This window comes from Microchirus variegatus (assembly GCF_963457635.1).
Source record: "Microchirus variegatus genome assembly, chromosome: 19".
Taxonomy (NCBI): Eukaryota; Metazoa; Chordata; class Actinopteri; order Pleuronectiformes; family Soleidae; genus Microchirus; species Microchirus variegatus.
The window spans coordinates 8856076-8988007 of NC_139820.1; the positions used below are offsets into that span (position 1 = coordinate 8856076).

Sequence of the window (131932 nt, forward strand, 5' to 3'; positions counted from 1 at the left end):
CCGTACTCAGCGTTCATTTGTCCTCATCGTTCACCCGTACTCATCGTCCATTTGTCTTCATCGTTCACCTGTACTCATCGTCCATTTGTCCTCATCGTTCACCCGTACTCAGCGTTCATTTGTCCTCATCGTTCACCCGTACTCATCGTCCATTTGTCTTCATCGTTCACCTGTACTCATCGTCCATTTGTCCTCATCGTTCACCCGTACTCAGCGTTCATTTGTCCTCATCGTTCACCCGTACTCATCGTTCACCCGTACTCATCGTTCACCTGTACTCATCGTTCACCTGTACTCATCGTCCATTTGTCCTCATCGTTCACCCGTACTCATCGTTCACCTGTACTCAGCGTTCATTTGTCCTCATCGTTCACCCGTACTCATCGTCCATTTGTCCTCATCGTTCACCCGTACTCAGCGTTCATTTGTCCTCATCGTTCACCCGTACTCATCGTCCACTTGTCCTCATCGTTCACCTGTACTCATCGTCCATTTGTCCTCATCGTTCACCCGTACTCATCGTTCACCTGTACTCATCGTCCATTTGTCCTCGTCGTTCACCCGTCCTTCACGTCGTTTTTTTTACCCAGTAACAGATTAAAATGTAGCAAAGTACAGTACTTTAAAAAAAACATACTTAAGTCAAAGCAAAATTACAAATCTAATTATTTTAAGAAGTACACACAAAAAAAAGTAAGTACACAAAAAAACCTATTCAATTACAGTAACAAATAGGAATAAAAAATGGGAATAATGTATGACTCGGGTGAACATGCACATTTTCTTCTTCATCTGCTCCATTTTTGGCAGCAGTGTGAATTCCGGCTTCATTTCGGTTATCCATGAATGTTTTTTTTTTTATTTAATTACACCTCTGTTCTCTTCTTTTCCCCGTCTCAGCCAGTAAGTTTGTGTTTCTTGACATTTGTTCTATGTAGCTGCATAGAGCTTAAACAGAGGTCACCCAATGACGCGTGATGGAGGTGGAGCTGGTTTTATACATCAACATTACTTTATAACTACACAATTTATAGGGCATGTAGTAACCCTGACTTCCTTCACTTTTATTAGTAAGCACAATGCATCACATTAGAGCAGGAAGAGGAAGCAGTCTCCTGGCAGTAAATGTTGTAGCAGTGGTAAAGATGTTACCAGCAGTTACAATAGCGCCAGTAATAGCCAATGCTGCTTTTATACTAAAGTATACCTTAAAGAAGCCAAGCAGTGTAAAAATCTACACGAGAAAGTAATTTCTCCAGCCAAAGAATCCTGTCGAAAGCAGCAAATGCAATGTTTCTACAAAATTTCCAAAATTTGAAGTAGCAGCAGCAGCGGTTGTGATCGTTGCGTCCGTTCCATAGTTTTATATTCCACTGTGTGTAGAATAATGCTGTAGTGTCTACACACCCTCTGGTGTGTGTCAGGACTGGAGAGATAAGTCCCTCGCCTTGATCGTGTGCCATTCTCAGCAGACCTTTAGCCGAGCTGTTTTTAAACCCACGACGGAGTCCATTTTGAACCCGAACATGTCGAGGCAGAGGCCTGTATTCAGGCTCCGAGCCCCCCCCCCCCCTCCCTCCTCCTGCCACTTCAAAGAGCCAACAGTAGCACAGATCGTTTGATGTAAAGTTCACAGAGACAGAAACTTTCAAGTCCAACGCACAGGGGAATCTCTGAAGGTCCCTCCCGCCCCCTGCTCCACCTCTCCACCCCCTGTAACGGGGTAGCTGCAGAGGAAGGAAACACATATCAGAGTGACCCTGCTTATAGAGTTTCAAAGCTGCTACCGCCAGCAGATTGGGAAAATAGGTGGATTTTGAAAAGTACTCTGCCACATCCTCTTAAGGATTTTAGGCCGACTTCCCCATTTAGAGTCACCGGGTGCAATTTTATGGCCTGTTTATGGGCTTCAGTTGTGTCCTGCAGTGACCGGTTTCAGAGCAACAGTCAGTGCATTTACATGACGCGAGAAAAAAAATGTAATCCTTATATCAGACCAACTAAAAAAAACTTTTGAAATACATGTTAACATATTCCTGCAAATTAAATTCCTCAAAGTTGAACTAACACCCTCATAATGCAGTTTCAGGCAAATTACTACTGCGTGTAAATGATCATTCAAACCCAAACTAGCCTCAGTTTTCCACCCTCGGGGAAGACGCCGCTACACAGAAGGAGAAAAAGTCAGAAAACGGTCGTTTGTCTCTCTAAATGGCCCTGCCATGGACTGGCGAACTGTCCTGGGTGTACCCCGCCTATCACCCTATGTCCGCTGAGATAGGACATATCATACTATTTTATTCTGGTACCCCAAGGGAAGGGTATCGAAAAATGAAATGGTTGGGGCCGGTTATTTTGGTTCCATTCCTACTGGAAGTACAAACAATTATGTATCGTACTGAACCAAACCCATGTGATGTTTGCTGTGTCCGCCGCTGTTGTGTGCGCACTTTATCTTCCAAAAAAACTTTGATAACAAGGTGAACAACCTCATTTGAAAACCCCTGTTTGAGCCTTGTAAACACATAAATGTGATGAGGGTCCTGTGTTGTAATATTTGCTTAAAGTGATCCGTTTGTGCTTCTGCTGCTTGGAAAATTGAACATTTCTCAACTCAACTGCCACAAGCAAAGCAATGGACCCACAATGCAATTCTGCGATGCTTGAAGCCGTTCCTTTCTAAGGGACTGAGGCTTTTCAGTTAATGCCTCCACCACATATGTATGCGTGTCGGCCATAAGACGAATAAACTGAAATGGGGGCTCATCCGACACCTATAGCACCTATTTCCACTGGCTTGACTCGACTCGGCACGGTTAAGTTGCATTTCCACTAGCATAGTACCTGCTCTGGCCAGGTTCCAAGAGACATCCGACACAAGAATCAAGCCGAACAGTGCTGAACTCTAGACCACATTGAGTAGTTACTATAGTGGAAAACCGACCTAAACCGTGCCGTGCCGAGGCGAGGCGAGCTGGGAACATAGTGGAAAAGGGCTACGAGTGTAGCAGAGGCGAACACACTCAATTCAGTAAGATTCCCCTTTAGCATTTGAATACTCTACACTAGTTACATGGTGTGACTTTTTGCACAGAAACATACAACATTTAAGCTAATCAGCCTGGTCATAACATTTACATCTTCATGAAACGGGTCACACGCCACAGCTGGACTGGTCAGGTCATGCACTGCAGAGCGGGAGAAATAGGAATGCTGTGCATCAGGAGGGAGTCATGTGTCCCAACCCCGGCAACTGTGGCCACAGTGTAAAGGTAAAGATTTAAGAGAGACTATATAGCCCAGGGGGTTTGGATGTCCTACAGACACATTGTTATTAGCCTCCCCCTACACAGACAAGTCAAATCATCCTTCAACACACAATCCTTCTAGTTGAAGGCAGCCCCATGCTCTTTTAATTAGAAGGCAACACCCATGTCAGAACAAGGAGCCAAGCTTACTCATAAAGCCGCAGCTCAGCCTCCACAGGAGAGACAGTGACAGAGGTCAAATGTTTTTTTTTTAGCATGAATAGCTTGTTTTTTTTTAAGCCTAAGGGGAAAACCACAACAACCACCGACTTCCCTGTAAGTTATAAGCAGGTAAGCAGTTACATGGAAAAATATGCTAAATAATATAGCGGAGGACAACAAGTGTTTCCCATTAACTGTAAAGCACTGTATAATATGCTAAATCAACTTTTTAAAGTTCTATTCTTGGCTCCACAGTGCAGCACAGAGTTTTTTTTTTTCAGAGGATTTATATGTCCAGTGGATACATATTATATATGATGACAATGTGCCCGTTAGAGCCTGCAAATGATCACTTTTCCAAATGCTAACTGCTGTTAGCTCCCAGTAGCCTCTGTGGCTGATGTCATTTCCTGTCCCTTAAGTTTCGTTTTACTTTTTTTAAGGTGGACCTAAAGAGATACTACTAAACCGAGCATTCTGAACAGGGCTGTTTTGGCAGGGTGATTGAACTGCTGTGGTGCTTCATCCTTGAGGTATTTTGACCAAATCATGTCACAGACATGTTCATTAGGACACCAGGGAACTGGGTTAACTTGGAGAAATAGGGTATAATATGATATTCATATCTTTGAAAGTTCTTTGTCATTCGGGTCATTATATCTGTAAGAATGGAGGGTTCCTACACCTTGGTTGACATCAAATTCATGGACTTTTCAAGGACTTTCCAGGACCAATTCCCTCAAATTCAAGGACCGAATGTGCCGACACAGTTTAAGATGGGGGGGCAGCTTTGCTGGGCACCCATGGTGTCCATATTGATTTGCAGCACGCTCTGCATCGGGCCAAGTGATTGTCCTTGGGATCTTGGTCAAGACGGTGTCTGTAATTTTCTTTGGTGAGCCAGAAATTTTGGAATTTGCAGCTCCCAGGCATCACATAGTCGGCTCTCTTTTGTCTAACAACGGCGGAGAGAGACAGTGGACAAAATAGCGCTAGTAGGTAAGACTTGACGTTTGTCCTGTGTAGGCCTAGTCTACATAGTAGACAGTAGAATAAATATCAACTAAACTTCTTTCTTGCACAAAATTCAAACACTTTTTCAAAAGCATTCAAGGGCCATGAAAATGTTTTTTTTTTTCAAATTGACAAACTCTGAAGGGTTTCAAGGACCTGTGGGAACCCTGACTCGCAGTCAAACATCTTCACCTAAACTCAAGCAAGTCCAGTTAACTATATCTAGACTCTGGTCTCTGGACTTTTGCATCATTCCAGAGTCAACAACGTCCAATTGGTCTCTGTAGACTTGGATTACCCAGCAAAGCGAATTTCAAATCTTCTGAAGGCGATAACGTAGGGATGCATCGACACAATAAAAAGGCTCAGCCTATAATGGGGGCCTCTCTCGTCAGAAAACTCACTGACATTTTCGGAAAATGTCACCGATTTACATCATTCTCGGAGGACCACTTCAGCTCTTCAGTGTTCATGGGTAATTAGGCAACATCCAACATGCGCACCACCCCTGCACAGGGCCAGGAGTGGGTGGGAAATGATGGGAACAAAATATGATATAAAAGACAGTTTCTAATAAATAGTTGATGCAACATTATTGAATATCTTCGCAGTAAACGCAAACACCCTCCCAGGGTGAAACCTTTGTACTGGCAACTGGGCAAAGAGACTGAAGAGTAGCTGTTCATACGGCTGACCTTTTTACAGCCTTGGATTACTGTGTTTAGATTTGCGAAAGACCAGAAGCATCGCTCTGCTTCCAATTCTCCCAGGTGGCCTCTTGACCTCGGATTAAACTTGCTCCACAAGGTAAATAAATACAGTATGCGCGTCAAATTAAGGACATTGTTAGTATTTATTCCTAAAGTGTGATTGTGGATCATGCGAGTGCCAGCTGAAGGGTTAAGCGCGCATCCTAAATCAACCTCTGTTGTGTTGTGTCCTGTGGTGCGCTTTAACTAGGCCACTGAGTGAGACCCTCATCCTTAACCTTTGTGTCTCTCTCTTCTCATCAGCCACAATAGGTATTTGTTCTCCATGGGAGGTCAGGCCTGATCACACAAACACTGAATGCCACGTCCCGCCTGCTGTTTTTCTTTCGTCCGCAGATCAATTACTGTAATTGTTGGTTTACATGTGAACTGGCCATGGTTGTGCACACACACAGATCTGCAAATCCCGGGGGGTCGAATTGACACAGCAACGCGACAAATAGCTACAGCTGTTTTTCAGTTGATTCCTATTTACAATGCAAACTAATGTCAAGCAAGCACAGGTGTCCAACTGCTGCCCGCTTAAGACACCGTCCATCAGGGTATGCTGGTTTGAGGGGAAATTGCTGAGGTGACAAAGCATGTTTTCGAGGAAGCGTCTTCCACTGACCTCATGTTGACACCACTACTGTCAGTGTGCTTATTTTCCCAAAGGACCGGAGCTGTGCGGCTCTCTGCTTTGTCAGGGCTTTCTAACCAAGATACTAATCTGTCTTCCATCAAGATTGCACTCAGGCTTTTCTTTTGTTTGGCTTAAACTGCGCGGCCACTATAGGGAAAGGCTTCCTGGTTATTATCTCCATTCCAGGATATTCTCAGCCCTTCCTCGTGATACAGTATCAAAACATCACATTATACAGCTGCACCCTGCCCTCTTCCTCAAATCGGCGCTGCCGATTTGCCCGCTCAATCTTCATTTTCACTCTCCCCGGTGCATATTTTTCATCTTTTTTGCAAAGTTGCACTTCAGTGTCATGGTGTGGGAACCCAAAATTCTCACAGTATTAACTCGCTCATAAACAAGATGATGAAATGACACATTGGGGGGGGGGGGGGGGGGGTGAAACATAAACCAGTTAGACGACAGACTGGTGTCGCCCCTCCCCAGGCGATTGGCCTTTGGCTTTTGGTGACCATTGTTTGCCTCTTTTCCCAGGCACTGACATCTTGTGACAATGGCCACGGTGTGAAAGAGGAAAGCAAGAGCATACATAGAAAAATCCATACAGATAAACACATACGTGGACATTTGCGGACACCGGGAAACAAACAAACGAACTGAGGCGCGTACCGAAGTGAAACAATGGGCACAAGCTGACAAAGGCATGCGAGTCAAAAAAACATTTTTAACAAATGAGAAAACAATCAAAATCTCCACGGAAATCAAAGCAAAAGCTAAAACAAAAATCGGAAAATAATAGCACAAACTGTCTCTTTCTCACACACACACACATACACACACACATACACACTGCCCAGGGCATGGGAGGGGCGAGACACCAGAGTGACTGAGGGAGACACACACATTTACACACAGGGGAACATGGGAGAGGATAACAAAATAATGTACACAAACACTAAGTCAGATATGTAAATACTTATTAAGAGATTAAAGGCTCATGCAAAATCAACATGCAAATATACAGACATAAGCTAAGGCCCGGTAACAGGGGAAAGTTGAACACATACACTTAGAAATGTCCTTATTTTTGAAGGAAAACAACTTTTTTTTTCAATTAATATAATATTGAATTAATCATAAATACACTCTATACATTGTTAATGTGGTAAACGACTATTCTAGTTGCAAACGTCTGGTTTTTAATGGGATATGTACATAGGTGTATAGAGGCCCATTTCCAGCAACCATCTCTCCAGTGTTCTAATGGTACATTGTGTTTGCTAATCGCGTTAAGCTCGGTTTAAAGTCGCCGTAGTGTGCGGGCGATGCGCTCAAAATGATGCCGATGATAAGCGCGCAAGCTCCAAAAGGTGGCGCTCTGAATTTTTCTAACTTTGTCGGCTACAGCAAAGTTAGTAGCTTTGCCGAAAATGAAGACTTTCCATTGAAACTCTTCATTTTCAATGGAAGACTGGCCGAGTAGGTCCGCTTGTAGACGCATTTGTATGGCTCTTCTGTCCGAGAGCACCAAGACAGTCAAATGGCCTTATATTCATGGAAGGAGATTGCTACCACCTTCCAAAAAGACGATGGTTTTTTTGGAGGGATCGCTTTGTGAAGGGCAAAAGACGAGCCCATGGAAAGAGTGGTGACCCAGGGGGAAAAGCCCTCCCGGTAATTCTGGTGGAGCTGGGATGGCTGTCCCAATACGTGAAACACCGAGAGACGGACAGTGATTTTGAGACCATTGTAAGCGATGTGCAGAAAGTTGCCGTTTACGACTGTTGCTAGGCACCACAAGTTGAATATTTTGGTTGTACGCCCCCTGCCGTTGCGGCGAATACTGCAACGAACAACACACTGAGCATAAACGCCTCCATACACGCCGCACCACGGCGTCGCGCGAGTATAAACAAGGCTTCAGAAGGCTATTGGATGATTAGAAAGGGGTCGTACCTATGTTCCCCGGGTCCTATGTTCCCCGTTTTTCCCAAAAAAAGGTCCTATGTCCCCCAATTTGGGTGTGGAGCTCCAGGGTAAAGGGTAAGGGTTAGGGTTAGAGAGAGAGAGTGAGAGAGGGAGTTTTGTTTGTTTGTTCACAACAAGGTTTGTTTGTTCTCCGGGTCCTTTTGGGTGAAACATAGGAACATAGGATGGACCCTTTTTTAGAAAAAGGGTCCTATGTTCCCCGATCACATAGAAATCGGGGAACATAGGACCCAGGGAACATAGATACGGTCCCATTAGAAAACCCTTGTGCAATTATGTTAGCACTCATTTTGCAACTCTTTTGATGAATAAAAGTGTGACTTTTAATGGAAAACACAAAAAAATTGTACAGGTGAGCCCATACTTTTTAACGGTAGTGTAGGCGAAACACGTCCAGCTCGTCCTTTCCTTTCTCAGCGTTTTTCCTCAACACCGTTTGCTTCAGGTGGCGTGCTAACCTGTCATTTATCCACAGGGACCTCAGACTGCTGTCTCTCTCTGTCTGTGCAGCTCCACTGGAGGTGTGGCAACACAATCCCTGAACAACAAAACAACACCCCCCCCCCTCCAGAGCCATCCACCTCTACTCTCTAATGTGGGGTGCTTCCAAATTAACAAGTGGGGCCTTGGGGCTGTGTGTCTGCTCTGCAAATGAAAGAGGAGAGCAAAGGGAGACCAGAGAGAGGGTGTGCAGGTTCAGAGACAAACCTGTAAAAGAAGGAAGCAGTAAAAAGATGTCGTGTGAAGGGAGTCGGCGTACAAATAGGACGAGAGGGAGACATGAGCTCATCCCTCTTGAGTGTTGAGGCCTGATCGCACCAAAAAGTGTCGCGATGGCATTCAGCTTCAACACAGAAGATCCTGCAAATGTACGGATATTAACGACATCAGTCACTGTATTGCAACACTTTATCTACGTAATTGTATTTGCGTCATCAAATCCTGACGGAAAAATACATACAACAGCAACAGAGAGAAGTAAACACAAACTGTTCCTACAATCATTTGTGCATTTGGTCAATCAACTTTCAGGAAAGTAGTATTTGACTGCCTGACTCTGTTGGTGGCACTCAAGCTCAAATCCATTAGGTGCAAATGGAGATGTAAATATTTAAAACAGGCTGTCAGTATGTACTTTACTTTGGTTTTCTTTTACCCTTTTTGGCAGCCAGATAGTAAAAAGAAGTGAATGGAATATTTCTTGGGCTCGATTTTTCTTGTACTGATGGCTTATGTTCGATTGAATCAACAGTAAAGCTGCAGTGAGTAACTTTTTTCACTTCTTTTGTTGATAATGATATTAATAGTCTGCCACTGTGTGGACTACATAAACAGAAATAATATAAAAAAACGTTAATGCCGCGTTCATTACCTGAAAACAAGCCCTGTCATGCAATACTATCAGCCCTGACTGAGGGAGCGTGTGCATGAATACAGCAGTAGGACAGCGTTTATGCCGTCAAACTGGATTTTGAGCAGTAGAATTCACTTCTGAACCTTTTCGTGGGCTCTGGGTATGTTAACTCAGGCATACTCCAACTTGTTTGCTGCTTTAATTGGCATTATGTCAACAAATCTAGCGATATTTTAAATGTAACAGACATTTGTAAAATATATAAATGAGTCAAGGAACATGTTCATCCAGCAATATGGTATTTAGATAACAACTAACCCATATGACACAGAGGAGTAAAGTCCTTATATGACACTGGTTTCTTTCTCTTTGATGAATCCATAAATAACAAAAGCATCAGAGTTGTGTTTGGACAGTAAATAATCATGCAGGCGAGGCATGACCTGCAGGCCAAACAATTCTACTTAAGCTTTTTAAAGCTCCCATAGACAGGAAGTTCCAATTAGTGCTGTTTTTTGGTGTGTATCTGAAGCCCTAAAGTTTTGAAACACACAGTTCAGCCACTGCTGAGAATGCTGGGTTTTATTGTATTCTCGGGCTCTGCAAGCGGTCTGAAAAAGCCTGGAATCGGGCACTAGTCCGGGCACATCCGGTTGCGTACATTGAACCGCAGAAGAAGAAGAACGTCCGTTGTGGAGGTGTTTCACTTGCGACAGTGTCTTCTGACTCCGGGTCAAAGTTGTAAAAGGGACTGCGGCGGGTGAGTCGCGACAAAGCCATTTTTAAACAATGTTTTGATAATGAGTCGCAGTGCATCCACCGTTCCAGAGGGGGGAGCTGCGCTTCTGAGAGCTGACGTTGCCAATTACGTCACTTCCAGGTACCTGGCCAATCACGAGACAGTTGGGAAAGCTCTCGTTGGCTGGCCGATCACAACACTGTCCTGTCTTCTGGGGGTGAGATTTCAGTCTGAAACAGCCCGGCTGACGAGAGCTTCAGTGAGGAGAGATTTTGATTGGCTCGTTTGCAGCAACTAGGAGGTTTTTGACCATAAAAACAGGTTAATGTATGCAAGTACATAACTCACATATGTGCAATAGGACCACACTATGGGAGACTTAAAAAAAATCTGAGTTGTCATTTCAGTATAACCTGCTAGCTGGGGTTGAATGGTCGTTCATTTGCACATCAAACACAGCAAAGTACACAACCTCAAAAATACCCAACCTCAAACCACAAGCACGGCTCTCATAACCCATTGCATATACAAACATAAATGCCGGCGCAATTATTCACATTCCTGCTCTCATCTTCCGTGTCGCTGTAGAAAAGTAGCCTCAGACTCTGGAGAGACTGCGGCGCGATGATGTGTGCATTCAGAGAAGAATGAAGAGGTGTGAAGAGGAAGATGAAGAAAGCAACAAGAACGCGGAGGAGGAGGAGAGGAGATGCTGTGGGAATCCTGGCTCGTTGTTTTTCTACACGGGCTTCCTGTTGTCACTGCTCCCATTTCCTGTCCCAGAGGAACTGTGCGCACACATTCCATAATTCTCCTCTTTTTTTGTGTGTTTATCTCCCAGTCTGAGCTTGTAAACACTTTTTTTTTTATTGACAATGATGTGTTACTCATGATGACCTTTTGCGATCATCACACAGATTAACGGGAGATTGTGGATTAAATGTTAGACGACATCAAAAACACCAAATGAGGGAGGAGCTCATACAGGAATGGTGATCATTCCTCCAGTGAAGTTCAGACTTGTAGAATAAACGCTGCGGTGAGCTGAAGCTTCTCAGATGATGGGCGTGCGGGGGTGGTCTCTACCCCTTTCTTCAAACAGCTAATGTTGCTTTTCCCTTTCAGTTGTGTTTCTCTGATTTAAAATGACAAATAAAATGCCCTGCCATTTGGATGATTGATTTTTTTTTTTTGAACACCCTCCCTCCTCAACATTCTTACTCTGTTCACTAACTTGTCTTTTATAGTCTGCCATATTCCCCCCAAGCTCTGTCTGAGAATATCCTCCTTACCCTCCCCTCTTTCTCGCCTCTGTACTCTCAAAGCTGAGTAGGAAGAAGGTGGTGCAGTCTGGCTGGGGGTACTGCCCACTTAGGAGCAGTAACCTTTCTTTGGGTTCTTGCTGATTTAATTATTTTCATTATTGGGTGACTTCCACCGTGGCAATCCCATTAGGATAAGACGAGGCCCAGAGGGATAGAGCACACTGCCTGGAGTGGGGGTTTTTGGGTGTCTGTAAGTTTATAGAGTGGGTATCCTGCAGAATAAGAGGCTATACTTAAGCATGACTGCATTTAACCAGATTGTCAGGGTGTCTAAATGAGAAATGTCTCCGTTTTAATATTTGCCTGTTAAACTTAGCTTCAAAAGTGGGATTTCCAAACTTAGCTAGACAATGTAGTACCTTGACGTCAACTAAAGGCCCAATCTGCCAGAGTAATTGAAAATACTTGTATGGTTGTGTGGGAATTTCACGCTAAAATTGAAACTGGGATGAAGCTGCTGAAAAAAGGAAGCCAACACTTTGCCAACCAATTTGCTAGTAGTTGCTCAACCGTGCATGAATTTTTTCATCACTGATTTGCCAAAAACAATTCAACTTAGCAGGAAAAACAAGAAAAACAGCCAATCTTTAACATGTCTTTTACTTTGGTCTCTCTTTAAATCAATCATTTGGATGATGCAGTCTAGTTTTGCAAAGTAAATATGGCTACAGACATTAGCATCTATGCTAACAGCTAGAAATGCGCGTCGTGTTGAGAAATGCGGCATCTCTGGCAAAAACATTGAAGAAGAAAAATTATTTAGTTGTTGTTTACCTAGCGTTACAACTACAAGGAGAAATTCTGAACCCTATTGAAAAGGTAGATATATTGTACCCCATTTCTCCAAGTTAGCCTAGTTCCCTGGTGTCCTAATGAACATGTATGTGACATGCTTTGGTCAAAATAGGATGAAGCACCACAGCAGTTCAATCACTCTGCCAAAACAGCCCTGTTCAGAACGCTCGCTTTTGAGTGCCTGTCTCTTTAAATGTAAATGAGACACAGGAAACTACGTTAGCTGTTGCACTGAGGCTCCCGCAGCTAACAGAAGTTAGCATTTGGAAAAGTGATCATTTGCCGACTCGAGCCGGCACATTGTCGCCGTATATAAAATGTATCCACTGGACATGTAAATCCTCTGAGGCCGGAAGTTTGTGTAGAACTCTGTGCTGCACTGTGCAGCCAAGAATAGAACACTTGGTAGATTTCCGCTCTTCCGGATACTATTGCCCTCGCCTGCACTCTCACATTTTTTAGGGACAAAGCGGAGCTCCGTAGGGCGTCCAGATTAAAATGATTAATGTTTTTGCATATTATGTCCCCTTTAAATAACAAGCATGACTTATCTAACTTGCTGTCTGACTTGCATGGTTCCAGTGAGTCCACAGCAGCTGGGACAATCAGGTTTCCCCTGCAGGACTGATCAGCTCCCAGGATCCAGCTAGACACTCGCACACGTGTCATTCAACCAAACACGCACACCTGCAGCCCAGTACACTTAGCAGACACATACACGGAAAGGAAAAGGGGTCATCACACCCAGGTCCTACATTCCCGCTGATGCCGATCAGAGCCAAATCCCATAAAAACATGTGTGCATTGCAGAATCATTTGACCTGGGAGTGAATGCTGATTAAACACATTCTCATTGGAGAGAAACCCATTAAACCTGTGATTCTATGGGCTTTTTGACCAATGGTCACGGGGTATAAGAATCACTGCAGGCAGGTACAGAGGCTGTACTGTACTGTAATGAATCCTGCACAGACACTGGTACACTTCATAAAACGCTGTCCATCCCCACACAGTACACACACAAAAAGAGTGGTGCAAAGTAGGAACAACACTCGAGATGTCAGTAACATGCACAGACACTTCATATATTCAAGTATGGCTCCAGGTTTAAAGGCTTTTAAGTGAAGTGGATGAGACTGGTCTGATTGTAACCAGCTGTCACTCTATCCCGACTCAAATGGATGAACTTTCAGCTGCATGAAAACATTGGATGTGCATTCCTGATTGTCTGTCATCTGTTGAAGGCCCGCGGTCAAGAAATCCTGTTTACTTAATGAAGTGACACTGGTATAGACAGTTTACTCAAGCTGCTCTGCTCTTTTCAGGTGAAATGCCTCACTTCTCACTTCAGAATCAATGTACGTGTCCATGCAAAGTTAATTCAATGTCGATTAATTGAACTACTGTCGTCGTTCGAGTACAGATGCACTTGCGTGGAACAGATTTGTGTGCGACTCCGCTACTCCAGGTGGCATTATGCGACATTTAAAGGGTACATATTATGCAATTATTATTTTTAATCATTTTAATACTTATATTTGGGACGGTTTTTGTGATCCGCCTCAGTCTAAGTACAGGAGATAAAACACACAATGTTATGTCAAAATGATTCCGGAGCTCCGCTTTGTCCCTAAGAAATGCGAGAGTGCAGGCAAGGGCAATAGTATCCAGAAGAGCAGAAGTCTGCAAAGTGTTCTATTCTTGGCTGCACAGTGCAGCACAGAGTTCTACACAAACTTCCAGCCTCAGAGGATTTACTTGTCCAATGGATACATTTTATATATGACGGCAATGTGCCGGCTAGAGTCTGCAAATTATCGCTCTTCCAAATGCTAACTGCTGTTAGCTGCCGGAGCCTTAAGGCCACATTATACTTCTCCGACTGCGTATGCGTTATCCGTCTGCGTCACCACGGAGACGCCTCGAGCATTTATACTTCTGCGTCGTGGTGACGGACACTCGCTGCAATTTCCCGCCCGATCAGTAGGGGTCGCTACGCAAGGTTGTTGTGCTTTTGGCTACAGTGAGCAATGGCGTCCGAGAAAGAAAGAGAGAGAAAGACTGTTGTTGTTGAAACAGTGTCCGTTTCTCACTTTTCTGTGTGACGGAACGCAGTTTTAAGATAATTTGAGGCGAAAAATTGGCAATTTAGGGTCTAAACATGTGCTGTGTGTGTATAGATATGACGTATTTATAGTTCGGCAGCGGCGTTATCGGCGGGGATCAGCTCCGCCTCTGTCAGGACGCCCGGAGCGCACTGAGAGCCGGCACAGAGCAGCTTCGCTCGGCCTGTCCTGAGGACCAATCGCAGCTCTTGCCGTCTCCGTTGTCCCTTGACGGAGTGACGGACACTTAAAAAATATTTCGTGCAGACGGAGACTACGCAGAGGCTCTTCGACAGTCTCTGCGTCGACGCAGAGTCTCTACGTAGCCTACGCAGAGCACTTTACGCAGAAGTATAAATTGGGCTTCAGTGACGCTGACGTAGTTTCCTGTGTCTCATTTGCATTTAAAGAGACAGGCACTCAAAATGGAGTGTTCTGAACAGGGCTGTTTTGGCAGGGTGATTGAACTGCTGTGGTGCTTCATCCTTAAGGTATTTTGACCAAAGCATGTCACAGACATGTTCATTAGGACACCAGGGAAGTAGGATAACTAGTAGAAATAGTGTATAATATGTCTCCTTTAAGCTTGTTAGTATTAGGCATATTATGCCGACTACATTATTTTCTTGGCTAGGGTACCATTGACAGTTTTGATTGCACTTCCTGATGTAACACCGGAGGTCACGGCAACATCATATGACACTTTGGAGGAAGACTACAGGAAGTGCACTCAAAACTGTCAAGGTAAACAAATGGCCATTTTCCACTGTACAATTATAGCACGGCTCAGCGCGGCTCAACTCTACAAAGTTTGGATAATTTTCCATTAGACTGTTGGACACTGATTGGCAGAGATTGACGTCCGACAAAGGAATCAAACCCGAACAATGCCAAACTGTAGCAGGTACCGGGTATTATCACTAATGGAAAAGCAAAACAAATATATGTAAAATATATGTAAAAGTGACGAGGTTGAAACTTGAATTCACAATCTATGATTCTTTTGCAATAATGTTCCAAACATGACTTGTCTGACAGAAATCTGTTCATTATATCTTCTCGAATCTTCGCCTCCCGTTATGGGCCCGACTTCCTCGTTTAATTCTCACTGCTGTGTTTTATATGATAAATGCCGCGCTCAAAATGAACCTGGCAGCGAGTAGTTCATTACTGTTTTCAGGCAAACAATGCTGATTCGTCACTTCGCTATCGCTTCCAGCCACATCCCTACGCACACTTGCATCCCAGATGAGACCCAGCGGCAGTAGACGAGCGCAACGGCCAATGAATCATCGTGAAAGTGAGGGGGTGTGAACCTCAGCGGCCTCCTTACAGCATCATCATTTGGAGATGCACTCCGGCCCTGCACTCACCAGTTAACGTCATTTCTTTGTGTGTGTGTGTATGTGTGTGTGAGGGAGTTGGGGGGGGGGGGGGGGGTGTATGACAAAGGGGCTTTCAACCGTACGGGAGGCAGACGCATACCCACGTACATGTATACAGTCAGTACAACTAGACACATTCATGTTGCCGTACTGCGTCAGATACACATTCATGCACACAAACACGCACACCCGTCACCCTGCCCTATGACGACCTTTGGTACAGACATGTCCTATCTATGTATCTAAAATCCTCAGAAATCTAATACTTCCATCTTACTCTGAGCAAAATACAAAACCGTTCCTTCCACAAATGGTGGTTTTACAGAATGCTCGGGTCAAGGCAACAGAGTTCGTCTTGGTTTAGTTCCTTGTTTACAAGATTGTGATCAGTAGTGCACACATCTAACTGTATTCCATCACATACAGCATATTCTGAACTCCTTTGCATTTTGGACTCTTTGAAGGACATAGGTGGGATATGTTTAATAAGCAGAATATTTAGATGTATAAGGAAGACTCAGAATGGGGCTCGACATGGTAACAACTCAATGCCAATCAAAACAAGAAACTGCCCAACACTGACAAGGCTCATTTTATAAACTGATTCCACACACGTCCTTAGTGTGTCCTGCTTTATCACCGCGGTGCCTTTTACTGTATAAGTTGCAGTGTTAGTAGCGCTGCGCCCTGCTCTGCGCTCTACGCCCCGACGACAAACGAAAAGTGACGTTGAACACAACACAACAGACAACAAAGGAGGACGTCCAGCAGCTCTTTTTTTTCCTGCTCGGTTCGTGGCCGTCAAGCCTTGTACGAGAACAGACTGCTGCCGTTTGCCTCGACTTCCATGGGATATTTACACCGAGGGAAGGTGTAAATAGGCAAGGGAGTGATGTTTTTCTGTCCATGTGATCGATTGATTGAATTGTCGTGGGTGGAGCCAGTCTAGCTCCACCCTGATTGTACCGTACCAACCAAGGGAATGGTGCAGTTGTTGTTTTGGCACTACGTACCAAACTGAACTGTTCCACTCAGTGGAAACATGGCTTTTGTGTGACTGGTCTGGTTATCTGTAAATTATAGGATTGATTTATTTGTTTGCCTATATTTCTGACCTTACAACGAGACCGGTTGTTAAATTCCGGTACAAATAACACAGAAAAGACGGGACAGGTTGCACACAAAAAAATAAAAGCTCAATGAAATCAGGGTTGAGAATGCAACATGTTTGTCATCCTTTTGGTAACCGTGGTGATACAGTGTCATGACGACACATACACATTCACACACACACACACACACACACACACACACACACACACACACACACACTGTGACACTATCTTCATGAAATGACAACATTCATTCCCTATAAGTACACCACCGACTATGTGCAAATTCATCACCTGAGAGCACTTAAAGGCTGTTTTACATCTTTTTCTTTGTATGCTCAAAGTAAAATAGTGTTTTCTAAGTTGCTGGTGTGAAGTGCATTAACTGTGTTATTTAACATTTTGACTCGCACACCAAAGCTGCTTTCACACATGGCCTCTCTGGGGATCCTCCAGTGGGGATGTGAATATATGTAAAAAAAAACAAGTGTGTGCAGAAGTTCTCCAGAGATCCATCTGCCAGCTCCCTGGCATTAGCTCCGCTTAATGTTCAAGTGAGCTACTAAGAGAAAGATGCAGGAGAGACTCTACGCGTAGCAGCCATTCCACAGGATGAGCGTCCTGCTTCCTGCATGCCTAAACTAGGTTCCAACTTCTGCTGTGAATGGAACGCACTCAGACGCCCTCTCACCTGCAGTCGTCACATGAAAACATGAGTAAGCACTAGATAAAGTCCAGAATGTTGTCCAGAGTTCATCTCTGAAAACAGCTCCAGACTATACTATACTGAGGACACAAGTCAACTCGATCCCAAATTGGACAAAAACGTTCCACGATAGTCTGACTCCGCCTCCGCAGGTGGCGCCGTATCTCTCTATAAGCTAGTGCGTATGGAATCGGTTTCCTGTTGACCGTTACGTCACAGAAAAGCAAACAGTGAATGGCGAGATGGACGGTGAGCTGGACCGGTGAGTGTGGTTCGGTCTGGTTATGTTTTTGTACCCAATCGATTCCGAGAGTGGATCTTCTCCGTAGCTTTCGCCCTTGTGTTTGTTTGTTTTTTCCCCAACAGTACTGCCGTTTATGTCGTCCCCTTCTAATTCCACGTCAAAGACCGGGCAGGAAATGTTGAGTCCAACTCCAGTCCTACTACATGCAGGAATAATCGGACTATGTATCGCATTCATCAGGTATCTTAAGCCCAATTTATACTTCTGCGTAAAGTGCTCTGCGTAGGTTACGCAGAGACTCTGCGTCGACGCAGAGCCTGTCGAAGAGCCTCTACGTAGTCTCCGACTGCACGAAATATTTTTTAAGTGTCCGTCACTCCGTCAAGGGACAATGGAGACGGCAAGAGCTGCGATTGGTCCTCAGGACAGGCAGAGCTAAGCTGCTCTGTGCCGGCTCACAGTGCGCACCCGACCGTCCACAGAGGCGGAGCTCATCCCCGCCGATAACGCCGCTGCCAAACTATAAATACGTCATATCTTAACACACACAACACATGTTTAGACTCTAAATGTCCAATTTCTCGCCTCAAATGATCTTAAAACTGCGTTCCGTGACACAGAAAAGTGAGAAACGGCTACTGTTTCAACAACAACAGTCTTTCTCTCTCGACGCCGTTGCTCACTGTAGCCAGAAGCACAACAACCTTGCGCAGCGACCCCTACTGATCGGGCGGGAAATTGCAGCGCGTGTCCGTCACCACGACGCAGAAGTATAAAGGCTCGAGGCGTCTCCGTGGTGACGCAGACGGATAACGTCTAGAAGTATAATGTGGCCTTTAGTCCGACTAAGACAAGCTTGATTTTATTCGGACTAATGTGTTTACACGACATTAACAAAACAGAATTATTGTCTTAGTCTGACTAAAATTGGACTTTTAAACAGAGTGAGTGAGAATAGAACACACATGCATGCACTCAAACAAAGTCAGATGGAGCCTTTGGAGTTGAGTCTTGCAGTGAGGGTTTTACACAGGTTCTCTGTAGTAAAAAAATCCTCTATCTCCCTATCTGAACATCTGTGCTTGTGAAGGGTCAAACTCTATTAATCTCACACTCTTATATCTCGTGAATGGCGATTTGATGCGTCTCGTACAGCCCCCTGGTCATGAACCCTGCTTTGGAATTTTTTTTTTTAAAGAGAAATTTGGAACGGGTCTTTAGTATCCAATTTCCATGGCTGATTTCATGTCTTTTCACTCAGATTCTCGTCAGACATCGACATAAATTATGAGTTAAAGCCATGGCTGGGAAATCTTGTTCCTCTTTTCTTGCCTTTGCGTGACGCTTGATATTCGACATGTGCAAACCTTGGGTGAAAGTGACTTTGGCCAGAAGTTACTTCTCTGTTGAATAATTCAAACATGATCTTCTGGGGGGGTCTGGTTTTCCCGGAGAAAGGTCCGCGCAGAAACAATGAGCTATGGGAACAAATTTGGCGAGTCAATCGGCAACTCCCAGGCAAACACAGCCGGTCATTGTGAGCTTAGTGAGATGGAAGAAGAGAATCTGGAGAAGAAAGAAGAGGGAAAAGTTGATATTTTATACTGAGAGGAGGGACAGGGCCACCTTTCTGAATGGAAAACCCTTTCTTTCTTTCCTTCTTTCTTTTCTCAAGATGGGGGGACACAAATAAATAAAGGGGTGGAAACTCCTCAACCTTGTACAAATCCCTAACTCTATTCCTGTTTCCTTCTCGGGGTTGAGTATACGTGTGCTGGGCTGCGTAGAAAAGAAATGAGGTGGCTTTCCTCTCCATAGACAAAGGGCACAGATGGCTGGCCCTCCTCAGATTTGGGGTGGGGTGATGTGAGCAGACGCCTGCGACGGAGCGCCGTTCCCTCCCATGGAGTTCATTTCAGTCCCCGACTGAAAGAGATGGCATAGCGGGGTGGGGGGGAGGGGGGGGGTGTTGGCCCTGCTTATAACAAGAAGGGCTTAGAAACCCCCTTCAACACCCTCACCACTGGCCCATGACCCTTGCTCCTCACCAGGTCACATGCACAGTTACAAAGGTGGGAGGAATGCCAAAGCAGAGGAGGCAACAAGAGAGAGAGAGAAAACAACATGGTCATCGAAACTGAAGCAGAAACTCAATTTTACTGCGAAGGAGATAAAGAACCGGACGAAGAGCGCAAAACATACCGCACTACTTCCTGTATCTTTAAGAAGTTCTTATAATACTGCAACAAGGTTAGTTGAAATGGACATTTAGCTAAAAACTTGTCAATACAAACATTTTCCACCGAAGCATAGGGCTGGACATGGAACTTTAAAAAGGTATAGTGTGTACATTTTAGCAACACTTACTGGTTTAGTTGCATGTTGCAGCTGAATATCCCTCACCTCACCCTCCCTACCGAGTGTGTTGAAGAATCTATGTAGACTTCTATACTATTAACAAAAGTCAAAGATGCTCAGTCTGTCCATTGTTGGCTATTGTAAAAAAAAACAAAAAAACATGGTGGTTCAAAATCAATATGAAAGGCTCACAATAATTCATACAATCAGGCAGTTTATATATATATATATATATATATATATATATATACACACACACACACACATTTACATATATATATACATGTGTATATGTATATATACATATGTGTATGTATGTGTGTGTATATATATATACACACACATACACATGTGTATATGTATATATACATATATGTATATATATATATATATATATACACACACATACACATGTGTATATGTATATATACATATATGTATATATATGCATACATATACACAAATATACACATACATATATACATACACATGTATATATATATATATATATATATATGCATACATATATACACACACATACATATATAAACACATATATATACATGCATACACATATACACATCTATACATACACACACATATACACATATACATACATACACATTTCTATATATGTATATATATATATATACACATACCTATACACACACACACACAATATATAAGTATACCGTATATAGGTATACTAGGTGGTATATAGTTATTTTACATTCAATTTCTGCAAATTAAAATAATTTCACAGTTTACACACTGGGCATCACTTTTTAAATTGTATTTGCAAAATTGATATCGTAATAAAAAACGTGCAATGTCAACTACGTGATACGTTGTGATAATTATTACTTTTTAAAGGAGTAATACGTCATAAGTCACTTCTTACTCTTCAGGTTTGTTTCTCACGTCACCAACATCCATCCTCAACTGGTTCGGTTAATTTAACTCACTTCAGATATCGGCGCTGGCGTGTGTTCTCGTTTCATGGTCAGCGGAACATCACGCTGCCTGATTAGTGTCGAGCACCGTCCTCGCTCGTGTTCGACTGACACTAAAACATGCCAACATACACTTTCTCTCCAAGCAGAGTTTGATTAAGGCCAGTGTTCAACGAGGGATAATCTGCAGGTGATTATCTGCGGTGGCCGGGGAAGGGGAGCGGCAATGCACACTCATAATTCCACTGTAATACACAGCACTTAGTCCCGCTGACCCAATGACCTATATCCTGTCTTGTAGAGGGAGGAGCCTATATTGTGATACTGAAGGGCTTACAATGGCTTATGTGGAGGGACCTCAGGCACAGTGAGGCGCTTGTCAGCCCACTCTCCTGATCCAGGGGGGATTGGACCACAATGTGTGCATTATAATGGCCAGTGGGATGTATAGGCAGGCACTATTGCAGATGTCCCATAAACTGTACAGAAAGTATAGCAGTTGTTTATGTTAAATGGGGGAAGAAAGGAGGAGGGGGGCATTCGCAAGTGTAAGATGGAGCGAAAAGACAGGGGAATATTGTTTTGTCAGTTTGTGCAGCATATTGTGTAAGTGTGTGTGGGCATCAGTGTGCGACTATGTGCATGTGTGAAGTGTGTATAAACCAGTTCTTGCTGACGCGAGGGCATGCACATAAATATTAAACATTTATGCATACGTACACCCAGACGAAGATTGTTTGCAGTTCTGAATATGTTTACTGTTCCGTGTGCGTGTGTGTGTGTGTGTGTAGTGGAGTGATGGGGATAAAGGACAGATTGTTGTCAAGGCTGTGAGCATGAAAACACTGTGTGTGTGTGTGTGTGTAACTGGAATGAGGCAGAGGGTGTGAGTAAGGAAAGTTTTTGTGTTGTGCAGTGTGTGTGTGTGAGTCCAAGAGTGTATCGTTACAGTATGGGTGGAGGCCTTGTTACTATCTGCTGAATGGAGGTCAGTGTGACTCCTGAATAGCAGCGACAAGAGAGGAAAACATGACCGATAGAGAGTGAATCAAACAACTACTCCTCTCTCTCTCTCTATCGCTTTCTTCTCCTCCCCCATTCACTCTTCTCCTGACTCTATATTCTATGGTGGCCCTGAGGTGCAAAACACAAACGCAAATCACAAAACACAAACGCAAATCACAAAACACAAACGCAAATCAAAAAACGCAAACGCAAATCAAAAAACACAAAAACATTAACTCAAACCGGTCAGTCGTTATGGAAACGAGTCATGCGTTAATGTGCGTTAGCATTGACGCCGCTAGCGTTGACGCCGTTAGCGTGCCCAACACTACTTATTGACCTGTATATAACTCGAAAAGTCACAGACGCATTTGGATGAAATTTTCAGGAAATGGCCACAATGGGAAAGAAGAATTATAAATCAAGTAGCAAGAAAATGCTATTTTTTCTCTTTCTTTATATATATTTTAGTGCCATTAACGGTATTAGCGGCGCCAACGATAACGCACATTAACGCATAACACATTTCCATGACGACTGACCGGAAAAAGACGCATGTGACGTTAAAATGAGTCTCTAAAGTAACACTAAACTTTAAAAACAGAGGCACACATACGCCAGTACACAGGTACGCTGGTTATTTGTTGCGCTGCTCGTATCATTTAATAAACAGACCGTTACAGTTCGACGATAGACGTGCTAACAACGATAACTCAGCTAACAGAGCTAACGGAGCTAACTGGTAAACGGTGCCTGGACTCCGGTGGCGCGGCGCGTAAACATGACGTCACGCGCGTCTTTTCTCGGTCAGGCGTCATGCGTTAATGTGCGTTAATGTTGACGCCGTTAGCGTGCCCAACACTACTTATTGACCTCCGCCAAGGAGGTAAATGTTTTCACCGGATTTTGTTTTTGTGTCTGTCTTTTAGCAAAATAACTCGAAAAGTCACGGACGGATTTGGATGACATTTTCAGGAAATGGGACCAAGAACAAGTGATTCAATTTTGGGCGTGATCGTGGGGGGGGGCCGAGGTGCCTTTTTGGAGTTCTGTGCTCTCCGAGTACTTTTTCTAGTTTTGTATATGTTATTTTATTTACTGGTTTAGTTAACGGGGACAGTGGACAAAATTAGCCAAGAGCCTATTTTTCACCCGTCCCTGGACAGAAGCACTTCCTCCATACTGTTCCTCTGAAAGGTTTTCCTAGAAATAGCTGGCATTCAGTTAATCCTGTCTCTTTGGTCCTCATCTACCACTCTCCACATCTCTCTTCTGTCCCCCGTTTGCTAAACCTCACCTCCCTTGTGCCCTTCATCCCCTCCATCTACACTTTTTTTTTCTTTTCTTTTTCTCACCCCGGCAAAGAGAGGTGGTCACTGGGGAGTCACACTTCTGTCTCTCCTCCCTCCTCCCCACTGTTGTTGCTGTCCAACTCTCTGCTGGCAGATGATGGGGAGAGCGAGAGAGAGGAGAGGCAGACATAAAGAAATCCTCCTCCTCACCTCACCATCCCCCGCTGTTGTTGCTGCCGTCTCCCCCTCCAAACGTCTGGACAGAGAAGATCGGGAGTCTTCTCGGTGAGGGGTAGTTCTCAGGGAAAGCAGGAAATAACTCATGTTGTTTTGTGGTAATCCTTCTTTAATATCAGGTTTTGGGACCATGGGGGTGGGCGAGTACAAGAAGGCAGGAGTGGGGAGGGAGACAAAAGAGGGATCCGGGCCAGACAAAACGACTGGTGGCTCCCAGGGGGGACGATATGGTGCCTGTGTGTGTACATAACACATATCTGTAGAGCTGGAAATGAATAGTGTTATGAGACTCACACAGTATGCGTTTGCTGCTGTGATATCACACCACTGAACAACATGAAGCCCCAAAGTTTTCTTTCTTTCTACTTTTTACATCTAAAAAAAAGGGCTTCATGTTGTGGTTATCTTTAGCATTCCCCATTTGGGAGTAATATTTGTAAACCCTTAGTGCTGATGCGGCATGGATCTGTGCCGCAGGTGCACTCTTGGTAAATTGCTGTGGGAATAAAACACAACTCCATATATGGACATCCTGGGGGTGTGTGTTTGTAGGTCAAGCTTTAAAAATGTAGAGTTTTTTTTTGGTCTTTTTATGGGTTTGTTGAGTCAAAGTTAAATATCACATTTTTAGTCGTGATATAAAGTATCAATAACTGTGCACAAAAACCGTTTTTTTGTTTTTGTTTTCTTTGAACTGGGACTTTTCTTGAAACATTTTGCTCAGGTGTTTTTATATAGTTGGTGAACAATAATAATAATAAAACAAACATCAGATTGCCTAGGTTGTGCTGAAAAAAAGGATAGAAGACCCTCTATATTGCACATTCTCATACCCTCTGTATATACTGTACATTTAATGGGGGGAAAAACAGCCAAAATGCTCTATGTTAAGTGCTATATAAATAAGGTTTGTTATTTTTCAAGATTTAAGCTGCATTTCCTGTCATTTTTTCCGGTATTTTTCTAAATGCGTTAGTCCTCCACAAATTAACGAAGGTGCACAGTCATTATGTGTTATTTCAGAAGGTGCCACAAAGAATAATCACTATCAACCTCCTACAGGCATCCTGTTTTCAGCCAGAAAAACTCTGATTAGCCAGCAGGAGGCAGCAAGTCTAATAAGTAACTGGTTGGTTCAAAAAAATAAAAATAAAATATATATATTATTATTATAATAAATAAAACTAGAGGTTGGGCCACACGGCAAATTGACCAGTGTTCACGACCCGGTCGGAACAAGGGCCTGCCTCTCCTGTTTGGAGTTTGCATGTTCTCCCCGTGTGTATACGTGGTTTTTCATGCTCAGGTTTACTGAATACTCAAAGTTGACCGTAAGTATGAGCGTGAGAGTGAATATTTCGTTCGATTTGTGCGTTGGCTCTTCGATGGACTGGTGACCTTCTGCCCTGCGTCAGCTGGGATTTGCTCCAGTGACCCCGCGACCCTCATGCCGAGGACGCAGTAGGACAATGAAAAATGGAAAACTTGGGGTTTCAAGCAGCACTGAACGTGGCCCACGTGCACGTCCGTGTGCGTCTATAATGACCATTGCTTGGACCCAGAGAGAGGCCACCAATACCAACGTTTGATGCAGAAGTGGAACTTCCTGTTGTCAGTAGGTGGCACAATGACCAGTTTTACAGATTATTAACATGGATTTATGGGCTTATAGGGCTTTTTCCGACAAAAACAAGATCAAGCAGGGAAAGTGATCCAAAGACAACAAAGATATAAAAATAGCAAGGAGCAAACTAAACAATCTGGGAAAACATGACTCAGTTGAAGGTCATGATCAACCAGGAAGTATGACAAATTCAAAAGAGACCCAATTAGGAATACAAAATAAAGCAGGAACTTCCAAGTCAAAGAAATGCAAAGGAAGAACAACTTCAAAATAAAATACTGATAAAGCAAGACAAGAACACAAAAACACAGGAAATAAATCCAAGGTCGAGGATCATGACAAGATTAACTTTGCCTTTAACATTTAAATCACACCACAATCCAACAAATACTCAGTCTTTCTACGAGCCGTCAGGAGCCTCCTCTAATCTTGGCACAACACAACTTTCAAATGTGATTAAAAACCTTCAAATCCCACTGATGTTATCTGTTGAGCACTAGTTGCGTCTTGGTTGTGTTCTATGTGCGTCTCCATTGAAGTCTCATTCACGGAGAGATGAGTCATATTCAAAATGAACAGACGCGTCACGTTTGCAGACTGATGTCCCTGAGCAAGATGCCAGAGGAAACTCTCGGAACAATCGAAGCTGCTCCAAAATGTCAAGGCGTCGCTTTGCTTTCAAGAAAAACTTTGTTCAACCTCCAAAAAGTCAAAACATTCCTTCAAAGGCACACTTTGCTTCACACTTCAAGGCCAGATAAGTGTGGGCTTGTACTGATAGGATCTGCCTTCATTCTCGGCCATTAATCAGTGTCACTTAGGGAAATCTAAGCCTCCCATTAGCGCTGCATTGTAGAGATAGTGGCCGACACAAAGGAAGAGGATCAGCCCACAAGACACATCTCACAGTAGCCTGGTTTGTACCTTATTGACCCCCTTTATGGCAGATGCACCCCTTTCGTGAGGGAGTTGGGCATCTGTCTCAGTCGTCTTCCTCTCCTCCCCCACCCCTCTTTCCTTTAATGGGGGTGTGGCAGAAAGTGAAAGGAACAAAAAAGGAAGGGAAGGAAGGGGAAAAAAAAGAAATAATACAGTGTCTCCATTAAGTCATTGTCAGCAAACGTGTACATCACCCTCTTTTCAGGATGCCTCCTGACCCTAAGCATTTAGCATGGCAGTGATATATGTGCGAGTGCGAGTCGTGTTTGTCCAGCCAGAGTTCGACAATTGTTGAACTTCCCAGTGGTCAGAGAAAAACCAGCGTTTCACTCAAATCTGACGTACGTTACACACGTTCATTCCGTTTTTTTTTTTTTTAAATTGTCAAGCCATTTCGTCTGTTTTTGAATGAATTTAGCTCAAAGAAGATATACACTTTTTGGGGAAAAAACTAGATCTAATATTTAATATTTTTACAGCAGCTTTGGGGAAGGTGACATTTTCTGCCGCTAGGAGCAAATTAGTCAGGTTTATTTGACACTGAAAAAAAACAACAATCCATCAAAATAAATAATCTCAGGGCTTAATAATAATTACAATCAAATTCTCATCGAAATGTATTTTCTGGAAATTATTATAAAAAAATATATATACACATATGTAAATATATGCGTATATTATCTTTTATTCAAATATACACATGGATATACACACATATATATACGTATACATACATATATACAGGTATACATACATACATATATATACATATACATATATATATATACACATATATACGTATACATATACATACAAATATATACGTATACATATATACGTATACATATACATATAAATATATACGTATACATATATACGTATACATATACATACATATACATATATGCATATACATACGTACATACGTATACATATATACGCATATACATACGTATACATACATATATGCACATGTATACACGTATATATACACGTATATACACACGTGTATACACATACATATATGCACGTGTATACACGTATATATACACGTATATACACACACGTGTATACACGTATATACACGTATATACACGTATACACGTATATATGTATATATACACGTATACACGTATATATACACGTATATATGTATATATACACGTATATATACACACATGTACGTATATATACACACGTATATATACACATACACGTAATTATATATATATACACACGTATATATACTGGCCTTTAATGGGTAACAATCTCATAAATATAGTTCATATTTGATACATACATTTCAGGCTGAATTAGTTTTGATTGACTCATTTAAAGTGGAGAAAATATTAATATATAATATTTTTAGGTGACATTTTCGACCTCTAGGAACAAATTAGTCGGGATATTAAAAGGAACTCTTCACAGTTAAAGGTCCAGCATGTAAGATTTAGTGACATCTAATGGTGAGAGTGCAGATAGCAACACCACTCAGGGAACGACACAGTGGCCTTCACTTACCAGAAAGTATGTACACGCTCTTTTACAACTGTCCATTTTCCCTTCTTCTTCCTCTTGAAGGAGACGACACATGCTCGGGGTGGTTTGTCCACTCTGATGCTGGTGACCTGTGTTGGACCTCCATAAACATGGTGACACAACATGGTGGCCTCCAAAGAGCAAGGCCCTTGCCTAAAGTACAGAAACCAAAGAATTCACATTTTTAAGCAATTATACTCATATATAAAACACACTTATGGATGTTCCTTTTAAATCTAATCCTAAATGAACATAAATCACTTAAATCCTGTAAATACAGTTCAGCCTGATCACACTGATTTTAAAAAAACACATTCATTTTGTTCTGAAATCTCTGTCCACTCAGATTAATGTCACGGTCTCATATCCAGGGCGATCTAACCCTGCACGATTTAGCCTACTTTATCCCACTTCAGTCCGAACCCAGTGGTGTTTGGCCCAGTTTAGCCTTGGATGTTCTTGCCAGTTCTTTGTCTCCTCCTTCCTGGATCCCTGGTTTGTGGTGATAAGTAGGTCAAAGGGCGACGTGTGTGTGTGTGTGTGTGTGTGTGTGTGTGTGTGTGTGTGTGTGTGTGTGTGTGTGTGTGTGTGTGTGTGTGTGTGTGTGTGTGTGTGTGTGTGTGTGTGTGTGTGTGTGTGTGTGTGTGTGTGTGGAAACTATAGATCACAGTAATTGACCACAGTTCTTCCCTTTTTCTGCTGAGGATGCAACAAAACACACTTCCATCATCAGCCCCTGTGAAACACTTTGGAGCAATATCACCGGGTTTTTCTTTCCTCATTTTATACAAACGAAAAAAAAGAAATGGAGCGTTGCGCATACATTCTGGAGACTTTCCCCGTCATGCTCACTTTGATCCACCTCCGCCATATCTCAGGATCTTTAAGGATCCACTGAAATGCTCGTCCCTGACAAAAGATGACTTGCCTGACATATTACCTGCTATACAGTATATGTTGCTAACATGTACGTCTATGTTTTTAAACTGTGTGGCTTCCTGCCAAAATGGCAGTATATACACACATATACACACACACGTATATACACACATATATACACACACACACATACACACACACATATATACACACACGTATATACACACACGTATATATATACACACACATATATACATACACACATATATACACACATATATACACGTATATACACATATATATATATATATATATATATATATATATACACACACACACACACACATGTATACATATACACGTATATATACACATATGTATACATATACACATATATACGTATATATATACACACACGTATATACACGTATATATACACATACATACATACACGTATATATACACATACATACATACACACGTATATATAATAATAATAATAATAATGCATTATATTTAAGGCGCCTTTCAAGACACTCAAGGTCGCATACACATACATACATACACACGTATATATACACGTACATACACCCGTATATATACACATATGTATACATATACACATACATACACACGTATATATACACATATGTATACATATACACATACATACACGTATACACGTACACACACGTATATACACGTACACACACGTACACACACGTATATACACGTACACACACGTACACACACGTATATACACGTACACACACGTATATGTACACACGTATACACACGCACGTATACACACGTACGTGTGTACATATACGTGTGTGTACGTGTATACACACGTACGTATACACACACATACTGGGTTTGGTATCAAATAAATTATTTAAACTCTGAGCTGTAGGTTGAGTCCACACTCGTGCTCTGCTGAGTTCTTGACATGGGATGAGGAAATGGGATGCAATTGATCTCCGATGGAGGATTAGATTTCCGATAGCAAAAGGATACGCGTCTCATTGTACAGTGGGGGGAGGAGCGTACAACAGAGTGGCCTATATATATATATATATATATTTATATATTTATAACCCATAGAGTAGCAGGGAGTCAATAGTGAGTGAAATGAGTGACACTGTGGCCAGAGGCAATCTGTGCCACGAGTCCCTCTCAATAGAAGCTGCATTTGTCACGTGGATAATGTAAAGATTTGAAAATATAAACCAGGTTTACAGCAGCACGAGCTGTTTAAGGACTCACACACTTCTGTTTTGTGGATTAACTCATTTAACGAACCCGTTTATGGACTGTAGTTTTTTTTTTTTTTGCATTTTAAATCAGTATAATCTACCGTCTTCTTCTCGTTCGGGTCTATAAAAGGACAGATGTCACACTTCTGAACTTGTGCCAGTAACAAACGTGACAGATCGTCAAACCTATGGAAAACATACTGTTAACTTATAACTTTACTTCTAAAACTAAAATATAAAATAAAGTGAGGAGTTCAGCTACAGTAAAGTCAGTCAGTGCGATACAAAATGAACACACTTCCCCCCCTTGTCCTTGAGCATCAATGACTCTAGGTCACCACAAAGCAGAACGATGAAACACTGAGATTATGCTTCCTCTGCATAATCCCCAAACAACATCTATAATCTCTGCCCCACAGCCTTCAGTGAAGTAAAGATTAAAGGGCAATAAGTGAGATCTGGAACGTCCCGCGGCACCAAAACGAACACAGTACGTCTTTGGAGGATTTGATGGAGCGGTTGATCGATAAGAGTGACTCGGCTCACACACACACACACACACACACACACACACTGACTTGCATTTTCTCACCTTGACTGTAGAAGGGAAAGTGTGATGAGGAGCTCGTTATGCACTCAGAGCCAATAAGAGCGGCGTTAAAATCCCAGTGTAATAATGCATTCTCTTATCTGCCGCCCCGTCACCAGTTTTAATCAGTGAGCTCAGCTCTGCTGTGGATTGTTGACTTCATTAGCGCTGTTGCTTACAGGCTGCAGGGACCTTTAATATTGCAGTGACTGTGTGCTTCGCAGAAAGAGGTGATTCAAGGTAATAGATTATTTAACATTTCGTCAATTTGGCCAATTTGAAGCCCCGGAGCCAGGAGCTGGCTTCGCTTATCTGGTAAAGTCGCTGCAAGCAGGGAGACAATCGCTCTGTCGGAGGGAGCTCAACAATTAGTGGTTTTCAAATAAAAAAAAAAAAAATCGCAGTTTGAAACCGCGCAATTAGCAGTCGCGGCCTACAGGAGCTCCGCTTTGTCCCTAAATAACACAAGAGTGCAGGCGAAGGCAATAGTATCTGGAAGAGCGGAAGTCCGTGAAGTGTTCTGCACGGTGCAGCACAGAGTTCTACACAAACGTCCAGCCTCAGAGGATTTACGTGTCCAGTGGATACATTTTATATATGACGGCAATGTGCCGGCTAGAGTCGGCAAAGGATGGCTTTTCCAAATGCTAACTGCTGTCAGCTGCCGTAGCCTCAGTGACCGCATTAGCGTCCCCATTGGGCGCGTTACGACAGAACGTAACCCTGAACGTACGCGAGATCCCGCGATAGACTGCGCGTATAAAGGAAACAACGCTAACAAAGCCCGGTGGAAATCCGGGGGACGACCCTGACGTAGTTTCCTGTGTCTCATTTGCATTTAAAGAGACAGGCACTCAAAATGGAGCGTTCTGAACAGGGCTGTTTTGGCAGAGTGATTGAACTGCTGTGGTGCTTCATCCTTAAGGTGATTTGACCAAAGCATGTCACAGACATGTTCATTAGGACACCAGGGAACTAGGTCAACTTGGAGAAATAGGGTATAATATCTGAGTCTACTTTAACTGATCTAAGGTTCGGCATTGTTTCTCGCTTTGATTCTCACAAACTTCCTGTGACGACACCAATCAGTGGCCGGGCAGTATCACCTCATGCAGCTCGTGCAGGTGCGTCATGCAGGTGCTATCGCTAGCGGAAAAGCAAAAAAACAGTGCCGCACCGCACTAGTTGAAAAGGGGGCCATTGTTCTGAATGTTTGATGAAAACGAAGTCACTCTCGCTCTGCGTCATCTTGCGCATGAGGAAACGCCAACACGGCAACGATCAATCAACGGAGCAATATTCTTTTGGTCGATGACAAACTGATTACTTTGAATTCATGGCACTTCGAGGTCTGGCTTTTATTTCCCCCCCCCCCCTCACTCGTCAAGTTCTCCGTTAGACAGGAAGACGAAAACAAAGCTGCACCAACAACAGCAGCAGCAGCAGCAGCTTGTTGTGTGAGCGTGTGGTGGGTGGTCCTGCTTTCTGTGCTCAGACCTCGCTGACCCCCCCCCCCCCCCTTCATGGTGTTTATCTGTCCCTAATTCATCCCAGTGGCATCGCTGCAGTCTGGTAAAGTTGTGTGTTTGTGTGTGTGTGTGTGTGTGTGTGTGTGTATGTTTACAGGCCCGTCTTTGGGTTTTCACACTGCCCGAGCGTAGCGTCCATCTGGACGCAGGTAGGATCTTTGTTTTGACATTCACAGTGTGGTTGAAACCCCTCCTCGCTGTGCCACACATGATGCACATGGACAGATCTGTGTGTAATTATGAGCGCGTCTGTGTCTGTGTTGTGGTCGTCTGAGGAGTTGCAATCACTCGGCCTGTCGTAAGGTCGTCCGTTTCCGACTAAACACGGGTTTTATCCGTTTTGACGATAATACAAGTGAACGTACGCTCACCGTTATGAACGCAGGTGAACGACGAGAGTGAAAAAGTGAGTGTTTCAGATTGAGAATGGCTTGTTGATGCCAGAGGTCAAACAAAAAGGGCCAGACAGGCTCGCAATGACGTGAGCGCACTATTAGCTCCAATAACCACATGCTAGGTTTGCATTTACACCCCTTAACTAGCTCATTAGCATGACTTAAAATGGCGTACTATAGCAATATGAACAATAAAACCCAGTTATATCCCAGAAAACAAGGCAAAAGCTCACGGCCCGCTGCTTCTTCTTTGTTTGAACAGCTCTCAGTCACTTCTCAATCTGTGTGTGTGTGACTCCAACACCAGGTGATTAGCAGATCGCCCTCAGCTGGTGAACTCCGCCCGGAAAGGGGTGTGGCCTACAGTTCACCTCAACCACTATCTCTAAGTGCACAACATGCAAAAACACACCCAGGGTGTCCTGTGTACCTAATAAAGTGTCAAATGAGTGATCTTTTTTTTTGCTAAAAGGCTAAAGATGATACCAATAACGTTTAAAGCTGCAGTATGTAACTGTTGGTCATTTTCATTGTTGTCGATGTTATTATTCAGCTTCGGTTTGGTCTTCGTGGAGAGAAACGACGTCATATTTATTCATACGCTGCGTCCTTCATCTGAAAACAGGCTCCGTCAAGCAAAACTATCAGCAGAAGTGCATTTATCCCGTCGCAGAGCGGAGCAACCAGGCAGAAGAATTCACTTCTGGAACTTTTTTTTTGTGGGCACTTCTTTGTCTTGTCATAGTCGCCAACCTTTCATTGAAAAAAAAAAAAAACAATAAAAAAAATTACTTCCTGTGCGCAGCAATGGAATGTCACCAGGCTACACACTAGAAACAAAACACGGCTATAATGAGCGAGACGGAGAGAGTCGTGTGGCGCTGCCCCGGCTTAATCAGCGCCGCGTGAACTCGTTTGACAAAACGTTTGAATGCAACAGATATTTGCGTCACGACAGAAACACCGAGTCACATGTTCACTTATAGGCGTTTATTATGTATCTCAGGAACATTGCCAAATAAAGTGCTGCATATATCACATTCGCTGACGCCAGGATTACAAAGCTGTAAGTGCTGTATATACGGAAGCAAGGTGTTTAACTCATGTGATCGAGCACGGGGTGGGGGGGTGAAAAGAGGAGGGTCAGTTTTCATTCACTCAACACATGCACCAAAGTCTCTCTATTTACTGGGCCACAGAGGAAGATCCATTACAAAGGAGGTTGATTTTTATTTATTTTTTTGTTAATATTAACCTGCTCAGGTCACCACACCGATGTCAGACATTTAAAATGTTATCTCCAGAACCATCCAGGCATTCATTTAAAGGCCATACTCAATAGCCCCTTTTCCACTAGCATGGAGCAGCTAGCCTAGCCCCACCTCCCTATGCATGTGTGTGTGCATTTTAGCTTATGAACGGTGTCGTGTGTCGTAAGGGTGCCCTCTATACTTTCAAACTTACACTTTAGTAAGCAGCTGTTATCATAAATGAAGTGATTATCTGACCGCGCGCTTTCACTCGAAACCTGCGCGAGCGTTCCTGCGCCTTTTGTGGAAGGTACGGTAAGTAAGTTTATCACTTCTCAGCGCGAGAAATGTCATGTGTGGCGTGAAATACAATGCGATACTACTATTATTTCATTAAATGACGTGATGTGGTTGGCGGACTTCGGCTGTTCTTGTTCTACGCTGATAATAAAAAGTACGAGAGGGAATCGGTGGCTACCTGAAACAGCTAACTCGTTGTCTCGTCCCATTTATTGATTTTTGGTTATTGATAGTACTGGGCAATTAATGTTAATGCGTTAACGTTAACGCATGACGAGTTTCCATTACTGACTGACCGGAAAAAGACGCGCGCGACATCGTGTTTTACGTGACACCCAATTGTTAAAATGAGTCTCTAAAGTAACGCTAAACACACATACGCAGTAGTCAGGTACGCTGGTTATATCCAGTTTGACTGTAGGCACGCTAATGGCGCTAAAGGAGCTAACGCAGCTAACGGAGCTAACTGGTAACCAGTGCCTGGACTCTGGTGTAACGCGCGTCTTTTTCCAGTGAGCCGTCATGGAAACGCGCCGTGCGTTAACACGACGCTCGGTTACACTGGCATGATTGGATCACAGTAGCTAGGAACACGTCACGGTATTGACACTGATGCACAAAATTGAGGGCGCAAATGATAACGTAGCGGGCCGTTATGCTAAAATTCGCTAGCTAGAACCCTGAAGTCACGGCAGTTTCATGCAGCCGTGCTGTGAAGACTCCGCCCCATGTTGAGAAGGTACTGTTTTGTAATGGAAAACCAACCAAGCTATCGGGATCAGGGCGAGGCGAAGCGAGCTGGGACCGTGTAGTGGAAAAAATGGGCAAATTATCTTGTGCGTGACCACCATAAAAAAAATAACATCATTTTATAAAGCAGCTGAACAGCGCACACATAGTACAGTAGTAAACAGGCGACTCTGAGAGAAGGTTTTGTCATCACATGTGAAAAGAGACATCATAAGAAGTGTTAGAGAAAGCAGCTTCACATCAGATTACATACTGATTATTTTAAGGACGAAGAAATATGTGAGGAGAAATACGAAATCTTTAAATATTTACTCAAACTTAGATATGGAGCATGAGCGACATCATATATGAGACTTAGCAGACGTGTTTTGCATATTTTTGTCTGAGGATATCGATGCAGTCAAGGCACAGTGGCCGGTCCCAGGGACCTCAGAGAATCTATAACCAGTGATAGAGATATTGTGTCGTTCTGTTTGAGTAAACCAAAGGAGAAAAGTGACATTTCTATCCTCGCCTGTCCTCGGATAACACCACGCTAACAACGATTCCACGCACGCAGACGCCCTTCATCGATCCCCTTCAGCAACGACAAACAAACCAAATGATGGTTCAGTAGCTTCTCTCCTTTCAAAAGGACTACAAACATGGATTTATGGATTTATAAATGATTGTTTTCGTCTGTTCCGACATTCAAGGGAGATTAAAAGCCATTTCTGAACATTCGTTTTTGCACTTAAATACACATTTAGGACTTGTTTTGTGCGTATTAGGGTCTTGACTTTGAGCAACTGCAGGCTTAAAAGGGTTAAGGCTGCACCGTCGCACACCCAGTTTTCTGAATGAGCGAGTTACATTTTCCAGGTTCCGATTGATTTAACAACATAGACGTAGAACGTGCGCCATGAATCTAACTTAACTTGGGCTTGTGGTCACGACAGGGGGGAGGAAAGTCATGTGCACACGACGTCAGGCTATTAACTCGGTCCATCACCATCTGTCCCACAAACCGCACGGTGGAAACGTAAGCCACATCAGGATTTGGCATTCCAAACCGCACCATGCCAAGCTGTACCGCCTGGTGGAAACGAGTATAAAGACTCTCCTTGGAGCAACGCTGTCCAGCTCTGATGCATAAGGCAAACGAGCTGGGGGCCACATGACTTTCAAGTCTGGTCAGTAGGGGGCGGACAAGTCAAGAAAAGTCCAAAAGTGTGGGGGAAAACACCTGTTCAGCTTAACCCTTCAACACAGCGTATCGCAGATGACGCACGTTTGCAAGCGCACATTAATTACGCAACGGTTTGTGCTATCGGAAAAAAAAAAATTGCACAAAAAGTTGCACGTCAAAATCAACATGTGGTTATTACGGTCATTTCAGAGTTTCCATTTTTTGGCCTGTTTTTGGAGACAAAAACTCAAACAGATGTTATTTCAAATATGTGTTCCTTAACTTAACACGCAAAATCTGGTGTTCACGTTCAACTGCGGTCAAAAGCACTTACCCACGGGACATGTTCTGGCTATTTTAAACTGAAAATAAGCAAAAAAAAAAAAGTTCAGACCGATATTTGAGGCTCTAAATAAAGGTGTTTGGTTTGATATGCAACCAAACATCTATGATTCACAATAAAAAAAAAAACTTCACAGCTTTTAATTAGTAATAACCAGCAGATGGAGGAAAGGCCATGTCATTAAAAATACTTTGGGGAATTAATATTCTATAGTCTGTGCAATTCCAGCTTTGGAAATGGGCTTCAATATAATTCATATGTACAACAACATGTGCATAGCATATTCTTCCTATAGAAGGGGAATGTGTTGAAATGTGTGTGTTCGCTGTGGAATCTTCTCATATATACACGTTATATTCCAGAAGGCATCGTGTGTAGGTGACGTGTCAGTATGGGGGGCCGTGTAGGCCATTATTCCGTTTGCACCTCACACATACACAATTTTACCTCTCACATACACTCTTTTACTTTGCACATACACAATTTTGCCTCTCACATTCACCATTTTTGCTCTCACATACACAATTGTATGTCTCACAAACACAATGGTACCTCTCACAAACACAATTTTGACTCTCAAATTCACTATTTTTGGCTCTCATACACAATTCTACCTCTCACATACACTCTTTCACTTTGCACATACACAATTTTATCTCTCACATACACTCTTTTACATACACAATTTCACCTCTCACAAACTCTCTTTTACTTTGTGCATACACAAAACACACCTTTTTTTTAGAGAGGTAAAATTGTGTACGTGAGAGCCAAAAAATAGTGAATGTGAGAGGGAAAATGGTGTATGTGAGAGGTAAAAAAAAAGGAATTATGGCCTACACAGGCCCCCATGTCAGTGCCTGTTAATGACCATCATTTCCATTAATGTGCTGTAGCTTCCTGATTCACATACAACATTCTCATCTTTGTCTTTAAACATCACACGAATAAAGACAAGAAAACAAAAAGGCACCAGCTCCTCTCCAAACACTCAAGTCTGTATAAAACCATCTGAAAGAATGTGGAATTGTCAAGCGTCAAGCGTTGATATCTTTGAAATATGTAGTTTAAAGTCGTGATCGTGAACGAAGTAAAATGAACGATGTATGGATTATGTTGAAAGTCAAAAACAACATGGGTTTGTCATGAAAAATGAGCTCTGCGTTTCTTAAAATACAGTTTTTATTTGTGAATTTACACTGATTAGCAGTACATCTAAAAAGCAACTCCATTAGATAACCATTTATATAGGATTTCACAGGTCACAAAGTAGCTTGGCTCATTCTGGCATGCCAAAGCAAAAAAAAAAAAAAAAAAAAAAAAGGTGGATAGAGGCGTTAGTAAAGCAAGAGTGAAGCAAGGTGCAAACAGTTGGGAACAGATGAGGAGATAATAAAAGAGGGATGCGATGCACATTCAGTTCATCTGGGAGCAACATATGCTCATAAAACGGTTCATTAAAAAAAGCCGAGCGAGCGCTCTCTCTGCAAACTGAAGGAACACAAAAAAAAAGAAAAAGAAGCGCACTGCGATACAAATGAAGGATGGGGGGGGGGGGGGGTGGCGTGAGAAACTAAAGACAGTCTGTGTCATGAAAACATGGTGTGTCAGTTAGTGTCAGGTTGCCCTTTTCTACACACACACACGCACTTTCATTTCCAAACTCACACCTCCATCACTGTCCTAAAACTCCCTCCAAATCCAATACTTCACATTGCTGTCTGGGATATTGGTAGATGTGGCTAAACTGCAGGAGGGAGGAAGGAGGGGGGGGGGGAGAATAATGTGTGGCAACCCGTCACACTTTGGCTTTGCAAGAGTTCAACCGCGGGCCAACCCGACGAGTTACAACGCGGTCGCGTTTTACCAGAGGAAAATAACACCAGGGGGCAGGCTTTTAGAAAGAGTGAAACGACAGCCGCGCTCGCGGGGCGTTCAAGTTCCGGGAGGGAGTAAACGGCGAATGTAGCTACTGGAAATAAAGCGTTTCTTTTGGGGGGAGCCTGAGAGGTGTCGATGCAGTCACTGGGGGTGATTTTACACAAGTCTTGTGAGGGTTCTTCGCAAACCCTCGGTTTTTAAAAATGAACAATATGGCTTTAAACAAACAAACAAACAAACCCTCCACCCATAATTCTCTTTTCGCAGTTTTCCCAACACCAATGAAAGACTTTCCTCTCCGTCTTCACTCGACTCGCTCTCCGACTTTTCCCTTTTTCAACGACTTTGCTCGACTTTTTTTCCTTCAAATCTCCTTCACGGCCGCGGCCACGACGAGTTAATACGCTACGGAGGAAAAAGTGCAGCAACAATAAAACATGTTCAAAACCTATCGCCGACACGTCCAGTTTTATCGCGTTACAAAGCAAATCACGTGCGTGTACTCTGAAGGTTAGGTTCTCGCGCGAAGAGAAAACATGCAGAAACTGAATGTGAATTCTCTGTCAAAGCTTAGTTAGAAATGAGTACAAAACTACTGTGTTCAGTAATAAAATATGATATATATATATACCATGAGATGACAAAGCTTTACTAAAAATCTGTGTTTGTTTTTAGTTTGGCAAAAAACCGCTGAGATGACGACTAGATATGAAAACGCTACATAAAAAAATATAGTCATTGGGTCGGCAGCTCTTTTTCCCCCCATTTCCTCACCGTCTCGTCCAGTTTAACAAGCCGTTAACGCATCTGCAGTTCACAAACACACCACACGAGTGGGTTTTTTTTTTTTTTTTTTTTTTTAAATCACACGCCTGCGCTGGAAGAAGCTTTAAGAGGGAGGAAGTAAAGCGAGAGCCGACCACAAACCCCTTTCCAGTGTGACTTCAAATTTCACGAGGCCTCTCAGTTCCCGGTGCAGAACATGTTTTGTTTCAACGTGTGCAGTTTTACAACATTCAGGTAGTAATCCAATCGTTACACAAAACTGGATTGTGAAGCTAAAAAATTAAAAAAAAAAATGCTACGTGGTTTCAAGTTCAGGGAAAATAACTCAGGAGAAGCAAGTTCTTCAGGATGTGAACAGACTCAAATCCTATCCTTTCTGTCACCTTTTTGCACATTAAAAATTAAAAAAAAAAAAAATGTCTAATAAAATTAAAAACTGCTGCAAACAGAGACAAAATAAAAACACAGACATTGATGTAGAACGTGGGGGATGCTACCCCCACTTCCTTCTTCCATGCAGCGGGTTTTCCAGACTGCCTTCCCCCCCCCCGCGCCGCACATTTCCTCTCAGGCCTCGGTCTTCTCCTTCTTTTTGTTCTTCTTCAGGAAGGACGGGGTGCGGAACTTCTTCTTCTTCTTGCCGTTGGGGGACTTGGAGGGCGAGCTCTCCGGAGACAGCAGCGCCTCCTCGATCTTGTCCCCGGAGCGCACCGTTATCTCCACGCTCTCCGCGCTGGTGGTCAGCCGACTGACCCGCTTGGACAGCTCCTCGTCGGCGTCGGCGTGCGAGTCTTTGCCGTTCATCATGTGGTTCTCTGCGGGGGAAGGAGGGGAGCAGAGTGAATCACAGTCTCTTATGAATAAAAAACGGCAACTACAATGACAAGATAATCACATTGGGTTGTTAACAATAAACAGCTGGGATCGGCACCAGTGACCCTGCCAATAATTAACCGGAAATGTGTGTTTTGATGCTCGCCTCACTCTCGCTAATCCCGTCTGAAATGTGTGTTTTAACCCCCGCTCACATGGAGACGCTCTGTCCTCCGTGTTCTACATATTTCATAACAGCCCCGCGCGTAAAAGCCCCAGTGACCTGATAGCCCAGAGTTTGTCCTCCTTTCATCTAAACAAAAACAGGGCTGTGAACAGTGGACTACACCCATTACCCTAATGTAGTCGTCACATCCATCCCACTGAAGGCATCAAGTTACGGCTATGAAACATCAAGACGAGGATGCCCTTCTTGGGTTATTTCCATCATCGTACAAAAGTTGATGTTAAGAATCTGCCTTTACAATAATTTGACCTGATTTCAAACATAACAACAACAGATTGACCTGAAGTGTGGCTTCATTTGGTGGTTTTGTGTGTTTGTGCTGAGGGGAAGCCGACAGGAAGTCAATCCCCCACAGCGTCATTATTTACAACTTGTTCAGGCGCTCGGTGTGATTAGTTTTCTTCAAATTCCCAGGTGCTTTCTTGGCTTTCAAATGCGAGACGCTATTTACAGGATTCCCCACACTTTGGTTAACATCGAATTCAGAGGAACTTTCAGGACTATGGGTGAATTCCAATTCCTTGCTTAACCCTCAATCTCAAAAATGTGCGCTCCCTCTAGTGTAAGTGCTGTCCCGATTCTGAGAAAAATTAAGTTGAGGGCCGAGTTTAAGGGCTGTATCGCCCTTAAGATTTTCAGAGACCACCCTTGGGAGCAAGGGCTACCCAGAATGCATTGCGTGTTTTCACATAACAAAGATGGCGCCGAAAGCAGCGAAGCGAGTACGCTACAAATTAAGTATTTTCTTTGTTAATAGAGATATAAAAATTATGAAAACCATTGTATTATCTTAGTTTAGGCCCATATTATGGATTACTGACATCATTGTTGCGTAAAATTTGTTTTTATTTTACGATCTTTTGTCAATAGCCGGCCGGTGAGGACAAGCGACAACCTGACAACCTAATAAATTGACTGACACAGATCGTAATAAATAATCGTGACATAAATGTGTTCTTCTTTTTTGGAGTTGACAGACTGGACGCAGCGTTATTCTGCCCTCTACAGTCTGAAGACGTATCTGCATTTAAGGGGTGTCCCATTTCTAAGGGACAAAATAACCCTCAACACTTGGTTTTGAGGGTTAGTTAAGATTAAGGGTTGAGCTTGAGGGTTAAGATAGGAATTGGAATTGGCCCCAAGTCCCTGAAATTCAAGGACCGAACGTGCCGACACAGCTTACTCTTGCCGTTCACTAACCCCGACGGACATGAGGGGGCGCTGAAATGGACTAAACACCGTATATGTGACTCTGTCAATGATAGAAATCTAAAGTTTCCCTGATGTAAACTCTAAAATCATTAGTGCATGACAAACACGTAGCACAGATCCGTTCATAAACGCTCATGCACAAACACACAACAGACACACACACACAGCATGGCAGCGAGGATCATTCTGAAAAGCGTCTCTGTCGCCCTGTGAGTGAGCGATACCTTCTCGAGCTGGAGTGCTTTGCGGGGACTGGGTGAGAGACAGAGACTGAGAGAGAGTGGAGCCGTCGTCGGAGGTAAGGTCGTGCTCGCCATCTGCGGGGGAGGGAGGCAAGGAGGGAGAGGAGAGGTGTGGACAGGAGGGTTGCAAGGCCGGGTGGGAGGGATTGAAGTGTAAAGGATGACAGCATGGGTGAGTGGGATGAGAGGTTGAGAGGGGAGTTATGGAAGGATTTGAGATAAAGGGTCAGAAGAGGGTGAGGGTTTGAGAGATTAGTGGTTACACACACTTTAGAATCAGGCCATGCACAGCTGCTTTTCCCACCCCGAAAAAATTCCCCAAATCCATGTTTGTTGATGATCAGGTCCTTTGAAGGCCATCACTCACTCATCTGTCATTTGCTTTTTTTTATTTTTTTCTCAGTGGCAGCACAGATGATCAGAGAAGCTCTATCACATCTCCATCTGAAAACAGCATTGTAAAGGAGACATATTATACCCTATTTCCCCAAGGTAACATGTCCGTGACATGCTTTGGTCAAAATACCTTAAGGATGAAGCACCACAGCAGTTCAATCACCCTGCCAAAACATGGCATGAGACAAAGGAAACTACGTCAGCGTCACTGACGCTCCGGCTGCTAACAGCAGTTAGCATTCGGAAAAGCCATCATTTCCCGCAATTGCCGCCATATTAGTGCTGGGCATTAGCGCACTCTAACGCATGATGCCTTTTCTATGACGACTGACCGGAAAAAGATGCGCGCGACGTCATGTTTTACGTGACCACCCGTTGTTAAAACGGGTTAAAATAAAGTAAAGCTAAACTTTAAAAACAGAGGCACACATACGCAGTACACAGGTTATTTGTAGCGCTGCTCTTTTCGTTTAATAAACAGACCACTCCAGTTCGACTATAGGCGCGCTAACGGCGCTAAAGGAGCTAGCTGCTAAACGGTGCCTGGACTCCGCACATAAACATGATATCACGCGCCTCTTTTTCTACGTCAGTCGTCACGGAAACGCGCCATGCGTTAATGTGCGTTAGCGTTGACACCGCGAACGCCGTTAACGTGCACTTCAACCGAATTACAGATCTGCACAGTAATCCTTTTAAATGTTTTACGAATGAAAATTAGTAAAAAAAATCATCATTAGATATTTATTCAAAATGGTTCAGCCTTACACATGATGGATCTGGGTGTCAATCATGCATTTCTAAGATCATCTCCATATTGGAATTGGAGAACGCTCTTTTCATAGTACTGTGACTGTTTGACTGTTTTAATTTGCACCCATTATGACACATATGAGCACTTGTTGTTCTTCTTCTTATAAAAAAAACACTTTACAGCAACCGTTTAAAACAACTTTTGCGAGTGCAGTAACAGCTCAGCGTGAGCAGCTTAGTTTTAAACACCGAGAACAGAGTGAATGCATGAATGACATTCCCACTTTGGCACATTCACCGACACGCTCGAGGTTACACAATGGTTTCGCGCGTTAGCCGAGATGTGACAGTCACTCGTAAACTCTTTCTTGCAGAGTGAATGACGCGTGGTCGCACGAGAACAAACGTAGTCTGTTATGATAAAAGTGGTTGGATGCAAAAGTTGAGGAATCTCATTTCCAGTCATGCTTTTCCAGCTGTAGAGCGTGTGTGTTTTGGGACCTTTTCTGGCATAAACACTGACCTTGTCAGGACCAGTTGTCCAAATAGAGACCTTAACCTGGTCTTGCCGTGACAGCATCTAATTTCTGAGGAACTTGATTTAAGGACTAATTGTGAATTGGTTTTGGGTTAGGGATGGGCTAGTTGGAAATACGGGGATGTGTGTGTGTGTTGCCCATGTCATTCCAGACGGAATCTCCAGCTTGCATCCAGATTGGTCACCGGGGATTCATGGGGCTGTGGGGGCAACAGTGTCATAGCAACGGGCTCCGCTCATGTGGCGGGTGCGAGGACCTGCTGTCTGTGCGGTCTGCCATCCAAGTCGTACCAGCCCTCTCTCGCGTGCGCTCACACTTGTCGCCGTGTTTCGCATGCGAACATGGAGAACATGTCCACGATTCCTTGCACATGCATGAGCACATGTGCACGGTGACATCCACCAGTCTGGTTTCCATGACTTCAGAGGACATTACGTTGACGTATTTCATTGAGACTTACTCTGACCTTAACCAGAACTATTATAGCCTAAAGCTCACCCTAACCTCATCCTAACCAAACATGTACTCATTTATGTCATTGCCCGTTGTCCCAACAAGGGACAGATTTAGCATGAGCAATACCTGGAACACACACGGTAATCTCGTTGAAGGGGGGCAGGAGTGAGCGCTGCAGAAAGACGACTGGTGGATAACCCCATTCACTATCTCCGCTATTGATTTTTCTGCTGTGTCTCTGAACGGCAGTGGGGCAGAGGGCGAACTAATATGATTAGCAACGACTATCCTCTGTCTGCGTGTGTGTGTGTGTGAAAGCCAGATGAGGGACAAACACAGATTCACACAGATCTAGAAGTAAATCCAGAAGAAGGCAGTAATGCTCCATTATGGATGCAAACTGCTGTACAACACAGAAGAAGAAGGAGAGAGAGAGAGAGAAAGAGATTCCCCAGTGGTGTGTGTGTTCGTGTCGGGGAGTGTTCACTGGGACTGCTGCTAAGGCGACAGACCCGGGAACATATGGATGTTTTTGAGACAACAAAATCGGTGACAGAGAGAGAACATTAACACATTTGCGATCATAAATCTGCAAGTCGTGGCCTGAGAAGGAGGAGAGACACGTTTCGTGAACACATGACAACATTTTTGATTCCGTAAAAGCTCAGTTGAAATGTCCTCAAGCTGTTTTGAGGATCTTTAGACGGATCTTCAGACGGACACAGCCAATCTTCTCTCCATTTAAATGCTATTTCCCTCGACAACTTAGACTTCATGCGGCTGTCTAATAGCAAATAATTGGAAAAAATACTGCCTACAAAACAATTAGATGCACCAAAAAGGCTTTGTGCCGACACACACGTGGATATAAAGCAGGTACTGGATGGTTATATTGGCTCTGCTGACACATCGGTTGTGCTCTCATAAAAACAGCATAAAAGCATGCATCTTTTAAGATCTGCGTCTCACTCAGATCAAATCCATCTCGATGGTTTCAAGCTCATATTAACTGTGCCGTGTTTCTGTAGTAGTGAAACAAGCATTCAGAGTTGTAGGGATTGTTCGCCGATAACACTTAAGCATTAAGTGCAGGTCATTAAGAGAGGGAGAGCGAGAAGGAGGGAGAGAGAGTGTGTGAGCTTGAATTGGTTACCTCTGTGAGACATTTTCTGGTACAAATATTGACCTTGTCCTGACCAGAAGTCACAAAGACCAAAACCTTATGGTCCTTATGGTCTTAATGAGGCAGGATCTCATTTATAATGCAGTTCAAATGAATGGAAGTCGATGCAGAGTCCTTAAGAGGATAGTTGCGTGTGTGTGTGTGTCTCATGGGATCTGCTCTTGCTGTATTTACAAGCTGAACATGATGTCATTGTGCCTTTGCACATTCATGCATTTATGAGCAGGTGGACATAGCTTTGCATATGTGTGTGTGTGTGTGTGTGTGTGTGTGTCGTACCACTGAGGCCCGGTTGCTTTCCCTCTACGTTCTTGCTGTACTCATTGAGCTCCTTCTCGGCCAGCTCACTGAAGGGGTTGGGTGGCAGGGGAGCCATCTGTTCCTCCTCTGTGGGCACGTATGGCTGAGGAGGAGACGGGGACAAGGGTGAGTGTCGGTGAACACACACATACACACACACATGCAAAAACAACCAACAACATGCACATAGAGTACGTACACGGAGGGCTGGGCGATGTGGTCAAAAGAATTATCATGATAAAAAAGTGTCAAAACAAACAATATTGAAGTTCAAAATCGAGTGTGGCTCCTGAGTGAAGGTTGGGAACTAACTTACTAGACAGAAAACAACAAACACAGGTTAAACACACAAACATTTCACTGCACCCATTAATTGTTTTCGGTATATTCGGTTTATTTGACTTGCAAAGTTGTGTTTTAGTGCACTATCAAGTGTAGTTTTATCATATTTCATTGTCCTGATTATGTCTCATATTTATCATTTGACAATTGTTATTGTGCGTAATGTCGTTTAGCTTGTATACGCATTTACGTTTTGATGTGTGATGTAATGTTAGCGCATAGTTGTTGTCTGTTATTTACATGTTTATGTAAAAGGCCAACTAGGGACAATAGTGGCAAGCTAGCAATAGCTATAAACTGTTATAAACAGTTGCATTATTCGTATTGGAACTATGTTAACTGTATTGTCCGTATTTCGTTTCACCCCAACCTGTCTTGGCAGATGTCCACACATCTTTGAGTCTGGTTCGGTCAGAGATTTCTTCCTGTTAAAAGGGAGTTTTTTTTTTGCTCTCTCCACTGATGCCTGGTGTTTGCTATTTGTGCGAATCTTTTGGTTTCTCTGCTCTCGATGATGTTGTCTATGTACAGTACATTGAGATAATGTATGTTGTGATTCGGCGTTACACAAATACAATTGAATTGAATTGAATATCACGATATTGAAGAAAATGATATTGTAATTGTACATCACAGGTGTCAAACTGGCGGCCCCCCAATTAATATCATGTTATAATGAAAACATGGCAAAGAATTTTCTCTGATTTTCGCTGATTCATCGCGCTACACCAGGCAGGCAGTGGCTCATCAGCAGCAGCTGCGCTGTCTGGAGCAGGGGGGTGGGATTGAAGAGGCTGTCCTCACAGTGGGTGAGACATTTTCACACATTTCACCACAGAACATGGTGTTATACTGAAACGACGAAGTCGGTGTCCATTCACCAATACGCGAGCACATATTTATTTTTGCATCAGCATGCTACTACTTTGCGGCTAACTTGGCGAACCAGTTTCCAAAGGTCACAGGAGTTTATATATTTAAAACAGGGACAATGCACAAAAAACATTACTCTCGTAAAACAAGAAAACATTTTTTTTTTATTGAGCCAGGTTATAGCAATTTTGCTAATTTCCACCTGTAGTCCCTGGTAGGTAAGCTAGCGAGGCTACGATTAGCATTAGCGTTGGGCTAACATAATACAAACACTGTGCGACCTCATTAGGCACAACGCAAATGTTTTAATTTTCGATTAGCATTAGCGTAGCTAGCTGTTGTGACTGTTCCTAAGGGCACTGCACTAGTATAATATAATATATGTTTGCTAGCAATATTTTTATAACAGTAATAATAAGACATTTGGTCATTATTATCCCATTATTAAATGTATCATATACAACATTCAATAACATATGTAAATAAGCTCATTAGGGCCCGAGCCATGAATGGCAGTGGCCGAAATGGCTCCTGGCACAAATTTTAATTACAGTTATTATTATTATTATTTACGTAATTTTAAATAAATGTCTCTGTTTTTGATTTCGAACTTTTGGTTCTCTAGGCCGGGCCCTTCTTGACCACACTAGATGCTCATTGGCCCCCAGGTCATTTGACGTCGACACCCCTGCCTACATACTGTACATAGAAGACAGATGTATACAGATACAGAAACATCTGTCTCTCACACAGAAAATTACAAAGACACATACACACACGACATCACTCATCACAGCACTTCAACACAACTAAAGCTGCTTGTAAAAAGATAAAACAAGGGTGTTGACCACATCACACAGAACTCGCCTAATCGACCAGCTCCACACTGAGTTTATCGTCCAATTAGAACGCAAACCCAAAACAGCCTCATGACAGAATGAATGGAGACAATTAACACAGCAAATGCGTGACACACAAACACAAACGCACCGATATACATATGAATAGATGTACCCACAAAACAAGTCACACACATGCAAATAACCCAAGTGTGTAAACGGGAATGTCCTGAAGACCAAAACACCATCACGTTTCACTGACTCACACACAGGAAACACAAGGAAGCGTCTTTGATGCCCTGGACGCGAGAGACATATTTTAGTTTTAAGTGTTTCCCGGTTGTGAGCAGGCACAAAACAATTACGTGTCACATGAATCCACATTGTACAAGAGTGAAAACCCAAAAAATACTACGGTGACAGACAGGAACAATGAGAAAAACACCGGTGAATATTTACCAGAACCTTTATCTGCACCACATCCTTCTGGACAAGACACCAACCAGAAAAACATCAGTCAATCTTTTAAGTCACTCAATAACTGGCAATATGATGTAGTCACTTGCCTCCCCCTAGTGGTCAGGAGGTGTCATGATGTAGTAGTAGTAGTAGTACTATTAACCCCTTTAACACCGAGTGTATCGCTAAGGCACTTTGCATTACCGTAATTACGCAACGGTTTGTGCTATCGGAAAAAATCCAACGGTTTCTGAAAGCTGAGGAGTTGCACGTGAAAGTCAACATTGTGATTATTACAGTAATTCCACGCAAATCAGTGTCTTTGTCGCCAGAGAGGAGGGAGTTGGAAAAAACGCCCGTACATAGTTTCCATTTTTTTTGGCCTGTTTTTGCACATAGAGAAAAAAACTCATAACATGTTTTTATTTTGTCTAAAATCAATTTCCATTTTTTGTTTCACGATTTCAACATGCAGTAATTTGTAATTAACTGTCAGATATTCAAAGTTATTGTGGAAAAATGTCCAAAAATCTCACTTATTCGGAGGAAATTTTTGGTTATGGTTAAAATAAGCAGGCCCTGTTGAGGATTAGGTGTTAAAGGGTTAATAGTAGTAGTAGTATTAATACTAGTAATACAGTAGTAGTAGCAGACAGTGCAATTAAGTGAACTATAGGAAATAGAAGGACAAACAGATTAGCTCTCGTGGGGACTTTCATGCTTTTATTACAACCCATCGAGACTATTGTGATTTCCTTTATGTTGGGGTCACTTTCCCATCTTCAGCTTGTCCAGAATGCTTTTAACAAGGACGCACAGGCACCACCTTTGGCTCCCAGTGCGTTACAGAATAGATTTTAAAAATCCTTTTATCTGTGTACAAATGTCTAAATGCTCTTGCTTCTGCAGTCTCTAAGTTCAGCCGATCAGCGGCTCTTTATCGTACCGAAATCGCAGCTGAAGCTCAGAGGGGATCGGGCTTTAGCAGTTGCAGCCCCTCAGTTATGGAGTGGATTGCAATTAAATCTCCTTTAAAGACTCACATGTTCTCCTTTGCATTTGAGACATTTTTGCATTTTTTGAGTGAGATGTTGCGAGATGTTGAGATGTTGTGAGATGTCTATATTTTCTCTTCATTTTGCAACTCTTTTGATGAATAAAAGTGTGACTTTTGATGGAAAACTTGTATAGGTGACCCCAAACTTTTGAACGGTAGTGTACATCCTCATCTGAATGGCATTCAGGCTTTGGTCATTAGCTCATTCTTACCCTTCGTGGTTGGTCGACAGGGATTCCTGCAAGGTGCTGAGAGCGTGGACCGGACGTCATCACATCACAGCGGTTCTGCTCTCTGATCTGCGGGAGAACGAAACACAGCGATGTCGTCAGAAGGCAGGAGACACCGCACTGAACTTCAGCGACTGTGCGCCGACCGAGTGAAAACTCACTTTGTTCCTCTTCTCCAGCACATCACTGGGATTTGTGTTGAGAGGGACGAACTGATTGGGGTCCTCGATCCTGATCGGGGTTCCCGTCTCCACCGCCTTCATCCACTGTAACGGGTGAAGACAGGTGAGGTGAAAACTGTCTGCTCACACGTGTAAAAACCAAACACAACACACTGATATATAACCACTCTTTTGTAGCAGTCCTATGTGACCCATTCAGTTTAAGACTCCTGCCCGCACATACATGCCCCATCCACTATCTACCGTACCAACTCAATTATCATTGCTATGTCGAGCAGATCTGAATGCACTTTCCTTCTGAACAACCGCCAAAGTCCTCAGATGTCTGCGTTAAGCCGACAAACTATGGTAACACCATCTATGTGACTTAAAGGTGCATTATGTAATAAATCTAAAGCAACTGGCCGTAAAATCCTCCTAATATGTCACAGAGACTCAGGAATAATGTTCATATAACAAACTGAACTCACCAACAACAACAGTACAGTCAAAATATTTGCATTAAAAATATATTTTGCAGACCACAAATCATGTTTGCCAGTTACGTCTGAGCTACAATGGTGGCGCAAACGAAAACGAAATTAACGTTGAGTGTAGGAACCGTTTTTGGCCACATTCTTGCATATGGCGCCTTTAAGGACAGGACTATCTCCCAGTGTCTTAAACCCAGATCAAAATAAAGCTTTATTAAACTAAACAAAGGAATGAATGTGTTTATTTTTTCAAATGCTCTCTAAACTTGAAAAAAAAAAAAAGAAAATCAGTAAATCCGAAAATAATACTCATGAAAAACCAACCATGGACAAAAATTACTCTGAAAAACAGATCCAAAAATAAATTACTTTTGTTTGTTTTTTTCAAAAAAGATCATAAAAGCAACATTTAAGAGGCTTTGTTTTGTAGAACTTTGCATAATTTTATAATAGCAATAAAATAAAATGTGTTTTTTTATGGCCTAAGAATAAGCTGACGTGTTTCTACAGGAACCCAAAAGGACAAAACAGCTACAGTGTAAGTGGAGGTTTGACATGCAAATAAAGATAAATGGCTACGCCCACAAAAACCTGATGCGTTTACCAACAAAACAGAAAATGGAATCAGCAGAGAGACTGCTTTCAGTCAGTCCAACTGATTTGATACAGTTCTCCTTTCAGCCAGCAGATGGCGATCTAGTATCAATTTTGAAATCTTGAGCTGAGAGACATACTTGATTGACTGTTTTCATGAATTCCTATTTTACACATAAACAGGCGGAGAATCCCTCTTGAAATAAGGGACAAAAAGTGTAAAGTGTGCATCTGGTGAACAACAAACATTTAAGGTTGTATTATATGTGAATTTGCTCGTGGCAAAGTCTTCATAGTGTGACCATGTAAACATATTATGTCCCCAAAAGACAAAAATTTACATTAAAAGGTGATATGTTAGAAATTAAATTAAACTAGATATCTGCATTCACTCATATAGATGACAGAATATTGAGAGCATGTCGGCATGTATTTCCTCACTGACAGGGAAGCAACACAAGGAACTAAATGTGTTGTTTTTACAGCCTTTCATCGCGTGATGATTCTCCGATGGAATGCAGACACACTTTCACTTTCAACCGCCAGCTGTTGCTGACACACTAAAAATAACAAAATCAGTTCAAAGCTTATATAAATTTGTGTGTGCATGAACCCATTGCAAGCGCTCAGTTTTCGGAAAATCTGGCAACCTAAAATGTAGTAGTAGTTTGTAATAAGTAACCAATTTAAACGCTGATGGTCACTGTCGTACATACACACAAAAAACTAAACAAAAAGTTAGTTAGTTTTGAATGCGCATGTCCAATTGTTGTGGTTCAATTATTCTTGAATTTCATTGATCATTTTTATTCAAACAGTCATCTTCATCATGATGTCCAAGTTTTGTAAGTAAAACGAAACTTCAGGGACAGGAAATGACGTCAGCCACAGAGGCTAATGGGAGCTAACAGCAGTTAGCATTTGGAAAAGTGATCATTTGCAGGCTCTAGCAGGCACATTGCTGTCAGATCCACTGGACAGATAAATCCTCTGAGGCTGGAAGTTTGTGGAGAACTCTGTGCTGCACTGTGGATACTGTCGCCCTCGCCTGCATTCTTGTATGTTTTTACGGACAAAGCGGAGCTCCGCGAGACAGCAATTCCAGGAATTTAGCGCATTGTGACGTCCCAATTAGCGCGGAAGTCAACATTGCGTGTTTTATCTCCTGTACTTAGACTGAGGAGGACCACAAAAACATCTTCATCAACTTTTTTCCACACTTTGGCGACGGGTAGGGCCTAAATAGTCCCAAATATAAGGATTTAAATGATTAAAATTGTTAATTTTGCACAATATGGGACCATAAAATTGATCAAGTTATTTAGACATTGAGATTTTTTGTTTTGGTATTGCCACCACTGATAGCTGTTGTTTGAGATAAAGAAATGACCATTACATCCTTATACTTAAATGCCCTGCTTTCATGGTGGAATATCACTGTAACATGAACTTTTCATAGGCATATTCTTGTTGTATATCCCTAACTTTTTGTGAGTAGTGCATGTTCCACCATCCATTAGCACACACAAACTGCTCACTGTGGTTGTCCGGCTGTTGTAGCGCTCCTCTCCGCCCTCCACGTTGACCTTGGTGTAGCTGTTGGGCGAGTTGAGCCAGCGCGTCTTCTCCCTCTGCTGTCGCTGCTGCAAGAACTTGAAGGGCAGGCGCGTGGCGTCACAGTCCATGTCTTCCTCGAACATGAATGCCGTGACGGTGGCCGGGATCTCCACCTCGCTTTTGTGCCTGGGCTTGTCCCGGATGATGGGGTGCCTGTAGGCGAAACCTGTCCGGTAACCCTGCAGCAGGACATAAGATCACAAGTCCTTTGATCTGAAAGTATTTGGCTTGTTTTAGTTCACAGAAACAAACGCACATGGCCTCACAAGAAGTTGTTTTTTCCAGACTATCCCAGCTTCCACTCACAGCTGCAGCACAACCGAATACGCATTTATTATTCTTTGACTTTCACTTCCTGTGACGCTGATGGAACCGCCGGTTAGCAAATGGAAAAGAAAGACAGAACTGGAGCGGTGACCGCAGGGTTTCTGGCAGCACAGAGGACAAACACAGTGTGCCATTTCCTGTCTGACCCTTTCTCTGTTGTCCTTCTCCCTGCATCCCCCTATCCTCTTTATCCTCATCTTTCCTTTCCTTTTCATATTTCTCTCTGTCCCCGTCCTCTCACACGAGTCGACTGTTTTTCATTTTTCCACACGCAGCCTGACATCCAAGTTCCGTTCATTTCTGTTTTTCCCTTTTTTAATCAAGAAATCTGATCCAAACGTCGCCTGCAAACAGATATGCCACAGTTGGAAGCAGATCTACAGCGTATACACTGATTGTTAAAGGGGACAAACTGAGTGTTTATCTGAAGCAAACCGTGCGTTTATGAGACGAGACGGACGGCGGTAAAGGAGGGAAAGGACATGACAGATGAGCTGCAAGAAGGGGAAGAGCAGAAGGAAGTGAAGGAAACAGGGAGAAAGATGAAGTGTGGGGTGAGAGAGGTGAGAGGGTGAGACAGGCATGGTGAAGCAAAGACAATGAGAGAAACAGAGTGAAGGAGAACATACTGTAGGTAGAAATCTGTTGTTTTCAGCTGTGCTAACATAATTGCACAAGGGTTTTCTAATCATCCAATAGCCTTCTAACGCGATTAGCAAACACTATGTACCATTAGAACATTGGAGAGATGGTTGCTGGAAATGGGCCTCTATACACCTATGTACATATTCCATTACAAAAACAGCTAGAATAGTCATTTGCTACATTAACAATGTGTAGAGTGTATTTCTGATTCATTTAATGTTATATTCATTGAAAAAAAGTGCTTTTCCTTCAAAAATAAGGACATTTCTAAGTGACCCCAAACTTTTGAACGGTAGTGTATGTGCAGTATGACTCACCAGGTTATCCAGCATCCTCATCAGAGACTCAAACTCCAGCTCGCCAAACTTCCACTTGACCTGGTTTCCCATGTTGACGCCCGCTCTGGACACTTTGACCGTTTGTGTTTTGATCTTCTGATCCAGCAGGATCAGGTTGTCCAAACTGCCGGCACACGAGATGGCGTTCACCTAAAAGCCATACAGAGAGCACAGAGGGACAAAGATGTCAGCCTCGACGGTAAAACTGAGGGCAAACGATAGACGGAAAGGTGATTTTTGCAGAACTAAAATGAGATTTTCCCCTCACTCTAAACCTACCACAGCACCAGGCAATATACAGTACATGGCATGTGACATACATGGCAGGGGGGGAGGGATTTATTTATAGAAATTAAGCTGCGGTTTTGCAGGATGGATTAATATTTTCTTTTTGCTTTACCAGGGAGAGTCAATCGGATCTCGAAAATCCAACACATCTACAAGCAGTGAAAAGACCTAATAATCAGATCTGCCGATACAGTCTCGTCAATGTTATTGCATCGATACGATACGATACGATATACTTCATTGTCCCGTTGGACTCAACAGCTGCGCCATAAATGCCTTGACGGCATCAATGAAAAACAAGACATCATCAGCCATACCATCACTGACAAATACATAACAGTTATTGCACATATCCCATAAAATAACACATACATACACTATACATAAGTAATACATGCTAAAAGATTACCATTATAAATAATAAAAAAACACTCTACACTAAAATGATTATTGCACAAGTATCAGACTCAAGCAGCATTATTTAGGAATTTGATGGAGGTTGGAACAAATGAATTCTTAAAACGGTTGAGTTAACAGAGAGGGACTCTATATCGTCTGCCTGAGGGTAGGAGGTTATATTCAGTCAGTCACTATCCTCTGGGCTTGCCTAAGAAGAGTTTGTTCATAAGTGAACTGCAAGGTCTGATAGTCACTTAATCCTATCACCTTCATGGCCGTGTGCACCAGACGAGCGAGTTTAGTTTTTAGTTTTACAGAGATGTTGCCATATCAGGATGACATCCCATATCTGACTAAGATCTCTAGTACTGCCTGCATCCATACTTTCATTAGTACCTCTTCTTGTTATGTGCCGGATATATACATTTAACTATCTTATGACTATCATGATATTTAGACTGTCTGAATTGGACGAATTGGACAGTCGATCAGCTGAAGTCCTGAAGACTATCGTAACGACAAATACACTACCGTTCAAAAGTTTGGGGTCACTTAGAAATGTCCTTATTTTTGAAGGAAAATCACTTTTTTTCAATGAATATAACACTAAATGAAATGAAACGACTATTCTAGCTGCAAACGTCTGCTTTTTAATGGAATATGTACATAGGTGTATACAGGCTCATTTCCAGCAACCATCTCTCCAGTGTTCTAATGGTACATTGTGTTTGCTAATCGCGTTAGAAGGCTATAAGACTTATCTTGTCAATGTCTTGACTATATTTTCTATTCATTTTGCAACTCTTTTGATGAATAAAAGTGTGACATTTAATGGAAAACACCAAAAAATTGGATAGGTGACCCCAAACTTTTGTACGGTAGTGTATAAAGGCGGGACAGATCGCCAATTTTCTAAAAATCGCAAATGGTCTAGGAGTTATGGTCATAAGAAGTAGGCATGCCATATCCTGTCTGCGACGGAAGGGTTGAATTAATCTATTTAGCTTTATAGCAAAACCTTTAGCTAACGCCATTGTGGCATCCACTACCAGCCAGAGTTAAAATGAAGCGCACGATGCTTCTTTGGACCATCGACAAAAACACATCAGCGTTTTAATCCCTTCATCGGTCTCATCGTAGCTTGATTATTAGACTGTAGACTGAAAGAGATTATGACTTATACAGAGTTGTTAAAAAAAGTGGCAGCAGTTGTCGAAATTAGATTCAGACGGAGGAGGGAAAGCTGGTCAGTGTAATTCATGTGCAAAGGGGAAACAGTACTTCTGGAATGTGTTACGTTCCCCCAAAAACAGCAGCTCCGCGCATACCTGGATTTCACAGGCATACTGGACGACGTAGATGTAATTAAAGGCCTCTTCGATGGTTTCTCCGAGCGCGACAATGCCGTGATTCCGCAGCACCAAAACCTGCGAACAGACACAAACGTACAGATATCGTGATGAAGCAGAACAGAACAGAGCCAAGTTGAATCAAGTCTAATGAGATTAAACACGCCTTTTATTTGTCACGTAACAAAAAAAGAACGAAGATATTTCTCAACTCACGGGAAACTGACATTTTTCAAAAATTCTACCCCTATTCCAGTAATACAATAAAAGCAAATCGGTGAAGCCTTTAATGAATCAAACTGTTATGATTCTTTGTGTCAACAAGGGTTGGGTCACTCGGTGATGACAGCAGGACCTGGCAGCAGAGCAAAGGTAGAAAATCCCCCAAAATTCCCAGAATTCTTGCCAATTTGAATTCTGCCGATCACAGATGATTATAACCGAAGGGAAGTGCGAGACACTCACGTGGTGCAGAACATGTTTGAACTGAACTTGAAATGAGGCAACAATAAACATAGCAGACATTTCAACAGGATGGGCTGGTTTCATCGTCCTGTTACTGTTGCCTGTTAAACTTACTCCACACACTGTCGATTAGGTAATTTTTCTTTGTTGACTGCAAGGACAAGACTAAGGGCCCGTCTGAATACCTCCCCCTTAAAATTTACATGCAAATTGGCGTAGTGAACGTAACGAACGTGCTAACCTACAATTCCTGACAATTCTACCGGTGGAGCATGTCCAGGAAAAATGCCGGCGGATCCAGCTGTTGCGTTGCCTGTTAGCTATGATTGTTTTTCTCCGTCAACGCCGTTTTTTCTCCGTCCTCGTAAAACGCTCACGATCACGAATGAGATTGAAATCTGAAATCCAGGGTATTCGTGTTCAAGTGAACGCCGGTACACACATCCAAAACACTGACAAAACTACCCAAGATGAAGCAGAGCTAGCTAGCGACTATTTGCCGAGTGCTTCGAGAGCGTTTGCCCGTCATGTAGCTCGACAAGCACTCGGCCGCTCGCTAGCTAGTTAGCTAGCTGCTTTCATAAATCATCAGTTATTTTCTGACATTAGAGTTCAAAGCTCAACGATCCTTTGGATGTATATCAAACCAACATATTCCAACACAATTGTAACGTGCTTAATTACGAAAATATATTACAACGAAAATGTTCCCCGGCAGATGTGGCCGCCATCTTTGTTGACAGTGAGTCATCTTTTTTCACACTTAGCCTACTCATAGGGCCTCCAGAGTCCCAAATATAAGAATTAAAATGATTAAAAAGTTGATTTAGCATAATATGTCTCCTTTAAAGTGACTGGTTCATGCTTGTAGCTGGCAGTCGAATTTTCAAACATCTTAAACCTTTCTTGATTGAATGATTGGTTTCCTTGTGTTTTCCTACCTTTGCTGTTGGCCCCAGGGCCTTCTGCAGTTCTCTGCGGTCCTCCTGGTCATCCAGGCTGCCCTGGTAGTTGTAGTAGGCGACGTCACCCAGGACCAACGACTCCTGGGAAATGGGCAGGATGCCGCACTTCATAGACGACACCTAAATCGGCAGGGAAAGGAGAAGAAGGCGGTGAAGTCATACGAGTGATGAGATGAACCAGGGTGAAGAAGCTCCACGGTCGCTCTGTTGCGACTCACAGCAGCCATGGCAGGAGTGTGCACATGGACGATGCAGCGTATGTCTGGACGCATGGAGTAGATGGCAGCATGGGGGCTGAAGCCCACGGGGTCTATCCTCAGGTTGGTGGTGCCCTGTTCGATCACATTGCCGATGATGTTGACCTTCACCTGAGGAAAACGAGGAGACGAGACGGAGTCAGTGCGTGTTTTGATGGGTTTTATCTGGAGGTTGTAAAGCTCGACAGGAACAACGGGAGATAAAGAGGACACTGCGGAGATGGTGTCAAAAAAGCCCATAAGTCAAAATCAGTCGTCTTAAAAGGGGCAATGCATTTGGGGATCAACAAGAAAACGCAAAAACCTGGAGGGCAGAGAGTTGGGGAAGAAAGCGATGAAGACACAATGGTATAGAAAGGCTAAGTCTGCAGCAGTAAAACCAAATAACAAAGAGAACACTGCAGCGTTGCCTGCAGAGCTCGTACAAACTTGCCATCGGCGTAGCCACGTGTTCTCTGATTCAAACCAGAACTTACATTCTTCATTCAAAAGACAAAGTCCATTCAGCAGGATCACAACAGGGATGGGCATCGCATAATAATAATCCCAATATAATAAAATACACCCACTTCACATCTGGAGCTTGTAAAACAGGGACTCAGCCTCTTGTTATCCTACACTACAAATAACTGGCAAGTGAAATGTGGAGAAAACGGCTTTTCTTTCTCTAAAGGGTAAACCGTTCTTTTCAACCCTATCTCTTATTGAAAGAGATAAGGTTAATCAGGTTTTGTTCATCATTCAAACTAAACAAGAATTAGTAACACATACTAAATGACATGGTTCTTTTATTTCTTCCCATTCCCCTTTTAGTTTTGCCTGAGATCTGATTTTAGTCTCCTAAGAAACCACAAAGTGATTTTTGACAGCAAGCATTTAGCTCTCAATGAGCTCTTGAGTATCGGTACTCGAGAGCTCGGGGTTCGAACCAGCTCGAGAGATGGTTTCGAACCCAGGTTGGAACAACTTCGGAACAAGGGCCTTTCTGCAATGAGTTTGCATGTTCTCCCCATGTGTGCGTGGGTTTTCTCCGGGTTCTCCGGCTTCCTCCAACAGTCCAAAAACTGTTGTTTGTTTCTATATGTGGCCCTTTGATGGACTGGCGAACATCATGTCCTTGAATGGCCTTATATGGACATTTGGATCAATGCTCCATCTCTGTTGAGCTTTCACCCAGCACAGGAAAGAGAATGGCACAGGCCACACCAAATGAAATGGTGCCATCTTTGTCAAAGCAGGCTGACTGATGATTGAACATCGATTGTTTATATCACGCGTCTGGTAGAGTATATAAGTTCATCCCCTGTCCCCTGCTGCTCCCTCGCGCTGGATTACCGCCCTCCTCCCCCCAGGCCGAGTCAGTCAGATAGCTCCCCAGCTGAGAGGAGAGAGGCCCCTACTGATAAACATAGCAATGCTAATTATAAAAACGGTGCCAAAGGACGTGTCGGAAAAAATCTGAAAGGTCTACTGCTGTTGAATAGATGATAAGAAGCACTGATGTTTTTGGATATGGGTTGAGCATGGCCCGATGGTGTGCATCCTTGATTTTCAAATTTTTTTGGAGGCTACTTTTAAAGCAATGCATTTGCAAACACTGTGTCAAAAAAAATGGGTGCTTGTTGTACAACATCGTGTCCAAGCTCATAACTTTAAGGACTGATGAGTATTTCATTGTGACAGAACATAGTTTTGCCGTGAGCGAGTGTTTTCAAAGGCGCCATATTTAAGAATGTGGCCAAAAACGGTTGCTACACTCAAATTCAAAATACCGTGGTTTTTAGGTTTTGTTTTCTCCAGCCATTGTAGCTCAGACGTAACTGGCAACCCGTGGTTTGCTCGGCAGCTGAGACTCTACTGACTGCAATGATTGGTAGACGGCGGTAGGTGGCGCCACATGCCAGAACGTGATTTCAAAACATAAACATGATTTGCGGTCTGCAAAGTTTTTTAATGCGAATATTTTGGCTGTACTGTTGTTGTTGGTGAGTTCAGTTTGTTATATGAACATTATTCATGAGTCTCTGTGACATATTAGAAGGTTTTGATGGCCAGTTGCTTTAGATTTATTACATAATGCACCTGTAAAAATGCATGGATGTGGCCACAATGGAAGCGGTTCTGCAGGTCGCGAATAGCCTACTGCTCGATTCATAATACTACTCACTGCATCTCGTCAATGCACACATCATTTTCTTTTTCTTAAAATAACTATGTCTGTGTCTCTTTATATCTCAATGTACATCCAAGTCTTACCCTTTGTAGATTAACCCTACACAAGAGTACACCTCTTTGTACATCCAACCTTCACACACAGCCTCATTTGGACATAACTGAAAAATCTTCTTCAGCTCCCACTATAGGAATACATACTTCCTACAGGTACTGCACTAGTTAAACTACACATAAAAGTATGTATGGTACAGACATGGAAGCTTGTCCACGACTGCAACTTCACCTCCGAGCTCAAACAGAGGAGAGGCGTGTGGAAACTGACCAAGGACAACAGCACTTTCTCCGATTACCAAGCCTCCAAGACCTCGAGCACTCTTTTCCTGGATGATTCCCTCTAAATAAATATAACTTCAACTGAGCTGCGTGCGTACAGAGGCTAGAAAATCTAGAAAATCTGCAAAGGCGACATCATTTAGTGATCATCGCTCTGATACCGACAACCACTCCTGGAAAACAATACCAAGTTTTTCTTCAGATCACTTTTAGGCCTTTTAAACAGTTTTCTTCTACTGTGTGATTTTTTGGGAGGTGTCTACAGCCTTAAAAGTCTATCAGGATTGCTTACGAAAAACTAAGTATATTATATGCAGAGTATAATGAATCGCTTCAGAAGCAGAAGTTAGCGACGAGTTTCTTGGTGAACTGCAGACACCTGCGTGGAAAGGAGGTTTTGCAGCTGAAGTTCAGCTGGGTTTGGTTAAATATCTCGAAACCTGCCAACAAATCAAGAAGGTCAAACAGTGAAATGTGTCCTTTAGTAGTTAAGCTACTACAGGTCCTGTCAACCACCTGCAGCAACACCACAGGGGTGTCTGTGTGTTTGCACAGGTGTTGAAGATAACACAGAGCAGATGGAAAACAGACCAGAAATATGGACGAGAGAAGATGTGATCAGAGAGGAGTTTGTCGGACAAAAAGAGAGAAATTGCCACCTGAAAAAATAATAACAAAAAGAAAATGCACCAGCAAGAAACACAAAGATCATTCAAAGATTCTCCAACAAGAATCAAGGCAAGCTTACAATTCTTTTTTTAGTGGCGTTTCATGTTAGCTTATGTCAGATTATGTGGTATCTCGTACATACCTTGCTTATTTTCCAGGTATACAGCTTTAAATATAGTGATAAAGGTTACTGATACTAGCGTATGTGCTTGTATTAAAGTGCCATTTTATTAATGGAAACTGAACCATTCAGCAAGTATATATATATACACATATATACATATCTATATATACGTATATAGATATGTATATATACATACATATACGTATATATATACACGTATATATATATATATTACACACATATACGTACATATACACATACATATATATATACACATACATATATATATACACATACATATGTATGTATATACATATATAAATATACATACGTATATACATATATATACATACATATATATATACACACATATATCTACATACACACATATATATACACATACATATATACATATATACACATACATATATACACATATATATTTACGCATATATATATACACATACATATATACACATATATATAATATACATATAATATTATTTTTATAACTTATCTATTTTTTGTCTTTTAGAACAAGATACATAGGAATAACATGAAACTAAAACCAACCAAAGTCGATGATAAGGGAGGCAAACGAGAGTGAAACAGATGGAAATAGAAACTGAATTAGAGGGAGTTCAAATGCGAGGCAGAAGGAAATGAGGTTGCCAACAGATTATTACTCATGTTGTTGTGCGACATGTTCAATCTTTGAACTGAAAAAGAGAGACAAACGACCCAAACGACCCAAACCACACACACACACACACACACACATACACACACAGCATTTGTTGACCAGTTACAGAGTCACAAACTGACCACTGTAAACACACAACTACAAGCTCCAGAGGTGAGAGAAAGGGAGTCGCTTCTGTGTCCTCGCATGAAAACACTCAAATGTGAAAACAGAATCATACAGACAAGGGCACTGACAACCCTGTTATATTTTATCGCTGCAGCCTCAATATCTTTTTCTGCAGAGAAACAACAAGTCCCAGAGGGATAAAATCTCAAACCCATATGCAGTATATGGTAACACTTTATAATAAGTACACACTAGTAGCATTAGTTAAGTGCGAATAAATATTGAATTCATCATTTATAACACATGAATACTTAGTTTGCAGTTTATAAACACAATTATAAATGCTTTACTCATCACACCAGCTGAGGAACAGTGTCCAAACAGCTGCTGTACTCAAGCAGCCAATCAGCATCCAGCAGTGTCTCAGTACATGCTTCAGCACATGAGTAAAACATTTATAAATGTCTTTATAAACTACATGAGTATTCATGCGTTATAAATGATGAATTCAATATTTATTCATGCTTAGCTAATGCTAATAGTGTGGTTTTATTATAAGCATCGTTACCCAATGTGCAACTATGGGAAAACGATGATGTCATAGCCCTCGAACATCGTTCTCTTCGTCTTGTGTTTGCTGTGTTCCCCCCCCCGTCTTTGTTCATTCTGTCACCATTGCTGTGAGCGTATACACTTTAACGGACTAATAAAATAGAGCAAATAGCAAATAAATGTTTGTGTGCACGATCAACACCTGCTTCTCAGTTTTTGCCACATGCAAGCCTGACATAACGTACTTTGGTGTGTAGAGTCAATAGTCAAGAAACAAATAGAAAAACTTTGCATAAGAAAAGATGTATTTCTGTGTATTAAAGGCAAAAAAAGAAGATTGTGTTATTTGCATTTAATGTTTCTTACCAGGTTTGATGCAGATGCCTCGGCGAACGACAATCCTCTGGGGATGATAAGAATGTGGTCTTGCTCTTTACTGACTCGAGCCTTGGAAAGGAAAAAAATCGCGTCACGTTACAAATTATTGTTACAGCATTAAACAGATTAAAGAAGAGTGTTTATGTAGCGTCAGTATTGAGATGACCTTAGTTTAAAAGCCAATCAGAATATATACTCAAAGTGTTTTTTTTTTTTTTTGTTTTTTTTAAATATTGTGTCTGGTTGGTTCTGTGGTCACTCACTGTGATGTAAGCGCTGGCAAAGTGTGCCCAGCTGAACAGGTCCACCAGTCTGTAGACGCTGGCCAGCTTACAGCGCGTCAGCTTCTCGCCTTTCACCAACGTGGTGGATTCCACCCCGTACATGTCGTTGATGGGAGTGACCATCCCCAGACCTGGATACAAAAAAAAATAAAAGGTCCCATATTATACTCTATTTCTCCAAGTGAACCTAGTTCCCTGGTGTCCTAATGAACATGTCTGTGACATGCTTTGGTCAAAATCCCATAAGGATGAAGCACCACAGTAGCTCAATCACCCTGCCAAAACAGCCCTGTTCAGAACGCTCTGTTTAATAGTATCTCTTTAGGTCCACCTTAAAGATCCACCTTAAAAAAAAGTCAAACGAAATTTAAGGAACAGGAAATGACATCAGCCACAGAGGCTATTGGGAGCTAAGCATTTGGAAAAGTGATAATTTGCAGGCTCCAGCCGGCACATAGCCGTCATATATAACATGTATCCACTGGACAGATAAATGCTCTGAGGCTGGAAGTTTGTGTAGATCTCTGTGCTGCACTGTGGAGCCAAGAATAGAACTTTTCGCGGGGTTCCGGTTTTCGGAAACCGTTGCCCTCGCCAGCACTCTCGCGTGTTTTACGGACAAAGCGGAGCTCCGCGAGACAACAATTCCAGGAATTTAGCGTCTTGTGATGTCCCAATAAGTGCGGAAGTCAACATCGCGTGTTTTATCTCCTGTACTTAGACTGAGGAAGACCACAAAAACGTGAGCAAGTCTTCTTTTTTTCACACTTTGGCGACTAGTAGGGCCTCCAGAGTCCCAAATATAAGGATTTAAATTATTTAAAAGTTGATTTTGCATAATATGGGACCTTTAATTTCGAATTATTAAAGTAGTTAGAGTAGAGCAAGAGCAGAGTACTTGAAGTAGAGTAGAGTTGGGGAAAGTGTAGAGTAATTTGAATAGAATTTAAATAAATACAATAATTAAAAGTAGAGTATTGTACGAGTAGTTAGGGTTAAGTGGAGTAATTTGAGTAGAAACAATAGAGTAAAGTATTCAGAGAAGTTAGAGTAGAGTAGTTGGCGTTTTAGAGTAAGAGTATAACAGTATTTAGTATTTCAATCGAGTAGTTGGAGTAAATTAGAATAGTCAGTGTTAAGTAGAGTCATTTAAATAGAATAGTTTAAGTATTTAGAGAAGTTAGAGTAAGACAAGAGTAACAACATAGTAGCTGGATTTTCTACTGGCAAATAATCCACCCCAAATTTACTTCAATAGCACGTTTAAAAACCATCTGAGGACAGCATTAGTGACAAGTGTCAGAAACAGTAATAATATGACAAAAATTAGCAGTGGTAGACATCGTGCCACACACACTGGCGCCATCTTCCCTCGATGATTTGTTCCGTATCAGACATGTCAGGCTTCATTATACACTTAACTAATTACTAACTGGTTGGCAAATTCTTTGGCTATTTATTATGTATTTGAAATCCTGGTGAGTGGAGCCCTGGAGCACTTTTTTCACTCCTTATTATCATGTTTTATTTTTTTGCCATTATGTATTATCATACCTGCCAAATCTTTGCTGTCTTTAAATTATTTGTCAAATCAACACTGCACCTACGGGTATAAATATAGCAACCTGATCCTCACTCTGAATACTCCATCCTTAGATAATTGACTGCCACACGTCCTCAGACTTACTCGTTATTATCAAAGTAATTCAAGGAAAAGAGTCACTGCACTATTATATTGCTTCTGACATGTAATTCAGCATAATCTGTGCATTCCAGCAGTCTGACTTCACATACACTACCGTTCATACACTTAGAAATGTCCTTATTTTTGAAAGAAAAGCACTTTTCTTCAATGAATATAACATTAAATGAATCAGAAATACACTCTATACATTGTTAATGTGGTAAACGACTATTCTAGCTGCAGACGTCTGGTTTTTAATGGAACATGTACATAGGTGTATAGAGGCCCATTTCCAGCAACCATCTCTCCAGTGTTCTAATGGTACATTGTGTTTGCTAATCGTGTTAGAAGGCTGTTGATGATTAGAAAACCCTTGGGCAATGATGTTAGCACAGCTGAAAACAGTTTTACTGGTTCTGGAGCCTGGGGTTGCATCTTCTAAGCCTGTTTATGCCCTAATACTTAAAAAGCTAATATTTGCTCCTATTACATATATATATATATATATATGTTCCTTTAATTAGTCAAATATTGATGCTCCTTGGGCAAAGGAAGGACCTTGGGCAAAGGCAGAATGTATTTGAATGTTAGGGTTTGGTTGCCCCGGGTCATAGGGAGCAGTGCTGTGTGTACTCACTGAGAGAGGAGGTGTTGAAACCAGCCACTGAGCTTGCCATGAAGAAGTCAGCGATCTGTCTGAGGGCAAGAAGACCAGTGGGGTTGTTTCCCTTACACTGCTGTTCCTGGATCAGACTCTCCAACTCCTCCTTGAAGGCCTGGGAGAAAAGAATATTAGTCAGTTAGTTTCTTTATTGTCCCCAAGGGGATTATAATTGTTGATGGCAAGAAGGCCAGTGGAGAATAAGAGTGACACCTTGATGATCCTGAAATGCAGATCGGAGATGCTGTGTGGATTACTATTCTTTCAATGAGTTTTAAAACTTGTTTTATAGCCTGTAAATGTTAGAAGGGCACAACTGGAAAGAAGCACCAACATTTGACTGAATGCACCTCTTGGGTCATTCTTTTGAAAAATCCCATCAGCCACGTAAATTTTAAAAATGGCGCCATTTTTCCACCATCTTTTACATCAGAATTTAATTTCCTGAATCAGAAATCCTTTTTATATCTCTTTCTGCCATTTACTTTCTCAAATAATGTACAAAATATGCATATGGAGAATGCTAAACGCATTATAGATGTGAATGTGAAAAATGTACATTGATTCTGCTGTTCAAGTTATAATTGATTAGTAACATTTTGTTAATAAACACTCTCTATGTCATGTCTGATAGTATTGTTTGACAGAAAAAATATGTTTTCCTCTTTGTTTTGTTTGTTGTATGCCATGCTGTACAAATGCAATACATTGACCATTTTTGTACATTTGTAATAAATGTTTTGCTGCAATAATGTTCCGTTTGAAAGAGACATTTTGGTGAGACACAAAACAGTACAAGAGTGGAGAGCGAGAGCAGGGTATTGCTGGTGACAGAGATGACGGTGTGGAAAAATGTGGGGACATCGAGAGACAGGAAGCTTGGGAATAACAGGAGATAGAATGAGGACAATGTACGAGTCACAGATTACAGACGCTCCTCGGGTGTCAAAGTAAATCATCCTGTGAGGGATTCATGAAGCTGGACACACACACAGGAAGCTGAGTCAGGACTGGCAAAGTCTAACAAGCTCACAAGCCGCAGCATCACGCGATTGGCTACTTGAAATGACTGGCAGAGAAAGCGGCTAATCCTCACGTCCAGGCGACAGTCATCAGCTCAATCCACAGACAATACAGCGAACGCTAACATGCTCTTGTCCGATGTCATATCAAGCTCGGTATAATTTAGCACTTGCCATTAGATCAAGTGTTCGAACAGGAATTAGCAGCTCAGATGCAGAAGGCAATATTCAAAACATCCGAATATCGTATGAGAGCTAGTGAAAGTAATGCAGGGCTCACAGCGTGTTGAGCTCATTAAATCTGGGTCCAGTAAAGAAGATTTTAAACATACACTTACAGTCCACACTTCCACACATTTAAAGCTTAATTATGTTATAAATCTAAAGCTACTGACTCAGGAATAATATTCATATAAAATCAACATTACAGGCAAAATATTCGCATAAAAAAAAAAAAAAATCAGTTTTGTTTTGAAATCATGTCTTGGCATGTGGCGCCACCTACCACCGTCTAACAAGCATTGCAGTCATTAGAGTCTCAGCTGCCGAGCAACCACGGGCTGCCAGTTACGTCTGAGCTACAATGGGGGAGAAAACAAAACCTAAAAGACCTCTGTATTTTGAATTTGAGTGTAGCAACCGTTTTTGGCCACATTCTTACATATGGCGCCTTTAACATTTTGTTTTATCGCAGAACATCTCCTAAATTGTGTTCAGTGAGAAAACTGACAGTGCGCCGCTTATAGATTTTTGAAATGCGATTCATTAAAACCAGTGAAAACATCATACTCCTAAAAATATACTTCATCCACTTATCTCCGACCACCTGTATATAATGTGATTGAGGATAAACAACAGCACATCTGACATTTCGTTTCCTCGTGGTCTTTTACTGTGATACAGATGAGGAGCTTTTGGTTTCAAGCCCAGGTGGAGTTGTATTGTTAAGTCTGGATCATTCAGTTACTGTAACACTGCAGGGTCTGAAATCCAACCAGAAATTTCTTTGTCCTTAACGGTGAGGTTACCAGTGAGGTTTAGGGTTCTATTCTTTATTTATCTGCTTTTTTTTAGGCTGTTGTTGTCCTGGATACGAGACCTCCGGGGTAAAGTACACAGTAACCGGAGAGTAGGTTTAATTATTAAAAACAAACAAACGATAAATGGAAAAACCTCCTAGTTACTGCAAACGAGCCGATAGAAATCTCTCCTCACTGAAGCTCTCCTCAGCCGCGCTGTTTCAGACCGAAATCTCACCCCCGAAAGACGGACCGTGTTGTGTTGTGACACTCCTGCATGACCTCGCCTCTACTGAGCAGACTAGATAAGACATCATCCAGGAGTCAGGTCTTCCTTAAGGACACTGATAAGGGCTGATGTCATTCCTGTTAAAGTATTTTTATCACCACTTAACCGGTGGGTGGGTGGATGGTGGACAAAGGGACTTTTCCACAAGCAATCAGATTATACTTACAATACAGACATTTTTGTCTCGTCTTTCAAGAGCTTGTGGCATCGCACTTCCAGATAAGTTTCCTTTTGATGGGATTCCCTTGATTGTGCTGCAGTTATTGTTGCACGTTCAGGTCACATTTAAAATTGCAGTTAAGAAAGAAAAGATACAGTGGGAAAGGAAGACTTTTTATGCGTTCGCTGGAGCGAGGCGGATCCGACACATCTGTTCTTTAGCCCTGATCAAAGAAGCGTGTGTTGTTCCCGATGGTTTCAGCATTGCCTCATGTGAAATTACACCACACTGGTTTCATGTGACTCACTACAGCAGAGCTCAATTAAGAACATTTTAAAAATACGGTTGTTGTTTTGGCTCAAAAACCAAAGCGAGAGGCCTTAAACATCATATCGTTGAGTAAAGGCTGAATCTGAGTCCTGATGTGAACGTACTTAGTCTGAAATACTCAACAAATGTGTCGACAAACAACAAAAGAAGGCGAGGAAACAATCTCTCAAAAACAAGCCAGGTGAGGCCTGTAATTTCAGTCTCGCTATTGATGTCAGCACAAAGTTGTTCTTTCAAACAGCCCATGTGACAACGTTACAAAGAGGGAGAGTGGCTGCCTGTAAGCTTGCCATCGCTATCGATTCCCCTCATCTAACCTCAGTGTGCGTCAGTGAAATTGGTCCTCTAGACAGACTGCAATGTCTCCATACTCTGCATAAACTCTCTGGACTTATTTATTTATTTATTTTTTAATGAGAGGATGCACTCGTTCACCCTGACAGAAAACATGGCCACTGGGGAACATTAACGCTGATTTCATTCAACAAAGTGGACTGCATTTGCTTTGTCAGGATACTGGAATATAAATGCCAGAAAAGGACTCCATATTCCATTTTAGGAAAAACTAATTTAACTGTGATGGTTTATTTTCATGCTTCAATCTGTGATTATAGGAGAAAGATAACACTTTTAGACAAACAATTGTGGTATCCTGTTTGTTAACATTTCAGGAGGTGGTACTGTTGGTATCGATACAGTTGTATATGTGGATATATACTACCGTTCAAAAGTTTGGGGTCACTTTGTAAAAGCACTTTTTTTCAATGAATATAACATTAAATGAATCAGAAATACACTCTTTACATTGTTAATGTAGTAAACGACTATTCTAGCTGCAAATGTCTGGTTTTTAATTGAATATGTACATATGTGATGGTGTATAGAGGCCCATATTTCTAATCCTGTCAATGTCTTGACTACATTTCTATTCATTTTGCAACTCTTTCGATGACTAAAAGTGTGACGTTTAATGGAAAACACAAAAAACAATGCACTACTGATACCCCTACATTTAACCCTAAGTCAGTAAAACCACCACAGAGCAGAAACAGTTTTAGTTGAGGCAACATGAAGTCAGACATTAGTGACTCTAAAACTTTAATCTGAGGCTAGTCATTACTGAGCGGAAGTAACTGTTGCTGGTTATTAGATGATTAGATTATAACGACACTAAAACTGTATTCAATGTGCTTTGGTGTACTTACAACAGTCAGTCGGGAAACGGATTCCACACACTGGACTAAAACATTTCTGTACCAGTAGCAGACAAAAAGCACCTGTTTGATCAGTTGACGCCATGCAGCGTCTCCTTCTCCTGACCCTTCGTAAATCTTTGTCACTGGTTTTGAATTTTAAAGAAAGGATTGTTTCTGTTGCCAGATGGTGATAGTAACGGGAGTCTTATAGACTGAACACCAGTAGCATGCTTTTGACTTTTGGCCTCTTCCTCTGAGGTTGTACATGAACTTCAGTGGACTTTGTAGCTTTTACGCATTTTGCCCTGTAATCCTGGGGGCACTGGTGGAGGTTTCACTAAGTTCAGCACCCAAAGTGATGTCTCGTGAAATGTCAAAGTTAAACACGGTCGCAGAGGGGAAAGGCTGTGGTATTTAAGAGTCCCTGGAGGGAGTTTAACCACTAATGTTCTGTCAAATTAGCCTTTAGGGCTGTAAAAAAACAACTGACATTTGCCTTGCACGAAAGGGTTCTCAACCAAAGCCACCAAAGCAAAGAATCCACAACCCTTTTCTGACAAGTAGGAGTGAAGAGGAGAAAATATGCTCTTGCTCTGAGATCCCCGGGTCGAGAGGAAATTCGACTGGGCAAATTTACCACTTGGCATCTGCAGATATGTCAATGGATGATGCACAAAGTGTGCCACATTCTGGGGGGAAAAAAGTAGAGGAAGTGCAGGAGGAGAAAGAAAACCCTATTGGCAGAGAAGAGACCAAACATGAGGGGAAATGCAAAAAATAGAACATGGAAGACGAACTCAAATTAAAATCTGATTTAACCTATTCCATAAAAAAAACAGACAATTACCACATTAACAATGAATAGAGTGTATTTCTGATTAATTTAAGGTTATATTCATTGAAAAAAATGCTTATCCTTTAAAAATAATGACATTTCTAAGTGACTTAAAACATTTGAATGGTCGTGTACACGGAAAAAGTAAATGGTCTGACCCCTCAGTACTGTTCAGTTTTGCCATTCACAAATTCACAACCCTTCACTAGCAGAACATTTTCTACCACACATCTTTCACACTCATTCTTTCACAGCCATGGTGTTTTAAAAGTGTCTTTCCCGGCAGACTAGCTAAGCCGGGAATCAAACCCACAACCGCGCAGTTGAAAGAGGAATCGCTCTACCACTGAGCTATCGTTGCCCAGCGCTCAACCTCCATGGCAGTTAGCATCTTTTGTTGCCTGGCGTCTTTCTGATGCTGCGCACGCAAAGAGGTTCATATCACATCAAGGCAACCGGAGGCAACCGAAACATTGCACAAGTAAAGCGCGAGGGTTCCATACAGGTTGGAGTATGACTGAAAACACAAAGAAGTGCCCGCTAAACTTTGAATTCTAAAGTTGGCTGCTTGCCCCTGCTTGATTCTGTGGTGCAGTTATGTATAAACACAAAGTCACAAATGACTCTCCAAGTCAGGTCTGATAGTATTGCTTGACAGAAAAAAAAAATTTTTCCTCTTTATTTTGTTTGTTGTGTGCCATGCTGTTTTGCTGGAATAATTTTGTGTTTGTGCATATTTTGTACAATATTTTAGAAAATATTTTGAGTAAAGAGCAGGAAGAGATATAAAAAGGATTTCAGATTAATAGAAATTAGAAATTATACCAATCATTTAACACCAAAATCATTGAAATCGGCCCAGGAAATGAAATTCTAATGTAAAAGACGGTTGGAAATGGCTGCCATTTTGAAATTTACTTGGATAATGGGATAAGGAAAGATTATTCTATTGTTTCAAACATAAGTTTCCCTCTAATGTGTTTTCGATGTCCTTATTTGAGGATTAAAAGAGCTTGGTTTTGGACTTGTGGTCTTTCTTTGCCTCTAAGACAATATTGCTGTTGCATACATGCAAAGTAAGTATCCGTGCAGACATGGTGATGGTGACATGATAAAAAAAAAAAAGCTTGAACGTTCCGCTGTAGCCTTCGACTTTTAAACGTAAACACAGCTGCATGAATGAGACAAGTTGATTCAGTCCCGTCTGATCTATATTGGTCGGACTTTAAATACAACCTGCCATACGAGCGCTAGAAACCATGTAATCTAAAACCGCCACGGGTCCCATAACACTGGAATCAAAACAGAGCCGAGAGGGAACGGAGTGAGACGCTTTAGTGTGGACATCCTGCTGGTGAAACGCATGTTGCTGTTGTTTTTGTTGTGTGTGTGGTTGAAGATGAGACATCAATAGGCAGACATAAAAATGGAAAATACACCAGTGAAACACTGAAACGAGCCCACACGGCAGCACGCAGCTGGCGAAACACGCTTGTCATTGTTGCCGAATACGAGTAAATCAGCGCTCCGTGGCCAACTGTCCTGATGTGAGGGCTGCAAACAATCTTCAGCCCACAGGGGACCACCTGTTACTGGGAACTGAGAGCCGTTTGTTTGGCACGTGCTCAAAACCACATTAAGTGAGAGTAATATACTTGACACTGTACGAAAGAGAAGTAAAGCAACAAGTAGAAATGATGCAGTGGTAAATAATAGAGCTGAGTGAGGGCCTTATGACAACGATGAGCTCAAGAGATGCTAAAACATGCGTGAGCTGCCCCTGATAAGCACAAACTGAAGCTAGCTGTACCAGACTGACATACACCACAAAACACACCAGTGACAGTCGGGGCTCAGACGCTCCATCATGGCAGCACTGCATCGAGCAAAGGCCTTAAAATGTACTCCTTCATTTGGTCACCTCTAACTATATTTGTGGCAGTTAATCTCACACACACACACACACACACACACACACACACACACACATGCACAGTATCAAGTGGAAACCTGCATCAGCAGCACAAGGGTCCTGCCCTTCCAGACATCTGGCACAAAATGTTGTGTGCCAAGAAAACCGCACCGGGCATGTGCAGAATGTGGATCACATTTAAAGCTAAAAAAGAAAAGAGCCAAACCGCAGAGCAGCCACTACCTAGTATCAATCACACACACATCCAGACTTGAGTTACTCTACGTGTAAGCAGCACTCATTCATAACAATCATCGTCTTAGCGGCGTCAAAACCTTATCCTTCACCTAAATCCTTTACAAATGTCACAGCTGACTCTCGACCAATAACCTCCTATCCGTCACTTGAAAAATAATTCACCCTGCTTTTGCATACGGACCTAAAAACAAACATAATTTGTGTTTGCAAAGGTTCACTCCCATTGTTAACAGTGAGAAGCACAATAGCCTGAGACCTGCTTTGTGGCAATAGCGCAGAGTAAATATACCTATAATGTATGTAGGCTGAACTGAGACGTTGAGGCGCCACACTATAGTGGACCTGTGTGCACAGATGCTATGAAGATAGATGTACTCTCATAGAAGAATAAATGCATTCAGGGTTCAAAAATCAAATGGAATATTTTCAATATAGCTTTAAATTTTGGACATTTGACTTGTTTCTTTAAGTCTTACATTATCACCTACAATTTTGTGTTTTGTAGATTCATTTTAAAGCTCAAGAGTGGTCCTATCGCATATATGTGAGTTATGGAGGTGTACTTTTATACACTAACTTGTTTTTATTGGTCAAAAACTTCCTAGTTGCTGCAAAAAAGCTAATCAAAATCTCTCCTCACTGAAGCTCTCGTCAGCCGCGCTGTTTCAGACTGAAATCTCACCCCCAGAAGACGGACTGTCTTGTGATTGGCCAGGTACCTGGAAGCGACGTAATTAGCAACGTCAGCTCTCAGAAGCGCAGCTCCCCCCTCTGGAACGGTGGCTGCACTGCTACTCATTATCAAAACATTGTTTTAACAATCTTAAAAAATGGTTTCGTAATGACTCTCCACCGCAGTCCCTTTTCCGCCTTTGACCCGGAGTCGGACTACACTGTTGCAAGTGAGACACGTCCACAACGGACGTTCTTCTTCTGTGGTTCAATGTACGCAACCCGATGTGCCTGGACTGGTGCCCGGAATAGTGCCCGAAGCAGGAGGATCTGCTGTTCAGGAGACGGGATCCTTACGTCAGACCACTTGCAGAGCCCGAGAAGACAATAAAACCAACGTTCTCAGCTGTGGCTGAACTGTTTGTTTTGAAACTTTAGGGCTTCATAACAAACAAGGTAATGGCGCAGATACACACCAAAAAAACAGCGTAAATTTAGAACTTCCAGTCTATGAACGCTTTAACGTGTTCTTTGAGCTAATTCTTAGCTACACTCTGAGAAATAAAAGTGCTAAGTAGAACCATATAAGGTTCTTAAAGGTTCCACCTGGAATCCTTTTGGAGGGTTCCATCAAGAACCCTTTTAAAACCCTTTATTCGGGAAAGGGGTTTTAAAGGGTTAGAAGGAAATAGTTCCAGGTAGAACCTCAGCCTTTGTCGAAAGACCCTTTTGGAACCCTTATTTCTAAGAGTGTATGATCACAAATATACTACATTTAGATCCTGGCCAACAAAGAAACAAGACCAAAGGGGTTTTCCTTTACATTCACGACAATGCATAAGTAAATATATGTGTGATTGCATTGGGGGTTGTAACATTTCTCCAAAACATCTATTAAGTTGGCTGGTAGAGCGACAGTTATTCAAACCTCAAAAGACAACAATAAAATGCAAACAACATTACTTGTGTTGGGTGAAAACTGCCCCATTCGCCCTGTGTGGTTGACTTCAGCAAAACCAGAGGCAGCATGAGAACCACTGGGCACTTTGAGAGTCCGAACAAGGGTGTGGTAGCTGGTGGTTATATTAGGGTGTTAGTGGCCTGCTGACTCTGGAGATTCTGTTGCCAGTGTCACATCAACACGAGCACAAACACACAAGCACACGGGGCGCACTCGCTACTGTGACTTCTTAAGAAATCACTCGATTGGGGAATAATAACTGACAGAGAGAGAAAACGGGAAGTGATTTCCCACACTATTGGTCATCCAGGTGAAAAGTTCAGTCAGTTCTCCATGGGCTCTTCTGCAATCCTGACAGCTCAACTGTGTCTTGAATAAGCACTATTCTGCTATTTCTCTGGCAAAAGGCAAGAGGCAGTCTTCGCTCTGTCCATTTTTATTATATTTAATAAAACTGCCTGTCCTGTTCAGACTTGAGGGAAGTTAAAGCCTCCACTGGACACACTGGACAGTACGCCAGTCCATCAGAGGGACAAAGAAATGTAGACAGACCATAGACGGAAAACCAGAAATTCACCTGCAACCAGGTACCATTCTTATCAATACTAGCTGCCAACCAACTCAAGTGCCATGCTTTATTGTCTTTTCCTCAAAATGGGAACATAATTTATATATAAATACATTAATTTGTATTTTTTTATCAGCCCCGGAGGGGAAATTCCTTCTCTGCATTTAACCCATCCTCTACGAGAAACCATCCTAGAATTAGGAGCCGCGGGAAGCTTCCAACAGACAAGCCAAGTTCCATTTCCACATGGAAAATACAGACCATCTGTAGTATATGTTGATTTAAGCTACCGTTTAAATCCGTAAGTTTGGGTCACTTAGAAATGTCCTTATTTTTGAAGGAAAATCACTTTTTTAAATTGATCAGAAATACACTCTATACATTGTTAATGTGGTAAACGACTATTCTAGCTGCAAACGTCTGGTTTTTAATGGAATATATACATAGGTGTATAGAGGCCCATTTCCAGCAACCATCTCTCCAGTGTTCTAATGGTACATTGTCTTTGCTAATCGCGCTAGAAGGCTATTGGATGATTAGAAAACACACACAAAATTGTATAGGTGACCCCTAACTTTTGAACGGTAGTGCAGATGTCATGAAAGATGAGACCTAATTTGTCAGTTGTAGCAGTGGAACCCAACAACTGACTTATCTTCCAGTGTACCAATGGAAAGACATGTAGACACATCATTCATCTTCATGGTAAGTCATTGATCGTCATTGATCGGGGTTGTAATGATCCAACCTCATGGGCCTTGTTCTCTAGATTGTGTCTCTCTGTGTTTTACAGTATAGGTAAGAAGAACAAGAATGTGCCCGTTTGCTGCTTTTTAACTCACAGGGCTCTGCAGTATCTGTGTGACGCGTTTCTTCTGCTCCAGAACGTTGAAGTCCTGCCGAAGGTCAGGCGACATGTTCCTGGCCCTGATGTACTCCGGGTCGTTGACGTTGACCCGATCGAAGTAGCGCTCCTTGGTTCCTCCGCCTGACGGAGGAGGAGCGGTCACCACCACCTCATGGTTGTCCGTGCTCATGTCGGCCGCACCTCACTCGAACGCTCTACGGCTGCTGCTCGACTCGCACCTGAGAAGGAAACACCAGAAGTACGTGTTAAATCATGTCTTTGGAAAAGCAAGTGGAAAAAAAATGTCCTGCGATATTTCAGGGCACGAAGAGGGAAGTGTGGGGAACAAACGCAGCACCTGCAGAAATTCAAATGCTGCCAAAAAAAAAAGCCTTCGCTGATGACGACGGATAATACAGTACAACTGAAATTAAGGTCAGATATTTGAGAACCCATTCACTTTGGTTGTAATGTATAATATAAAACCAGTGTTGTTGCTTTAGAGTACTGTGTCACGCTGACACTCGTATGGAGACGACTTCACAAAGGCATTATCCAGGGCACCGTGACACACCTCCCAACAAAGCAGAGGAAAACACCAGGAGAGGCCTTTAAATCCAGACCTTGACTGGTGAAGCGGTTCACTCCCACTGTTCATTCTCAGGTCACCTGGCGCAGCGACAAACACTTTCCAGGACACAAATTGTTACAGCAAACATCTCGTCGTTCCAAGGAGCACGTTCGGAAAAAGATGAAGGGAATGAATTTGAAAATATGGCAAAGCTTACGTATGATAAAGTAGAACAAAGTTGCCAACGGGAAAACTTCCCACTCAATATTTGAAAATCTAACAAGATAAGATTACTCTACAAATGGGGAAATTTGTAGAGTAACACATGACACAAGTATGCATCTTTCCAGATGGAGAGAACAGACACAGTTCATGAAGTGACAGAGAGGAGAAAGACATTGTCCAGGATGCTTTTGCAGAATTGTTAAAGTGGTAGCAACAGACAATAAGCTTGTGGTGTATTAGGGAGAGGCATGGCTTATGGGATCTCTACCAGATGGTGTCTCTTAAAAGAAAGACCCGAGAGGAAAAGGCATGAAAGAATTTAAGAAGGGGATCCTGTTGCTTTCAGAGGTCATACGACAGCAGGTGGGTCAGAGACGCAGGGGTTAACCCTTTCTGCCGTGTACATGGAGCGCTGGGAACGAGGTTCGGAGGAGTGATTCACTTTGACACGCGTTGCTAAGCTACTGCTCATTCGGGTCAAATGCCACTCGGAAGCATGGCCAAGATTAGTGAAGTGATTCACAGATAAGCATCGAGAGATGACAGCCTCAGATCAAACAAAGGTTTTAAGAACGCCCCGTCTGTGGATTAACTGGCATAGCATCACTGAGGGTACAAGACATACACTACCGTTCAAAAGGTTGGGTCCTTAGTTTTTAAGGAAAAAACACTTTTTTTCAATGAATATAACATTAAATGAATCAGAAATACACTCTATACATTGTTAATGTGGCAAACGACTATTCTAGCTGCAAACGTCTGTTTTTTTAATAGAATATGTACATAGGTGTATAGAGGCCCATTTCCAGTGTTCTAATGGTACATTGTGTTTGCTAATCACGTGAGAAGGCTATTGGATGATTAGAAAACCCTTGAAAACCCTTGTGCAATGATGTTAGCACAGCTGAAAACAGTTTTGCTGGTTCTTTGACGAAAGGGAAAAATTATTATTTTGAATTATTTCAAAAGTTGTCAATGTCTTGACTATATTTTCTATTCATTTTGCAACTCTTTTGATGAATAAAAGAGTGACTTTTAATGGAAAACACACACAAAATTGTATAGATGACCCCACACTTTTGAATAGTAGTGTAACAAAGAAAATGTAGGCAGTAGTGTGAATAAAAGCAAACAGACATATTTTTAAATCAGAACAGAACATTCCATGCCAATGACTGTTGTTTTATTTATGTTTTTGCCGGACTTTGTTTGTTTGTCTGTTAGCAACATAACTCGAAAAGTCGCGGACGAATATGGATCTGCGATCCGTAGACGTTATCACTATTCTTATCGCTATTTTGTGGTGGGGCTGAGCTGCCTTGGCGGAGGTCTGCGCTCTCCGAGTGCTTTTCTAGTTGCTATTATGTGTTTCTTGAGATAACCAGAGAATCGTATTAGAAAACAGGAAGCTTCTTGCTCTCTACCTGGTCTTCCTTTTAAAGATATGATTTACTGTGGAAATGCACAAAAGCTGCCTGAACAATCCTCTTTAATGGAAGGCAGCTGGGCCAGCGCAGAGTTATGTAAGCTGATATCGAATCCATCCCCCTGCATCGCTTAGCTCGTCCGCTCACTGATTAGCATCCACAGAGACCGAAGTCATAGTAGCGTGCTGATGACGTACTGTGAATCCGAACGTGGACCAAGTAACTGAAAATGGAATGCTGACCAAAAAAAAACACACATTAAAAGACACAAAATCAAAAATACATCTAAGGACATTAGATGAGGAATTAGCAAAATAAAGTTACACATGGCCGCTCCAAGCTATAAACACAGCCCCCCCAATCCCTCTGTCAATAGATCATTGTACCCATCACCACAAAACCACCTGGTTTGTCACGAGAGAGATCCACAGTTGGACGGTTTTAGGTGGTTGGTTGTTTTTTTGTTGTAACCATTCACATTTCATGCCGCACGGCAGATGCTCGCCTCTAATTCCATTAAAAGCTTCCCGAATAAGACCTGGTCAAATTCCACAACAAGGCCAGAGTTTTGAACTCAACCGATTACGAGCGATACTAAGCTCCATTATTCTGTGGCAGATAGATGAGGTGTGCTGTGTGTTTAGCGAGGGGCATTCGACTGCGACCGAAAGCCTGAGGCAAGGTGACGGCAACCTCTCACCCTGTGGCCTTCAGTGACCCTCCCTCCCTCCCTCTACATCACCCGCCACTGCAGACATAAGCCGCCTTCATCTGCGGAGAAGCTGTCCGTGACAACTTTCTCATCTATCAACAGTTATTTAAAGAGCGCCATTAAACTAATTACCCACCATGAAGGAAAGACATGTTTCTGGTTACCAGGAGTTACTGATGAATCGTGCGAATCCCAGACACACAGGCAACAACAGGCTAATACTGCAAGATGTTCTCATATTTAAAACAGTAAATAAGTAAAATGACAAAAAGAGTCAATTACTAAGAGATTGTTGGGGTAGGACAAAACTATATTTAAAGGGCACGTTACATAATGGCCATTTGGTATTAATTTCTCATGTAAATAAAGTGATTAATGATTTATTTCATATATACATCTATATATATATAAACATACATATATACACATACATATACACACATATATACATATACATATATGTATACAGACATATACATATATGTATACAGACATATACATATATATGTATACATACATATACATATATATGTATACATACATACATATACATATATATGTATACATACATACATATACATACACATATATACATACATATACATATACACGTATATACATATACACGTATATACATATACACGTATATACATTTATATATATATACGTATATACACATATATACACGTATATACACATATATATACACGTATATACACATATATATACACGTATATACACATATATATACACACTTATATACACACTTATATACACACTTATATACACACTTATATACACATATATACACTTATATACACATATATACACGTATATACACATATATACACGTATATACACATATATACACGTATATACACATATATACATATATATACACGTATATACATTTATATATATATGTATATACATATATACGTATATACGTATATACGTATATACGTATATACGTATATACATATATACGTATATACATATATACGTATATACATATATACGTATATACATATATATACGTATATATATATACACGTATATAAATGTATATATATATACGTATATATACACGTATATACATATATATATACGTATAAACATATATATATACACGTATATATACGTATAAACATATATATATATACGAATACATATATATATATATATACGTATATACATATACATGTCTGTATACATACAGACATATATATGTATACAGACATATACATATATATGTATACATACATATATATGTATACATATACATATATGTATACAGACATATACATATATATGTATACATATACATATATGTATACAGACATACATATATATGTATACATACACATATACACATATATATATATACGTATATAAATTTATATATATATATATACACGTATATACATATATGCATACATATATCTGATGCCGCAATCATATATATGTATACATATATGTATATACTGTCGATCAAGAGTCTAAACTCCTATCCATAAACCAATCGATGAATCAACTAATAGCCTTCTTACATATAATCATGCCTAACATTAGATTTAAGCTGATTAACATGACGGAGTGGACAGATATGAAGTCAGGGCACATAATGAAATTTTTTGATTAAAATCTCTCCGACAGGGTCATCCCTCTGTCTTTATCTGATATTGTTTCTGTCAGTTCTGCTCGAAAAAACGTCACAGAAAGACACCACCAACAAACGAGAGTAAAGAAAGTCAGATACATACTGTATCTGTGTCTTAGTCGAGGGAAGCTTCAAAGCGTGGACAGGACACCAGGCCTAAAAATAGTCAAAAAGCCTTTTGGATTGTGTTTCAACCCCAACAGCAAAAATACCAGGAAATAATCTGTAAATTGGCTAATTATATCCACTCACATTGTAAACGGCAACACAAAGACACGTGCACAAGTCCGTGCACACCGCGAAGCAGGTGTGTGCACGTTTAAACAGAACTGCATGACAGATCCAGCAGTGAAACTGGAGCCAAGTGCTCTGCAGCTTTACAGATCGCCACAGTGGATTTTTCTCCAAGACTGAGGAAGACTTCTGCTGCCGACGTGCCAGCTGCTCGTGTTTTGTCTGTCAACTTATGCACGGAGGTATCTGATGGAAGTGTGTTTTTGTTTGTGTTATTGCAGCAGACGATTCTTATGCAGGTTACAGCGCAGACTGTACAATCCTTATCTGGATTCTCCGTGCGCACATTCCTCTTAACTTTTTCGAACAGTGAAGACCCGCTCGCCTCACTGCAGCGGTGCTCGATGCTCACTTATCTGCCTTTACATACAGCCTGTTGTGCTGTGCACATATGAGATAATAGCCAGAGCTAATCTCTGGTGCTTACACTCACCGCACTCTTACTGCCAAGTGTGTTTATAGTGCAGGAGTGTGTGTGTTTGCTTGAATAAGTGCCCATTGCCCAACATACTCGTGGAATTCCCCTCATAGTACAAGTCAGTTTTAGGGATTGTAATCTGCTGGTAAAACATAAATTATTAGATATACCCGAGGAATCAAATTCTCATATTCCACATGGAAACCAGTAAATAAACAAATTAGCCAAGCCTCACCAACCTTGTATTTCGTCCTCAGTCAGTGAATGGGACAGAGCAGGCAGTGGCAGTAGGCGGCTGAGGCGACACACATGACTCTATTTGACTCTGCTCCAACACTGAGATCCAGAGAAGTAAATAAAAAAGGGTTAAAGAGTGGAAGCCAGGCAGCGACGACTTAGAACAGAGTCGGTCCACTCGTCTGTCCAGATATTCCAGGCAGGAGATTCTCCCACTCTCCTCCACTGCCCCAGTGTTCCGACTGTGAGAGGAGTATCAACAGCTGTGAGCGTATACTGTATGTGTGTGTGTGTGTGTGTGTCCTCAGAGAATGAGGGTGTGTGTTTGTGTGGTAAAGAAGCTAAAGGGACCACGTGACGAACGCTTAATCCCCCGCCCACTGGGCTAGAAGCGCACACACACACAAAGATATTCAGGCAAACACACACACACACAAGCTGCTCAACCAATCAGAGCACAGGCTCACACACTAATCACCCCTCCTCCCTGCTTACTCTCGACTTCCCTCTCTCTCTGTCTAGTCTGGTCTGGACTTTTTTCCCCCCTCATCTCTCTCTTTTTTCTGTGATCCATTCACTTTCTCTCCCACATTCCACAATGCTCCTTCTCTCTCTTTATGCCTCTCATTCACACCCTCCACTCCCCCTCCAGGCGAGCGTACTAAAGGTCAGTGTTTATGGGTTTGGCTGGCAGTCACCCAAAAGCAGCCCTGTTCCAAGGTGAACTGAAATGCCACGATGGCTTAACTTTAGGAGCCCACTGTCATGATGATTTCAAAAAGCAAATGTGACAATGATTGCGGGGTCACATGGCCCAATCAGAGGTCAAGGTCAGACCCACAGTAGCCGTTTATGATCCAGTGCCGAGCCTGGAGCAAAACTTTGTTCGGAATAATTTTTTACTCAGAAGTAAATTATTACCTGCTCCACCTACACTACCGTTCAAAAGTTTGCAGTCAACTATACTGAAAATCAGCCCAGGAAAGGAAATTGTGATGTAAAAGATGGTTGAAAATGGCGCCATTTATTTATGTTCTTTCCAGTTGTGCTCTACTAACATTTAAAGGCTATAAAACATGTTTTAAAACTTATTGAAAGAACTGTAATCCACACAGCATCTCCGATCTGCATTTCAGGATCATCAAGGTGTCACTCTTATTCTCCACTGGCCTTCTTACCCTCAACAATTATAATCCCCTTGGGGACAATAAATAAACTAACTGACTAACACTCTTTTCTCCCAGGGCTTCAAGGAGGAGTTGGAGAGTCTGATCCAGGAACAGCAGCGTAAGGGGAACAACCCCACTGGCCTTTTTGCCCTCAGACAGATCACTGACTTCTTCATGGCAAGCTGGTTGGTTTAACACCTCCCCTCTCAGTGAGTACACACAGTACTGCTCCCTTTGACCCGAAGGCAACCAAACCCTAACATTCGCCTTTGCCCAAGGTCCTTAATGAGCATCAATATTTGAATAATAAAGCTTTTAGCTTTAGGGTATTGACATGCTTAGAAGATACAACCCCAGCACTGGAGCGACGGTAGCTGGAAATGGGCCCCTATACACTTATGTACATATTCCATTAAAAAACAGACATTTGCAGCTAGAATAGTCATATACCACATTAACAATGTATAGAGTGGATTTCTAATTCATATACTGTTATATTCATTGAAAAAAAGTGTTTTTCCTTCAAAAATAAGGACATTTCTACGTGACCCCAAACTTTTGAACGGTAGTCTATAACTAAGCTGCAAAATGTTCAATTTACTGCTGAGACTGTGGTCAAAACTGTCTGATAAGAGGGGAAACAGCTAGATTAAAAATGGGAGGGGAAAAAAAAACACTTTGACCTTTGCAGAGACTTCTCGTGGCGACAAGGAAGTTTCTCTATCTGTTGATCCATCAAACCCAAAACAAAGCCTATCTGAAGCCACGCCATGCGGCAGACACTGAACCGCATTAGAAAAAACCCAAAGCTGTTCTTCTATTTCTTTCTTTTTAAATATTTGGACATGGTTCAAACTTCAGCCAAACCCAAAGCGATCCTACTTTTCTATTTTGGACCGTAATTCTATATAGTAATATTTTTATATTACTATATAGTATATATATAGTACATGTGTATATATACATATATATACACATACATACATACATACACATATATACATATACATATACATATATATACACATACACACATATATATACATATATATACATACACACATATATATACATACATACACACACACATATATATATATACACATATACATACATATACACATACATATATATATAAATACATATACATATATATAATAATGCATACATATACACATATATATACATACACACATATATATATACATATATACATACACACATATATATATACATATATACATACACACATATACATACACACATATACATATATACATACACACACACACACACACGTATACATACACACACACACACATATACATACATATATATATATATATATATAAAAATACATATACATATATATAATAATGCATACATATACATATATATAATAATGCATACATATACATACATATACACATATACATAAATCTCTCTCTTCTGTAGATACATTTTTAACTTTGAACCGTCTTGTAAAAGTGTGTCTGGCACGGAACTCGATCATAAAATATCACATTCACCTCAAAAGAGAAGACTTTCAGTGCCAAAGTATGTCAGCCTGAAAGCTCCAGGGTAATGAACCTGCGCATGCCAAAAGCCACCACCTCACAGCTCAGATAATAAGGAGCGCTCACAGCACTCAAGCATAGCCGTGTGAGATTAAGTGTATCATTACTGCGGCGACACACAACCAAGCCAGACCCTTTCCGATGATCTACCCTGAAGCTGAACATCTGCCGAAATTAAACTTCAGCTCAGCGTTCGGGTTTTCCACAGCTAATTTCCTCCTGCAGCTTCTGGTGGCTGTTGAGGTGGAACTTGTGCTTGTTGGGATCTGACGTTGAGCAAAGTGGAATACCTGTTCAGGCAAGTGGTGCAAATATATGTGCCAGTGTGTCATGAGGATGAATCACAGGAATAACAAATAATGGTGGTGAGAAAACTTAATGGGTGGGTGTGTGTGTGTGTGTGTGTGTGTGTGTGTGTGTGTGTGTGTGTTGTACCTCTGTTTTTTCCAGGGTCAAAAACTGACATTGTCAAGATCAAAAGCCGTCATGGAGACCCAAAAACTGGTCCTACTTCCTGATCAACTGGTTGAGTGTAGGTCTAAGATTTGAATAGTGCTTGGTTAGGTTAAGTTGAGGGTTCAGCATTAACTGGTTATGGTTAGTTTAGTCCAAATAAAAGAGAACTAATGCATAAAAGGATGTGTGTGAACCTGTCTGTGTGTGTGTGTATTACTGCAAATTAAACACACGGGTAGCAGTTAATACCTAAAATGCGTCTCATGATTTGAAATTATTCAATATAGTGATGTCCCTGGTCTATTATAGTGTTTTATGGTTTTATAAATGTACAATTTCAAAGGTTTTTCATCATGATGTTACCCTCAATGAATTCACAACAATACTTTTCTTTTTACCAGACATATGTGCGTATAATACTTTCAACTTATGGCTTCAATATCCCTAAAACCAGGGACTGGATCACTGTCCCTCTTTGCGCACACATACCTCAGACATGATCTGGTGCTGCTGGCAATGTAAAACAGGCTGATTCCTCTAAATAGTATCACATGTATGTGGAGGAAATAAGTCGAGTGTTTTGCTCGGGGGGCTGCAGATGGTTTGTTCTAACAAACAAGATCTATCATCCTGCTGTCGCCACATGACAGACTTACTGTCCCTTTCTACAAACCGAGCGCTATGCACAAATTAAAATAATGGGAAAAACTTGCAGTGCCGGTCTGTGGAATTATATTATAAGAAATGCTCCGAGAGCACAGCCCTGCATGGAAAAGCAGGAAGGGACTGTTGATTTCACACTGAGCGTCATCTTTGACATTGTAACATGTGTGGCAGATATGCAGAAATTATGCTATAAAATTGTGTAATAAAAAATACACACCTCGTTTACAACCTTCAGAATTTCAGTTCAACCAACACAGAGCAGCTCTTGCGCTTTAGTTACTTACTATAATTCAGATAAGATGGAGATAACTGCAGGAACATCTTGTTGCATCACTCGTATATCACTTAATGATGGTCCTCACAGAAAATCAGACCTCAAACAGTCTTTCTTCCTATTCTTTATCATGGGGCTGTCATCAAATGATCAACAATTTGCTTGTTTTGCCGGTTTTAGTCAGACTAATACAAGCTTTTGGTTTTCTTAATGTCATGTAAACATTAAGTCATGTAAACATCGACGACAATCAAGCTAGTCTTAGTCAGAATAACATACCTGGATAATGTCATTCATAGTCCGATTACTTCTAACATGTACACGCTTAGTTGGACTGGAGTGGATATTGGCATTCTGGGCATGCACCAAAAGGAGACGGTGTATAAACTACAGTGCAACCACAAGAGCCATGCTCAATCTAATTTCTATCACGATTAACACAGATGTTCAGCTAGTACAAAACATACAGAACCACAGCACAATCCATCTCACTGTCCATCTCCCCGTTTGTTTTTCTGTCACGTAAAGGTCAACAGGAAACTGATTCGATAGAGAGACACAGCGCCACCAACAGAGGGGGATTCAGATGTACACGACCAATAAATAGTTAAAATTTTCTCCTCCACATGTACACTCTGATTCGGCAGGTTGTCCAGTTGCCTGTCTTAGTCGGACTATGGCCTTAGCTCGATTATGTAAAAGACCGACTGTTGCCTTTTCTATCACCATCCTGGCAATCCTCTGATCTCTGGCATCAAGACATTTTCGCACTCACTGGATATCTTTTCCTTCTTTGTAAACCCTAAAGATGTAGAAGATATAGCTTTGCGACCAGCATTTTCTGAAATGCTTGAACCGGTTAGTCAGGCACCAACAACCATGCTATTTTCAAAGCCACTTAAAGCGCCCGATGAGTGGTCCTATCACACATATATGAAAGTTATGGAGGTCTACTTACATACGTTAACTCGTTTTTATGGTCAACAACCTCGTAGTTGCTGCAAACCAGCCGATCAAAATCTCTCCTTACTGAAGCTCTCGTCAGCTGCGCTGTTTCAGACCGAAATCTAACCCCCAGAAGACGGACTGTGATTTGATTTGATTGTTGCAAGTGAAACACCTCTACAACAGATGTTCTATTTGCCTTATGCGGTTCAATGTACCCAACCGGATGTGCCCGGAGCAGGAGGATCTGCTGTTCAGGAGACGGGATCCTCACGTCACGATTCCAGGCTTTTTCAGACCGCTTGCAGAGAGACCGAGAATAAAATAAAACCCAGCGTTCTCAGCAGTGGTTGAACCGTTTGTTTCGACTTTAGGGCTTCATTAACGAGGTAATGGCAAAGATACACCAAAAAACATCGTTAATTGTAACTTCTGGGCTATGGGAGCTTCAAATCACCTTTTTCCGCCCATTCTGGTGCTCAGTTTAAACTCTAGCAGGTGGTCATGGCCATGCATACATGCTTACATGAACTGCATTTACATTTGCGTGAATGACCAGTTGAAGTGGTGTACCTGATCATGTGGCCAGTGAGTGTACAGGCTGACAACACTAGGCTCGTCTCCGCACAATACGTAACCATGACCTTGTGAAGCCCAAATGACTGTTATTGCTCGAGTTTGACTGATGTGACACATTAGACTGAACCCAGACGGGCGAGTTGGTGCTTGATACGCTACAGTCTCCATGTAACCGTTATCAAGTCGGATGATGAATACGTGCCTTGCACACCACGTTGCTCTTAAGTAATCCCATATTTCTGTTGGAGTCGGCCCCTCCTTGACCCCTGTGATAAGTGGTGGACAAAAGCAAAACACAACAGAATAGAGGAAGACTTCAGCGTCGGCCGGGCTAAATGCATGCTGGTGTCCAGTTACTGCTATCAGTGTTCTGTCAGCATTTCCCACCAAACACTGATCAGTAACGGGGGAAGAGAAAGGGGGGCACGTTCACCAATGCTAACTGTTCAGGAATGTAAAAACACTTGAGCTCATTAATGGGAATACTACGTTTTTTTCTAGCAAAGAACAGAAACAACTTTCCAACTGCTGTGGGGACCCTGTGGTGGAGAACTGACAGATGTGGTAATTCTTGAGAAAATAGAACTTATTCAGTTAATGGTTATGAGGCCAATCCTTTGACATGAGAGACAGGGTTTTTTTTTTTTACTGTTGTTTTGACTACCTTCACTTCAAACATAATTTTCCCAAAAGACACAGAGTTCAAGTTGTTCCCTTGAGTACAGTACAGCTCATCAGTTTATACAGCTTGTTTGCATCATGAGTCAACCTGCGAGAGACTTTTTCTTGGGGGGGAAAAAACCAAGCAAGAGAGAGATCCACTTCAATTGGGGTTTTGTTACCGGACATTCGTGGCCTCATTCTATTATGTTACCAGTTAACCATGACAGCGAACCAGCATAAGCCCCGTCACGGCCCTAAAAGTGAAAAAGTCTCAAAACGTTTGGTGTTAAAAAATAATATACACGGTTCGTCGTTAAATATGTGTGTGGTCCCATTGAAAAAGTAAACTGCAGCTTATTTTTTCAGAGCTAATTAGGAATAAAGGATGTATTTGCAAAAGGGGTGGGAAATTCATTGATTTGATGACTGTATTTTCTATTCGTTTTGCAACTCTTTTGATGAATAAAAGTGTGAGTTTTAATGGAAAACACCAACAAATTGTGTAGGTGACCCCAAACTTTTGAACAGTAGTGTAAATGTAATTTTATCAATAGTGTTTCACATGTCACATAATTCAATGAATGTATTGACCAGGAACATCTGCAGGCTAAAGACACATTTGTGTTGTTTTTTTGGTCATGAATAACAGAAAACTTGTCATCAGCCCTTATGACTCTCAGGGTAAGGGGGTGGCGCGAGCCTCGGTCATCATCTTTTTAACCCTGCAGGGCTGAAAGTAACATCACCATCACACCTCAAGCTGTCATTCCACTGATCACCTGGCTCTTAACTGCCCGTCGACTTTTACGCTTGTGTGCGAGTGATCCTGAGCAGCCACTAATCCGCGTTTGAGAGCAGCTAACGCACTGAGACACGTTCAGATTCACTTCCTGGAGCGCTCGCTGGGAACAATGCTGTCACTGTCTGAGCAGCTGTCTTACTTAGCAGACAGAAGAAACACACACAGACACGCACATTTACAGTGATGAACTCCAGTGTGACCAGGAAAGTCTGCCTCTTCCTCCAGCACAGTTGGCCCCCGTCTACACTGACAAGACCCCTGCTTCAAGCGATGAGAGGGATCATTATGACTGGTTGTTAATTCAATCATTAATTCTCTACATCTTTATCCTGAAAACAAAGTTCGGAGCAATACCACCTGACTCGAAAGTGCGAAAGTACAGCCTGTACAGATCACTAGTCCGTCACAGGGCCAATATCACAAAGTATAAAGTAGAGTAATTATCAATACCGATATTAGTTTGATACATAATTGAAGATCATTTATGAACTATGAAGCTGTTAACGACACATCTGTGCTAAGACATTTCAAAGACATAATTCTCAGCCAGTGCAAAGTGAAGCATGTGATATATAGGGTTTTTGGATTGCATCAGATTTTCCATTTTTATCTGTCCGATATCCGCCCCAGTGATTTTGACCAGTTTTGGACCGATACTGATACTCACCTGGAGAGAACCCATGCACACATGGGGGAAACATGCAAACTCCATTCGTGCTGGAACTAGCGATTATTATCGCAATTCGATGAATCTGTCGATTATTCTCTCGATTGATCCTTTGGTCCATAAAATGTTCAAAAAACGTTGATCAGAGTTTGTCACACCTGGAAATGACGATGTTCTCGAATGTCTTGTTTTGTCCACAAACCATTGTCATATGGAGCAAAGAAATGAAGAAAATATTCACATTTAAGAAGCTAAAACAATCAGAAATCTAATTTTAATCATGAAAAAAGCTTCAAACCGTTTAATCGATGACTAAATTATTTGTCTAATCAATTAATCGGTTCATTGTTTCAGCTCTAAACTCCACACAGAAAGGCCCTCGAACCGCAATCTGAACCGCTGACCATCTTTGCTGTGAGGCTAATTAAAGGACAAGAGACACGTAAATGACAAAGCAAGCAGATGACTAGCAAACAAGAGGGCACATGCCAAATGACTCATATAAACCTTCTTCCATAAAAATGTTAATTTTAGGTGCAAAGTCAACGACAACATGGTCACCTGGCTGCCAAATAACTGTAGCACCTTGTCCCCTGTCTTGTCCACCCGAGTGTTGCATTTGTTCCCTGTTCTTTGGTGGTGGTGAAGAGACAAGAGAGTGCAATGAACAGGGTGATGCGCGTGTGTGTGTGTGTGTGCATGTGTGTGTATTTTAAGGACTTGTTATTATTACTCCATTTCCTCTGCTGGTGCAGATGAAACCAGACCTAGTGATGACAATGGGGAGTCACCGCCCATTCATCACCTGGGTCAGATGTGCTATCGCAGGTCAAGTTGCACGACGACTGAAAAGAACTTTAGTGACTGATTGCTTCGGAAATACAGTGTTTAACTGCAGGGAATACAGAGCTAAATGAGAGCCTTTGCGCAAAGACACTCAAGAACTGGCTTAACTGCCAACTAATAATAAAACTAACAACTTATAACTTTGCATTGACACGTCATTGTCTTCATCATTCGCCTGAAGCTCTTCAATTTGTCTTCAGATGATGCAACAATGTTTGCACATTTCCCAAAAAGCTCTCTAGACAGACAAAGACCAGCTCCAGTTGGAATTCTCATGAGGACAAATGTGAGTCATTTAGATTCCTGCCAAAACTGCAGAGTGGAACTAAGTGTTCAGTTTGAAAGTCCATTTGATTTATGACGTTGATGTATGTTAACAAAGTCTGTTATAGGTTCAGTGGAGTGCGCCATCATTTTCCTTATCTGTGCTGTGTATTGCATGTCGAGGCCCGAGAGCCATTCTCAACACAGCTTGCCATACCTGTGCACCACTGTCACTCCCACAGCAATCACAGCATATCAGATAACCTCATACAAACAGGCATGTGCCATTTCCACTCCCTGTTCACAATAGAATACCACACACACCTTGCGTCAACAAAACAGAACAAAATTTTACAATGGTACTTTGGCCCCTGGGTGTAAATACAGGTTCATGTTTATTAGGTTTTCATATTGACACTTGATAGGAGTTTATTTTGTGAAATAAGTACGTAAAACTAGAATTAAAAAGATGCAATAGTCCGAGAAGGTATAAAAATACAAAGTGCTAAAATGTATCTCCTCTAATCCAGGTTGATTTGCTGTGGTCAGATTGAATTTTCAAGAGAAATTTGCTGTCACCATGGTCAGAAATAGCTCAGAGCTGAAGCAATACCTGCACACTCACTCAATTTCACCTAAAAGGTTCAAAGCACATGATTCGTTTTTGAAGTTAACGAGAACCCGGTCCATCACATGCTCCACACACAGGCAGTGTATGACTATTCGATGAAACGGTGACATGGAAGCCAACGTTCCGAGACAAAAAAAGTGCTTTGTAGCTTCACATCCAGGCCAATTCCACTGAATCAAAGCCGTGAAGGAAGGAGGAAAACCTATTTTATCTGTGGCAGTACAAGCTGCAGTGCATGTAGCATGAAAGCAGCCCATGAACTTCTAACCCAGTGACTGTGTGTGGATACATGTCTCTGATTTTGTACAAGTCTGTATCTGACTAACACACACGGCACAGAACTGATCAGTCCTTTCTAGCAAGTTATGCTGTGTTTTTATCACAGTACAGACCGGTTTTTCTAGCCCTAATCAAAGTCCTGGGTCAGGACTTGTGTTTCGACTGAGAACAGGCGAAATCAAAGCGTGGCATCGCACTGGGGCAACGACAACAAACCACAACATCAAAACGGGACACAACAGACAACAATAGAGGACATCCAGCAGCTCTTTTTCTCCTGCTTGGTATGAGGCTTTATCTAAACAAGATGTCAACATTTTATACTGTAGGTACTTGCCTCGATTTCCATGGGATATCCCCCGATCTCAAGTGAGTGACCTAATCAGCTGGGTGTATCTTGTGTAGCTCCACCCTCACCATACTGTACCATTTTACTCTGGTATCCCAAGCAATGGAACAGTTGGGGCTGATTATGTTGGTACTATTCCCAATGGAATTGTAAAAACACACACTACCAGTGAAAAGTTTGGAAACAGAGTGAAGGCAAAATGGCCAACAAGTGCTCAAAGTCTCTGGGAACTCCTTCAAGACTGTTGGAAAACCTTTCAGGTGACTACCTCGTGAAGCTCATCGAGAGAATGCCAAGAGTGTGCAAAGCAGTAATCAAAGAAAAGGGTGGCTACTTAAAGTAAATAGTCATGAAAATAAAGAAAAAACATTCAAATGAGAAGGTGTGTCCAAACTTTTGACTGGTACCAAACTATTCAACTTGGTGTAAACACAGCCAAAGGGGACATGTTATGCAAAAATCTACTTTTGAATGATTTAAATCCTTATATTTGGGACTCTGGAGGCCCTATCGGCATAGTGTGATAAAAGATGACTCACTCATGTTTTTGTGGTCCTCCTCAGTCTAAGTACAGGAGATAAAACACGCGATGTTGACTTCCGCCCTAATTGGGACGTCACAATGCACTATATTCCTGGAATTGTTCTCTCGTGGAGCTCCGCTTTGTCTGTCAAACGCGCAAGAGCGCTGGCGAGGGCAACGGTATCCGAAATCCGAAAGTCCACGAAAAGTTCTATTCTTGGATCCACAGTGCAGCACAGAGTTCTACACAAACTTCCAGAGATACTACTAAACAGAGCGTTCTGAACAGGGCTGTTTTGGCAGGGTGATTGACACCAGGGAACTAGGAAAAATAGGGTATAACATGTCTCCTTTAAATATCTGGGACCTGATATGGAAATGTGAGCACAGATCATCACAATTTTAAAGACTAGGAACAAACATATGTTGCTTTTTTTTTTAAAGATCAATCATCGTGAAAATGTCGTCTAATAATCATGATTTTAAACAATAACAACATTCATTAATAAAAAGCAGCAAAATAGCAATATATATCAACACAATACACTATAAAATAAGTATGGTATGGTCTTTGCAGTAATGTCACCAGAACACGTTTATTTACTGCTGCTGCACTGAAGTTACCTGGACCTGTTCAGTAAAGTCGCTTTGACATTGATGATTTAGAACAAACCTAAAAAGTAATGCACACAAAAACCCAAATGAAAGACAGTGGATAAAGGCTAGTGTGTGCGCGCACGCACGCACGCACGCACGCACGCACGCACGCACGCACGCACGCACGCACGCACGCACGCACGCACGCACGCACGCACGTTCACATTCATTTCCAAGGCAAATGGTTTCCATGCCAATCCGTCCACACCAATCTGAGCCTGTGAACACAGGCTTTGCTTGAACTGACATGTGGGAGCAAATAGGCAAATTACCCATCCAGTAAAAAGGAGAAACGTAGGGGGATTTTCTTTGCAATGCAACTCGACTTGTTGCAGGTTGTTTGTAATCACTAACAAACTATCAGAAGGGCCTGGTTTGAGAAATGATCTTGTAAAGTAAGTTGTAAACGGACAGGTGGTGACGTGTATCTGTAACTGATTTACATTTATGTGCTTTATCAAACACGGTTATATAACAGCAGTAAAAACCCAGAAGTGACGGATGCAGAGTACGTGTGAATGTTCCTCTTGTACAGCGAATGCAGCCTTTTCACAGCGGTCCACAGTCACATGGCAGTTCGATAATCGTGACTTTAATAACAGTGTATGTTTATGCTTTGACGAAGGGTGGATCTTATAGGTTCATGAGTGGTTCATGAAGTGTCTTCCACCTCGGTAAATAACACATGATCCGATCTATTTTTAATATGACTCTAACTCACTATATGAAATAATTAAAAGCCTTCGTGCACTGTCCCTGTTGTGAAATATGGTTGTACTATTGTTGCTGAGGAAATGGGCCCAAAGATTTATTACCCTATGGTCCAGCAACAACACTGAACACTGTAGGGGCGTCAGCTCCAGAACTGGCTTGTGTGTGTGTGAGGACATCTATTACACAATCCGAGGAAGCAGACAGCTTCAATATGTCGAGGTCTGTGTGCGGATGAGGTCATCACGCATGAAGTACAACTACAGGTCCATCACACCAGCACAAACACACACACACGGAGGCATGAGCGCACACACTCGCATCGGTTTCCGCGGCAACTCCAAACAAACAGTGTCTGTGCATGTGACGACCCCACCCCAGCAGAAAAAAAAGGGGAGAAACCGAGAGAGCCAGGCAAAAACTAAACTACAAAAAACTATAAAAGATAGAAAGGAAGATGAAGGCAGTAATGAAGGACATTACATCGGATTCAACAGCCACATATGCTTGATATTTTGCATGCTCTCTTATTCCAAACTGAGACATTAAGAAAGAGATCAAACGACTTCCAAAAGTGAAGAAAACTACTCCATATGTTAGTGTTTACCCCTCGACATAAAAATCTAAAAGCTTAACCAAGCATCCATAAAAATCATTCTCAGACATAAAAGCGTCATGGCTTAGATTTGCTTGTTTGGTTACTTGGTGAGACTCGATTTCACAAGAAGGCAGAACAGAGGACCTCATCCAACCAGTATCTCATGGGCCTCTTGCTCTTGTTTTCACCACACAATTGGGAGCCTGAACACAGAACGACCACACATCAACTACCCCGCAAAAAAAAGGAGGTCTTTTAAATCACCTTAGAGCTCCAGAAACCGAAAAGGAACAAACCAACAATAGGCATGTAGCCTGTATCAAAGCGAGGCCTGTGAGGCATTACTGAAGCTTAGAAACTTCCAAGGTCAGTCAAGGTTGAAGACGCCCACATCCGAAACATTAAAAGGACTGTGGCATTTATACGCCATGGTGGTTTAAAAAACGTCTGACCGCTTGGACTTCTGACATTTTGGTCCATCTTTTGCAACATCTTATACTGTATCAAAGGAATTATACTATTAACAGTTTCCTTTTGACATTTGATAACATTTTCAAACACTGAATGCTTGAATGCAATTGAAGAACAGAATGGAGCCACATTGAACTTATTGTCAACAAATAATACTTCAACCTACCACGGTTTGTTCTTCACAAGTTTACGAACTCTTCAAAAACCAAGTCATGTAAATGCTGTCAATGAGTACGGGTCAAAACAAATTGCATGAACAACTTATCTACCAGAGCAAGACTATGACTTAGCTAGGCATGGTAATCATTCACCGTGAGTCTGTTAATCACCATTAAAATCATTAATTGATTCACTGACGACGTCCGTTTCCATCCATTTGAGTGACATTTCACTTAACATACCGAGTATTACGGTTTATACCAGCAGAGGGCAGACATCAACCGAAGAACTAATGCGTTTAGCAGAAGAAGACGTCAAAAACCAGCAAAACAAACGTGAGCTGAGGTATACCACCACCACACGCTTCTTCTTCTTCAAACCCAAAAACAGCAATGATGTCGCCAATGGTTGAGCGACATTTAGCTGGTCAATGAAATTGTCTGCGGTTGGAAAAATTAAACTGATACATCCGTCTTTACATACCGGAAATCGCCTGGTGTGGAACCGCAAAGTTGGCTGAATAGTTGGGTGGGCAGGGACGGTTAGTTGCAAACAGGTAGGCCAGAAGATCATTCCATCCATTATCTACTGCCTTATCCTCCACCAGAGGGTCGCGGGGGGTGCTCGGCTGACATTGGGAACTCTCACACCTACGGTCAATTTAGAGTGACCAAGTCACCTAATCCCGATATCGTATGTTTTTGGACTGTGGGAGGAAGCCGGAGAACCCAGAGAAAACCCACGCACACACGGGGAGAACATGCAAACTCCTTGCAGAAAGGCCCTTGTTCCGAAGTTGTTCCAAACAGGACTCGAACCCAGGAACCCAGATCTTCTAGCTGCAAAGGCTAGAGTGCTAACCACTACACCAACCGTGGGCCCAGAAGATCATTCTTCTAGAGCGTTCTAAATATTTACTACAGTTTTACAGGGACTAAAGGCAACAAAACTGCTCTGGGCTACAGTGTGGCCCGATGTGACCTCTGGACTCAACGAATGACATCCACACACTGATACTTGGCCTTGGCCGCTTCAATGAGTTTTATTTGAAAGGAAATCTTGGCACATCTCCACCACAACAGGAAAGGAAACCAGCAGAGTTCCTCTCAGCGAGTCCCTGTCACTATGCTGTGCTTTGACCCCTTCTATCACAGCTGACCATTCAATGACAAGCTGTCAGAACAGAGTGGAAAGAGAGCCTCTGATGTTAGCATGTGTGCTTGTGTTTCCGGTACTGCCAGGCTCAAGCCTTAGGGGTTGTGACACAAATCCATACAAAGCATCCGACATGGAAATAAAAGTAGAGGCAACCAATGATGATGGTGGTGACATCCAGAAGGTCAGGCATCTGCATAGGGCCTGGGATCAGTATCAAAGACCAGGTGTTGGAGGCTTGGTGAAGACCAGAAAGAACTGGGAAATACCTGGTGTTTGTTTGCTGACAAGTTCCTTTCCCAGGTGTTTTTGGCTCTATGCATGTGGGAATACACTGCTTGGATTCCCATTGTGCTTGAGTTGAAACACTTACTGGGGAAGGCATGTGTTAACAGACTTGAAATGACTTTAATACCAAGTAAGGCCTTGTTTTTGATTCATGAATTCAGTAGCTTTAAAGGCATTTTTAAGCACCCACCAGGAACCCTGCAAATAGTATAATAGTGAAGATTGTGCAGATAGTTTAAGGATGCCAGGATCTCAATATGTGGTCTGGGGGTAATGGAGGAAACGTTTCCCCACATTTGTGGTCTGCGTAATTAATTCTATTAATTTGTCGTCATCTCCTTATCACTGTTATTTTCTGGCTGAACAAATGTGTGTGACGGAAGGACAAGCTTCCTGTCAGGATGTGAGGCCCAGCAGTGGGACAGTGGGTCATAGCCCTAAGTCCCAACTTTCAGCTGAGTCCAAGTGCGTTCGAGTTGATTGTGCATGTGCCCGCATCCAGATTTCTCCGACCACTGACTGAGCATTCTTTAGTCCGCTCACCAACCGTGGGAAATTCTTTGACAACATCAAAACCATTTTAGACTTGCGTTCTCTGGGGAGCTTTCATTCATGAAGTCTTCAACAGCGGAGATTAACCTGCATCAGGCCAACTATCAAGTTTGGTGAAGAGACTCTTCAAATTATGGGTAATAAGACCTCCAAGGAAGATGAGAATACACCACATCATATAATAGATGCTTGACCCTTTTTTGCAACAACATGCCAATATCAATATTATCTCATCACTCTTAGTTTCTAGTCTTATAATCCGATCTAGACCTCCACCATCTACGTGAATTGTTCCAGATTGTTAAATTTTATGCAACTCTACCCTACAAACCTCAGCCCACACTTCATTCACAAACCAACCAAATCATTGCCTGCCACATATTAATCATATGTCAAGCAGCTGTGAAAATGGGATTCAACATCAGTAAGAGCAGCAGAGGTTCAAACATAAGTCAAAACAGTCTCTCTGCAGTGTGTTGGGTAACATTGCTTCCAGGTATTATACCACAAATCTATTCCAGTAGCTGAAGAAACATGGTGAGAGTTTTACTCAGGGCAGTAAAACCAGACTCATCTGTATCGAACAAGGTCCAAAAACACAGACAAAAGTAAGGAAAATAAGGATATCCAACGACCCACAGGTGGAAAATTATGTAAACGTAGGTTTAAATGTCAATGAACCAAACATATTTTTTCATAATTGTATAAATGACAACATATTGTCAACCTTCCAGATCAAGAGGAGCGAATTCTGTGGAAATGTGCATGTATATTGTGAGCGAATGCAGCTGTTTCCTCACGTAACCTTCATATTCCCATTATGGCACCAGCGCAAACACAAACTACCATCCTCCCCTGTCAGGAAGAGCTTAACGCATATTACTGTAGCAACATTATCTTGTTCCTGAGAGGAAGTGTACTGTGTCTTATGACTAGTAGTCACCAACAAGAGCTAGTGATGCAATCAGGAAGGAAAAGTATGGAGCATGGGTGAACCATTGACAGCCACCACAGCTGACTGCTGGACTTATAAATATCTTAAAATATCTAAGCCTAATTCTGAGTCTAAACTTTAAAAAACAGGCAACAAATGTCCGTCATCATTGGAGCTTTGGTGTAGCATACAGGAGCTTAGCAAAACAAAAAGAAAAACCTCAAGATGAAAGATACGGTCCAGCTTAGAAGTTGTAGAAAGGCATTCATTTGATTTGCTTTCTTTGTCAAAAACATACATCTTGCTCTTTTATCTACTTGGCATGTTAACAGAAAGATCCTAAGATTCTCCACAGTTGATGATCACACACTTTACTGTCAACTTGAGCCACACAAGGAACACACCAAAGGATCTAATGACAGACATCTTAAAACCACTGTAGAAAGGGAGGCCTCAAGAAAGGTAGAATACGAGCAAAGCAGGCAAAGGAAGGATTACACAACTGACGGCTGATCATAAAGAACAAGGAATTATCTTTTCAACCTTCAGACTTAGAAGTCTGATCTTTTTCCCCCGTTGGGATAAAGATTACATTCATTCAACAAAACCTCTTGAAGGCTAATGGTTACTTGGAACTACAGCTCATCACTGTGCATCAACATCAACTCAAAGCTGGTCTGTGAATGTTCTTAATATAAGAATAATCAGCAGTCAGTTAGTGTGACAAAAGCATTTCACTGAGACAAACATTAAGACAAAAATCAAACACAAACCTCCTAAACTTAATATAATATCATAAATGTTTTGATTGGCCGAAAGTCTTATCGTCTGCCCTATCTTCAAGTATTTTGTGTCCATATAGTCTTGCTGTTTCTTTCTGGTTTGGTCAATTCAGCCATTGGATGAAAAGTTATAAGATGTTCCCACAAGTTTCCCCAATTTAAAAATGACAACAAAGCTGTAAAAACCCAACACCAAACAAAACAACAACAAAACATTTGCACTAAATACGGCACTTGGTGATGACTTGGTTTCTGTGTACAAACTAATGAGCTTTAAAGTGAAAATTCCTTAATATTTTTCAAGGTCCTGAAGAAACCAGGTGGACGTGTGTCTCTAAGTTATACGTTCAGTTTGCAATTAGGCTGCTGTAACAGCATCTGACCAAAAGAAGGGGACATATTATGCAAAATCAACTTTATAATAATTTTAATACTTACATTTTTGGGACTCTGGAGGCCCTATGAGTAGGCAAAGTGTGAAAAAAGATGACTCAGTCATGTTTTTGTGGTCCGCCTCAGTCTAAGTACAGGAGACAAAACACGCAATGTTGACTTCCGCACTCGTTGTGACTTCATAATGATACATTCCTGGAATTGTTGTCTCGTGGAGCTCTGCCCCTAAAAAACTGCGAGAGTACAGGCGAGGGCAATAGTATCCAGAAAAGCAGAAGTCCGCCAAGTGTTCTATTCTTGGCTGCACAGTGCAGCACAGAGTTCTACACAAACTTCCAGCCTCAGAGGATTTACGTGTCCAGTGGACACATTTTATATACGACGGCAATGTGCCGGCTAGAGTCGGCAAAATATCGCTTTTCCAAATGCTAACTGCTGTTAGCTGCCGGAGCCTCAGTGCCGCAGACGTAGTTTCCTGTGTCTCATTGGCATTTAAAGAGACAGGCGCTCAAAACCGACCTTTCTGAACAAGGCTGTTGTGAACTGCCATGGTGTTTCATTCTTAAGGTATTTTAACCAAAGCATGTCACAGATATGTTCATTAGGACACCAGGGAACTAGGTTACATTGGAGAAATAGGGTATAATATATCTACTTTAAACTGGCAATGAAACTGCACACTGGGATCTGGGTCAGACGCCAGCAACGCCTGGGAGGCTACATTTAGACGGGAGGAAAATGTAGACTCTCGTGCTGTGTCTCAGTTAGACAGCAATTTGTTGATGAGGCAGGTAAATGCTCGGATCACCCCCAGGGTCCACACTGCAGTGCCAACTTTTAATTATAAATGACCAAACACTGGGGAAAGAGTGAGAGAGAAACAGATGGAAAGAGATGGCTTTACCAAAGGCCTATTGCTGCAATCGATGTCTCCAAGCCTACGATTAGGGGAGTATCAGTAACAAGGAAGATCTCTCTGATACATTTTTCAGCTGTGTAGGTAATACCACAACTATCCACCCTGAAATTCCATCACTCCTGTCTTTCTTCTTCTGTCTCTTCATCCGCCCAGGCTGACGGCATCATACTCATCCCTCAATTCATTCGTCCTGTAGTATCTTTAAAATATCTCTCTAAAAAAAACTATCAAGCTACTATAACGCCATATGGTAGACGCACGATCATCACTAGACAAGAGAGGGAGTTTTCAAAGTGATGCCCCTTCCTCTGTCTTCTAAAGTTGCCCCGGCATACAGAATAGTCATTTTCAAAATTCCTTCCTTTCTTTTTCTTCTTTCTGTTTTACCAATCAAAAAACGCCCACCATCCCAGCAGTTCTTGGAAATGGTGTTTTTTTTTTTTGTTTTTTTTAAAAGAGCATGAAATGATCTTTCCATATTTAAAATTGAGGAAGGGAAGATTTATGGCCAGTTGGTGGGCGATGACCATACTGAGGAAGTTGCCATGATGCCATCTGACATCTTTTAATGGCCAAAGAGTGCAGGATGGCTAAGAGAGTCCAGGGAGAAATGATTCAGTGCAAGATTTTGCTTATTTGTAACTGTTATTTTCAGTAAAACAATATGTTGTCATCTCTGTCCTTGTGCATCCACCCATCTTCTTCTCTCTCGCCTCTAGTCCATGTGCGAATCCATCACTAATCCACTTCTTTTACGGCTCACTGGAACCTCAGTGTTCATTTGTGCAACTCTGTTTGGAACCCAGTTGAGGGTTGACGCTTATTTCCTTATTTCCAACAGCTTCCGCTCTCCCTCCATCTCCCAGCCCCTCCATCCCATCTCTCCTCTGCTTCACTCATCCCTACCTTCTCGGCTCATCTGTCTTTCATCTCCTCCTCCTTTTCTCGCTCGCACACTGTCCACACTCTTTTCTTGCTGAGAGGACAGTGCAAGCGTCCTGGCAGCTCTCCACCCTCGCAGCCTTGGTGGAAAAATAAACAAGTGTCCACATGTTCCCATGGAATTTTAATGACTTCCATAACTCTAGCTGCTTTACCTGCCAAAGTCCAGGCAGCACGAGGGAAGCTGCAGAATCCAGAGAAGCCAGTTCAGCAGCGCGGATGACAAACGCGAGTCTGACCCGGGTAGCATCCTTCAGAGCAATGAGATCTCTCAAGCAAGACGTCATATATACACAAATCCATCATTTAAAAAATACAGAACCTGACGCATAGAGCTTCTCTCTCCCACACTTAATCAAAACAGAACTGGACCCAATATTAAATATAATTGTTGAGATGGCAGAAGTGATACGCAGACACACAATCAATAATAACCTGGATCGTACCGCCAAAATGGGGAGATGAGCTTTATTGTATTGGCAATGTAATTTGCAGGCATTCTACTGTAGCGAGCAGAGCCATACTGAGGCCATCTTAGAACCAAGTATTATTCATGATCTTTACCAATGCTATATTCTGAACTGTGAGGGTATACGCGTCAGGGTGATGGTTGGTCAAAAGTTACCAAATTTGCCAGAGAAAGTGAGTTTTGATACCATTAAATAACTTGTTAAAAAGAGAAAAGTCTTTACATAGAAAGATTTAAATTGTAATTCAAATGTTTCCACTTACAAACCACGAAAAAAAAACTTTTATTGTGACGCAGCAAGAGCTGTGATCACTCTTGTTTGGAGTAGGACATGCTTGTGGGTATCTCAACCATACGCAATTTGCTCAGTGCAGCTTGGTCTGTCGTGTATGTACAATAAGAGTTCAAACATATACTCCAACATTGGTCTCGTTGGGAGTTTATTTTAGTGGGGCCATGACCCAGAGGCTGCCAGTTCCACTGCAGTGACCTGACCTCACAGGAGACGAGGGGTTGATGAAGGTCTATGTTAAGAGGCCAAGGCAGAGCAATAAATCTGTGGATTTACTCGTGTCAGGCTTAATGTTGAGACCTATTTAAGAGAGGAAGAAACAAGTTGATTTATGCGTTAAATGGGTAATGGTTTATTACTTTAGAGAACAATAACAACAACAATCAAATACCCGATCCACTTACTTTTTGATATTGAAAAACACTTTTTTCAATTAATATACCATTAAATTAATCAGGAATACACTCTATACATTGTTAATGTGGTAAACGATTATTCTAGCTGGTTTTTAATGGAATATGTACATAGGTGTATAGAGGCCCATTTCCATCAACCATCTCTCAATGGTACATTGTGTTTGCTAATCGTGTTAGAAGGCTATTGGATGATTAGAAAACCCTTGAAAACCCTTGTACAATGATGTTAGCACAGCTGAAAATGCCACCTTATCTTTGCCAATGTCTTGACTATATTTTCTATTCATTTTGCAACTCTTTTGATGAATAAAAGCATGAGTTTTAATGGAAAACACAAAAACTATTTATAGGTGACCACAAACTTTTGAACGGTAGTGTATACACTGAACTGATACAGATACCTGTATAGATAAGATATGGAGGCTTGTTCAACCTCCCTTCCTACCTCTCAATCTGAACTTCCAACTCATTTCATCAGGGCTGCGACCGTTGGCCCATGAAATTGATACATGACTCTGTCTTGCACAAACTAAGGAAACTTGCACACTCACACTGATATTGTTTTCTCTCCCCCACTTCCCTTCTTGGACTTCTCTCATGCGTAAAGAATCTGGGATGTGTTCTCCAAACTTCAAACCCACAGTGATTAGATCGCTTTGGATTGTGGACCCACAGATCTTCCCCCAAATTGTAGCATTAAAGCGTTTTAGCTGAACATCTGTTCAGTTAAGTATAAGTACCATCCATGGTACACAAAGACATAATCCCCTGACAGTTCATGTATTTTTCCTTCTACTTTCTTTTCATCCACTTGACATTGGTTGTTTTGCATTCCTCTATAATTGTCTTTAGTCCTCACAAACCTTTGTTCTCTGTGATTGAAAATCAACATTAGTAATGAATTGTGCTGTTTGTTTACCAATTGTCTTCCTTCTTGCAGTCAAGTGCGCATATTTGTCTTTGATCATTTGTGGGTGAGTGTTAAAAGACTGTGGCTGTGGTAAACACTGCCTCTGCTTTGTAACTAGGTTTGGTTAAAGCTTGAAAAAAATGCAACCACAGATGGTTCCAGCACTGAGATCTTTAGCTCCACTGATGCAATCCCCCTGATGGGAGGTGTGGGATGTCAAAGTCAAGTCCCTACTCACTGAGGCCTACTTGCATATCCACTTCTGGACAGAGAAACCCCATCCTGACTTCATAAACGACTTCCAGGTTTTAGCTAAGAAAGAGGGGAAAAAAATAAAGACAAAGATTTAAGGGGAAATCGAAAGGCTGTGTGCTCAGCCTCATCATCACCACTAGAGTCAACTTTTGCCAGAACAGAGTAAAGCTTCACAGTGAATGATGAAGTCATTGTTTTTGGACTAACAAAACTATGGTCCGCAGGGATTTCAGCATATTCCATGGACGTGATACGTTTGAACATGTGTGCTTCGACCAGTTGGTTTGTCTGATTTTAGGTTACGTAGAAACTGACATGGTTGAGAAAAGTAAAGTGACATACATCCTGTGCGTCCCACTCCCCTTTTCACAATTCCTGTCCCCGACACATCAAGGAAAAAACAACCTTGCAGACAGATGTAACATTAAAAAAAGTGATGACTAACATGCCAGAGGATAGGTCAATATAACTGAAGATTACACATTAAGCCTCGTTTATGCTTGCTGTTGCATGGGGCATAACCCTAACCCTAACTTGAAAGTGAAGAGTTGGCACACGCCGCAGTCGACAAAGTGACAAAGATTCTGAGGTGAGTGCCCTAGCGCCATGACACCTTTTGGAGCTGACGCGCCCGGTCCAACACAGGATATGATGTGATTTTTGTTGCTCACCCAGCACACTATGGTGGCCATAAACCTAGCTTTATTACTGGTACATCTGTGAAAGTCAGCAGAGCAACCAATGTAAACTGAATTTGCATACTTCTTTCTGTCGGAGAGGGGTTCCGAGTGTTTCATGGGACCTGCGCAACGTATGTACTATAGCGTTATGAGTCGTATTAGGGGGTTCTGTGCGGAGATATTTCCTGAAAGATCTTTACGGGGAACTTTTTGAAACCGGCAAAGAAAAAGATTGTTGACGTATCGTGCCGCTTACGTCTGGACGTGGCCTAATGCTAGCTAAAGTCTGGTGACAGATTTATTCAAACAAAACCCCTGAATAATAGATAATGCCTCTATGTGACAAAAACTACTGTGCAATTGTTATTGCCAAGACAGGGAAGTAAGCTGCCCTAACCCTGAAACCATGAAACTCTTTCAGGATAAAACAGTAAGTAAGACCTGCACATCATAGCACTGAATAATTTTCAATCGTATTTTGGTTTGAAATACGGATGCCAACTACATCTGTTGATTAAATTGTATGAGGTAATTTCACAGAAAAACAAGTGTCAGATGGGAAAGTAAATGACATGAGACCAAAAGGAACTCGGTGGATAATGGAAAGTAAAAGTTGGTCATGACTGCTGGGGAGTGATGTCCTGTTACGCCATGTCCCCAAGGCCTGAATCATCTGGTGGTTTTGGTGAATACTGCCAAATGTTTAATTTGGTGGAAACTTTTATCTCATATTGTCCTTCTTGCAGCGTTCAGTATCCACGCACTGATTGTCTTTTGAAACAAAAATTAAAGCCATGACACTTGGAATGGGAAGGTTCTTCTCATTCTGCCAAGAGTAAGAGAGCGAACAAAATCAACAACATCAGACAACCACCAAAAAAGTGTTTTCTGGTGTTAAATCCCTCCATCCTTAAATCCTTACACTTGGGGAACGAGTTCCAGATGGACAGCGAGCCTGTGACGACTGATTTTGAAATTCCTTGTGACAAAGTTTTTGGCCAGCCCTAGTAGCTGGTCAGGAACTTTAACACAGCCAGTGGAACAGGTGCATCGAGATTCTCTCTTATTTTCAAACACATAACTGTGAGATCCAATTTTAGTGATGAATTTCAGTCATGAGAAGCATGTCAGAAGATCCAGTCACTTAGTGAAGACAAGTTCAGCAAAGCTTTCCCATGAACTCTGACCTGGCCAGAGCCATCTATAAAAAGTGCTGGGAGAGTTTCAAACCATTATTGGTTTCAACCTATAAGCCTCAACTAACTGTGGTTGAGGGCAGTGCAGAGTCTAACTACTGTTGGGGAAAGAGCCAAGCAACTCAGACTTTACAATTGGCATTTAGCCACTTAGCTGATATTATTAACCAATGTACAATGATATAATGAGTTTTTTACTCATGAATTTATAGTGTAACTATAGGGGGTAAAAAAACGTAGTAAAAAAAAAAGGGGGTAAAAAAAGAAGTCAATCTGTCAATACCATTATAAGCCTAACCAGTCTATTGCGATCTACCGTGGACTAATTCTCAGTTGATTGCAAGAGGTAGCATCGGGCTCAGGCTCATAATTATAGTTAATGGGTCGGGTCAGCCCAGACAGTTTGGGCACAGGATCTGGCAGTTTTTTTAGGCCTGATCTGAACTTTACTGCCAGGTCAGGTCATTGTGACAGGATCCTCAATGACAAATGACCGCCCTATGGCCTGCCTGAAGAATTGCAACCAGCTCCTACTACCCTGACTACATGAAACTAGCTTTCTCCTCCCAGTACCAGATCACCAAGTTAGAAACATGCTCACAAAATACTTTTTCTATTATATCTGGATGTGTCAGTTTCTCGTGTTCACTGTAATTACTCAATTGAAAAGCGATGACTACGTGAACCAGTAGATCTCGACAGACTAGACACTTTTAAAGTAGATCTTGATTTAAAAAAACGGTTGGGCATCCCAGATCTAAAGGAATATGCGCATCACTTTCATTTCTCCACCGAGATACCAAACCGAACAAAATCATCATGAGCGCAAATACCATCCACATTTTTCAAAGAACTTATAATCTTGCTTTGGTTGCTGCGAGAGAAACCCGATCTCAGTGAGTTTGGGGCCCTGCATGTGCACCTGCATTAAAGCTGTAACGAAGGCTGTCCTTTTTGTCAAAATTCACATTTAAGCCCCTCAGAAGGGACCCAGCCCAAATACATTTGGTTTAACTTAGGGAGCTGGACCACGGTGTTCTATCGCAATCATGAAAGAGCACCGCAAAAAGATTCAGACCTTTTATCGGCCAGGAACTGTCAGCCATGATTTCCTTTCTCCGCAGGCCAGCATGTGACGCCTTAGTGTTAGAGAGCAAATACTTACGAAGACTATTATATACACACATATAAATATACTATAAACATACCAAAACGACACATACTGTGGTTGGGGATGACTGTCTCGAAAGCAAAATGAAATGCAGCTGACTCAGACAGCTGGAAACCATGTTGAATGACATAATCGGTGACAGGCTAGCCAAGCTTTTTAACACACATGTACACACACACACACACACACACACACACACACACAGTGCCACATTACATAAACCAATGATTTACTACACAAATTAGCAACAAGAGCAACACCCATTTCTTGGACGATACGACACTACCCTTTGTGTCTTTTGGTAAAACACATTCTCAGACTCATTTTAATCAAGCAAAACTACAGCTTAAATGAGGGCATGTTGTGTGCCTTTCTGGATAAGAAGTACAAATATAATGTCTGCTGCTGCTTATATAAATGACATCATAGTTCTATAAACATGTCATCACTGACTCTAACTGTCCTGTATAAACGTATAACTTGATACAGTTGTTGTATATCTGATCCTGGTCTCCTCCTTCTGTCTCTACCTCATCTCCCTCTGTCCCGTTTTCCTTTCACCGCAACCGGTCGAGGCAGATGGCTTGTCTATGTATGATTTGATGTTGTGATTTGGCTCTATACAAATAAATTGAATTGATTTGAAATATGGAATGGGGGGTTTGTTTGGTTCAGTATATTAAAAAAAAAGCAAATCCAGCCATTTAAAGAGTCTTCCGAACTGCAGCGTAGTCTGAATGAAAAGTCTACACAGTCTATCATCCGTCCGTCCTTAAGTGGAAACATGAGGAGAGGAGGTGAAGAGGTGCCTGGGTCATCGGGATTGATTGGGGAAAGCAGGACAATACTTCACCGTTGAAGCACTGAGTGTTCACCTCCTCAGAGTCCGCATGCGGGGGGAGGGGGGGGGGGGAGTAACTTCCTTTGACTACTTTTAAAATGTTATTGAATTACACGTTCAAGTTCGAAGTGCACTGAAGTCACATGTAACGGCTGAGAAATCTTTCTTCGGTTGCCACGAACGATATATCTCAAAACCTTGACCTGAGAGCAGTCATGTGGCGTTGAATTCATTTCAGCCTGATACAAACATTTCCTCAAGAGGAAATCAAGGCCAGCAGAACTGCAAATCAATTGGCCCGAAGCTGCAACATAAAAAAAAAACATTCCTGAAATAATGAGAAAACCTCAGAAAGTGGCTAAAAGGATGAAGACCCAAACAAAGCTCGTTGACGTGTTATTGCTATATTGCTTCTGTGCAAAAGAACTCGAGACAAATATTTGAAGAGACATCTCAGGATTTGTTAGAGGACCAAGGCTATCGCCATTTCAAAGAGCGTCATGGAAGCAGTGTGCAGATTAGAACTACACTCCAAACACAGCGTTGAATCTCAAAGTGGGTACGTTCTGCACTTTTGGTTTGCCACGCAATTTTGAAGCACTTGGAGAAAAGCTATGAGCACGTCAGATGGTATGACCGCACTCGATTCAAATCATTTGTCATTTTAGGGAGTAATCCAAAATATGTCTATAACAAGATTCACTGACACAAGAGATTTGAGGTCACTGTAATCAGGAGGCAGCATCTTGGATGCAGATCCATCAGTTCCACCACATCAGACAGCAAGGCAGGGTACACTATATTGGGTCAACTCATCATAAAATAAAATAAAAAAACATCCTTCTTTTGACTATGTCATGAAAATATAGAAACAGAGTGGTGGGCTCCACATGGTGTAAGATTTGTGCTCTTGTGGGGAAACAAAACGAAACTCACCATAACTTTGAGACCTAGATGATCAAGGTCCGATAAAAAACTGTTCGCAGAAAAATCAGAGCTGGCAAACAAAAAACAACACAGAGCAGCCAAACCACAGAGTTTCCCATCAGTCACGCAAGAGAGAAGCCCTTCAATAGCAACACTCAGAAAACAACAGCCAGAAATAGAAATTGGCAACGCATAAGAACTCCTTATCACAGTTCGGTCATGAGTAAACAGACACCTATGAAAAGACAGATTGACTGATACAGTACTTGACTGTGTCACCCCTCCTTTCCCTCAGGGGATAAAGAACAGAACTGTAATCAGCGAGCACCTCTCAACCATTTTATAACATGTAGTATACTGAACACAGGTAGAAGCATGTCACATATCCATGGGACCAATATGCAATAAAAACCCAGCCCCCTCTGCAAACCCCACCTTCCCCACTAAGCATGGTGACTCTTAAGAGGGCGGCACCGCTCTTCTGCACACAGAAAACCATCCCAGTTCCCATTCACAGCTCCCAGCTCCCAGCTCTATTCATCGCCATAGTAAAAGAACTCTTGATCTGAATGGAGGGAAGAGGGCCTCTGCTTTTTTCATTTAGCCTGAAGCAATCCAGAACAGAAAGGCCTCGTTCCCTGTGCAGCTTTTTTTTTTTTAAAGTTACTCATGTAGTCTGAACTCCTGAGCATGTTATTAAACCAGCAAAGCATATAAAACCACAGCCTATGCCACAGCTTCGCAAACATGCATGGGATTAACACAGATTTGTGCTCCACTGCTTTGCGCTGTCGGCTCTGGGAAGTGTCACAACTGCACAGAGGCAGTGAAAGTGGACAGCAGGGAGATAGCAGCCGGGATGGCGTAGAACACAGCATCCATTATGTCAGTCACAGAGTACTCACATGCAAAAAGAGAGGCACCAGACACACAGCAGAGAGCTAGTATGGCACGTAAACAAACTGCAGTACAAACCTACCGTACAAGCCAATCAGGGTTAATCTGCTGCCTTCAGGATTCTTCCTCTCCACCACACGGCTGTGATCCACCTGCACTGCAGCGAGTCCTCTGCCTGTGCTGCTGCTCACTGTCTCTCTCTCACACACACACACTCCTAGCACGCCTCTCCCATTGTAGCAGTGCAAAACTGTTGCTGCCCACTTTGCTTCACGCTCCTCCTACAGTATCCCCTCTGCTGCTCTTCTTTCCCCACTAAACCGGGAACTGTGGACGGTGAGCAACCACGACTTATCTGCAGCAGCGGCTTCACAGGACAAGCCAGCAAGCATGCAATGCGGGGGGGGGGGGGTTAATGAGGGGACGGGGGAGGGGTAGACCTAATTTAAATTCACACACACACACACAGGAGGGAGATGCTGTTCTATCCCCGGAGTGCTTCAGTGATCTTTTGTGAAGGGAACAAAAAAAGTTCCTTGGTCGGACATACTTCAAGACAAAGTAATCACTATCACTTTCATTTTTACCTTCCAAACTCCTTACAATCAAAGGCCTATGTTTGTCGCGATAGGCGGGCTACACCCTGGACAGATCGCCAGTCCATCACACGGTCACATACAGAGACATATTGTACGTTTTTTGCACTGTGGAAGAAAATCAACAAACTCGATCGAACCGGGTCTTCATGCTGCAAAGACTCGAGTGCTAACCGCTACACCGTGTGGCCCCATGTCAAATTGCTCAATCATGAAAACAGTTGACAATTACATGTACAAACATGATATAACACGATATATTTCCAAGATGCTGTGATGCCTTTGGAGAAAGCCAACAGTTTCCCTCCATTTCCTGTATGTATGCTACCGTTCAAAAGTTTGGGGTCACTTAGAAATGTCTACAATTTTGAAGGAAAAGCACTTTTTTCCAATGAATATAACATTAAATGAATCAGAAATACACTCTATTGTGTACATGTTTGCTAAACGCGTGAGAAGGCTATTGGATGATTAGAAACCCTTCAAAAACCCTTGTGCAATTATGCTAGGACAGCTTAAAACAGTTTTGCTAGTTCTTTGACGAAAGGGCAAAATCATTCTTTTCAATAAAAATCATTATATCTAATCTTGTCAATGTCTTGACTATATTTTCTATTCATTTTGCAACTCTTTTGATGAATAAAAGTGTGAGTTTTAATGGAAAACACAAAAAGTTGTATAGGTGACCCCACATTTGCTAAGCTAGGCTATGCTATACTTACTGGCTGCTGGTTTTAGCTTTACGTTCAGTTTTGACATGAGTGGTATCCATTTTCACAAAACTTCATAGAATGAATTTCCCATATGTATCAGACTAAATATCAAACAGATGTACATTTTTGAGCCGGTATTTAATAAACTATAATCACACATGTTTAAATGTTTAATACGATTTAATAGTACTTATTGGCAATCTCCAGGCCGTTTTTAATGAACGATAAAAAGGTTTCGGGACTTTTGGTGCCGTCGCATCTCTTTGATACGGTCAATTTGTTAACTGGGGTGATATAAAGAGAGGCCAGAGGAATGACATTAAATTAGCATGTGAAAGGCTCACTCACGGACAAGGTTGACTGCGCACAGTTCAAATGAGGAGGCATCTCCACAGTCCTTCCTTTCTCGCCTTCTCACCGCAACACTGCATTTCCCTTGAAAATACAAAAAAACCATACCACACATTATAGACTTTTACGGACATAATTTCCTCAGTGAGGTTTCAACAGCTTGTAGGAAGATTGAAACGTTTTCCAGGAGGCCTCAAATGTCTCAAATCCATGTTTAGTAGAATTAACAAGAGCCTCAACTGACATTTTAACTTCCCACATGTAACAGCAAATTGTTGGTGTGTGCAGTTTATGGTCAGACGGCGCAACAAAGGAATCTCAAATGAATTTTTGATGACCGTTTTTTATGTGCAAGTTTAAAGCTTGGGTTTGTTGCCAACCAGCACACGAAACAAGGCAGACAACAATCATTGGAAGGAAAATAAAAGCTTGTGTCCAAAAAGCAGCTGAGCCCAAATCAATTCACAATCAATTATTGAAGATCAGCGTTGAGGGAAGATGCAGAACAGCCAAGATAATATATAACAAGCCCTGAGTCTTTTAGTGAGACAGATTTCCCGTTTACTCTCCTCATATGTTGTTAACGGTCTTTTTGCATTGATTAAAGCACATCTAGTACGAGAGGATCAATCATTCTTTATGGCTGAAAAAGACAAGTTGTTGCATATCAAAGGTGCACTGGAATAAACAGCATACTCAGTCACTACTGAGAACGATTATTGTTCTGCCCTTATCCCAATATATAAACACAAGGGGAAATGTCGATTGAATAAAGCGTGTCCATCCCAATAAGTGGTAAAATGACCGTTTCAGCTCGTCAATATTCTGGGCTCATACGCGCAAGAAAAGTTAAGGAGAATCTACAACATGTTTTGTAACGTCACACAAAACCGTAAAACACGGAAAAAATGGACCATCCCATGTATATAACCAATAAGCAACTTTCTATTGTTTAGTATATTCGTTATGTTAACTTTTATTTCATTTTCCCTAGTTGCCCTGGGTTGGTTGTGACTCTTTTTATATACATGATATATGTATGTATATACTGTATATACATACATATACATACACACATACATATATACACATACATATATATACACATATACATATACAGATATACATATATACACATACATTTATATATACATATATATATATATACATACATACATACATTTATATATACATATATATATATATACATACATACATACATATATATATACATACATATATATACACACACATATATACACACATATATATATATTTGTAATGTACACATGTTCAAATAAACTACAGTATATTGAATTTAAAAGCTATGTACACTGCGTACAATGAATGTTTATGCACAAGGTCAATGCATTGTTCCCCATTGTAGGCGTCTCTCTCTCGCTCCAAATCTACCTACCATCCACTTACTTAAAAATAATGAATCCTTAAAGCTGACAGAGTATAAAATAGGTCTCCTCATCAGTCCAAAAAAATGTACTGACCTGAATTTCACCATGTTATCATTGCTGTCATACTCGCCTGTGTATTTGCAGTTTCCAAGGGTGGGAACTGGGACACATGCAGAGCACCATATGACGGCAATGTGCCAGGCTTGGACTAGTTTGAGTCCAAGCCTGGTCCAACTGTACATACACATGCCCCGTTTTGGTAGAACTAACTCAATAGTACAGTTATTTCTAATATCATGTAAATGCACTGATCGATGCCAGGAATAATATGTAGCGAGACAGCTATAATGGCTCATGCTTGCAGGAACATCTCGCACCGGCATAGACCTCATCACAGCGTGAAGACGCAAATCTTCTCAACTCCTCCCACTTATTAAACGGCAACAACAACCAGTGCCACATCTTTCCAGCTTACTCCAGACTCTGCATATTTGTCCCAAAATAACCCTCGCCCTCTGGCCTCCTGTGGCATAGCTGGAGATGAAGCCCTGGCCTAACATTAGCACATATTTGAGTGAGATGTGCAGGCATGCACTCTCCATGGGTTAAAAAAAAAAGCGAAGCACGTCTACATTATTAATGAGTGAGATTGCTAGTTGTAACGCTTGACGAAACTTCCTTTAAGGAGAGGAATGGGAAGATGGAGAAGTGCACTTTGCAAAAGGCAGTTTAGTGCTCATGCTGGTAAGTAAATGGTATAGTAGAGCAGAATGAGCTCTGAGGTCAGTGTGGGGGTGGAAATCCTCAATGGTTGTTCATTTTATGTGTGTAAACAAGCTCTGCAGAAGTAAATGTATTAATTATTTACCAGCAAATCATTCAGTGCTCGTCTCTCATCATCTGCCCACAAACAGATCCTTACATAAGTTTGCTCATCTCAAAACTGCAGACTCCGCAAATGGGCGGTGTGTGTTTATGACCTGATGAACACTGACACAACTTGTGGCTCAGTAACAAAGTAGCTGGTGATCTGACATTAGAATCAAACGACTAGAAAAAAACTAGATCAATGTGTGTTTTGACAGCAGATGATAGAATACATGCACCGTTTAATCGAGCTAAGGCCGGACATAGTCTGACTAAGATAGGCAATCGGACAACTTGCCAAGCTTGATTATCTCTCTATAAGCTTGTGCATATTTAATCAGCCTCCCGTTGACCTTTCGGTTATAAAAAAACAAATGGCCGAGATGGATCGTGCTGTAGCTCTGTATGATTTACACCTACTGTACATGTTAATCGTGATACAAATTAGATGTCGCTCTTGTGGTTACTGTGTTGTACAAAGAAAGACGCCGCCACGGTCTGATTCCCGGTAACAGTACTGCAGTTTATACTTCGTCTCCTTCTACTTCTGGTTCAAAGACCGGAAAATTTGGTGCTTGTGCAGAACGTCACGTCCGACTCCAGTCAGACTAAGCGTAGATGTGTACATGCAGGAGTAATCGGACTATGAATCTCATTAGCCAGGCATGTTAGTCTGACTAAGACTAGCTCGGTTTTAGTCAGACATAAACATTTGACATAAAGAAAATGGAATTATTGTCTGACTCTCAGACTTTCAGACAACAGTCAGATGTAAATGGGTAATTGGGGTTTCTCACCAGTGGAAAAAGGAGTGTATTAGCATTTTCAAGACATTCGACACACCCACATCAATACTACAAAACATAGGAAGACGTTCTAGCTTGTATTGACATAACCTGTCCATCGTAGCTAACATCTGGTAAGGAGGAGTTACCCTGGTGAGTTTAATATTATATACTGTGAAAATGAAAACTTAAAATCAAAAAATCTGTGAGCTATATTTCCATTGACAACAGGGAGTTGGCATCAATGTTAATGCTGTAAAACACCTGACGGTGTCAAAGCATACATACATTTACCCGTCAACAGTCATTTCAGGGATGCAAGACCAGCGTTTTACTCTGCAGAGTATTCTGTTCCTGAGAATGTGAGCCACCATGTTCATGCCGACACATATCCATTTTAATATGCCCGACGTCGAGCCACAACAGGCTTTGTTTCCACTGTTACATGTGACAAATATGCAGCGTTCCCCGATCGAAAACAGCTCAGCACAACAGTCAAGACCAGAAAATACCATATCCATAAATCAGCAGCATCAACAAGAATAAAACAATGCAATAATTGTTGTTGTTTTTTTTGTCTGCCCGCATTAGTTCTTATGAAACAGAACTCACTGTGCCTGAAAAACAAAACAAAATTTATCTGCCCACAGTCCAACTCTGCAGGCTGAATAAACTCTCCCCACTCTCTGCAAGACTGAGAGCAAAACAAAGCGATGTGGATGCTGATGCAAGCTCAAATCCCCTGAAAACCCCAGATGGAGTGGTGGGATTCACCTGCAGCAGCCTGTTGGCCTTTATCCAGAAGTGGAAGTAAAGTCTCTCTATGTGGAGGAAAGTTAATGCAGGAAAACCTATACAATATCTTAAAATCTTTCCCAATATAATAAATTCCCCATGTGTAAAGTAAAGTAAAGTATCTATCTATCTATCTATCTATCTATCTATCTATCTATCTATCTATCTATCTATCTATCTACTGACCTGGTTCGGACCAGAAGTCCACATGGGGACTAAGATTTTAATTGTGGTTAGGTTAAGGTTAGGGTTAGGCAATAACTGGTTATAGTTATGGTTCGAGATAACGCATTGATTCGTCAGTCCAAATGAATGGAGGTCACTGCAGTGTTTTAAAGTAGACATATTATACCCTATTTCTACAAGCTAACCAAGTTCCCTGGTGTCCTAATGAACATGTCTGTGACATGCTTTGGTCAAAATACCCTAAGGATGAAACCACAGCAGTTCAATCACTCTGCCAAAACAGCCCTGTTAAGAACGCTCGGTTTTGAGTGCCTGTCTCTTTAAATGCAAATGAGACACAGGAAACTACATCAGCGTCACTGAGGCTCCGGCAGCTAACAGCAGTTAGCATTTGGAAAAGCCATCATTTGCCGACTCTAGCCGGCACATTGCCGTCATATATAACATGTATCCACTGGATACGTAAATCCTGAGGCCGGAAATTTGTGTAGAACTCTGTGCTGCACTGTGCAGCCAAGAATAGAACACTTCCGCTCTTCCGGATACTATTGCCTTCGCCCACACTCTCTCGTTTTTAGGGACAAAGCGGAGCTCCGCGAGACAACAATTCCAGGAATGTCTCATTGTCACGTAACGATGAGTGCTGAAGTCAACATCGCATGTTTTATCTCCTGTACTTAGACTGAGGCAGACCACAAAAACATGAGTGAGTCATCTTTACTCACACTTTGCCTACTCATAGGACCTCCAGAGTCCCAAGTATTAACATGATTAAAAAGTTGATTTTGCATAATATGTCCCCTTTAAGAAGAATAACTGTGCAAATGTTTGTATGGGTGGAAATATATGGACTGTATATATCAGGGGTCTTATTTCATAACTCTTGATACTAACCACCGACATTATTTCATAAATATTGACCAAATGTCATACCTTGTAATAGGTGAACCTGGCAAAATGACCTGACACTGAAATCATCCTATATCACCCTCATCTCATTTTCCCTTGTTTGTTTGACAGAAATCGGTCGTCTCGTGTCCTGAGGGACTCACAGCCTGCGTTGGGTGGAGAGGGAGGTGTTCTTTAATTCCCCCATGTTGACAGTAACACCATGTGACATGGTGTTTCAGCTAATGAGTGCATGTTTGCCAAAAGGTCAGGAGGTGCTCATTATGGTTCCGATTGTACACTGCTGCAGGAATTTGGAACATGTTTTCAAGGTTAACGCAAACTTAATAAGCCAAACTGCTAAAACGGTGACTAACCCACATCGTTTGGAATTTACATTTGATCGGCTGAACACTCATTACCTTGGTGCACACACACTTGTACTTGTCACAGGGTTTGTGACAATACAACGCATCATAAAAAAATATATGGACATTCAACCCAATCTCCCAGTGCAGTCCAGAGACAGCATTTAAAACGTTTATTAACAGGACTGGGCTGTAGGAGTAATTCATTGACAGAGGGCCCAGGCTTTAAGTCAGCCTGACTCCACTGGAGAAACACAGCTCACTGCCAAGCATCATTACCAAGACACACATTCCACTCCATCACACATGTCCACTGCTGGCTGCCAAATTCACTAATGATGATATTAGATTAAAAAACAATCTGCTAAAAAAAAGACGAATTAATAAAAACGTCTCCAGCAGAGTAAAGTAATTTAATTGGAGATATGCTATTGGGAACATATGGGTATGGCCATTTTCATTCTTATACTATAAGATATAATGCAACAAAGGGGTTCTTTGAAGAAAATACACTCTAAAAGTTAGTCAGGGCAAACCTGGAGATTAGTATTTAAGTCCACTTTCTCTTCTGGTGTCATGAGGATAATCAAATGAATCAGCCGATTAACCCAAACAGATCTATGCACTGGCTTTGACGCGGCCAACGTGTGTGACTGTGTGTGTGTCTGTGTGTGTCTCTGTGTGTTGTGTGCTGCTGTGGTCCAACTTTCCCAGCCTCCCGGAACACAAAGCTGCTCTTTGTGGCCTCGCAGCACGACAAAAAGCTTCACAGGCCACCAGTGCTGAAAATGAAAGTGTGCGAGTCAGTGTATATTTGACTATACACCACCGTTCAAAAAGTTCGGAGTCACCTATGCAATGTTTTTGTGTTGTCCATTAAAACACACTTTTATTCATCGGAAGAGTTGCAAAATGAATAGACAATATAGTCAAGACATTGACAAGATTAGAAATAATGATTTTTCTAATCATCCAATAGCCTTCTAACGTGATTAGCAAACATTAGATGGTTGCTGGAAATGGGCCTCTATACACCTATGTACATATTCCATTAAAAACCAGACGTTTGCAGCTAGAATAGTCGTTTATACAATGTAAGGAGTGTATTTCTGATTAATTTAATGTTATATTCATTGAAAATAGGGCTTTTCCTTCAAAAAAGGACATTTCTAAGTGACCCCAAACTTTTCAACGGTAGTGTATGCTACTGCTGTGTGCATTTGACTCGACATAAATGAGCATAAGTAGGCTAAATTATCAACTTCAGACTGCACGTGTCTGTGCATTGTGCATGTGGTTAAGCAGAGGCCATAATGCCAGGTTCCACATCCCTGGGACGCGCCACGAGATGCATCATCATGTGGTCCCGAACAAAAACCCAACCACAAATCCATGGCATCCAGACAGAGACAGACAGACAAGATAAGGCAGCCATAAAGCTAAAGATAAAGGGCCAATGCAACAAGCCCACAACTCGTATCAAATATGGGTCACAAAATCACAAAACAAATACATCCCATGTTTGATCAAACACACTAAACTAAACCGTGTACAGCTGCTCTGTTGAGTCACACATCAGCAGCTGCTATTTATCAGGGACACACCCGTCCTGATTATGGTTAAAACAGTTTATAACTTACGAGTAACTGCATGTCGGTCCTCTCTTCTCGGTAAGACCCCTTTTGATTAATGTCATCTATTGTGTGGGAACTTGACCTTTCCTGAATTCACCCACAACAGTGTCCTAATCTTCTTTGGAGCCAAACTAAATCATCTAACAATTATACATTTAATGAAACAACTTCATTGTAGATGTGAGCACTTTAAAGTGCGTGTAAAGTGATGCAAAATACAGTATCTCTCTCTGGCTCCGTAACATGACAGGAAAATGTGCCAAAATGTAATGTTGCTATCCACACTATAACACAGACCTATATAAAGTAGTGATACATTACTTATTTTCAAAGTAATACTGACATTTTTAACAGAGTCATTGATGAAAGTTTCGAAAACTTGTAAGGTTGACGATAATTGTATAAGAAAAGTCCTGAATCTGGATCAGTAGCCCCCAAAACTTCTTGAATTTGTCCTTTGTCCTTACCCAATAATGAGCCTTTTAAATTTATATGAGGAGCCGGATCAGATCTATAACGAAGACATTTACACTTTACCTTTAAAGGAGACAGATTATGCAAAATGAGCTTTTTAATAATTTTAATACTTAAATTTGAGACTCTGGAGGCCCTATGCGTAGGCAAAGTGTGAAAAAAGTTGACTCACTCATGTTTTTGTGGTCCGCCTCAGGCAAGGTACAGCAGGTAAAACATGCAATGTTGACTACCGTACTTGTACTTCACAATGACACATTCCTGGAATTGTTGTCTCGCGGATCTCTGCTTGGCCCCTAAAAAACGCGAGAGTGCAGGCGAGGGTAATACTATCCGGAAGAGCGGAAGTCTGCAAAGTGTTCTATTCTTGGTTGCACAGTGCAGCGGAGAGTTCTACACAAACTTCCAGCCTCAGAGGATTTACGTGTCCAGTGGATATATTTTATATATGATGGCAATGTGCAGGCTTTTCCAAATGCTAACGGCTGTTAGCTGCCGGAATCATAGTGTCCTGTGTCTCATTTGATTTTAAGAGACAGGCACTCAAAACCGAGCGTTCTGAACAGGGCTGTTTTGGCAGGGTGATTGAACTGCTGTGGTGCTTCATCCTTCTATAAAAATAGGCTATAATATGTCGACTTTAACAGTGTTCTACCACATTGTTTTCTGTTTACTTGAGGTGCATAATATGTGTGGATAGGGAACACATCAGCAGCATGTCCTCGAGAACATGATACTCTGATAACAAAGTATTTACATACAGCCTAATATTCAACTATATGGCCCTTTGTTGCTTCAACTAGATGGGAATCAGTGAGGCAAACCTCAGTCTTTGTGCACTTTGCATTAACCACAACCACTTGCTGAAAACCAAGCCGACTATTATTCAATGCAGCACTTTGTCATGTTTAAAAAGAACACTGACACAAACCGAGCTTCAAGTGAATATGACTTTACCAGTGATTGCACTTCCACCACATACATTAAACAATTTAGTAGAAATATTGATTTGGTCATATATCGTTGCCCTTCCTTGATTAATACGAGAATTGATATGCCAGGGAAAATATTGATATTTTAGTAGTAAACAGTCCCTGTCAGTTTCACTGTATCGTGGGGGCCACACGGTTGGTGCTCTTGCCTTTGCAGCAAGAAGACCCGGTAAGAACAAGGGCCTATCTGCATGGAGTTTGCATGTTCTCCCCGTTTGTGTGCGTGGGTTTCCCCTAGGTTCTCCAGCTTCCTCCCACAGTCCAAAAGCATGCAGATTTGGGGATTAGGTAAATTGGTCACTCTAAATTGAAGGTAGGTGTGAGAGTGTGAGTGAATGGTTGTGGCCCTGCGATGGGTTGGCGAACTGTCCAGGGTGTACCCAGCCTATCGCCCTATGTCAGCTGAGATAGGCACAACACCCCCCGCGACCCTCCAGTGGAGGATAAAGCGGTAGATAATGGATGGATGGATGGGTTGTATCGTGATATTATCGGTATTGTGGACCATGTATCATATTGGGAGCTACTGTGTGGCTCCCACCCCCAATTACATGCAGTTTCAAACAGGCACGGTCGGTGTATGTGTGTTAACATACAGGCTGATATTGGTGGTTATTTCACTAAGCAACTGTAGAGTCATTCAAATGACAAGAGATGTAAAATGCTGAGCAAATCAAGTATTCAACATGGAAAAGCTATCTGGTGACAGCAGCCTGGAGGTTTCAGAAGCTGCCTTTGAGAGGAGACTGGTGTCTGGTCTGATTCTCCAGACCAACTGGGGAATGTTGGTGATAGGAAAGGGACATGTGGGAAAATACAGTCATTTCAAGGTGGTGCTATAAAGCCACTGTTGGTTTACAGTGTACAAGAAAATGCAAGACGCTAAAAAGAAAACCATTTCTTCTTTTTCAGCTGCTATTATTAAGTTCATATTACTGCCAGACTGAGGTGGACAAAAATATAATGGCATTAAATTATAAACTACCACATTTGCTTCACAGAATAACAAGCCCAAGTCCAAAAATCATAACTTTTTTTGTCAAGTCTACTCTGCAAAAGCTGATCATATTTCTGTAAAAACTCTTCATAATGACATTTCAACCAGCTGAAGAAAGAAGAAAATGACCAGTGGAAAGTTCTGACCTTAGCTTTCTTACTCCAATAAATGCTTCAGCAGCCATGTGTGCTTCACATCTCTGTTCTCTCCCTTTGTGTTTTTGATTAGTTCTCCTTACCAACCTCTGGATCTGGAGACCAAGACCACTATAAAAGATGCCAATGTTTAAATAGGTTTAGTAGTTAGCTTACTGGGCAGAAGTTAGATGAAGAAATAAGCAATATAACAGGTAACACTAAAGCAACTGTAAAGAATACTTTTATAATAACAATGGAGGAAAAGGCTCCAAAGAGAATAGAACATACATATATATATATATAGATATTTTTTTTTTAATTTTTTTTTAGGGTCTGGAGAAGTAAATTAAATATTAATTTATTTAATTAAATAAATCTAAATGTATCTCATTGGTTTTTATTACTCTTAAACTCCTAATATAAATGAAGTCTAGACTAAATTACATTATGACACTCATTGGGAGATTATAACCAGAGCTGTTAATCCCCCTCGTATTATGATGCAACTGACAAATGGAACTTTAGGGTGCTTATCCAGATGTGTTTGCTGTTGTTTGCACTCAAAACGGCAAACTAAATCACAAAGCTGTCGAGTGGGAATCCCGGTGTTAAATTCAGTGTCGCAAAATACACAAATTCCTCATGTTACAAGATAACCGTTTTTTTTTCTGTAACAAGATTAGATTAAATTGGAAATTCTGAAGGCACCCATGAGGCCCTTTGAGTTCAGTTTCATTCACAAACAATTCCAGATTTGCAATTTAAGAAATCACAGTCACACGTTCAGTCTTACATGACAGCTGTTGTTTGGTGCATAACTCTGAAAATGCTTGATGAAGCCAAAGAGAAAATATTTCGACTAAAACAGTAGTCATCCTCTGTCAGATTAAACCTCTGGTCCAAACCAGCGAATATTACCAGTAGTTGTTCCATTTTGACGTTCTAGATGGAGTGGAACATAACTGAAACCCAAGAATCAGAGTATAGTGACTTGCCAAAAGGTTTGGAATCACTGGTCAGTGCTGGGCCACACTGGACGCATGTTCAGATTAGATTAGAGCAGCCACTCAAGTGAGCCTCACTACTTTTCTTGACAATAAAGCTCTCGGCTATTTTTCACCACAAGCTAAACAGACACATTTCATAGAAAAATAGACAGTCTTTCACCACAGTTTTAACATCACAGCTTTTACCAGTTTCAAAGCACTTAAGCTTTTCCATTCTCTGAATTGTTTTTCTCAAAAGGCTTTTATTGTGAAATTTGTGAGAGTAAAGAGTCGTCGTTGTGCACAGATGCAAAATTAAAAGTACATTGTTTGTGGCATTTTCAACAACGGCTACTTCTGGGGGGAATTCAGAAGATCATACAAAGTAGTTGCAGATACTTTTATCTCCAGATTATAACGTAATTCATCATTTTAAGCCAAATAATAAATAACGTTGAGTAAATAAATGTTGAGTAATCCTTTCTGCATAGTTTTGGTCTTTAACCAACACTAAAGAATATTACATTGACAATTGGTTTAGAAGTGGTGAACGTACCAAAACTACTGACAAAAATGAGTAGTAGAAGAAAAGTAGTGAGAGAATAAGGAGTAAAGAAAGAAATCAGAATAAGGAGAGCACCATTTATCAAAAAGTGCAAAATCAAGTATAACAAATGTGCAGAAAATGACCAATTGACCCAGACATACTGTATGTTTGTGAGTGACTAAGACTTGGAAGGTGTAGAACTAATGATAAATAAGAAGTGAAGACGTCAAAGAACAAAGGTGGTACGAAACGGAGCTTGAATGTTACTAAGTTTGTTTCTAGACTTTTCCCCCAATAGAGAAAGCTCTAAAGGTAGGGCTATACAAACAGAGGAGTGTGTCACAATTTCCTTCACAGAATAACTTCCAGCACAGTTTAAAAGTCTGACCAGATGCAGTTTTTAAACTTAGCACTGACCAAATACATGTAATTTATTCAAGGTTCTCCAAAAAAAAAAGCTCACTATTACACTTTATATAGAGTCCTTGACAAAAAAAACAAAGTAGAGGGTGGAGGTGTTTTTCCACTTCATTCAACACTGCATTATATACTTTTTAAAACTTCATTTTGCACCAGCTACTTTTATGGAATGCAATAAATACGCTTCTGATGCAATCAACAGGTGTCTTACCTCTCTGGGGACAGCTTGATTTAATGTCGTCTCGCCAACTAGGACAAAAACAGACATAAACACATAATTACTTTCTGCATCCAAGTCTTCTGAGGTTTGCTATGGCTAAACAGGAACACGCTCAGCCAAATGAGTTGTCTGAGGTGAAGAAACCTTTCGCATGAACATAGAATTAAGTTCTAAGATATACCCTGTAATATCAGGGTTAAGTTACGCAGGAATGAATGAAGTAAAAAGTTCAGTTCTAGACCTTTATCATCATGGTAAAAAAAATAACACAACCCTTTAAAGCAGTGGTTGTCAAACTTTTTGTACCAAGTACCACCGGAGAAAATGCTGCGCTCTTGAAGTAACGCCATCATCACCATATAAACACTTGGTTAAAGTTGTGTCACGCATAAAAGAAATACAATGGATGCATTGTACAACACTAAGGCCTTATTGACAAATTTAAATAATAAACTAACTATAAATGTAAAAATAAATGATTACATGGGTTAGGGTAGGTTTTCTACCACCGAATAAGGTTGCATGTCTGATGTGACAAACCCACCTCTGGCGCTAGTTATCACTTTAGTACGAGTTGAATTTTGTGGAAGTTTGGCTCCAAATTTTTAGTGTTTTTGAGTTGTTTTCGTAGTTATGTCTACGTCCTCGTGATGCGTGTGGAGATGTCCTAGCTTGCACACCGTGGTTTTATCGTCAACAATGCAAATTCTGTTGCAGGAGGGGGTTTACGTTTGATCGATGCTTCGCCCACAAAACAGCAGTTGCCATGGTTACTATTAGTTGGCAGCAGGTAATGTGTAGTCGTGCTAAAATGGCTACAACCACAACACTGTCTTCTCTTTACCCTCTGGTTAAATCCTCGATAAGGTGTCGAAGGTGGAATCGAGGATTGTTGATGTTTCGAACAATATTCGATCTACAATCGATATCGTGGCACCCCTACAAGACATGCTGTATACCAGACCGCATTCATAAAAGGTGGGTTGGTGGATAGCTATTGTGCCCCGAGATACTGAAACAGTCAGGGGCAAGCAGGAGGGAGAAAACTATGCTGGATCCCCAAAGATCCCATGAGGCGACGGGGGTGGATCACTGCTGTAATAGTTCGTATATAGCTCATAGCGAGCATGGAAGACGGAGCTCAGGGAACCCATAGGCCCATGGATTCTACTATCCGGTACAGAATCCAACACCAACTGTTGTTTTTATTGCAATGTCTAAGTGTTCTCCAAGGTAGGATGAGGGAACGTTTGTCAGGAAGTTAAAGTCAGAATACTGCAGGTCTGGAATAATGTTCATTCTGGCGGTTTCCGTACTCATAAAAAGCACCATGGGGGCATTATAAGAGTCAGATATATTTAGTCTGTCAAGTTCTGCAATAGATTGCATGGACTTCAAGTGTGAGGTGATCTCTGACACTCGCCTGTGTGTTTGCACACTCTTGTGAATCTCTACGATACCGTACACGTGTGTTCTGAGATTGAGCGGCGTCTCTGTACTGTAATGGTGGCTGGCTAGTGGCTACATGGAGCGAAAGGCAATCTGTCCTTGACAGCCATCTATGTCATCTACACAAACACCAACTGTGTCAACACCAGGCGAGCACAGCTCAGCATAGGAGAGTATGAGGGCTATTGATAGCGTGTGAGATGTGTTATTGCTGAGGGTGCTACTCCTGCATTCCAGTCTAATGGTAATGGCTACTGGGAATTCTGGGATTGGCTTTTAAAATAACGCATCTAAATTTTCCAACTGTATGTCTAAAAAATATGGAACAATATGTAGAGAGAGCAACCATGTTCATCAGGGTTGGGTTATGAGTCAAAACTAACTGAACTAACCTGAAACCACAGGACTACGGATGGTGCGACACCACTTTCTAGTGTCCGATATGTGTGTGTATCGATACCAATATCAGTCTGATACAGTCATTTTACATTTTTCCATCCATCCATTATCTACTGCTTTATCCTCCACTGAAGGGTCACGGGGGTGTTGTGCCTATCTCAGCTTAACACTACGCCAACCGTGTGGCCCCATTTCACTTTTTTTTTTTTTACATGTTATTTCAAAGACATAATTCTCCAACTGAATATCCGTCTCTAAAGAAGAAATAACCATTTATCGGAATTTACATTTTTATCTGTCCAATATCCAATCCAGTGATTTTGCCAGTATCGGACCAATACCGTATATTGAGTATCAGATGCGCCTCATCCTGACACAGGACTCACTAGTTTGCCTTCAGGAAAAAAAGGCCCTAAGCTGATACTTGCCAGAGATTGTCCAGTCAAAATGACGCAAATGTGATCATAATTAGAAGCGGTGTATCTTCCACTTCTGGGATATGTGCAAACGGTTATGGAACACCTGAGAACCCACAGATGGTGTGTCAGTTGTAGAAATGCAGCTCTGTCCAGGTTGGCTGAATAAAAGGAAACTGAAACCACCTGCATATGTCTGCATTCTTACCGAGTTAGCCATATAAAAAGCAACAAGAGGCCTGCACATCACTAACCAGATGCTTGACAGAGACATCCAGTGATAAAATTTAGTATCAACACTAGGGCAGGGAATCAAACTTTTAACCAGGTCAATTGAAAAATCAAAACAAAGTGCACTTCTAAGTGGTTAAACAGGTCACACACTGTACATGAGAGGCTTGTCATATTTTCTTTAAGAAAGATGCAGAGACAAGTAAAACTAGCACAGTTACATAACCTGTTTCGGCCGACTGCTGTGGTGGCTTGAGTGATTTCGGCGAATGTGACATGTCCAGGCACACAGCATGTAAAAACCAAAGAAATTCCAAGGGTGTTTTTCAAACAAACTATTTATTTGGCCTTACTTAACAAGGTGAGGTCACTGAACGAGGATAAGTGAATGAAATGAGAAATTCTGGATCCTAAAAAAAAGACTGTGATCATGAGGCAGGAAATATCTACAGATGACTTTTTATCAAATGCTGTTCGGGTGAGAAAATAAAACAATTAACACCAGAAATCGCACATCTTTGACCACTGCTCAGAAGTAATACAAGTCTGGTTTTAGTTTTCTCTGAATGAGTGATTATAAGAGACTTTAGTCCACCGAGTCTATTCTAGAATGAAATGATTTCCAATTGGAGGATAAACATAGTGTGCAAGTTGATGTGCTGCTGCTGCTACGTTGGGGCTTGATCAACCCCAGCTGGGTCGCTTGGGCGAGGGTGTACGATGATGTTGAAAGACCCTTAAACACGCGATGACCCCAGGAAACATCACATGTCCACACTTTCAAGCTGATTTGATTGGCTGTACTCTAGAATGGTATTTATACTACTTGGCCAAAGAGCAACCTGAAGAAAAAGCTGGTAGAGCAGTTTTGCGCAAGGTGCGACAATTTATTTGCATTCCTCACATAAGACAAGCATTCAATAGTCTGTTCTTTCGATACGGCGCAGTCTTCTGCTGCTTTCTCTCTCAGGTTAATCTGTTTCACTTCTGGCAGTTTGCCTCGCTCTACAAAGCCTTATTGAAGCGATCACACAGACAGCTGTATTAACAGGAAGAGAGCGTCGTTGAGGGATGAGTTCAGGCAGAGTACATGACACGACTAGCCTAACCCTAGCCACATTGAACACTCCGGTTGTGTTTTCATCTGTTTTTATTACTACAACAACTCACAAATGTGATACTCTGTTAGTCCCAGCAGGCAGCAGACTCTTCCTCACAGCATTATCTCTGCAACTTCAGAACTTTTTTCCAAGACACTCAAAGATTGATTTATAATGCGATATAGGCCGTGTTGTCGATACGCAAAACAACCAAATGTGCTGCCAAAATGAAAGTATGATTATACTGTAATTGTCTGAATGGCTTTTGGTCAATTTAAGGAACATTTTTCACACAGACCATTTGTTTTCAACCAATACATCTGGCAAGTCCACACACTTGCCAGATGTTTGGTGCCTCTAAATTGAACCAGGTTGCTTTCTCATAGAGACACTTTACAATACCGGGATCAAGAAATGCATCAACAAATATCAACGTGTCTGAGATAAAAATCACGTAAATGAGAAGTCATTGTAAAAATACAGCTCGACTATTTCTCCAACTTCTACATCTGTACTTTATCGACCCTTTACCAAAAGGATCGAACATGGCAATTTGGGTCTTCCCACAGGAATAGTTTTGACAGCTGCTTTCCTGAAGATGGAAGTCAGATGAGATCATGAAATAAACGTCATGTGTCACTTCATATTTAGCAATGAGAAGTGACGCCGTTGTTAGTATTCTAAACTTCTGATCTATTGGGCATAAAGGAAGATGAAGTAATGGATGATTTAAATCAGAAGGAAGTAGATGTCCACTGATGTTAAACACCACCACTAACTAACTTAGAAGGGTGTTTTCCTATCCTTTTGTAGGGTGGTTGAGAAATCCTTCTCCCCTCACATTTATCACTAAAACAGGTCTGTTTGTCTTGACCAGCTTAGAGTTGCACTCCCAGTTCCAACTCTGCCAACGACAGCAACAGCACCAATATAGCTCAGGCTTTTGATGGCAGGGACCCTGACAAAACTAAATGTTTCAATAGAGAAATATGTGTTTCTGAAAACTGATTTGATTTGATGAACAAAATTCCACATATCTAACTTTTAAGCAAACCATAGAGAGACAGTGTGACATTTCCCCTTGTTGTCCTTTGCCAGACCATAAAACTTTTTTTCCAAAGCAGAATGACATCATGTTAAGGACACACCACTGCACTCATTTTACCAAGCAAATGTATGACATCACTCACGCAAGTCATAAACAATTGTTCTTGAAGCACTACACCGTGTCATTGGCCCATAAAGTCAACAGAAGCGGATATATCGCGTGACCTTGTGCTACAAACATGCTGTGTTTGTGTAACTTCCAACTCGAGTGAATCAGTAACTGCCCTGGAAGGGACAGAACAAAAGATGGGTCCTGTTCACTGATTTCCTTTCCTGAGGTAAAGGAAATATGGCTTTCCCATACTTCCTAGTCCAAGACGTGTGACAACACCAAGCACATCTGACATCGGTATCTCGCCCCCCTGGCTCTGACCAGATACATCCTCAGTGGAAACTGTGTGTATGTGGGTGTCCGTTCATCAGGACAGGGAACTGATAAGGTGGAAACTGTACGTTTGTCATGAGAATCTGTTTATTGACTTAAAGGAAAAAATGATTGAATTTGCACTGGGTGGAATATACAGTGCTGTCACTGTTTACGTTTTAATGGTGTTTTATGTCTCTTGCTTAATGCGTGAATTCAGTTGAAATTGGGTCAAACTGACCTTGTGACAAACTGACCGGACCGACATCGACACACTCCGAGGCGAGAACCACGACTGCCTCACCACAGCAACCTCAGTGTAATCCCTCGAGAGACTTGGGGCCGAACCATACTTTCACACAACCCTTCATGCGAATATTTGACTTCTCTGGTGCAGTTCGGGATGAATGGGTCAAGCATTTAAATCATTCCTAGAAAGCTGGCAGCTATCTTGAGATTAACGTCTGTCATTTTAGCTGTGACAGTGAGATTTATTATTATCACTGGGGAGGACAGGGGACATAAATATACATCTGCACTTCAATACCAGGAGAAAATAAACTGTACATTGTCCAATGGTGGCCATATGGATCCATGTATGCAAGTACTGAACCTTTAAATGCACCCAATAACTCGGAGCAGTGAAATACAAAAAGATACACACAACTGACTGACAAGCGATGACTGGAAAGCACAAGTGCAAACACCCAACAGTCAAAACAATCGCAACTAATCCGGTTATTACCCATGTAAACATCAGCACTGTGTTGTCACGCCCCGGCCATGCCACAAAGTGAAGCACACAAAATCAATTAAAACTATGACTAAGACAACTACCAAAACACAACAATATGACACAGACACACTCTGCAAATGCTGACACGGTGCACCGAACCATTGTTTAGTTCACAAGCTGACCCAGTTAGAGACGAGACAACGGAGCAGCACGCCGCGTTACATACCCACAGCAACACCAGGGTCCAGCAACCAGCTAATCTCAGTGCTGCCAAGTGTGATTTGACCCTGGGCGTGTGATGTGACAATACCATGGTGTGTGTGTATATTCGTGTGCAATGCATGTACATCCACAAACAGGAACCAAGGCATGGGTGTGCCTACTAAAACAGTGGCAGATGGTGTGGTAATGTAGTTGTTTGGCCAGAGAGAGGCAATAAAGCTTGTTTCCTGGATATAGGAGGCCAACAACAGTCCATAAATGTAATTATCATATCATTTACTGGTCCAGATAAAGTTGTCTACAAACCAAAAGCATTCAGTATTGATGAATATATTCAAATATTCACATTTAAGAAGCTGAAAAATCAGAACACTTGTTTTAATTCATATCAAACCAATTAATCAGTTATCAAAATAGTTTGACAGTTCATTTAGTAATTGATGAATAATCAATATGTATATATATGTATATACATATATATACACACATATATATATATGCATATATATACATACACACATATATATACATATACACACACATATGTATCTACACACGTCGTATACGTATATACACACATATATATACACATATATATATATATATATATATATATATATATATGTGTATGTGTGTGTATATATATATATGTGTATGTGTATATATATATATACACATACACACATATATATATACACACACATACACATATATATATATACACACACATACATATATATATATACACACACATACATATATATATATATACACACACATACACACACATATATATGTATGTATTACATCAAGAACAAGATTAAGCGAGCAAACAAATCCACTGATGTATGACACAATACAAACGAGAGACCCATTCAAATAGCAACTAAACAAGTAATGTAAACTGATATGGTGCCGATAAATGACAAAATGGCACAGCTCGTGGTTAACCTATTTAGAAAGTAATTAGTGCAACAAGTTTGACTACATTTTCTTTTTATCGGGCAGACTGCTTGCCACAAACCCTGTACGAGCATAAAACATGCTGTGTGGACTAGACGGGAAGAAATCAATCCCAGAAGTGTGTGTGTGTGTGTGTGTGTGTCCCTTTAAACACTGAATAAAGCAGCACAACAACTACAGTGAAGTCACTCAGTGTGACGAAAGAAGACTGAAGCTGAATGTCACTGCTGGATGGATTCAGGACTCAACTGTGAATTGTTATTGCGTCTACGTACACTCAGAAGAGTTATGATTTTGAGTTGGACTTTTATAGCGGGGTAATAAAACAGCAGAGCAACAGGGCAGAGAAGAGAACATTAATACGTGGAATGACTAATGTCTATTAATTGAGCAGAACTAGAACATTTTAGACACAATGTCCATATTAATGCACACAGACATAGATGACTGTCTATGTCTGTCCCATTCCCAATTTCACAGACAGTGGCTGCACACTATCTGGCACACAGCCCAGGCATAACAGCATACCACATCAGGGTCATTCTCTGTTCACAATGGCATCAGTCATTAACAGTAAGATCTACAAATCAAAGCAAAAACTGAATGAAGAATTAAGGCTTCATGGGCCTGCTTATATAAATCACAACTATCTGGGAATAAAACACCAGATCCTTTGTCGTTTGATTTGACAGAGTTGTTGCCATTCGCACCAAGTGCCGAATCTCAGCGACTGAATCATAATAATGTACTTTCAGATAAGACGGGAGCAATTCCGTCTCATCATTAATCGTCTGGTGAAGTCGACATTCCAATGTCGGCTCTGAACTTTCACGACCTCAAATCTTTAACCCTCGGAAAGACACTTTAATAAGGTGACGGCTGCAGGGATCAAAAGAGCCGCTGTTTGCCTCAAAAGCTCATTTGGCCCAAAACTTGGCACCTCTCCTTCTCCCATGGTTAGAGGCTGACCCGTTGTCATTGACACTGCGCTCTAACATCCATGCCAAATGCCTCTTCGCTGCATGGGGAAGACCCATGCTGGCCCGGGGCTGACTGTCTGCCAGAGACTGCCCCCTCATACACAAACAGAGGAAGGCCTGTTTAACCACAAACACATTAAGAGCTCAGACACAATATCAAAACACATGCGTACAAACAACGGCATATGGATGCACATGGACATGCACACTTCCCAAACCTGGACAGTCTACTCCATGTGGGGCCAGATACTTTTAAGTAATACATCCAGCAACAAGTGTATAATCAGGTTATTCTAACTCCAGCCCACTGGGACTTCTGGCACTGGCAACCAAACAACTGTGGAATCTAAACACTGAGCCCACACATGTATCACATCAAACGGCAGTCTGTCTGTGCATGCACAATAGCATGAAATGAGAGACTGTTCCGTTTTGTCGGGAGTCCTTCACTTAAGGGAATCGGAGCATAAAAAACAAACACTGAAACGATAGATCGGTAGATGTGCTGGAGAACGATACCAGAGGGATCACGACTAAACTGAACAGAAGCCACCATCCAAGATCTATGAAGGAATCCTGAAGTTAATTACAAATACCATTTTAAGACTTTTTCAAGATATTTTAGGACCTTATCGCCACTTCAAGCTGTAATCAGTGACACATTTAAAGCGGAACTAGACCGGAAGTTCCTATTATCGCTGTTTTTTTGGTGTGTGTATCTGCGTCATTACCTTGTTTATGAAGCCCTGACGGTTCGAAACAAACAGTTCAGCCATTGCTGAGAACGTTGTGTTTTATTGTAATCTCGGGGCTCAACGAGATCACTGAAAATCCCGTAATAGTTACGTAAGCAGCGGTTCTCCTGAACAACCGATCGTCCTGCTCCGGGCGGTAGTCCGGGCACATCCGGTTACGTACATTGAACCGCAGAAGAAGAATAACGTCCGTTGTGGAGGTGTTTCACGAGCAACAGTGTCTTCTGACTCTGGGTCTGGCTCCGGTTTAAAGTCATAAAAGGGACTGCGGCGGGGAGTCGTGACGAAAATATTTTTAAACACTGTTAAAACAATGTTTTGATAATGAGGAGCAGTGCATCCGCCGTCCAGAGGGGGGCGCTGCGCTTCTGAGAACGGATGTGCTGGATAGTACTGGCCAATCACAAGACTCTGTCTCCTGGGGGTGAAAGTTCACTCTGAAATCTCGCAGCAGAAAAACACTGTCAGAAAAGAGGATTTCTATCGGCTAGTTTACAGCAACTAGGAGGTTTTTGACCATAAAAACAAGTTAATATATGTAAGTAGACCTCCATATCTAACTTTTATGTGCAACAGGACCACTCTATGTGACCTTTAACTTACAAAACAGTTTAAGTTTGCAATGAAATCTTTTGAGCACCATATTGGGGCAATTTCAGATATTATTTCACGCCAGGAGGAGCGTATTCAAGCCGATCTCGTTGTTTTTAACAAACAAGGGGAGGGAAATAGATACATTCATGCATATTAACTTATATTTGGGAATCTGGAGGCCCTATGAGTAGGCAAAGTGTGAATAAAGATGACTCACTCATGTTTTTGTGGTCCACCTCAAGTACAGGAGATAAAACACGCAACGTTGACATCCGCGCTTATTGCTACGTCACGAGACATTCCTGGAATTGTTGTCTCGCGGCACTTGGCTTTGTCCCTAAAAAACGAGAGAGTGCAGGCGAGGGGAATAGTACACGGAAGAGCAGAAGTTCGCAAAGTGTTCTTTTCTTGGCTGCACAGTGCAGCACAGAGTTCTACACACACTTCCAGCCTCAGAGGATTTACGTGTCCAGTGGATACATTTTATATATCGGCAAAAGATGGCTTTTCCAAATGCTAACTGCTGTTAGCTGCCGGAGCCTCAGTGACGCTGACGTAGTTTCCTGTGTCTAATTTGCATTTAAAGAGAAAGGCACTCAAAAGCGAGGGGGCTGTTTTGGCAGAGAGATTGAACTGCTGTGGTGCTTCATCCTTACGGTTTTTTGACCAAAGCATGTCACAGACATGTTCATTAGGACACCAGGGAACTAGGTTCACTTGGAGAAAGAGGGTATGATATGGACTATGGTCCTCAAGCTCAGGGGAGAGACTGAAAGAATGAAGAATGAAATGAGCCACAAGATGTTTTCCTGAGAACATACTAAGCATATAGAAGAGAAAGGAAAGACAAAGAACTCGCTGGAGGGATTTCATATCCCATCTGGGGGATATGAAGGAATGTGTCAGGATGAGCTGGAAAGAAATCTATCTTTTTCAGACTGTGGGAGGAAACCGGAGAACCTGGAGAAAACGCAGGTACACGCAGAGAGAACATGCAAACTCCATGCAGAAAAAGGCCAACTGCGCTCATACCAAGGTCAACTTTTGCACCAGGTTACAGAGATCTGTCATCTGTCACGTGCCTTTTTATAAAGGTTCCACCTGGAACCCTTTTGGAGGGTTCCACCAAAAACCCTTTTAAAACCCTTTATTAAGGAAAGGGGTTTTAAAGGGTTCTCTGGATCTAAATGGTTCTTACTGGAACCATTAGTGTTACCAAGAACCCTTGAAAAACCTTTCCAGGTAGAACCTCAGCCCTTGTCGAAGGACCCTTTTGGGACCCTTATTTCTAAGAGTGTACTGTCAAAGCAGAGATGAGAACCTCACCACTCCACCTCCAGGCTGCTCATGAATCGCGCGTGCGCATGGCCGCCGTTCCCGCCCTGGAGGGAGGCGGAGTTGTTCATGTTCAAATGTTTACCAAGTGCTGCGAGACATGCGAGACATGCAAGAAAGGTAAGAATTGCTTTAATTCTTTGAAAATCGCTTTAATAACCACTCAGAACTTGTATTGAACCTGAAATACCTCATAATGAATTTAATCAAAACCTTGTGAATCAGAATCCAATATATTCATTAAATCAGTAGAGATACCCAGCTCTATTTAGAGCACCTTGGTGCCACCGCGACCTGACCTGACCTGACCTGAAGGATTTAATTTCAGTTAGTTGAGCTTCTCAAAGTTAATTTTCTCAAGACGCGTTAAAATTCCAAGTTGACACTAATTTATTTGTTATAATGAGCTTTAAATCTGAATCTATATCCTGCAGCAAACTTGGTTAGATTACTTTAGTGCAAAAGACATCAGCCTGACTGTACTGTATGGTTGTGTAATAATGCATATATAAAATGTTTTTCATCTGGTTTCACTGGGTGTAACAGACACGTATGCACATGTTTACTCCTCAGGCGTACACTATAATCCTGTCCAATTTAGTGGGTCCTCAATCCTGTCTGACCAAACCCAGAGCAGAGACAAACCAAACGAAGCACAGACAAAGTCAGAATCCAGGAAGAGACAAGTAAATCCAGCATAATAAAAGCCTGGTTGTGAGCGAACACATATCCTCCTCTCACAAAGGGAAAATATTGGAAACCAAGACTCAATCAATTTGCAGTGG

The 131932-nt window shown here is 41.7% G+C and overlaps 1 protein-coding gene across 4 annotated transcripts; it reads right to left on the reverse strand.

Annotated features, from left to right (window-relative positions):
- Positions 1 to 37298: 37298 nt before the first annotated feature.
- Positions 37299 to 107338, reverse strand: add3a (adducin 3 (gamma) a). 4 transcript variants are annotated; one of them, XM_083906169.1, is made up of 15 exons: positions 107214 to 107338; positions 74279 to 74522; positions 64191 to 64329; positions 61849 to 62000; positions 61574 to 61654; positions 56505 to 56654; positions 56263 to 56406; positions 54836 to 54934; positions 52800 to 52970; positions 51432 to 51689; positions 48806 to 48910; positions 48627 to 48713; positions 47358 to 47384; positions 44824 to 44947; positions 37299 to 39518 (listed from the first exon to the last, which is right to left on the reverse strand). In XM_083906169.1, exons 2-15 carry the CDS (start codon positions 74471 to 74473, stop codon positions 39271 to 39273), a joined length of 1980 nt encoding a protein of 659 aa, XP_083762295.1. In that variant the 5' UTR covers positions 74474 to 74522; positions 107214 to 107338; the 3' UTR covers positions 37299 to 39270. The 4 variants fall into 4 exon arrangements, with proteins under 4 accessions (XP_083762295.1, XP_083762296.1, XP_083762297.1 ...); XM_083906170.1 differs by lacking the exon at positions 107214 to 107338 and adding an exon at positions 106244 to 106370; XM_083906171.1 differs by lacking the exon at positions 107214 to 107338 and adding an exon at positions 79830 to 79952.
- Between the last annotated feature and the right edge of the window lie 24594 nt (positions 107339 to 131932).

Coding starts and splice junctions, on each gene's coding strand:
- add3a (XM_083906169.1), bottom strand. CDS start 74,473: ATGAGCACGGACAACCATGAGGTGGTGGTGACCGCTCCTCCTCCGTCA. Junction 56,655..61,573: donor AGGCATCTGCATCAAACCTG/GTAAGAAACATT, acceptor CGTTTTCCTCAG/GTGAAGGTCAACATCATCGG. Junction 54,935..56,262: donor CCCTGGGGCCAACAGCAAAG/GTAGGAAAACAC, acceptor GTCTGTTCGCAG/GTTTTGGTGCTGCGGAATCA.